Source organism: Lonchura striata, chromosome 1A (genome assembly GCF_050655825.1).
Source record: "Lonchura striata isolate lonStrDom1 chromosome 1A, ASM5065582v1, whole genome shotgun sequence".
NCBI classification, from domain to species: domain Eukaryota; kingdom Metazoa; phylum Chordata; class Aves; order Passeriformes; family Estrildidae; genus Lonchura; species Lonchura striata.
In genome coordinates this window covers 34327256-34471434 of record NC_140741.1, presented here as the reverse complement: position 1 = coordinate 34471434, position 144179 = coordinate 34327256, and positions in this window count along the sequence as shown.

The following is a 144179-nucleotide window of genomic DNA, read 5'->3' as shown; positions in this document are numbered from 1 at the left end:
TATTAAGTAGAGAATTTATGCATAGAGAGATATTAACATCCATATATATAATTCAGTGTTAATGACTCATTTAGCAAGATTTAACCCCAAGTTTAGGTACATTAAGCTGTGTTACATGCACACCTTAATTTAAAATAGATAAAATTACTCTGTCAAATGTGTGCAGGTGAAAGTGATGGGTAGTGTTTCATTATTGTCTTATAAGATTGTTATAATCTGGGGGTTTGACTGTGACTAGATAGTTTTAGTTGAAAGATCAATATATAACAATTCAAAAGTTTATCTTTACTTTCAAGTAATTTTTAAAAACCCTATTAAACAGCTTTTGAAAGCCAATTTTTTCTCCCTATCCCACTGGGTTTTATGAAGGCTGTACTATGTGAGAAACTGAAATGCTAAGGGGTTAATGACTCACACAACTGGCCATTTGCAAAAGCATCAGGTGTGTTGTGAGGCCAGGTTTGCAACCCCCAGTCAGAGGGCGGAAGGAGGAGAGATTTTTGTATGTGTGTTTGCGGAGAAGGGTTAGAATCTCTGTCCCACATAAGACAGGGGTTTAGCAACAAGCTTGGTTTTGAGCCAGATGAAGGATAAGGCCGTAAGAGATTCTGCTATGTGGATAATGCTTCTTATTTTACCAGTGTCCTCACTCATACAACTGGCTCGGGTGTAAAACTCCTGTCCAAGACATTCACACATGGGCCTGAGGGTATTCATTCCTCCTGATGTGTCATAATTTGCTCAAACACAGTGGCATGAGAAGCAGCAGTCATGTCCTAGACAGGATCTTAAACATCAAAAACTGCAAACTACCCTCAAACCCTTTCTGTGGCCTTCCACTGGAGGAATTGCATGATCCACAGTGTTGCAAAAGATCCACAGTGCTGCATAATACCTGGGCATTCCCCCCAAACCTGGGTGTACAAGAACATGTTGAACTCAGTAGTTTTTGGGCTTTCCCACCCCTGACAGATCAAGACTGCAATCATCACTTCAACCAAGCAACTACCGAGCCTCACTGCTGGATGTGCAGGTGGCAACATCTATCCTTTCTACTGTCTACTCTTATCCTTTCCCTCTCTTTTTTTCTATTCCTTTTGTATTTTAAGCAATATCTTTATACTTTTTAATTGTTTTTTTATTATAGATAATAATTAAAAAGGCTACCTCCCTCCTTTCCTTTGCAAACAATTTTTAAAAAATGAACCCTAAATACACCCACACACCCACACACATATATATGAATATGGTCATTCTGTGTCCTTTCACTCTAATCCACCCCAAGGGATCTCTTAACAAGAATCTCAGTTACCCTTGCCTTCAGGGGCAGGTTGTAACATGAGACTAGGCAACAAATTAGCCAATCATTCAGACAGCACATTTCTGTCACCAGTGAATTTATAACATCTAATATCCAACAGTCTCAGAACAGATCAACAATTTAATAACTGGATGAATATCTGAAATTGGATATTTTATGAAATAAACTAAATTTGGCTAATTATCACTGAATTTACGAATAATGTATCCTTAACACTCTTTGACTTGGATTTTTACAATTATTTGTCCTCAACATTGAAAAATACTTGCTTTTCTATCTTAATAAAGGTCTATCTTAATAAAATACAAGAGGAAAAAAACATTATTAAATTTAAACACCCTTATATACTTGAGATTCTTTAGAATGGGGATTGGTATCTGTTGTTCAAGTATCATGAGGAATTTTACATCTTTCTCATGGATCTGCTGTTTTAGAATAGTATCACTTATTACTCACTTTGCTATGGTTAAAGTCAAGTCATGGACATAATAATTTGGCTTCTTATTGGCTCACTGAAGTGTTGGTTGGTTGAAGGGTGCAATTCAAATTTTCACATCTGGAAAGCACTTATGCACAAAAAAAACCTTCTATAAACAAAGAGAAAATCTCTATGATCTGTCAGAGGAGGAGACAAAGCTTATAACATTTCCCGTGAGCCAGTCATTATTTACAGTTTACCATGGGCTACATTTGGCAAAGCTCCGTAGGTCTTCACTTTGGTGTTGTGCCTACAAACAGTCTTTAAATGGCTTCCTCTGAAGCCACTGTAACACAGGTTTAGCTGTAATGTAAAAAGAAATCATGCATGGACAACACAATGGACTAATCATTAGAATTGCTAAAGAAGTTATCTCTTTTTCATTGCTCTGCAATGTAAACATAAGCATAGCGAGATGACTGTAATGTGACACTATAATACTTAAAGATGTCTTTGGGAAATCTGTTCAATTATTTCCCTTTGGAAAATCTATTCAATTATTTCCAATGGTAAGTAGGAATTAAGTACTAGTGTTAGAACATTAAATTAATAGTTGAAAACCCAAAACATAGGTATTAAGAAGCTACGTTAACCATACATGCCTGGTTTTGAGTTTCTCCTACTAATGTGGTGTTTCACTAAAAATGTCTTAACATGGGGGGAAAAAATCCCAAAACCCTTCATGATGAATTTTCTTTCTTAGATTCTAACACACAAAGGAAGAGTTAATCCAACATAACTTTGCTGCACAACTAGTAAAATATATTATACATGCAGAAAGAGAAGCACTCTTGCAGAATCATTGACTCCTGATATTCTAGGACTTTCTTAAGATAATTGTCTAGTCACTGCCTATGGAGAGAGTGCAGAGATTCTCACTGAAATTATTGTCTCATCTAATTTTAGGTGTCTGTAGTTCTCTGTGTGACCTAGTCACATATCTGGTGATGATCCTGTGAATTCTAACACTTAGGGAGACACTTAAATCTAGGTGTCATGACCTGGAACTGAATTCTATAAAGAGATCATATTTACATTGCTAAACCACAGATGATAAGGGAGAGAGAGCATAATGAGAGATCAAAAATGAAAGAGAGAACCGAGAATCAATCTGCAGCTTCCTCATTAATTACCACATTATGTGCAGACTTGAACTCTAGTATTTCAGTTTCTCTCTTACCAAGACAATAAGTTTCTCGCAAAAAGTGAGGACTCATAAGAAAACTTCTGGTGATATTCTGCAAAGATTGGACTTGACAATATCCTGTTCAATGTCTTTATCAAATTTTTGAAAGTAAACTTAAAAATGACAACAAATATAAACATGTCTTGTGATCATGGCAGCAGAATAATTTAGAACGTTTTTGTTGAATGAATGAAGGCAACAAATAAACAAAGTGAACACTGAAATGTTGCAAGGTATATTGTATTTAGAAACCAGGAAAGAAATTAAGGATACTAGATGACAATATCTGGAAAGTGGTTACTCTAATGAAGAATGTATCTCAATTCCCAAGAGGATGCTGTGGTAGAAAAGAGAAAGCAGACTTTTAAGAAATAGAAAGAGGTTTAAAAGGGAAGATATATAAAGATGACTTTATCTGACTGCAGTATTTTTCTGCTACTGGAAGACTGAGTGAATTTCTAGTATTCTCAAATTTAATGTAAATTTAAAAACTGAAGATGAATAAAAAATAAAAGGGTTTAAAAAGCTGGACTCATGAGACCTAAATAGCTTGATTTTACAATGTATCAAAAAGAAGAATGAATTATTAATCTTTTACAATTTTTGTGTATCTTCATGGATGGAAACTGTCAGCTACTATATTTGTAAAGCCATAATAAGAATAAGTGACTGGATCATAAAAACAAACATATTTGAGTTTAAAAATTAAATTATCCTCATTAATTGAAAAGGTAATTAAGCCCTGGAATGAACTATCAACTGAATTGGTAAAGTATTCATCTCTTAGTATCTTGGGTTTGAGAATGAGTGATATGCAGAATGACATGCTTCAGTCAAGTGCAAGTTATGCAGTAATTAGGACATAAATCATCAAGTTCAATATGAAGATAACTAGACAAAATGCAGCACTAGCCAAAAATAAGAAGTCACAGTAGTTATCTAGTTGTCTCTCCTGCCCGTAATTTCTAAGAAGCTGGTAGATAATATTGTAATGGGTCAGATTCCCACCTGTCAAGAACTGGAAATAGAGCTCCTGATTTTGGCTATTTTGAGATATAAATAAAATATTTTTTTTTTCTTGTTAAATACCTTGAGTATATTACTGCAGCTACCATTAATTCTTTGGAAGTATCTTCAGGTTTTGAGTGTAATGATAAATTTGTTTTCAGATAATGCACTGAGGTACAAAGCAAAGGCTTTTGGTTTGCTTTTAGTTAGTGAAACAAGGGAATGTTACTTTTCCAACATTCTTACTCTTAAGTAGCACCAATGTGTCATGAAGGCTCTACCTTGAATCTACTAGTTTATATCTTTTTCTAAAATACCTTCTTGAATAGAACCTGACTTACTGTATTTAAGTTTAATCACTAAAATTAGAAGAAATGAAACTGAATGAGACCATGCCATTAAGTCAAATTATATCAGCTCTAATCCCTCTGAAATTTTTCACATGATGTTTTTAATATGTGCCCATATCCCTGTTTTTTAAAAATTCAAATACATATGAGACAAACTTGAAAGTCAAAGGTCTCTGTCTTATCTCAGTAACAGAGTTAAATTAATGTTACATAAGAAGGAATATTGGCTTTATAGCTAGAGCAGGAACTGAGTGAGTTTAGTGGGTTTTAATTCATGTCTCACTCATACTGTGGTCTTGGCATCTAATCATAATTGCAGAAGTAATAGTTTGGCTCCAGTGGCACAGATTGATTAAAGGAAGTTTTATACAATTTGATCTAAAAGAAGTAGCTGCGTATTCAATATACTAATAAAGGATCTGTCCCAACTCTGAGATGTAGATTGAACATTTTAAAGATTAAATTACTGTTTCATAATCTACAGAGTTGTGCACCGCTTGGCAGATTCTAACCAAAGCTCTGTTCATTGTAGGGATTCTAGAGGGTCCTACAGCAAAGAAGAATACGCAAAAACTAAAAGAGGACCAGGTCATATAAATGACTGAACTCGTTCCCTGTGAGGACAAAAATCATATTCCTGTCATCCAGTGTATTCACCTTCTATTGAGCTATATTATTGAGCTTCTATTATAGCAACCACCTGCATCCACTGCCCTTCCAAGAAGGTTGCCAGTGTTGCCTGTGGTGAGAACCATAGGGATCTGAAGGGTTCCTGAGTGGGCTGCTTCAGGCTGGGGTGCACCTGGCAGCTGAAGGTACTGGCAACCTATGGGAAGCACTTGATATATCAGACTATTAGGGAATGCAACAAATGTTGGGTCTGCTACAGGGTGAATATTACACAATTTATGTCTTTTAAAAACAGTATAAAAAGTGCTCTGATGTATTTATATGTCAGGAGAAAACTAGATGAAATAACAGACTCATTTGTCCTAAATCAAAGCAAATCAACTTTGTAACCTCTAAATCTATGTTGAAATGCAGTTTGAGAGAATCCAAAACCTCATCCACTTTCTGCTCTTCACAGATGTTTTGGGACAAAGATGTATGTAGGTGTTTCATATAGTCTTTCAGGAAGATCCAAGTTCTGTTCACCATGGCAGGCATTTCAAAAATTATGGATTTTCTTTATATTAAAGTGAAATGTGTAAGGTATAAGCAAACCAAAACAATGATGATTCTGGAGAAAATCTCACTTCAATTAAAATTACCTACTTCATCAGAATTATGACTATGACCACTGCTTTTATAAGAATAATTGATGGAGTACATTAAAAAAATTGTTGGCATTATTCCAGTTTCTATTAAACATACATACAAAACTCTGCCAAGCTGTTATCTTTGTAGGTGCTTTCAAAGATAAGGTCAGGAGCTGTGAGTGCAAAGGCATTGAATTACCCAAAGCAAATATAAATAGGCATATGCCCAGACAAGTGGCAAACAACTTTATAGAACAACTTGCTTGAAGCAAAAAAATATCCCAGGAAAACTAGTCTTCTAGATCTCAGTGAAGAGCAGTGAATAAATCTTATCTAATCTGGAATAGTGGTGCAATTGGATGCTGTTTTCTGTTGGAAAGGATGGATAAATATAATTATTAATAAATAATACAGTCAGGATGAGAACAATTCTCCCAGCTGGCTAGACAATGCCCTGCCTACAGATGGGTCCTGGGGTCAAGTGGACTGTTCCATCTCACCCCCAAAGGATGTATGGTTCACCCTGCACCTGTACCCTCCCTAAAACATCAAGTGCTGTAACCCCATTGGCCCAAACCTTGTTCCAACCCACCTTGAAGCTCCTTTAAAAGGGGTCTCCGAGGGGCCACAAGCTCTCTTGGAACTTCCCCTCCTCTTGGAACTTCCCCTTCTCTTGGATCTTCCCCATCATGGGACCTCCACCCTGTCCTAGAGCATCCTCTTGTCTCTCCCCTCCTCCATCCTCTCAAGCCTCACCACGTGCTGTGTCTGGCAGCTCAAGGCATGACCTTTCTCCATCCCTAATAAACCTTATACCCCAAGAGCAGCCTTCAGAGATCTCTCATCTCCACTCACCTGAACAGTCCTGGAGCGCAGCGTTCCCTACAGTTTTCTTAGCAAAGATTTACATTACTGTCTGCAAGATAGACATGTTGTATTTTTGTCATTTTCTTCAAAGAAAACTGGGTTTTTGAACTATTTTTGAAATATAAGTTGTGGGTTAAAAACAATAAAAATATAGGGAAGAAGCTCTTGGCCACTGTTGAGAAGGGCCCTAAGCAAATCAGCTAACTAGAAATAAGATGTGTTTCTATAGTTAATATTATTGGTGAGACAGCAATGTGCTTTTAAAGTCAGTTGAGAAGAATGCTACATGAGTATAAGCATTGCATGCTGTGTGTAGTCAGCAAAGAAATTGAATAATTAAATACTCCATAAAAGTCATTTGAATGATAGCCCTCAGATGAGCTAAGGAACCAGGTAATACAAATGCTCAGAGGCCAAGTTTTACCTTAGGAGTAATTTCTACTTTTCAGTGTTTTGTTGTTTTTATTCTGGTTTGTCTCTGAAAAACAGAACAAAATAAAACAAAAAAAGTCTCTCTGCAACTTCTCCCCCCACCAGAACATTAAAGATCACCATAGGTTTTTAAAAACAAGAGCAGCATTATTTTCAGATAAGAAACTTATTATCATATCAAATGTAACACCTATATAAATCAGAATAATTCCATTCTGCTTTAGTCTGAAATAGAAAACTACAAAAGACTCTGTTTTGACCTTATCAAGGTTTTTCCTTTCCCTCAAGTGTTTTACTGCCATAAAAGTTTATTAAAATTGACATATTCTTGCAGAATGTGTAGATATCAAAAAAACTGGCTTCTCTTCCAGACGAGAGGAAAGTTCACAGGATCATTTTGTACAGGAGTACTGTATCTTGTATACAACATGTATGCATGTATCTTCAGGTACTCAATGCCACATGATTACAAGGAATCCTGGATACAACAAAGTGCTTCTCACTGCAAGTAAAAATCAGGTTCATGACCACCTGAGGAATCTGAATGTACATTTGTCTATTGGACATCACTGGATGCATCCCAGGATTCTGAGGCAATTGACTGTATGTAGACATGAGATTAGTCTCCATATTTGAAAAGCCATGTCAGTCAGGCACAGCCTCTGCTGACAAGGGGCTGGTGGGTGTTGGTGGATAGGGATGCTGCTGGATGGGAGGCCAGACATGACCTGGTGATGTGCATCATCAGCACAGAAAACCAGCTGTGTCCTGGGCTGCATTAAAAGCAGGGCCAGGATGGGAATTCTGTCCCTCTGCTCCGGTGACACCCCACCTGCAGTGCTGCAGCCAGCTCTGGATCCCCAGAACAGGAAGGACACTGACCTGTTGGACTGCGTCCAGAACAGGCCACCAAGATATTTAGAAGAATGGAGAATTTCTGCTGTGAGAAAAGGTTGAGACAATTTGGATTGTTTGGCCTGGAGAAAGGAAGGCTTAAAGGTGAACTGTGGGAGGATGGATTGTAGGAGAATAGAGATAGTGCTGAAGGCAATCTAGCCCCTGAGGAGTTGCAGCTGTACTAATTACCAAAGAGTAGGACCAGCCCTGCATTTAATAGGCCACAGCTCTGTCCATTAGGGATGGTCCAATAAGGATGGTTGTTATAAAAGAGTGGGTTAGCTGGCCAAGAGGAGGGTTGGAATCAGTTGGTGCTGCTGCTGTGAGGAGTAAGGGTTAGGTGGTTGTACTAGGGATGGTGAGGGCTAGTATGTGCTGCTAGGGTGAGAAAGGGTCAGGTGTTCATGTTAAGGACAGTAAGGGTCAGTATGTGCTAATAGGGACAGGTGGAGTCGGGTGGTTGTGACAGGGACAGGAAGGAGTCAACCAGCCATGCAGAAGGAAGAGAAAATGAGTTAGTGTTGCAAGGAGCTGCTCATGGGAACTCACAGAGAGAAAGTATGAAAATCTTGCACTAAGATAATAAATTAATGATGACAGTCAGTTCGTCCACTGTTGATTGGTGCTAGGCACCAATGCCAACAATTGGTGGCCCGTAGGGGGATGAGTTTTGACAGTGAGCTGTTTGCAGCCTTACAGTACCTGAAGGGAGCTTATAGAAAAGATGGAGAGAAACTTTATCCAAGAGCACGTAGTGACAGGACAACAGGGAATGGCTTCAAACTGAAGAAGAGTAGGTTTAAATTATGTATAGAGATTATTTACTGTGGGGGTGGAGAGGCACTGGAACATGTTTCCTTGAAGTTGTGTGGATGTCCTATACCTGGAAGTGTTCAAGGCCAGTTTGGATAGGGCTCTGAGCAACCTGGTCTAGGGGAAGTTGTCCATGCCCACAGCACAGGGGGTTGGAACTACGTGGTTTTTGAGGTCTCTTCCAACCCAAGCCATTCTGTGATCCTATGATATAAAAGCATCCTTTGCTGCTGTGTGCCCTACCCATTTTTTCCACATTTCTTGTTACAACCGTTGATACTAATGTGACTCAGATGCTTCATTTCAATCTTTGCCTTTCTTTCAAAGGAAGGGCATTAATGTCTTGGGACTTTTATTCTATAAATCATTACAGTTGCAAAAATTTTCCTTCCTAACTTGGACCACAGAACATGTTTGCCCAACTCTATCCAGCCACATAGTCACCTAACTTTTGCATACAGCCATGCTCTTTTTTTCTCATGATAGAGGAGCATTAGCCTCATTGAAATAAATATTTATTTTTTCTTTTTCACTTATTATTAAATGAAATTTGAATGCTTCGAATCGCTTATCCACTTAGTGCTCCTCAATCCTTGCGTCAAATCAAACTTAGTTGATAATGAGTTGGTGTTTTCTTATATATTATTGCTAAAGTGTCAGAGAGCTTAGGTCTCAAAACCAATTCCTGAACAATTCATTGTGAGTACATACATCAAATATTGGTTCACAATTGTATTTTTTCATGCATTTTAATAGCTAGCACAGATGTAATATACTTAAAATCTGTACTGGCTTATATGTTGTGCAGGACTAAGTAAACTTGCAGAAATACCTAGACCTGTTAGCACAATACTATGGCATTTATGATTTATTTCAATTTTCAAAATTGGATTCCTTTAATAGATGAACAGATAGTTTCCATTTTGAGCTGTAACTCACTTATAATTTAAATATATTGTTCTATTTTCTGACCTAAATAAAAGAGTTTCCCATCAGGAAAAAACACCTCAGAAGATTTCTGAGTCTTCATTCTTGGTGCCAAAATATGTTGTGGACCTAGACTGCCTAAATTTTGGTAACAGAATCACTCCCATTTATCTCCTCCCTACTCATAGTGTGAGGACACACTGAACTAAATGGATCTAAACAAATCTAAGCAGAGTGATACAATGCAAATGAAAATTGGTGAATAGCTGCAGTGCACTTATGCTATTATCTCTTGTATGCTGGTAGCAATAGCTTTCAGTTTCACAGCATTTTTTCTGAGCAAAAGGTTTTGTGTTTTCCGGAAAGTGGTGTAGGGTTTTTTGAGATATAATTATGTCGTATCATTCACTGTTCTATAGCTGTTTTCCATAGCATCCTAAAATCTGACTAGTATCTCTGTATCCTTTGTCATATTAGCTCTGTTGAATAATTTCTCTTACATTTTACCAAGGAGATATATTATAATTTGATATCTCATGTGAGAGTAATGGAGAAGAAAGCAAGTATTTTAGTATTTTAAAAGTATTTGGGTAACCAAATAGTATTTTAAAGATTAGATAAATTTTGAGAAGTGTTGGGTAACCAAAAAGAGATGGTGACAGGGATATGATGGTCTGTAACAATACTTACAAATAATTAAAATCATACTTTTTAGTAGCACTTTTTTCCTTATGAATATATTCTCACATTCTTTTCAATATCTCACAACAAGAAATAGTTTTCATTTTTATCTGAAAATAGTTTAATGTTTGTAAAGGGTCACAAGGATACCAGATAAATCAGATAAACTAAGTGAAGGATTGGTCACCTCTTCAGCAGCCTACAGGATGCAAAGGGCTTTCAGAAAGAACAACAACACTATCAGTCATTTTTTCTTAGATCTGGATGTTTACTTAGCAGAAATCTTTGCAAATGTTGCCACAAACCTCTGAAAGTCCTTATCTGAGAAGTTTTGTTTTTTACTCTAATTTATGCAAAATTTTCATGCCTAATTAACTGACTTATTGTGTCACAGAATTGCATTTGGAAAAGTTTGTTACTTTTTCATTCTGTTCACTCATTTTCTATAACCTGTGATTTTCTTCTTGTTTTAAATGTTGAAAAAGTTATTAATAAGTAGCGTTATATTGATCATTGATGGAAATGATCCCCATCTTGGATATTTGTGTTGATGGACCCTACTTTGCAGGTTGTGTGCAGTGTGGAATTAATCAAAACATGGACATGTACAGGACAGAAGAAGCACTTCTGAAAAGTGACATCAAACCAAGTTGACAATTGCTTTTTTTATGTATTCAGTAGCTTTGCACAAATATATCAAGTACTAACCTATACAGGAACACCACCCCAGTATTTTTTCACTCATAAGCCTCTGTGATTCATGGCATCTATAAAAAGAAGCTAAGGAATCATAAATTTCTAGCTGGGATTTGAGCCAAGGCAAAAACAGAAGTGTTAGCTGATGAGAATAAGGATTTAGGATTCTTGTCCTACAATAATTAATTATGAGCTTCTTTTAGTTCAACAGGCAGTGGATCAGGACATGTCAGACAGAAGGGAATTATTTTATCTCTGCCAGTCAGTGACAGAATCTTAATAAGGAGTTTTCACAATAAAGAAAAAACTGATTATCATTCAAGAAAAAAGCATCACAGACCAAGAATTTTTTGCCTGTTATCTTCCCTGTGCCAACTTCTAACAGGAAAGCATTGTATTTTGCTATAAAGAAATCTGTGGCTTCAGTTACTTTAAATCAGTCACTTTTACTGCCTTCAGACTTATTATGAATTAAGACAAATTAAAAAACAAAGTAAGCAGAGAAAAATGACTGATGATAATAATGAAGTTTATCTTATAAATCTGTGTCCTGGAGTTAGATTTTCTGAAAATATGTGAGTTCTGGAATAAAGCTTTTACTATGTGTGGAATGTTCATAATTATGTTCTGTGGTGTGGATTCTGAGGTTTCCACTAAGAACCCTGGAAGTGCTCAAAGTCATGTTGGATGAAGCTTGAGCAGCCTGCTCTAGTGAAAATTGTTCCCTGCCCATGGCAGGGGGGTTGGAACTGGTGACCTTTAAGATCCCTTCCAAACCAAACCATTCTATGACATCAACAACCAAATTCAGATAACTGTCATATAATCTCAGTTCATAATACTCCTAGTTAACCAAAATTGCCTGTATTGCAGAATATATATCCTTGAAATATATCCAATTAGATAGTAACAGAATCTGGCTTAGATCAGTGCCATTTGTCTGATTTATGGACCAGATGCTAAGATAATAAAACAGGGAAGTAAACATATCTGTCAAAAATTGTAAAGCCTTTTCTTTGCTATTGATATTTTTTCAATATGTTTTGAAAATAAAATAGTTCATAATGGTGGTGCTAGAAAACACTCCTTTCATTCTAACAAAATGCCTGCAGAAAAGATAGGCAAAAACTTTACTAGTGTTCTTGGCAACCCATTATGCAGCATGTATTCTGAAGCAGATTTAATTTAAATTAAATAGAAATAAAAATTATTTACAATTGCACTCTAATGACTGTAATTTTCACACAAGCTGTTACTTACAGACACAGTACACTGCACTTTGTAATCATATCTTTCCTGTTTTTCTGTCTAGAGGAAAAAGGCTTGCTGCATATATTTTTAATCACTAGATAGAAAACTCTGGACTCCACTGGAAAGGTTAATACAAAAGTAAAACAGAAAAATCAGGGTTTTTTTCTGTTATTAAGGAGTTGATATATTTTCAACTGGCTCATCCTCCAATACTTACATTCAGCAAAATGTTACCACCATGCATTCTCTTATTCAAAGGTACTTAATTCCACCAGGTTATCTGTATTAACCATTTAACCCACAAAAAGGCTATTATACTGCTCATTTAGTACTGGAGCCAAAATATCTCCATTATAACTGCAAGTAGCTAAACTCTTCAGTGCCAGATGGTTTACAAATTGGTCTCATCACAGAGTAATGGATATCATCACATTCACAATTTGTTAATATTACAAATCCCTCTCCTCCTGTGAATTTAATATGACAGAGTTCTCTAATTTAATCTCCAACTTAGCAATTGATATGTATTTAAACCTATAATCAAATAAAAATGTAATAATTAGCAGAATATTAACATTTTTGCATTGTCAGCAAATAAATATCCAGCTTGAGAATCAGTGGAGAGATCAGCTAGAAACATGCTCAGTAAAAATCAGACTGGCTTTGCAAATGCAATTTTGGAGTATGTTTGATGACTACTACATAGTGGCTTTGTCTCACTTCTCACCAAATACTGTAAACTTTTGTTTGCCATGTAGGAGCATTCATGCCAGATGAACAAAAATAATTCACAGCCTACCCTATGCCATGAACATTCCTCCCTGAAAAAGATATATAACTTAGTCTTCATGTTCTTGTACATTACAATTCCAGTAAATTATTTGAGGGAATTTCAAGACTAATGCATGATAACAGCACAAGTTTTATCTTTAGGAAACAGCTAAATGCAATTTTGTGTCATCATCTATTTGACTGGGAAAACTTAACTGAGAAGACTTTAAAATCTTTTAAGAGTTTTTTGGCTTTAAAAGTTTATTCCAAAATTCTAAATGTATCTTAGGTTGCAAATGGTTTTCAAACAGATGGGTAAATGATACTACTTTCAATTCTTTTTTACATTTGAAAATGCAGGTACAACTATCATTTCAGAACATTCAACAAAGTGACCCAAATTTGTAATGATAAAAAAAACTAATTGCTTGAAATTTACCAAAGATTTTTTTATTACTTTTTAAAAATAAACCATACTTAGATAGGAATTAACGTCATCTTAACTTAAAGCGTGGCAAATAAGTGATATAAAAAATGTAGTAAAAGCCTTTACAATGAGTCATAAATTTCTGTAATTCAAGGTATTGCCTACTTGTGCCACTGCTGTCTTTACAGGAAAATAGAATACTGATATATGCACCTATTCTTGACACCATGAATAGTCTTTACTGAATGAAGGTATGTCTTCATTGTGGTTTTCAAAAATTATTGAGTAATCATGGACTACTGCTGCAACAGATACCAAATACACAGAGCTGATCTGCTAACTAGAGCTTGACTGGCAATTTGAGAGCACATTCTCTCAGTAAGACCCAAGATTTTGCATTGTTGCTGCAATCCAAACTTTGTATTACTGGGAGACATCCCAGAGCTCTAGCCAGCACAATTTTAAAGACAGCATATGTAAGGTATCTGTACCATCCTGCTTGAAGGGTGCAGTCCAGAGCTCCTTCCAACCTGTATTCTGTGATTATATGGCCTATGAAATTTAATTGCTAGAGGTTTATTTCAATATTTCTTGAGCTGGATTAGAAACATACACATATTTTCCCTATATTGATTAATATATGTCCTCAGCCTAGGTTTTCCAAAGCTGTTCAATGGTCTATACTAGTTTTACTTTATTTGTGGTTTGAACACGTAAATATATGAAAGCCAGATAGTACAAGACTTCCTGTGATATTTTGCAAAATCATTCAGATCACTTGCCTTTCTGACTTCAGATGAGTTACACTGAACACAGGTCAGTCTCTTGGTATATAATTTTCTGGCTACTGGCTTTCATCGTGTTCTCAGTCTTGTTACTTATTAATTGATTACCTCTTTCTCCAAGTGAGACTAAGGCCGCACAACTGATACTTTTTAGGAAGTGAAAGTCATTCCTTAATACTATTAAAGTCCCAAACCAAGTTGGTTTTCCATGCTTGTCCTGCTAAACTATTTTTCAACAATTTTGACAGTTTCTTTTTCCAGTGAATAGGAATTTTCGTTCTATTTTCTTCCTTCTGTATTATGCAGAATCTTTAACAAAGATGAATAAATACAGCATGCATTTTTTTTCTGTAATTCTGCAATGCCACAGTGGTGGAGTGGATTTGTAAAGATCTATGAGACCATTACACATCCATGCTATGCAAGTGAAGTTGTCTATTTTCTTTTCAGGCATTTTTCAAGAACTGATAAGTACCAAACTAAACTTCTAGTCTTTGTTCACTTGAGCTCTGACAGAAGGCCACAAGCTTCTTTATGACAGCAGATTTTGCTAGTAATGGCCAAACCCAGAAACTGAAGAAGAAGATATGAGCTGGATACCTCCAAGTCCCCAGTAAAGTTGGACAGAAAACAAATTTCTTATCCTTAAAAAATAATTTTCAGAGTTCCAAAAGAACGTGCACTGTGCTTACAGATGAAGACACATCTGTGGAATCATGCCTGAAAACATACAGGGTAATTGCTTCTCTTGTGTAGCTAATACTTACATGACAGAACTGCAGACTGTATATTATAATCAGCACCTCTAGAAATGAAGGATCATTGTCCTTGTGTTCATGTCTTTCTACACCTGATATTATCACTCAGGAAAATCTTTTGTTTAAATGTTCTGATATTTTCTAAGTTAAAAAATCAACTTATATACCACAAAGTGCAAAAAAAAAAAATATATATATATATAACTTTGATGATGATTCATAGCTTCATTCCTGTGAAATTATCTAAATGTGCATATGCACAAGGTGTATAGCTGAAGATAAGAAGATAATTTTCAATCAATGAAGGGATTTTAAATTTGCAGAAAAAGTTTCGTGCTTTCTCCTCTGGGTAAAATGGGAAAACGTCTCAAAGCAATGAAGATGCTGAATATAAATACCAGAAATGCATCAAAGGAAGAAGATTTGAGTAATGGCTTATAACAAAAACTCTAGGGACAAGAAATTATCTGTTTTCTTGTAATATTTGCCACCTAAGCAAAACAAGCACCAATTTTATCACACTGAAGGAAATATGAGCTGTTTTATGGCACTGGTAAACAATCAAAGAGTAATTTGGGCTTCTGTAAGCTCATAGTTTCTCATTAAAAATGTAAATATATGGCTTCCCTTAAAGTAAGGAAAGGAGGTCAATGCTGACACATAGTTGGAACAGAAACATTTGCGTATCTAGACTAATGAATTATTTTAAATCAAACTAAGAGAGGCTTATGTCAGTATGTAAGCATACATTGAAAACTTGCAGGGTGTGTTACCTAACTTGATCAATGCAACTCTTTTTGAAGAACCAAAATGACCACAAAAAACTCAAGTACTGAGTAAAAGTGTTTATGATACCATGCTTATATAGGCTTTGCTGAATTTCTCTTAGTTAATCAATCTCTTGTCATGTTTTAGAAATTTTTATGTAATTTATTTTATCTTTAGCTGGTGCTTGGACTCTGAATTTTCAGTGTTTATTAGCTAGGATTGTAATAATTTTGTGCTCATATCTCATCAAGTCTGAAATAACTGAAATCATTAGGTAAAGAAAAATTAGGAAATGCCCAGACTTTTTTTCTCTAGTGTGCAGTTAGAGATTATCCACCCTTCGCTGTTTCCACGGAAAAGCTTATCTATATTTCTGCTTGTCTGTTTACATTTCTTCCTTTCTATCTCCTTCTGCCTTTACCTGTGAAGAGGTAGGTCATGTTTGTGCTTTCACACTGGCATTTACCTAATTTTTGGTTTCTCTCATTTCTGCCTTTCCCAGCTAGCACGATTTTTCTTCCATTTCAGATCTTCCTCTCATGCCTCTTTTGGGAAGTTTCTTACAGGTGCCTGCACTTACTTCTTCAACACGGTCTGTGTACCCCTGTCTCAGTACCTTTCAATTATTCTTTTCAGTCTTTATTCCAGGACTCCTCACAAAAGAGACAGAAGTGAGAAAGGAAAGGAGGAAGAGTACACAGGGACAAGTATGCACAGTGAAAAAATGTTGTAATTTTTATCAAATTGTTGCCTGAATTTCTTTACCTTTTGCAATAAGATGACTAATTTTAAGCAAAGGAGGGAAATAAATATGAGATGGAGAAATAGCAGATTTCCTGTAAAAAACACTGTGGAAATAACAGAGTGGGTAGTGGAGTTCATACTGTGTTTGATTACAAGTTCAAATTCTTGCTCGTATTTCCATATAACTGCTAAAATGATAAAGTCCTGTATGTAGGTATTTCATCCTAACATCCCTGTAAAGCCTGCAAGGCTCTTAGCCCACTGTGGTGTTTGAGGCAGATTGGCATTATGCTCTGTTCATTTTCAACATGCAGCTGTGCTTAAAAGATTGTGTCTGAGCTTTGGTTTGGTTTAGGCTTTTGCTTTTTTACTGCAGAGGCACCAGCAGAATAAATATACAGGTTAGACTTGTTAGATGAGGAGGACAAAAGAGACATTGGAGGGATGCATTCTGTGAAATGGGTATTGATTTGATAATAACCTGTTTTAATTGCATGGTAGAAGGAAAATGAACACAATTATTGTTCTCTGGGTAAAGAAATGTCTTTTTTTATGTTAAGAAACAATTCCTAACACAGAAAAAAATTATAAAATTTTATGAGGATCTCTTCAAGGGATTTAAATGCAAATTAACCCTGATGTATTCTACATATGTTTCATGCCACATAATAAAATCTACCATTAGAGAAAAATAAAATACTAAATAGAGCTGTTTCAGCCTTCAAAACTAGTTAATCAGTTATCACAGCAGTGGAGATTAATCAAAGATTCCTTAATTGCTAGTTAACTGGACTTTTTTTGAAATATATTGTCTTACTCAGTTGTAGTAAGCAGATTGAAAAAAAAAGACCACTGTGGTTTAGCAGAATATAGATTTCTTAATTGAGGTTAAAGTGAGATGTTAAAAAAAAATCTGTAGGCTGTGGTTTCAGTAGAAAGCAATCTACATCACTTCTTTCTTTTCCCTTCTCTTTCCTTTATCCTGAAAGTTCACACCAGTAGGTTTGCTGTGTGGATACAGAATAAGGCAACTGGTCTAAATTAAGGTTCTTCAGTGCTTCTTAAAAGCTGCATTTCAACCAAAGACAACAATCCCAGCAAATATTAGCATGTGCTTCAGAACTAAACAGTGATTATAGCTCTGCAAATTAGAACTGACTCACACAGTTTGGGCTTAGGACTAGATAGCTAAGCAGGGCCTTTTCTGCAGCAGTTCTTTTGTATATGATGTGATATCTTTTAGATATTGCTGTTTTGGATTACAATGTTTTGAGAGAGATGATGCACTGCGTTTTTCCTTCCTCTGTTATGGGATGTTGCTCACTGTGAAATTAGAGGGACAGAAAACCAAATTCAGAGATGAAATATGGTTAAAAAATTGCACACATAAAGGCACCTTGTTGAATTTTGGCCTTTCCTCTAATCCCTGGGGGCTGTGTGCTCAGCAAAGTATCCAAGGGGGGTGTGTGGTATAATTTCTTTCCTCTTTCCTATTTAATTAGAAAAAAAGAGGCCTAATTTATAGCCAGTGTGGACTACCACTACAGCTCTATAATTCATGCAAAATGAACTTCTGCTACAATGGTTTCTCTGAAAGCTATCTTGCAATAATTGTTCAAATTGCTTTTGTGTAGGAGTAATGTGGAAATTTTACCCTTATGTTTTAATTGCTTTAATATAGGGAAGGCAGCAAACCAACAGTCAATTTCATATATCTTGTAACTCTTACTATTAATGTAATTTTTACTGTAGAACTGCAGACAAATGGGTGTAACACATAGACTGCATAGCAGTGATACATATCACTTGGGTATCACTTTGAAGAACATCTGTTTATTTCCCATCTAAGTGCCGTAGCCTGTTAAGTTTCTTTAGATATTTGTCACAATAAACCCTGTAAATTTTAGGATCTACAGTACTGGTTTTGCCTTTTAAGAAAACCCCAAAACACTTCGTACTTAAAAGCAATGTCAATTGGTTTTCTTCTAAGTTTACTAAATCCTTGAACTTTTTCAAGTTATACTTCAGGATCTCAGGCAAGTGCTGGAATGCAACCCACAGTTAAGATGCACAAAATTCATGCTTGTATTAATATTTCCTACTGGCTAACTAAGCAGCCTCACTACAGAATATCAATTTTACTGAGGAACTGGAAACTGAATCAGAGTTAATAATTTGAGAGCTTCAATTTCCTTTATGAGTGTGTGCCTGAAACTGTGAAGGGTTTATACAAATGATGAGTGTGGTAGCAAGCACATCCAGACAACATCCATTTTTTTTTTTTGAGAAATAATAATATGGGCATGGAAGAACTGGAAACAGAAACAAAAGGTTCTGGCAGGGGCTTCTGTTATGGACTGCCCCAAAGGCAAGAGTAGCTGAGGTTCTTGTTAAAGATCGCTTGGGGCAGATTAGAGTGAAACCAGTATTTACAAATATGTGTGTCTGTAGCAGGTTTATTTTTTTAAAAATTAGTTGCAACAGGAAGGAGTTATGTAGCCATTTTAGTTATTATCTGTAGAAATTCAACAGTATATTCCAAGTGATGGTCACAATCTTTATCCCTTGCTGGAAGGAGAAATCCATGAAACATAAAGTTCAATGGGTAAATTAAGTTCAGGTACCTCCCCTGGGTGGGGAAATTTTAAATTGTCTGATGTAAGGCCCCAGAAATTAGTTTGGCAGCACTTTGGGGGTTTTTCTGGTGCTTTATGAGCCTTAAGACATGCCAGTGTAGTTCAGCCAGTTATGTCCCATCAGATGGGGCATGAATTTGCCCCTTTCAGGGCAAATTTCAGGCCTATTTGTGAATATGAATATCCCAATATCTTCCCCAGGATTTCGGGATGGGTTTTTTTTTTTTTTTTCATGTGATCCAGTTGTAAAAGGGAGAGCATTGGCATGTTACAAAGAACTGTCCCACCTATCAGGATCTGCTTCTTACCCTTAAGCCTTTTCCCTTATCTGGCTCAAAACAGCAGCTTGCTGCTAAACAAATGTTGGTTTGTTGTGGCCATTCTGTGGTGATGCTCAACCCCTCTGCACCTGGGCTATTCTTCTGCAGATCAGATTTTTGACACCGTACATCCAAATGCTCTCCTCCTCCCCAACTTTTGTTGGGGATGCAAACCCAGCAAAGCACCTGCTGCTCCTGCAAGTGGAAAATTGTTTGAGTCACCGACCTTGAGCATTTCTCACAGTTTCTAATAGGGTTGTGCTGAGGAAAGAGATGGAAAAATATTTGATTTTAGAGGTTCTGCTTCTTAAAAAAAAAAAAATCAAGAATCTAGTTAGTAAATGTTCATCATTAAGTTGTTGTACAAAATTGTTAAAGCAGGCATCTAGACTGAGCAGCACTGCACATAGACAGCTGGATCCAGTGAGTAGATGTCTGCTCTCAATTTCTAAGGAGAGCAAGAGAAATTTATAGCACTTTATATTTCCCAGGGTGAATGTGGAAGTATCTTGCGAGCTTATACACAATTTCCTGGCTATACTCAACCCAAATTAAAATGCAGAAATTAAGGAAACAAAGTAGCTCTTAGAAATCTTGCCTTTATCAAAATATCGTTCATTCAAAGTTTCTTGTTTATCATAAATATCACTCCAGTTTAATGATGGTCAAAAGTAGTTTGAAAGAAAATTGCATATGTCTCAAACTCTCCTGAGACATTTTCAAAATTCTTATGAAGGCCACATTTTCTCTTGTCTCAGTTTCTTAATCTTTATTTCTAATCATACTGACTAGTCCACAAGCAATCAATTATTAATATGTGGACACATCCTAGAAAGCTAGTATATATTACCAGATTTTTGCTTATTTAAGCTTATTCACAGTGCATAACAAAGTAGAGAATTTTTGTAAATACACTGCAGTACTGCTGGAAACTTTTAATATTTTCTGTAGTAATAAAACAGAGGCCACTAGGCACTGATCTAATGCACTTTGCCTGATGCAAAAGGCATTTTCTGGTCATAAAGACAAATAAAAATGCTAAAGTTATTTCAGAATGTAAGAAGCATTCACCTTCAAATTTTTTACTTATGAGGGTTCAGAATAAATATGAAAATATTGGGAAAAAACATAAATTAAATAAATAATGAATAATAATATTTACAAATGAAATAAAATTAAATTCAGAGGAAAATGATGTTATTTTACAATGACATCCTTTAACAAGTGCCTTTAACAAGGCACAATAACAAGTGTCAATATCTTATCTAATGACAGATTATTTTTTAAACCAAGGATACGCAAATTTCCTTTGTGTTCAACTTTTAGCAAATGAGTATTTTAATGAGGAGAAGTATTCCATGGATAACTGCAAAAAACTTTTATCGTTTTTGAAGAAAATAATTTTCAATTGGGGAATATCTATATGGGGAAAATCTGTCCCTCCTTTCTGGAAGTTCCAAAAGAAGTACATGAGAGAAAAATTCTGGGTGTTGTTTTTTTTTTTTCCCTACATTTGTGTTTATTGTTGATAATTTTTTCTGCTTTTTTAAATTTTTTTTTCCTTATGACTGCTACTCTTATAAGCCTAATGTTTTCAACGCGCTGAGTCTTACGCTCACAACTTATGCTTACAGCCTAATGCTGAGGTTTTCAAGGGAGAAATTTTAGGAGAGAGATTAATATGTGAGTTGAGAAATGAAGTCAGAGCAGTAACAGATATCAGGCAAGCAGCTCAGATCTTAAGATTACTGTGCAGTTCAAAATGAAATAATAAAAATATTCTTAGAACTTCAAGGAGATACGTTTTTAGCGCTGTGATGCAATACATGAAGGCAAGACAGGTGTAACATTAAAAGGGACAGAGCATCATTTTATTTAAGTTTCAGCATAATAGTAACTATGAAAGTAAAAAGCTGAAATAAACCTACAGAATTCTCTTCACGAGCTCTGAATCAAGTTCATTCTGCATTGCAAAATTTCAGAGTATCTTTTGACTTGAAAAAGAAACTGTGATTTCATTGTACATAATGAAGAAGGGGAGACATAATGAAGAAAAAAAGATTATTTTCTTTTCACACTGTTAATTTTGGGGAATTGCACATTGAAATATGTTTCTGAAAATCCAATGGAACTGGATCATGTCCTTAATTTTCACTTCCAAATCCCTGACCCATGATTTTCAGAGCAGTAGATTTTCCCCAGCTGTCAAACATGGCTATAAGTCTAGCATTTCCAGTTATAAAATCTGTGATCAGTAGAGTCTCTCACTGAGAGCTGAGGACAGCTGCACAGCCAAGTCATTAACCAGTGACAATGGTACGACAGCAGTCTGTTGCTCCTGCTAGGCATGCACACTACACATCTTGCCTGCTGGTCTATTACTTTCCCAATGACTCCTTCTGTGCTTGCTTCACATATTTTATTGATAGGATCCTTTGAATTCTCATGTTTGTTTTCATGGTTAGAGCTTTAACCCCTCTTCCCCTCCCCTCTTTTGTAGTCTACCATGCAAGATTGCTAGCAGACATTTTTCTCAGTGTTTTCTGACTCTATTTATAATCTTCTAGAATCCTCAGTCCAACTTCCACTCAATTTCTTTTTCATCTGTTTGTTTTGAATTTGGGAATCTGGATCACTTTATTGCAAAATTTTCTAGGTCTTCCTCTCATAAGAAGTTGTGCATATTTTCCCTCTCCTTTTCCTGAGATCTCTCATTTCCTAGCCCTGGAAAAAACTCAATTCTTCTGCTTTTTTTTACCCTCTTCCCTTTCAGGACCTGTCATGGGCTTTATGAGAACTCCATTTCCCCTATTCTAGTATTTTTTAGGCACAGTGTTATTTAGGATACCAGTATCTTAAATTTCATTGAGTCAATGATGGGCCATTAGAAAAATCTATGATCTCTTACAAAATCTATGATCTATTACAAATACCCCTGCTAGGATGTAAAATCCTTAGCAGTCATCTCCATTAATTTTTCATTTCTGATTTTCTTCTAGAGTCCTTCAAAACTATCCATCACTTATTTTTCCATTGTTTTGGAATGCTGGAATTCACTGATCATTAAACACCCTGCTCTGCTAAATATTGACAATAATCTATTTTTTTTCTGTTCTTCACCCTTTATTTCACCCTGTTTTCTTTAAGCTGATGTTTTCATTGCCACAATACCGGCTCAATAATCTTGAACAATGCAGATACACTTTTCTACAATAAAATATTCATGCATTACACTGGTGTTAGTATATATACTGTGCCAACAAAGCAGCATTCCACTTCTCTTTGTTCTGTACTCGTTCTGTTGAGCAGAACTTAAACTTCATTTAAGTAAAAGAAGTAACTTTATGCTCAGTTGCAGAATATTTATTGAAAAGCTTTCATGCATTAGTGCCTTTGCTGTTTCTGGAGGTACACAACCTCCACATTTCTCAGCCATGGAAGGTCAGCAACCTCCATAACAGAGGGAATATTTTTGATGAGTAGGAATCATTGAGTGAGCTTGTTTGTGTACTGGAAGTGTAGCACAGCTAGCCTGGGGTATCACAGCTCCCTGTTAAGGATATATCTTATCATCATCTTATGTCTTTTCTCAATTTATACTACGTGAACAAAAGTTGCCTGAGTTCTCTGTACTTTGGTTACATATCTGAGGACTAATTGCAGTCATCACCTTTGCAATTCTGTGTAACAATACTCATGTCCACAGTCTTTTGCTTTTAATGCTCCAGCCTGAGACTGAAGAGATCAACCCTCACGTTACTTTCTGTGTTTTCTTTCTTGATCATTGGCATAGACACCAGCCTGGATGGGGATTTGAGCAATCTGTTCTACTGGAAGGTGTCCCTGCCCATGGCAGAGGGCTGGGACTAGATGGTGTTTAAGGTCCATTCCAGCCTACACCATTCTGAGATTCTATATTAGAGCATAATAAAAGACCCACCACATCAATGGACATATTTTGACTACGTAAGATTAAAGCCAAAACATAGTAAAATCTAATTAAGAAAAAACTTTCAAATTAATTCCTTTTCTACCACGATTCTTCTGTAATTAAAATTGCATTATACTTGATACTCTGTTTACTTTAGGGTTCTGTTTTTCTCCAAGCATTGCTGCAAACTTCTACAGGGGGTAAGATATTGAAGAACAAAAAGCACTTAAACCCAAAACAAGCCATCTTGGCTATTAAAACACCATTACCCAATGTTCTGTCATTAAGAAATAGTATAAATCCCTGTTCTTTTCATCAGAATAGGAGCTATAAGCACTGTGTCTGATGGAAAAACAAGATGTGGGTGGTTTTGTGAGCTGTGCTTGTGGGAGTTACAAACTGAGTAGTTTTCTGATTTTTAGAACATTATTTTAAGGTTGAAAAGTTCATCCAACATATGCTGAACAACTTGAAATATAGCCATCACATTTTATCAAACTTTCTTGCTTTTACTACAGAAGCTTTAAAAGTATAAAAGCTTCAAATAACTTTTTTTTCCCTTTTGCAACATGCCTCATTCCTTCAACATGGGAGATGAATTTACTTTCTGCCTCACAAGTTTTCTCACATTTAAAAGGTTTCCATCTGTCACACACACATTTTTTCTGAAGATTAACTTCTTCCTTTTCTTTCTATCTTTCATATGCCTCCTTTGTCTTAAACAGGAAAATATTGAATTGTTTTCTTTTGAAAATTCTGCTTTAGCTATTCCTGCTGTTCTATTGCTGAATTATAGATAGTTTATGGGGTTTTTTTAAGCATCACCATAGGCCATTATTTTGTTTCATCTCACATGCTAAATGGCATAGAGATTTATTGCTTTACTGACTAACACCTCAAAATATTCTCACTTGTTGATATGCAGTATTTGGATGGTAGATCTCAAGGGACAATGCATGTGCAGCATTCACTGGAAGGAGATATCACGTTCAAAAGTAATTTAGTGCTCCCAAAAATAATTAACACATTTCATTTATATAGGAAATTGAGAAATACAGTTTAGAACGAAGTAATGTTTATGTCTTTTTGTTTGCCCTTCCAGATTTTGTATTGTTGCCACTTTTAGCTAGAAAGGTAATTGAGATATTGAGTATCTTAGTAGCTACAAGTTCATCCAGAACTTTAGGGGAACAGGATTATTTACTCTACTTTAATGGACATAACAGCTTATCTGTTTGAATAAAAATTTTAGTACTGTTTATAGATCCTCCATTTTCCTCTGACAATTGAATATTGCATAGCTCTATAGAGCTATGTCTTGAATGTTCTCAACTTTGAATAACAGCTGATAATTTAAAAAATTAATAAAATAATTCTAAAGACAAGGGCTCTTTCTTTAAGCTTCATGCATTGAAAATAGTAAGGAGTTAAACTGTATATTTTTCAGTCTTAAGAATGACCTTTGTGCTATCATTTCATTTTTATGAGGTGTCATCTCATGAAATTGTCTTTTATTTGCTTAAGGCCTTACAGCAATACTCACTAAAACATTCTTATTTAAGGGAAAAATCTGTTAGTCTTCTGATAGATTATTCTCCTTTTCAAAATGCTAGTAGGCAGTATAGATAGGAAAAAACCCTTTACAGATTTAGTGTACATTCTCATGAGGAATAACCTTGGACAATATTTTTTGAAATGATGCCACAGTAAGCCATGCAATTCAATAGTTTATATAGTTAAAAAGTTATATGTTGATAACTTTTGCCTAAGGTTGTGAGATTTTGCATATGTTAACAAGACTCAATTGTGAATCCCTGTCTAATAATAATAGTCTTTGACACTTGTCAAGTCTTGTTCTACAATGCTTGCTATGTATTCCAACCTTACAGTGGAATTTGCATGATTCTTTAGTATTGTTGTGCATCCTTGTTAGGTGACTACACATACATATATCAAGTTGGCAGAAACAGTGTCTTGAAATTCTTTGCTCATTTAGAAAATGCTTATAATAATGTTTTACTGGGCAGAAAACTATTTATGCAAAGATCAAAATTCTAATTTGATCTTTGTATTAATAGTATTTGTTTCCATTTTACCTGGGAACATTTTAAATGCATTTTATTTCTAGTATCAAATTGTTTTGAATGAAATCCTGACAGTGATGCCTGGGATTTTGGCCGTCATTTGTATAAGGATGTTCAGAGACCATGCACAAGACAGATTCAGACCTAGAGCTATGGTCTCTGTCACACAAATATTATAAGTTGCCCCGTCTGACTGTTTCAGGTAACAGTAAACTCATGAATCCAGATGGAAAAAAACATGCTAATAGCTTTTGGGGCTGATCACTGTGACAGGTTTGCTACTTTTTGTATGAATGTTGTGAAACAACCCTGGGCTCTTATTATGATCCTTCTGCCTCTTTTGAAACCACTTTTAATAGGCTTTTAATGATGAGACTAGATGCAGTTGTTATGAGAGTTTTGACATAATTTTGGGCATCCTGTGACTTTTTGATTTTAAAAAGACTATAGCTGACCTGCATTTGTAAGTAATCTGAATCATATTAGAGTGTATTTTTTTGTTGTCTCTTTCACGAGATAATGACATTCCTTTTTTTTTTTTTTTTGAAATATGATGTTTAGAGATGCTATTAAATTTGTGGTCATTTATATAAATTTTTTGAGGTAGCTTGCTTAATGTAAGTTATGTAATTCTGATTCCACATGTAGTGGCCAGAAGATATTTCTAATAGCATGAAGGTGACCTTGTAACTGTGTATTGAGCATCACAAATTGAGATCATGATGGGAAGCCATGGAATATTTCTGCTTTTTTAGGTGAATGCTGCTTATTCAACCAGCATGGTCATTGAACCAAAAAGGATCTTGCTTTTAAGATCCTTTTCCTGCCTTATCTTCACAAAGTAAAATCCATTCCCACTAGATATGTTTTTTGTGGCACAGCATATTTACCTTTCCTGATCCATCAATAGAAACAGGCAGTGACTTTTACAAGTGAGTATCATTGCCTGGGGCCAAGTGGACTCACTGATGACATGGCTTCCCATTAAATTTTCAAAATAAACAGGATGCATTCCATGAGCTCAGATCCATACTTCAGAAATACCTTTGAGCTTAACAGAGGTATGATAATAATTCTACTAGCAAATTTTCTACTATAATTTGACAGAGCAACTAAAAAATAAGAGAGTGTTTTTCATTATCAACTTCTTATCACTGATGTTGTAAGGCTGAGAGAAATCTTGGAAATGTAGTGAACTTGACAGCCATGATGGACAGAATAGGGATATTTTTGCAAAGTTTTAAAAGCTTTCTGGGGATTTTTAAAATAAACATCTTCTACTATTTTTATTGCCAACTCTTGTCAAGAGCAGTCAGATAGTAAGCCAGATTAATTGAATGAAATGTCTCTCAACAATTTATCTTGTTTTGACTAAGATATTTATATTTGCTGATGAAATACATTTTATGCCATTCTACTGTAGTATCTTGAGTGTCAAGGCTCATTTTTAAATCATTTTCCAGAGAGAAAAGTGATATATATTTCTATCTTATAGCACCTCATGCCTGAAGCACTGAGAGGAACAGGGCAATGAAATAAATTAGTTTCTGAAGTTTTCTTTTCAAAGAAAACTTCCCACTTCTGAAAGGCAATTTAGGTTTTTTACTGATCATTAGCAGGCCCTCTCCTTTTTAAAAGATACACAAAAAATATATCATCTGTGCGGTTAAAATATTGGATTCTATAGAGCATGGGATAAACGGACTGACTGCTGCACAGTACTTTGTGGGAAATTGATTTTTTCATGACTACAGTTAAGTTTGAAAGAATGCAGAAAGTTGAAAAATGTCAGCATCTGGTCCTTCTGCCATTCACAGTTTCATTATCTTAAGACCAGAAAGTCAAAGGAAGAATTAGCAATTCCTGAGTAATATCACTAACCACAGAGTCCTAGAGCAATGTTCCCCTTATTCTACCTCCTAATGTTCCCCTGCTCTTTTTACCACAGCTGCAGGATTATTTTAATTTACTATTTTAATTTACTATTTAATTTACTATTTTAATTTTAATTTATTTTAATTATTTTAATTATTTTAAAAGGCAGAAAGGGGAATACACAGGATTATGAATTCTTCTTTACCTTGCATGCAAGACCATGTCATTTGTTTTGTCATCTTTATTAACAGTCAATAAATAAATGATTGTACAACAGAAAAGTAAATGTCTTACTAAATGAGGGAAATCTCATTTTTCCTTTTGAGTCATAAAAACTGTTTCTGTGTCTTGTTCCTATGACCATGCTGATGGGATCAGCAGCCTCTTTGTCTCATCAGCAATAAGAGCTGGGAGCTTAAAGGTCTTTCTGCATCCATCTGGAATTCACCACAGGCTGGTGCTTGCATGACCATGCCTTCTCTGCTCTCCATATTGTAATTCATTTTGGAAAGCCAGCTTTCAGATGTATCTGTGAGAGGACATTAACAGTAGCTTCCAGTGGCTGCTATCAGGAAGGTAAATCCCATATCAATTAATAACTTTTGTGCTTAGTTAATTATAGTGACAGTATGCTTGAAGACCGAGCATTATCTGAAGCTAAAATATTGGAAAAAGGGCTGTGATTGAGTAAATACCTTCTAGCCATTAGTATGTGGGAGTAGAATATTGATCAAATAAGTGAAGTAAATGTTCTAGCAACTTTGAAGAGCTGCATAATAAAGAAAGGAATGTAAGTGGGGGCTCAGAGGTAGCAAAAGAAATATTTATAACACAAACATAAAACATTTAAGTTTTTTTAAATTTTTTTTATCCTTTGTACTTGTTAAATTATAGCACAACCTACTTGGATTTGTGAAGCTCTCCATACTTTAATATTTAGAAGATGCACATAGTTAATGCAATGAAAGATTAATTTAAGAAGATAATTTTAATATTAAAGTTAGACATGAGATACTGCTGCTTTTATGATCCTTGTCAGTATTCACTTCTGAGATAGAATTTACAGACTCAGGTTAGTAACCAATCAAAACAAAATTGAATTAAAAATTTTAGCTATGTGTCCCAAAAATAATGTTGGATTTAACTCTTATTGTGAAGCTTCTTATGATATTTTTTAAATTTTATAGAGAAGTAAAGAAATGAGTTTCAGTTACTCTATAGAAAAATAGATTTCTACTTTCAAACACTACTTTCCATATGAGATACACAACAGTTCTGTAAAACTTTCAGAAAAGTCTACTTGTCACCTGAGAAGTGAACTGGGTTAGTTTGCGTAAGCAAGATTTAGAACTCTTCTACATATGGCTTTGACAGTGCTTTAGTAAATATAAGATCATGTCATTAAAAATATTAATGATGAATTATAAGTGATAACTAGCCTGAGATCTCCAGTTTTCAAGGAAACAGATAATGGGAAATGTCTCACGGGAGGAAAAAAACCCATCTGATTTTTTGACACATGGGAATCAAGAATATTACATTCCAGGAAAAATGTTTCTAAAGAACTGTGAGCTCTCTGGTAAATTTCAATGTTACCAGCCATTCATAACTGTTCTGAATAAGCCAAAAACAAATAAAAAACATCAACTCTCAAATATTTTTTTTTTAACTCCAGAGAATTCTGAAAATGTAACAAAAATGGTATCTCCTGTTTCAGACCAAACCCTAAGCTACCTTCAGTCATATCAAATTAAAGTTTTGTCTATATAATTTGCACATGACTTTTGGAGCTTTAATTAATTATTCACAAGGTTTCTCTCCTTAATTCTGACTGCATTGCTTAGTAACACACAGATACCCTCCATTCATGTTTGTCAATTTTGGTAGCCTCCTAGGATATGATGAGGATAACTCACTGAAAAAAATGTTAATTCTCTGGAGATTTCCAGTCAAAGATATGTGTTGGTGAGGGGATTAAATATAAATCATCTTAACTGAACTTCTCTATTAATAAAAATTTCTAGTTGTTTGTAACATTGGACTTCAAAATTATCATTAATATATACTACTGTGGCCAAAGAAATAGGAAGTGCTTTTTATCAGATATATATTGATGATAAAACTAGTAATGCAACATTTTGAAAGGCATATACTGCCTTCCAGAACACTAAATAACTGGCTTCTGGATTAGTTTAGAGATATCTCAGGGAAAAATCTGGAGTCTGTGTGAGGTCAGGGGACACAGATTCTGTAGAGATGTTTATTCTAACTGGAGAAAAAAATGTGTGGGTAAAGTTTACAGTTACAACAGCAAGCAGTCTTTTATTAAAATACTCATTAGTATTCTGCCTCCAATAGTGTTTTTAGATGTTACAGTAACATCTGTACAGACCCTAATGCTCAAAGCCCAGTCTTGCCTATCAGCCAGAGTTGCCTTCAAGGCGCAGGCAGAAAAATGGCAGCATTTTCACTGGTGCAGCATTTCCTGCGCAGCTCCCAGAATTTATATCTGCTTCCACATGTCCTAGGGCAATTGAGGACAGGGGAACTGAATGGAGTGAGCTGTTGGAATGAAAGAAGAAAGAAACCTCCATTCAGAGCCTCTGTTATCCCTGTTTCTTCCTCATGTCCTGTTATCTGCACTGACACCTCTCTGTCCTTCCCCATCCTACCCCCATTTGTTTGTCCCAAAGCCAGTGGGGCCAGAGAATAGGAAATAAACTCTCCTAAATGGATTTCAATTACGGACAGCTGCTTCTCTCTCCTGTGACGTGAAACTGCAGTGGAATAGAAATCTCAGCCTCCCTTACACTCAAACTATGAAAAAATTTTGACAAGCTTCTCATTAATTCAGTTTTAAGGAGTGAAGTCCAGTTTTTGATAGTCCATGGTCTGCATAGTTAAGATGAATGAGAATTGATCAGAAACTTACTGAAGAGAGCAATGTACAAGAAGTTCACATCCATGCTGCACACAGAAGAAACAATAATACAAAAGGCTATTTAACAATTCAGTATTATGTTATTATAAATATGGACAGTTGTAAAAGTTTATTGCCTGATGCTCACTCAATCATTGCTGAAATTTTTGAAGCAGAAAGAAAATAAAATAAATTGAAAATAATATGGAGATGATTTTGGTTTTGAGCCCAGTTTTACACAAATGAATAAAAGTATATGGAAGCAGTCTTCTGATCGATGAGATTATGTTTCCTCTTAATTTGGCTATCAGAATTCCTTTTGTACTATTGCCCTTAACCTGACCTCCAAGGTTCAATCAAGCACATACTGAAATTTATTTTAATCATTACAGCATAATAAGGTACAGAGGAGAACACTTTGATGAACTGTGGATAATCCTTCTTTGTTCCCATGAAAGTATTTTATAGTCTGCTTCATTTAATACACTCCTCTTTTCCATAACAATCTTTTTAAGGAATGTAATTAAGATTAGTGACTAGCTTTTCCTGAGGAAGAAAAAGTAAAATGCACATACATTTACAGAAAGATGCAACAAAAAGGGATTTTATTGTCTGGTCTTTTTCTAATTGCAACATTTTATGGGGTTTTATGTCTTTATACATTGTGTGCTTTCTGTTTCTTCATTAGTCATTTTAGCATCTTGCCACAGCAATAGCTGTTATGGAAAATGGCAGCATAAGTACTAAAATAAGCACCAATTTTTTTTTAATTCTTAAAAAAAGATAAAGATATAAATAAAATTTAAAAAATCCCTTCAGCCCACCCCAAAGCTTTTCTTTCTTGCATGTACCTCAGATCTAGAGATTTCACTGACTATAAACAACAACAGTCTTATGAGTAAGAATCTTTTAAAAGACTTCAGTTCCAGGTGAGTCATACTCTGAATCACACAAAAGTAGAGTATCAAATAACTTTCCTCCTACAAAATACATTGGAAATAAAAAAAAAAAAAAAAAAAGAGAACTAAAGAACAAAAATCAAACCTCTCATTTTGCTGTATTTGCATATGAGAAAAACATTATTATCCTATTATAGTCTTCCTCCCTGTGAGCCTGTAGAAAACCCATAAATTAGATTACTGCTTTTAATCTATGTTAGCAGAAGGCCTAGGGAAAAAAGATAAAGGAGGAATCCTTAGAGAAAATTTTGGTTTCTGTCCTGAGTATTTAAGGGAAATGCTCCCCAAAAAGCTGTTAGCTGAGAGGAAACCCAAAGCTCAAATAGAAACCCAAAGATAAAATTTAAGGAGCTGCTTAACTGACATGATAGTCACAGGGATGCCAAGACATCTAAATATCTCAGATGTGCTTAAAAAACCCCCACAGGCCACATGAAAAGAGCTCTCAATTCTGACAGAAAATATAGGAATTAGATACACTAAGAGTTCAGTTCTGCCTCCATTACTCAGTCCACAGTTATTAATATACTATGTTCCTACTGTTCCATGGGATATATCTGGAGCACTTGTGATCACACCTAGTACCTTTTAAAATAATTTTAAAATTACTTGGTAATATATGTATCTTTTTTTTTTTTTTTTTGTTAAATAAGGACACTGCCTCTGTCCAAAAAAAAAAAAAAAAAAGAAAGAAATAAAGAAACAATGATTCTATATAAATGGAGAGATAAAACCAAAAAAATTTAAAGCATGAATTGTCTTGTCATATCCTCTTTGAACAGATTTGTACAAAACCTACTGATATTTGCTGATATACTATTGATTTTCTAAAGACAAAATGGCATTTAGGACAAAATAAACATATTTTATTCTATGAGCGAGTATATGTAAAATGGATAAAGAAGAGATTAAGTCCTTGGGAATTGGATTAAAGGTTACCAAAATTTTTAAATTTATCTGGTTGGTATTATATACCTTCTAAAATAAAGATCAATTTTTTCTTGAATCTAAACTCTCCAATAACAGAACCATTTTTTTTTTTTAACTTTTTAAGCTAACATTCTCAATATGGAATAGTTATTCTCTTCATAGAGTAAGATTTGGAGACCAGTTTTTGATACTTGAACATATATTAATATGTATTATTCTCAATATTTTCATTAGTGTTCATCTAAATAAGGGCTAATATAACTAACACCATAGTATTAAAAGCCAAATGAGTTGTTAGAAGACAAGGTGTACTACTCCCTGTTTAATTCTGACCTGTTATGTCCTTCTCCTTGAACTGGTTGGCAGTGTGGTGAACTATCTGAAGAAATGGAGGAAAAGTTTGATTTATATTTTATTTCATTGTTCAATGAAGGAAAAGTTTGATTTATATTTTATTTCATTGTTTAAAATAGTGGCATTTTTATGCATAAAAAGTTTTCTGGGTGAGGTCCCTCGATGGTTGCCTCAGAACCCATCTAGCAGCAGCTGAACTGCATTTTTCCATAGATTTGGTTGCTGCTTAGGAGTCTGAAATTTTGGCTTGGGATGGCAATTTAACATTGCATTAACTGAGTGTAACTGGAAGCTGATGCTGAGTAGGATTTGTGTGGTCACAACTCAACACAGGATACCAACTGACATCCATTATACTCAACATATCAAATTCTGCTTTTTGCCCAGAACTATCTGTACACATCAGTGATGCTGTATGGAGTTAAAAGCTCCACTGCAGGGCTCCTTTTGAGGGTCAAATGAGTCCCTTACATCCATTTTAGCTATTGTTTACAAGAAGAGGTGATCTGTAGAAAGAATTGCTTAGAGCTTGGGTTTGAGGTGAAATTTTTTGAGAAAACAAGCAAATTTTAATGAGACGAACATATTTATCTGAACTCAATGAGAACATGTAAAAACAACTGAGGTCAGAAGTATATTTTGTTACACGGTAATCAGGAACAAACCGTGTCCAAAATTATCGGAATCCTGTTAGATCTTCAAAAACACTGATTGAAGTCCATCAGAAGATGGAGGAAAAATAATCTTCAGTGCTTAAAATGTCCTCATTTCTCCAAGCAGGGAGAAATAAATGAATGTCATGTTACTTTTGCTTGGCTACCTCACAGAAAAAGAAATGAAAGATTTTAGTGTTCAAAAATGAGGGAGGAAGCCAGACTGTTGAAATTATAGAATATTTCCTACCTCACCCAGAGTATCTGAAAGTGAGATCTCGGCTGAGACAGTCAATTGATAATGTCCATCTTCCTGAGATGTCAAAAACATTCATAGCAATCTGACAGAGGTATCTGATTAAAATGTCTGTAGAGACAGCAGAGTGGACCAAGTGTACCTGATAAATGGTTTGAAATCTGTCTCCCTTGCCATGCTTATTTGCTAGTTCTCTAAAAATATGTGATTTATAGAATTGTATATAATTTTCAAATTATCAAAACTACTAGAATAAATATTGCAACATATTAGTGTCCTAGAATCTTCTCAAAAAAGTTGCATTACTCAACCTCACTGTTTTCGTTATTGACCACTTACTTTTAGTAGACATTTTCATTGAAGTATGTTTGCTTTGTCATTTAATGATGACCAAGCATTCTTCACAGGCATGTAACAATCTTCTTTGTTAAACATTGTTCAAAATGTAGAAAGACAGCTGCCAATCTCAGGAAAGTTTTGGTTGGTTTTTTGGGTTTTTTTTTTGTTTGTTTTTTAGTTCTTTTTTGGTATAGGTGTTGTTTGGTGTTTTGTTTCCTGTTCTTTTGTTTTGTTTTGCTTTTTCAAAAATATTTATATTATTAAAAATTTATAATAATAGCATTTTCAATATTTTCAACTATCATCTCTTTTCCTTTCATGAAGTGTGTTGTTTTTGACTTCTAAAGCTTATGGACTTCTAAGTATATATGATCTACTTTTTAAGCTAAAAATATCTGATATAACATTTCCTACATTGCATTGAAAACAGGATTAAAAAAAATTATAAAAAAAAGAAAAAAATCAGTTGATGTACACATGCAAACATACATACATTCAACACTCAAGACTGTAACCTTTTAAAATTCTATTTCACAAGGAGCTGTGTTGGAAGAAGGCTTTAAAGTTGTTGAAGAGTTATTATCTCAGGCACTTTTTCTCTGAGAGGTAATAAAAAATATTTGTAGGTAGGTATGAAACCCAAGCCATCTTTTTGTAACTCTGACTGTTGTAGGTTGGACTCACCGAACCCATGACAGACTACAAGTTGCTTGAGGATGAGATTGTATATGATCATAGGGAGAAAAAAAAAGAAAAAAGTTAAAGGGCATGACTGCATTAACAAACACAATTTCAAATACATAATTATTTCAGCTGGCATTTATTAAAATATTTTAAAAAAGGGAAGATAAGATTTTTTTTTAGGCACTCTTCCTGAAGACTTAAATACTTTTTTTTAGAGATGACTTACATAATGATTTGACAACCTAAGAGCCTTCAGTTTCCATGACACTTCCCTCAAGTTCTTTAAATGTGATCTGAATGCAATTGCATTTAATAAAAGTCTCATGATAACACTGAGTTTGGGTCATTGCCAGACCTATTTGTTTTAATATAAACAGAAGCATGGGATGTCTTCATCACCATGTTAAGAACTTGATTCCATAAAGTATTGATAGACATGAGCTTGAGATCTTAAGTCATGTTAAACAAGAAAAGAGATTGGCATTATTAAAATCAATTACATGCTTAAATGCTTTTCAGGATCAGAGTCAGCATGGTCAGCACTCAGCATCATACTAGATATAACTGATTTTGTATTGCCTTTATATATCTTCTGTGTTTTCCTGCAAGACACATGTGACTGTTCTTTATTTCTCACTCTGACAAAGGTTAGCAAATAATTGAGGCCTTTTTTCAGGTCATTCAACAGTTTACATGCTGTTGCATGGTTAGTCACAAAAGCATTTTGGGGTTTTTTTCCTGGGCTAGCATTAGAAGCTACTCTGACATTGACTTCCTTGCCAGAAGCTTCCTTGCCTAGCTTCTTTTTCCTCTGCTTTCCCTCTCATCTCCCTCCTTATATCTCATTGCTGCTTAGAAAAAATAGACTTAACTGTTAGTACTGAATTTAATGCATGAAGTTATACTATATAACTTGAAAGTACCTGAATTTCTAGCAGAACAGCTGCATTTACTTTTTTTAGAAATACATATTTTCAGTGTATGGTAGGAGAACTCCTTTCATTGCACAGTTTTCTACCCCTGTTTAAAAAAAAACAATGTCTGCATTATTTTCTTTAGCTCATTGATTGCTTCTAAGGGGATTGATAGATTTTAAAATTTATATTGGAATTAAATACAAAATTACAATATTCTGGAGCAAATTCTGCTTAGTATGGGAATATTCTTAGAATATGAATAATATACATCTGACTTTTCAAAGTTTGGGTTTCTAATATAAACTAGTTTATGTAGTGATTTTATAAGTGGTGTTTCACTGCTGTGCAATTCATTTCACCTCTCTTTTTTCAGACTGTGTGATAGCTTTCAGATTCTAGGCTATATTCCCATAAACTAGTCACATCTAAGGTCATAAATATATCTAACTTATTCCCCACATCTCACTTTCTGAAGCGACAGCTATTGAATAGCAACCATTCTGATTTCTAAATATCAACACAGTCTAAAAAGAAAATAGATTTGAAGCATTTTTCTCTTTCTAGTTTTTAGATTTCTTCAGGCCACAGGCTAGGACTTCTTCCATTCAAACCACTCATATTGTAGTGAAATAAAATAATTATTTACATAGTAGTGGTCTCATTTTCCATATGGTAGTCATTCTAATTTCTCCAGGAATTATGTCTAAATGTAATCTTTATTCTGGCAAGGCTACTTTACTTCTCATTTATGGTATCTCAAATTTCTCAGTGTTTCCTTAGACATTGGTTGTTTCAATTTACAATATCATAGTACAGCCCAGTTAGGGGGAAGGGGATGCACCACCACAATATGGTACAGCAAAATTCTTGAGAACTTTGAGAAAATTCACTTGATAAACTCCTTCAGTACAACCAGTGTATTAAACAAGTGCTTTTCTAGGCTGAGAAGCTAAATCACGAGAGTTATTACATAGCATTAAAATTTAATTGTGTGTATGATTTGATGCTCCATTGTATCTAGTTTTGAGTGCACATGTAAATCTATTTCTTTATATCAAATCACATAGTTATATGTTATTACATATTTTGCAACACCTTTTGTGAAATACTTATTATAACACATTACATATTATATATGTAAGTAGCTTCCTGGCATAAATACACTAAGTATTTAACCAAGTATTTTATTTTCAGATTCTTCTCATTATGGAATAAGACAGTCATGTTCATCTGACAATGAAAAGAAATGACAGATAAACCATTCAGAAACACGTACAAGACATTTTCTGTACTTGAAAATCTAGCAAGATTGTCTTCTTTTTTTAAGTTTATTAAATTAGATGATATCTATTTTGCTGCCCACTGTTTCCTCAAAGAATATTCTGATTTATTGGTCTACAAATATGTTATTTCATTCTACTCAATACTTTTATCTGAGTGTATTTTTTCTCTGGCACATCAGTTTGCATTTACAATGATTGAATGAATTTCTGTTTCTTACCTGCAGACATTTATAATTAAAAACTCTCCTGCCACTTCGTTGTCTTTTTTCTCTTTATCCTAATATCTGTAATGCCTCTGACTTTTGCACTGTTTTAGAATTTGGCTTTTAATTCAGATAATTCATTAAAATAACAACTTATGTCAAATACACAAAAAGATGCTCAAAGATCACTGAAATCAGAGAGCATTTCTTCCCTAGTTATGACATTAGGCATTGTGCCTTTTATTTTTTCATGTCTTTGCTTTTGAATTTCCTGAGTTATTTGGGCAAAACTAAAATACAAATGGTGAAGTAACCAAAGGCATTTATCAAGGTTTGAACCACAGAACCAGGAGGGCTCTCTCAATTACAGCCATGATGAGCTTTTGGGTTACATTCTTAAAATAATTACTTAAACAGATACCCAAATAGAATAGAGAAAGACTCCTAGGGACATGTCATCGTTTTAAAGCTCCAGATAGCTGCTCCCTCATTCACCTATCAGTGGGACCAGGGATAGAAGTGGAAAGGTAAAAGCTAGAGAACTTATGGGTTGGGATAAAGACAATTTAATAGGGAAAGCAAAAACTGGGCACAAAAGCAAAACAAAACAAGGAATTCATTCACTGCTTCCTATAGGCAGGCAGGAGTTAAGCCATCCCTAAGAGAGCAGAACCCCATCATGTGTGACGGTGACTTGATTTCATGAGAAGAATTTCTGATCGCCTCATGAGATAAGGCACAGGGCTTTGCATGGAAAGAGGAATAAGTACCCCTTTAATAAGTATCCCTTGATATCGTATCTTGCTCCAAGATTTCTCTTGACTGAGAAAAGCCAGAATAAATTCATATGAGAAGAATAAGCTTACTTCTACAGCAGAAATTAATAAGCAATAATGAATAAGGAATTGTTTTAGGTGCTCATCATGCAGGTACAGAGAGGTCACTGACAAATGCTAGAACTGTCCAACAGAATTGGGAACAGAAGGAGTCTTGCTGAAGGAGTTCATTCTGTATTTGACTGCAAGTTCATATTCTTAGCACAGCTCTTCTGCCACTATGATAATGATTTATCACCTATGCACAACACTGTGTGTAATTTCAGAGCATCAAACATATTGAAAAAATTATTGGTCTGGCCCAGCTGAAAAAATCTTTCCAGAAAAATTTGCCCACTTGAGTATATTTGTGTTGCATTTCATAGCAGCCTGTGTGGAGTGCAGACCAAAAGCCTGTCAGTGCAGCCACAGGACGTTCTGTGCTCTCCAGGACTTGTAAAACCTTGACTGCCTGAACACAGTGTTTTAGCCTCTGAGGGCAGTCTGGCAACTGTCCCTGCAGTGGTGTATCACACATAGAGAGGAGGCAAGCCCTGGAAGAGGCAGCACTGACTAGTGCAGTAATCACGGATGATAATATAATGGGAAATTGCAATTAATCATGGGCACAAGTAGCCAGGCTAGTCCTGGGGGGAAGGCAGAGCACCAGGTCATCCCATGGGCATAAAACTGAGTGGTTAGTAAGTGTGTAGCAGCGGGTGGTATATACGCCATAGCAAGACAGAAACAAACAGTTTCATCAAAGTGTGCATAAAAGAGATATTTTTACAATAGTACTGCAATTGTTACAAAGAAAAAGCTGTCTGAATAGTCTTCAGAGTAACTTAGCAACACTTTCCTTCATCTTTGCTCTATTTCTTCAATATAATGTTTCCTTAAATAAATTATTTTAGTTAAACTTTCTCATATGGGCTCTGTTACCATCCCTAACTGAAGCCATTTGTCATTTAGCTCATCTGCTTTTACTGATGAAATTGACCCCAGAAATAACATCTGAAGTCTCTTAAATTTTGGGGCATTTGGCATCTAAATCCAATTTGTACAGCTCAATGCAATCACTACTGGTATCTCTTCTGAGTTATTTATTGCCCAAATACCTTGTATTTGTACATGTATACTTAAGTCCATGAAAACTTCCTTTGGAAAAAATCTTATCCGCCTTATTCCTTTAAGGCACTCTCTTTCTTATTTATCATCACTTTGCCCTTGAAGACATCTATGTCTCTAAGGACCAAGGACTCTTCAAGCTACCTTAATGTGAATGTGCAGTGTTATGAAATTCAAAACTTATTTTCAGCCTTAACTCTAAAATTAATTTGATTTTGTCAAGATCCATAGAAGAATCCAAAGACAAATTTTATGATCTAATATTATATCAGAATTCCTTGACTTTATCTTGCATGACTCTTCTTAAATTTTCCTATTTTACAATACATTTCAACCATAGATTGGTCTTAAAGGCATTTTAAAATCTTTGGGTTATCTACTTCAGGTAAAAATTTGAACATGCTATTATGTGTCTACCAAATAGAGTGCAGCGCTTCAGGCACTCCAGCTTGTTGGAAAGTGATACAAACAATATCTGTTTTGTAACTGCCTTTTTTAATGGTGTGCCAAACTGTGTGTATAAATGTTAACATAAAGGAATATAAGGCATATGGAGAATAGTAAAAAAATATACACGCGAGTTCATAATACATATTTCTGCAAAGGATTTGCTTTTAGAACTAGGAAATGGTACATAAAGCTCCATATTTTTTCTACTCTTCTGTGCTTAGTTTTGCTTCTTTTCAGAATCACTGAATTTTTCTATCTTATTTTTTAGAGATGGTTATTCTTCTCATATAATCATATTGCAATATTATCATTTTGGGGGTGTCAGTGGGTGCTTTATTTCTTTCCTTGGCTGAAAAAATTATGCTCCTGTCCCCTGCAGCCAGCAATGGTAATTTTCAGTGAATGCAGTAATGAGGGCAGAACTGATTAAATGTAGGTTTCCCTCCTGTTAAATTCAGCCAACAATCTGCCTGTCAGTACCTACAGAGTTTTTCTAGTATTTTTTTTTTTTTTTTTTTTTCCCTCCAAAGGTAAAGAAGTATGTTGTGATCAGTTATTTTTTAGTTCTTTTGGGGGGTTTTGTTGGGGGTTTTTTTTTGTTTGTTTGTTTTTTCTTTGTTTGTTTGTTTGTTTGTTTGTTTAATTCCATTTCTTCCAGGATTAGATATCTTAATAGATAAGCACAGCTTTGCTAAATTGTGTAGTTGGGTTTGGACATAGGATTGTGTCATCGGTCACAGCAGTCTACCAGCAGAGTATGCCCCCCTGGTCACCTGCTGTACCAAATTTACCCTGTTCTGGAGGCCAGCTGCTCTTTATAAAACAGTTGCTGCAATGCATAATCTCAGCTTTTACAACTGTAACACTTCAGCTCTAGAAGAATCATGTCATATTGTTATAGACATGTTAGAATTAATATAATATACTGTGCAGAAAAATTATTAAAAATAGGGAATATTAGCTTATACAAGCAGCCATTGCCTCTGTGCCATGTGATATTAATTCTTCCCTCTTCCCTATTGCTCTGAAGAGAAGTTTGGAAAAGTCTGGAACAGCTTGACCAGAAATAGTTTGACCAGCAGTGTTAAAATGCTACTCAAACAGGATAAATACTTTGTTAGAAAAATTAGAGTACCTCTAAGGTATTGTGGTGACCATGGAGCTACTGCTAATAAGCAGTTCTGCCCAGGGAATATCAGTATTGCAGCAAATAAAACCAGCCTAACTCTTCAGCAGAATTCTTGTTCCTATTAATCAAATTTAATTGAATAAAATTTGTCTCAAAAGAATGTTCCTGGATTGAAGAGTTTCTGTCACCATAATATATAGAATAATCATGGCAGAGCCCTTCTGAGAAATATTTGCATGAATAGTCCTTTGTACTTTTTCCAAGATAAAACAACCATCAAAGGATTGCTGTGAACTTGTATTTACACATAACTTTTCTAGTATTCTCCAGCCTTCTGCATGAGTCTCCAGGGACTTTATAAAGGATCAATCTTCCTGCAAAAAATACTTCCACTTTTCTTGGCAGAAGCCGTTCATGAGAAGCTGCAACATGGTATTTCACTTTGGCCCTTGTTATGAAGCTGCACATAGCACTGGCAGGGCACTGACCCTTTTGGCAAGTCCTTGCTAGTCATTCCTTGTGGATGAGAACACAAAAATTTAGATGAGTTTATATATGGGTAGGTAACTATGGATACATATGCATACATTTGTATATGTATATTTAAACATTCACATAATCTAATGTGTATCTAATTGTGCACATATAAATTCTAAATATCATAGATATAGTAATTACTATACAGGACATTTTTTTTTTTGTTAAATTTAAAGCAAATTGACATCTAGCAGCTTGAAGTAAGAAATCTTAAGATTTTGAGACAAGAGTAGATAAATCATCAATGAGTTTGTGCCCCTATGATGAGTGTTGGAGTTTCAGTTTCTTTAGAAACAAACACCTCTTGATAAGACTAACAAAAATAACAGCAATACCAGCATTGAAATATTGCTAATAGAATGACTGCTTGTTTAGCTTAACAAAATAGTGACAGCAAAAATGACTTTTCCATATAAATACTTCAGGTAGGAATACTTCATGGAAGTAAAAGAGGTATATAATCTAAAAAAGATGTACAAATATGTACCCACAATACTTATTGGCTGAAAAATATAAGAAAATGTATAAGTTTTGAAGGAATGAGATATTCCAAAAAGGTAATAAGGGGAAAGAAACCTTACCAGTCTTGAAAAGTAATCTGATATGGGTCTGTAGAAAAAGGTTTATATCCTTTGAGATAGAAGAAAATTAAGACTTTATTACACAGAATGTCCTTTCCACACCTGGTTCCAGAAGGTTTTTTTCCTATTTTCATTCTGTTTAATATTGTTAATAACTCTCACTGTAGGAACAAACCAATAAGCAAACATATCTGTGATGTCTTATAAAGATTAACATTCCCGTGGAAATGCTGAAAAGTGTCCTCTCTTTGGCTGAAATTACTTCCTGCTTCCAGCAACACCTCCCTAGATTACACACTGGAAACTGACTTGGTAAATAATACTTACCAAAAAATGTACCTACAGTATCAATTAGTTCTGCTTGTGTTCTTTGAAGCTTGTTTTGCCTTTAAGGACTGACTTTGGTAGTCTCATGCTTCAAACCCAAGGGTTTTGTGGAAAGGTTTGCTCTCTCCCATTATACAGGAATGTCGCTCTCCAGTATTGATGTATTGTTAATGTTTGCATAGTTATACTGCTAGGAATGTAGAAACATATTTTGCTTAATTTCTTTCCCACAATGGGTTTGAAAATTATACTCAAATTCTGCCATTTATGCTTCATTTTGGAATGCTATGGATAATGAAGCAGAAAGTAAAAAATTATCTGGAAAACAAACAAGTAAACAAACATGGGATGAAAAATGAAATAGCAGAATGGCAAAACAGTATTACTTAGAGATAGATGAGAGTGCAGTATGAAATGAACTAAAAGACAGCTGCTGTATTTTAGGCTTAAATTTTGCTATCTTGATTTTTCAGAAGATATGGTTAAAATCTCTCCTAGTGTTCCCTTTAGAATAAAAGTATTCTTCTTCAAGCACACCACAGGTAATTTTTTAGATTTTTAAGACTTTTAATTTTAAAATTATTAGCAAACCCTTTGTGTGTGTCTGTATGTGAATTATAAGAATTCTCATAGTTCTGAGTTCTTTCTTTCATGAGTACAATTTGTAACATCCTGAGGTTTGAAAGTGTATCCTCAAACAGCAGCAAAGTGACATACAGGCATGTAAAACCTGCCTCACCTAGGTTGTAGAAACAAAAGAAAAGGTCAGCTTTCTTGGCCTTGCTGTGTCTGGTTCACATGGCAGTTCTGATCTTTTGTGTTACATGTCAGAAGGACAGATTACTTGTTCTGGGCATAATAATGCCCAGATGTTTCTCTGAATGTCTGAGCCTCCTTTCAGAACCATCCCTTTGTTCCCTTTTCTGTCTTGTAATTCCTGAAGTGGAAAAAATTCTCTGGATGCTTGCAGCCAAGACATTTCTGCTGATGATTTAAATGCTGCAGAAGAGAAGGACTATTATAAAGCAATATGTATGCTCGTGAAGCGTGACTGGTGTAGGATCAAACCCTGAAGATTTTGTGTGGGTGTTCTTCTGGGGACGTGTATTGCTCCAGGTTATACACATACAGAAGCACATCACAGCACCTCTTATTCTGTCTGGATAAGGGTGACAGGCAGATGCAACCCTCAGACTTCATGTCTGATACTTAAATTGTATATATAATGAGGAGGTCCCTTTTCATTTGAATAACACTGGCTCACAGAGGCAAGACTTGCATTTAATGTTAGACTTCAATGGACAAGTAACAAAAGGGCAGCAAGGATCATCAGAAACTTGTACACAGGAAGACTGATGAGCTCTGTGACCCTTTTTCCAATGTAAGAGAGATGCATACAAAGGGAGACAATTTCATTATAAAGGAAACAGAATATATGCATGAAGAGCCCAAATTTTACAGTTAAATTAAGCCACACACATGCACAGACATGCCAAAATATTTGGCATGGCATTTTAAGGCAGACAGACCATATGGCCTCCTTAGCAATGCACAATGCTTTTTGCTGTGTCCCACTTAGGGCAAAAGAAACTCTTGCAGTCCTGGGTGTGCCAGATGTCTCGTCAGTCAGCCAGTATCACATTTAACAGTGTTCTCTGCCTAAACCTGACATAAACACAGTGGCACTGCTCATTGAGTAGCCAGCTCCTTACTCTGAGAGAAAATATCATTAGAACAGAATATATGAAATGACAGGCAACCATAGATCATTCTTAATGGACAAAGTTCCTTTGAAGAAAAACTACCATTTTGTAATTACAGGAGAAAAATAAAGTCTAACCCCCAAAGCATTGAAAAGGAGAGAAACAGACAGGACAAGTATATTAATATTTCTGCATATTTGCCAGTGCCTTTAATGGTGTATTCCTCAAGATTTGTGGCCGCTTCCTAGGATTTGTAGTGCTGGAATAATTTATTATACCTAAGAAAAGGCATTGCAGGTGAGCAGGATGACAGCTCTGGGTGTAAGGGCTGGCATAACACCTCTATAATGATATTCACTCCTTATGAAACTTCTCTGCAAGATGACCAGTATTGATCATTAGTTTTGGAAGGATCATTGTCTAATAGGCTGAATACGCTATATGTCTCTGTATGAGTATACATCTATCTATCTATAATATACAAATTAATTGGCATGGTACTGGAAAACATTACATTTATATCTTTATAGGTAAATAGCATTTTGATCCTTAAAATTATTTAGCTGATTCTAAAGTTTGTTAAATTGGTTTTTCCAGTCTTGGAAAACCTCACATGAAACTCTGAAATTTTCAAATTATTCTGAGAATATAAAAATGGATTCTTTGTATGATTTTTGTTTTGTTGGATACATTAAAAAAATCAGCCTAGTCAAAGCAGTGTCATGTCCATTATCTTGCATGAGTACCACCCATTGTGCTCTCCAGTTATGCTGAATGTAGTGACATAATTCAGAACGGTTGAGGTCTTTAAAATTACATGTTTTGTATGCATGCTACAAAAGCCACCTTGATTTTTTTGCACTCCTATGCAATTATACTACCAGTGAAAAATTGGAGGGGTTGTCATTTGTGCAAACTGGGAAGCACATTATGTATATATACATACATATGTATGCTTTGCTTCACTGTGCCACTGAATAATTGGATGCCATGGTATCTGATTTAAATGCAATGGTGTTTGCAAGTACAGTTTTTAGAATATAGCTTGTTTATCTTTATTAATCAACTGGATAATTCCTATTATTTGTTACTGCAAAGCTACTGTTTCAGGAGCATGTCAAAGAGAAAGATGAAATGTAGTGCTCTGGTGTAGTTAGGGAGAAATAAACCCAAGGGATGTTCATCACTATACAGATTGTGATTGAGGTCTTTTAAAAGTAATAGAGACTGATTTAATTCACATTATAGAGCTTAAAACTATATCTTGTTCTGAAAAGTTATAAGTATATTAAAATAAAATTAATAAAATATTATTTTGATAAAAATAATTTCTAGACAATAATAAAATATAGTAATCATATGGCACTATGATATAATACAAAACTATAAAATAATAATAAATAAATATAAACTTATAAATAGAATTCAACTGTTACCCTTCACAAAAGGGTCAGATCAATTTCAAGCAAGGCAATTTACTATCCCAAAAAGCAGGAGTCTTTTAGCTACCTAAAATCCACTGTGGGAAGAGGATCTTGCCACCTACGTTTTGTGCTCTCCTCAAAGAGAAGTACATCCAGTAATTGCCATTTCTTAGATAAAACAGCATATGGTGAAATACTGACATCTGAAAACAGTGATGAATTATTACACAGACTATTGGGAAGAAGTGATTTGAGCTGTTTTGAGGGAGAAATAAAAAGTGGAATGCGAGATCTGAAATAACCATATTCTTTATGTATGGGAATTTATGGTAGAATTTTCATTTCTCAGACCTTGATAATGTGCTTTCCTTTGGAGTGTGGCGTTAGGAATTCATATGCAAAATAGGTGCCTAAGAATCTCTTTCCTCAATATATTTTCATGCAGTGGGCATATCAGGAAAGCTGATGTAACAAATGATATAAGAAAGATGTCAGAAATCTGGAAACTTCAAATCATGTCCTCTTTAAGGAAAAAATTAATTATTATAATTCCTAAGTAATATTAATTAAGTAATACAAACAAAAAGTTTTGTATGATTTTTCATAGTTAGATATAAATTTAACTTTCTCTTTTTCCTTTGAAAGTGAGTTTTCTACCTCTTCTTCCTGAAATATTGCTTTGCCTATCAAGAACTGAAATCTTACTCCATTATGGGGCACTTATTTTTAGATGTTTTTGTTGCCAGTGCTTAAAGGAATTAAGAAAATAAAATAATTTCTAGTAAGAAGGAAGTTATTACACTGTATAAAATTAATGTGTTTTATCAGGTGAAAAACATGACCCAAAAGCCATTTCAGTGGAAACTCTGGTTGTGCAAATGACTTCATCCTCTCTTAGTGCTCCTTATTAAACCATGTAGATGTCCCACTGCTCATCATGTCAGCTGCTATGCCATGCTATGCTACAACTAGGCTTGTAAACAAAATGGGCTCGGGTCTACTCTTTGACCTTGAGAAAAATATACAATAATATACAATTTGCTAAGAATGGCCTCAATTATACTCCCCGTTGGAGACAGTCTCTGGATTGTGGCTGAGCAATGTCTGGGAGAGCACTAATTGGCACAGTTTGGAAACATGCCAGGCTCCAACAGCTAATGTAAATGATTACGTGCAGTGCTGGAGACCAAGAATAGTGCTGTTTACTTTATTAATGTCACTGCAACACCTGTGCCTCCTGACAGACATCTGAACTCTTCTACATACTTTGTTTGTGTATATAGATTCTGATAATGAAGCCCCTACCCATTCATTAATGATTAACAGCACAAAGACTCATGAAAGATCTGCAGACTAGTATTTGGTGTCCTATACCTGAAATGCTCCTAGGGTTATAGTGTTCTCTGGTAAGCATAAGTAACTCATTTTCATTTAATCCTCAGGCGGACTGTTTTAAATCACAATTATTTAATCCTGATGTTGCTTGAAATTATTTATCTTTTGTCTGTGGTGAAGGTGGGTAAGATCACATAGCTAAATAGCTGCATATCACTACATTAGGACTGTGCTTGGAACATCTATAAACCTAATATTATCCACCAGCAAACCATGTTCATAAGCAGCACGTTTAAGCATCTTTTAAGTACTTCCAGAGATGGTCACTCAACTACTTCCCTGAGCTGCCTCTTTCAATGCTTGACAAGCTATTCCATGAAGACAATTTTCCTAGCATCCATTCTAAACAAACCTTTGCTGATCAACTTGAGGCCATCTTCTCTCATCCTGGTAATTTTTACTTGGGAGAAGAGATAATGTCCACTTTGCTACAACCTCCCCTTAGGCAGTTGTAGACAATGATAAGGGCTCCTCCTGACTCCTCCCAATCTGAGCATCCTTTTCTCCCAGCTAAATAATCCTAGTTCCCTCAGCCACTCAAGATAAGACCTGGACTCCAAACACTTCACCAGCTCATTCACCCTTTTCTGGACTTGCTCCAACATCTCATTGTCTTTCTTGTTTCAAGGGACCCAAAACTGAACACAGCATTCAAAATGTGGCCTCACCAGTGCCAAGTGCAGAGGGACAATCACTGCCCTAGTCCTGCTGACCACAGTATTGTTGATACAAATGAGATGACATCAGCCTTCTCAGCCACCTGGGTTATGCTCAGCTGATTGTGTACTCTAAGTCCTTTTCCACCAGGCAGCTTTCCAGCCACTCTGCCCCAAGCTCATAGAGGTTGTTGTGACCTAACTTCAGAACCTAGATATGGGTAAGGGAACCCTTCTCGCAGCCTGTATGAACTTGATGTATATATCCATCAATGATATCTATATTTCACTAAGAATATGCAGAAACATCAGTGAGCTCAGTTCAGATGATGATCTCAAATTAAAACCTGGCATATATTAAACACCTATTAAGAACTGGGGTTTTTGTGATAAGCAATTACATCAACATTTGCGCTGTTCATGTGGTGAAGAGATAGAATCCAGTTTGTAGCATTCTGATAGTGTTTCCTTTTTTCAGATAGAGATATAAATACAAGTTTAATAAGCTAGCATGGCAGGCCTACATATATCTGTGTAACTACTGTCATGTATAAAGGAAAATAAATTAGAATAATAACAGGATATAAATTTAATCTGCTTTTGACCAGACCAGGTAACAGATGAAAGATGCACAATATTGAAGGGCATCTTTATAAAGATCTTTGAGGAAAGATGTAGGTCTCAACATTTTACAGCTCAACAAGAGATCAAAGGCAGTGAGTTCTTAGAGAACTCCTTGGGAAAAAAAATTACAATACCTTTAACTCATCTATAAAAAAAAAAAAAGCACACAAAAAACCCCACTTAAAGTGCAATTTTTTCACAATTCCTAAAAATAGGTGAAAAAGTAGTTGATCCATGAATTTTCTCACCTCCATAATAGTCAAGCTGCAATGGACACTGAGAAAACAACTTTGCTGTATTTAAAGACTCTGTTTATTCTTCTTCCTTTAGCAAATAAACCATGTGCAAGAGATGGCCCAAGAAGACAAAAGTTCTTCTTCGAAGATTGAATAGTATCAACTGATCAATACCATGTTATAAATTCCAAGCCTTTATGTCAGTTGCTAAAAAATTCTTCCTACAGGGTTGTTAAGCAGTCCCTGTAAAGTACAGGTATGACTTACAGAGAAGACTTAATGGTTTTATGCTTTACTGCACATCAAACCATTGCATGAGCTCCTGCCTTTTCAATCACTACTGTTATCTGAATTCTCACTATGCACAAGGTGGTAGGAAAAACAAAATGTGATCTGGTAGTAATAAGGACTCCCAAACTTTGACTTAGTTGAAAGGGATTATTTTACCCTTTAATAAAAAGCTACATTTTCAGAATGTAAATTTCATTGTTCATTCATGGAAATGTTTATTTTTGTTCCAGAAAATACCTCTGAAGAGATGAGAATAGACTGGAGATAATCTGAAATGTTGTGCAAATAATGATTTTAAACAACTCAATATTTGGGTGCTGGTCTAAGTACACATTTGAAACCACTAATGCATTGAGATTGGTTTCTTAGTACTGTAAATGCAAGGACCATAAGAATTAAGAATAATAGAAACATGGCAGATTCATTATTCGGATTCTGAAATGTGCATAAATACTGCTCCCCCCCTGCAGTTTACCTTGCAGTCTAATGACTGTCAGCTTGCAGACACTGATATCTTCTCTATGGTGCCAAATGACAGGACTCAAGTGAAGGGCATGAAGTTGTGTCAGGGAGGTTTAGGCTGGATATTAGAAAAAGGTTCTTCACCCAGAGGGTGTTTGGGAACTGGAACAGCTCCCCAGGGAAGTGGTCACAGCACCAAACCTGCCAGAGGTCAAGAAGCATTTGGACAGTGCTCTCAGGCACAGGGTGGGACTCCTGGGGATGGTGCTGTGCAGGAGCTGGACTGGATGATGCTTGTGGGTGCCTTCCAAGTGAGCAGATTCTGTGATTCTGTGATTCAGCAATGTACTTGACAGCATATTCACATCAGTGATTACGTATATATAGATTCATGTGCCATATAAAGTACAACATTTGTACACTGTATAATATTAATGTTTTTCCATATTATCAAGATTCATGTAATTTCAGCCATCAAAACTTAGATTTTTGGTGCACGCCTCCAAACGCAATGGAGGGAAGGCAATACATGTTGTAAAAATGGATTTACTCCACATTAATATAGACAGAGACATGGCATCTGTTTCTCTGGTGACTACAGCTAAAGACTACCCTAAACTGTGCATCTCTATGACTAAACACTGTATTAGGCCATGTTTTAATCACAAATCTTGATTCATTTCAAATAGACAGTGGCTAATGTTCAAGCTTGGTGAAATTAATTACCTTTAAAGTACACAAAAAATGTATTACAGGATAAATTTTGGGAATTTTTTTCTTTTCATAAAAGCTTTGAAACATATCAGGTCAGAGTCTTTGCTGATGTAAATCAGTGGAATTGAATTCACTGCTAATCTCACTATTTACACCAGCTGAATCTCTATCCTATGGACTTTACTAATGTGACATCTTTATGTATTGCAACTAAAGCACAATTCTGGAAATGCATGACATTGCCAATGAATTCAAAATCATCTCTGTATGAGTAAGGCTTCCCGTATGTGAGGCTTAATTCCTATTTTAACCAATCTATTTATTTTTAATTACTGCATAATTTTTGTAAGGACAAATAATATTGGGAATGAGCATGTTGCCATTTGTTTTCACAGCTGATTTTTCTCCAGATAGCAATCCAAATATATTTAGATGAAAATGGAAAAAAATTATGTAGCTTAATATTTTCCAGGTACAGCTGGTCATGCAGAGATATTAATATACCCTATTGAAGATGTGACACCAGGGTTAATCTGATAAAGCTCTCAAATGAACACATTGTTTATCCTGTTGACACAAAACATTAAGTCTGTCACCACATCTTGCTTTTGCCAGCCATGTGGGAGCCATTGTTGAGGCTCTGAGTACCAGTAAGGATGACATTACTGAAGGACCTAGCTGAGCAAGAGACTAACCTAAAGATAGGAAACTAAGTCATGTGCTAATCAGAACGAGGGGTTTCCATTCCCTGTAGAGCAACAACAACAAAAAAAAACCAACAACTGATTTTATCCCCTTCCTTCTTTCTTTTGTAAGGGTTGTGGCTGTAAATGTTAGCACAAAAGATAAACATAATTTGAAACTATAAGAAAAATTGACTAAATGATAAATGGTGCTAAATTATGCCTGTGATTATTCCTAGAATATCTAGTAGTCTTCAGAACACAACATTTTGGCAAGTATTTAACTGATATTTGTGACTGTATGATGCTTAAATCTCATCTTTGAGGCCCATGGAAAAATTATCTAACACTGAAAGATGACTCTTCTGGAAAAATTCAAAGAAAAGAGAGATTTATTTCTGACTCTTCATTACAATTTACCACAAATTTATATTTAATATTTTCACAGAATTAGCAAAAATTTAACTTTAGGGTTCCTATTAGTGCTTAAATTTTTGTTTTATGGATAATGATGAAGCACATCATTTGGATGGTATGACCATATTCCCATGTGAAATTGGTATGAGATTTTTTCCTATTGGTTTCAGTGCTGAAAGATCCAGTATATAGAATTCATAATAAGTTCATAACAGTAATGCTGTATCTTTAGGTCTTGAACCTGTCTTAGAGAATGACTGATTATCAGTGTTCAAAGTAAAACAAAAAAATTCTTTCTCGAATAATTCTTGTAACTTCAATAACAATTCCTAATCTTTTCCAATTAATATAAATTTATGCACATCAGCCTGAATATATATGTATTTTCACCAACATAAAGCTGATATAAGAGAAATTGAGATAGAGGTGAAATAAAAGTATTAATTGAGTGGAAAAATTACCTGTAGTGCAACTAACTTCTCTGATAGGGAAAGCCACTGAATGGCAATAACTATGTAGTGGCACAGAATTAAATAATGGCCAACTAAGGCAAATGTCATTGTAGGTATTTTTATGATTTATGCAAACATTTATATTCTTTAGGGTTTTCCTTCCTTGTCAGATTTTGGAAGAAATTTACAAAATTTAATCATATGGAGTAAAAAAATAGATCTTCCTGTAAGCAGATTTAAGAACCATGTCTGTCAGCTTCACTGGATGTAATACAATGAGAAAGGTTGATGCCAGAATATATCTTATCTACAACATGCATTGTTTTGTTTATTCTGTCAAATTCTTAGTCTAAGCTAATCATTGAAGCCTTTTCTGTCTCTTACCATGCTTCAGTCTCTTAGTACATCTTGACATTGTTTCATTACTATAGACAGTCCTCATCACTATATACATTGTTTGAATTTGTAGATTAGGTAATGGTTAAGTAGCCCTTCTGGTTACACAACATCTAAGGGCTGCTGCCACTCACCAGTGGGACTTGCCCATGGACTGAATTCTTTCTCCAACTGGTGGGGGTGTGGTGGAAGTAAATTATGGAAACCTCACATTGAGGCCAAATTTTTGTTCTAGTTTTGGGCTGAAGTGCAGAACTCTGCACCATGCAATGAGTCTCCAAAAGGAAGAGGCAGAAATCAATAAAGATTTTTTGGGTGCTTTGTGTTTGGTGGGCAGATGTTTCTTCGGAGACCTCAGAGTGACAACTGTCCATTGACTAGAAAGCAAATTAAGGTGCTAACTCAAACTTAAGTCTGCAGCAGCAATGGAGATGTAAGTCAGTGGATTTGATGAGTGAAATCCCATGTCATGCTTTATTCTCATTCTTGCTGATTACTTCCTGAAGGTTGTTTCCTCACCATCACCTACTGAAGTCTATGCAACACCACTATATTGTGCAAGAAAAGGTATTTCATAGAATAAATTAATTTTCTGTGGTGTGTAAACTCTACTGATAATCAAGATGCATCACATAAACCGCTGGGCAATTAAAATCCACAAACAAATTATATTAAAGTGACATTAAATTAAAATTAGGTAACATAGAAATACCAAGTAATTTTATTTTACTAGATAACCTGAAGTCACCAATAAATGTGAGCTATCTAATTAAACAGATATTTTATTCAGTTTTAAAAGTTAGGAAAAAAAAAGATGCTGTTGAATAAGCATTTTAATCCTGCAAATACAAGGCTGATGCCAAGGACATGCAATTTGTATTTATTTTGTTATGTAGATGCCTTTATTCCTCTCCATTGACTTTGAAGGGATCATGAGTGATCAGGTTTTAAAGACAGAAAATATGAGTATATTATTTCAGAAAAAACCCATATATTTTAATATTTTTTCAACATTTTCCTTAAAATATATTATCTAATTAAAACATAGAAATATTCAAAATAAAAACCATATTTTTTGCTAGAGAACAATCATATTGCTTCATGGATGTAGGCAGAAGATCTGGTAGCCAGAGTGATCCTCCTGACCATTTTGTTATTTTGAACTTTGTGTGTTATTTTTTTCATTACTGGCGAAATCCTTGAGTCCTTTGTTTGATTTTCATGACAGCAGTTTAGGAGCCTCAGGTTAAATCTAGGATCAATTGTGAAGGGCAGTATATAAGATAATAAAAAACAATCCTCAGGTCCTTGTATGTAAATTTAAATTGGACATTTGAAATGAATGAGGCCAAGAGAAAAAGGGAAATGAATATAGAACTATTTTAGGCACAAATTACTCGCATCTCACTTTAGGGGTTTAATTAGGATAGCACCTTTATTTACATTTATTTACCTAGGGGTACATTTGTACTCCAGACAGAGAGGGAGAAAGAGAGAGGGGTGGGAGGAATGCCACAGGAGTAAGTTATCTCATTCAAGAATGAGGGAGCAGCTCCTCCATTTGGATGCCCTTACCTGCTTTTTAGCATGCCTATTACTTTATCTTTTGGACCAGCACGTATTTATGGCATTGATAATAGTAATCCCTGCCCAACCACATACCTGAATTTCTTTTATGTGAAAGAACCAGGCAGATGATAGCAAGATTTTGTTCTGTTTTCTTCTGATCTATGGGTATCTAACCAGGCAGGGTGCACACCCAGAGGCCATGGCTATATGGTGAGGTGGAATAGAAGTAAGGTGAAGTGAATTAGGACTTAGACTCCATGTAAATAAAAACAGATTTTATGTTTTCCTCTAATTGTTTATAAACCCCTTCTTGTACTGTCTGTACCACAGTTAACACTGACTTAATGAACCTGCATTTCTTTTTCCCATTGTTGCCTTGTCATACTAAAGTTTCTTCATTTAAGGGATGAACATATAGAAAGGAAAAAAAAATGCAGGAGCATATGTAATGTATGAATGAACTCTGTATACCTTAGTGAAGATGCAAAGGCACATTATTAATGGTGGTAACCCCAAAGTAAAAGAAACACCTCCCCCTTCAGAAAATTAAGATATGTCTGTTTAAATCTTTTGAAAATTTAAACATTATAATGCTTGGTAAAGATATAAAAGTCTATGGAGCTCATCAATAGATCACAAAATTGGCAGCAAATAATACAATACAAACAGAATATTTGTAATGTAACAATTTGAAAAATAACATGGAAATTGAATTTTTTCTACAAATTATTATTTTTATTTGATGTTAAGGAACTGTGTGTTTACTCTGTAAGAAAATAAAGTTGTACCTCACTTGATTTTAGTACAGATTTTGTGAGATAAAATGAAGAAATGGAAGGGTGGAAGATTAAAGGCAAAAGAAAGTCCATTTGTCTGCAAATTATTAAACACAGATGGGAAACTCCTGCACCAAAACAGATGGCCAGCAACTCCAAAAAAGTATATAAACAGTCATAACTGAATTCAATTAAATAGGAATCTAGATATTAATTAGGATCTAAAAGCCATATCATAAGCAGAAAAAATTGCATATTTCTAGTGTATAGGGAAGTCTGATTACAGGGGAGGATCTGTTGACATTTACATTATAATTTCATAAACTAATAATTAGATGTCACTTGAAGCTCTACAGTGGAGAGTATCATATTTTGTCTATGCTTTGCATGGAGGTCAGTTCTAATCTACTATCTAAGAGTGGGAAATGGCCTTAGAGATTAAATAATAAAAATTTTTCTTTTCCCTGGATACTACTTAATTTTTAAAATGTATTTCTAAGGTTATTTTGAGTGCATTGGTAAATATTCTAAAATAGTAATGTATTTCCAAAAATAGATATATTTTTTGTCTAAAATAGGGTTTCCTCTCTGAACAGAAGGGCCATTGCTATTACACTTCAAGAGCACTTCCTTTCTGTAGAGAATGGGACAGTCTGACTGAAAAAAAAACCTCTATGAAGACTGTAGAGGCTTAGACTAGGGTCCAGAACAAGCAGTTGTGCTTCTGTATATTAAATTAGAAATGGGAAATCGTTTTTACAAGAGCAGAAATGTAAGACCAAATTCCAAAGCAGAAGTTATGTTTTGCCTTTATAAACTTCCTGTAGTTTCAGTTGAATTAAGTTCTTTATTTAACTTTTCACTCTCATTTTGTACTAGAAGTTGTAACCCCAAGACACTGTAATATATTAACATTGCTCACAGCTGTCCATAAGCTTTGTATTCAGCTTTTAACTCCTCAGTTAAAGCTTGTCAGGTCTGCTCTGCCTGAGCTTTGTTTTACTGGACGTAGCTATGAGAACACTCTAATCAAACAAGTGTCTATATCTAACATATTTTTCTTGGTTTGTTTCTGGTTTTTGTTTTTGCTTTTGTTTTTGTTTTTTAATCCTTGTGTGGTGACAAATGTAGTTTTGTGTATTAGATATTTTACATATTCTAAGCAACCAAGTGAAAAATTTTTACTGCCCTTTTATGTTAACAGACCTGAGCAGAAGAATAGTGCTGGAGCTGAACACCTGTTTCCATTTTTTAAACCTTTCACATGCCCACTCTTGATCCTGAATATAGAGACAATACAGAAGTCTTTCCCAAAGTAACTTGGTTTCCCTCCCTATTTCTTCTGAGCAAAACCAAATTTATCTGATTATTTAACTAATATTCTTAACCAAGCCATGTTTTGTGATATTCAAACAGAATATTTGTAACTGATTTTACCCATTTTATAGGCCCCAAATAAACTCACTGTAGCCATACTCTATTTTTATTTCCAATTTTTTGCATTTATTTACAAAATCTGTTGGAGGAGCAAATGCCACTGTGGAGTTTGCAGTAGGCAAAGTAGGGCAGCATGCTTTGCCCTGGATTTGTATAAAAGCTAAACTGGGAAAAAAAGTGCTGTCTTTGCTGAGTTTGAGTGGCACATGAAAGGCACTAGTGAAAAGAGGAAAAGGGGGAGAATCCTTCTTTATATACCTGCATACATGCAGTCTTTATTTTTATATATATATATATATATATATATATAAATGTGTGTGTGTGTGTGTGTGTGTGTGTGTATATGTATATATATATGCATGTATGTATATATATATATAAATTTGAATATGAAATATAAAATAAATGCCTGGAAACATGAGTTTTCCCATATCTTTACAAATATGGGACAAAAAAGGACCATATTTTTGGATTTCATATAAGCCTTTCCTCAAATTGCATTGCTTACCAAGATATGATGTTACTCTGCAGCAATCCTAGTGCAGTTATCAGAAACTGCTGCTCACATATATTTCCTTGTTTGAGCTAATGTTTCTCTGTACACTAGCCATAAAGCAGAAAAAATTGCCTTAATTTCTTCATCAGCAATTATGGAAGTCAATAGAATATCAATATATAATTTCTTTAAAACATAGTTTTATTCTTGATTTATGGATAATAAAAGTGAAAATTCAAATAGGAGGGAAATGAGAAAAATTGCATCTATGGAGAAGAGGAATGTCTTTTAAGATCATACTCAGTGTGGCATATTGTGCATACATAGAGCCCTGCTCCTAATATCTCCTAAATGCCATATAAGAAGAGTAACATTATCTCTCTCAGGTTTTTTTTTTTAATTTCTTTTTACTACTTCTCTGTAGGACATCTCTTTTAAAATACTTAGCAATGGTCTTTCTGGTTCTGTGATAATTTCTTTCAAAAAAATTAAGATGGTTGTCATCTTGGAAATTATGATTTAGATATGCTTATATATTTTTTAAATCACACATTTTTATGCTTTCATTTTTACTGTCATTTATTTTGGCCACACTCTTTTTAAAATTACCCCTAATTTACTGTGAATTGCATTCTAACCTGAACTGTCTGAACCCATTTGAATTCATTTCTATATTCATTTGAAATTGGATTTTTCTTTCACCAAATATTTGAATATATTTAAAGACCTTGTTTGAATACAGTAATTTTGATAGTCGAAATATGTAATAGGAATCAGAAAAGAAATGGACCATGAAATTCTAGAGGGGAGGGAAGGGGGAAAAATGGCATTAGGATTTTTCTTTAAAAATAAGAGAAAGTATTAGTTGTTACTATTTTTTGCCACCTCAGGAAATTATACTATTTTGATATACAAAACTCCAAACACTCAGTTTTTAATAAGTGCTTTGGCAGTCTTTTGACCCAGGCTAAAATACTAATGCATTGAAATGTTAATTTATCACAGCTGTAGAAGACAGATAGATGGTGTTTTTTTACAGCTAAACTATGCCTATTTTAAGAGGTTGACTTAGCAGTAAGGAATTATGACACTAAGAAAACTTTCAGATAAATTTGCTTGTATTCTTTGGTTTTATTTTTGTATTCATATATCTAGAAAATAAAAAAAAAAATCTATCAGTCAGCAAGTAAATAGTCAAAATTAGTCAGTGCGTTCTCCCACCTGAAGTGCAAAGGTCATAAATAAAGATAAACTTGGAATTACCCTAAGTAATTACAAGGAAGGAATGAAGACTACCAAACTACAAACAGATAAACCAAACAAAGGACTTAAGAATTTGGTCAACATTTTGTGATCTAAATTACTCGGATATAGTGCTTGCTATGTTTAATTAATTATGTATTTTGCCAGCCTGATGTTAGTGTTCTTTGAAGCTGAAAGACACAGACAGAGCAACACTATCAGTTACCTCTACCAGCACTACCTTGTTGCTACCAATCTACACTGGAAGGAGTTGTATTTTCTTACACGGTTTCCAACTTATGTCAAGACCACCAACAAACTCGTTTTTATTCATAAGTAAAAATATCATATTTCCAATGAACTCTGGTAAAAAGTTTTCAAATAAAGCCTGAAGAGCACACTATTGTATGGGCAGTATGAGAAGTACAGACAGGGATGATTGGGAGACTGTCACGAGCTGGAAGATGCACAAAGCAATGACAGTCTCCTCATGTGTTCTCTCATCAGATATTTAGACAAATTTCCTCAGAGCAGCCCTTCCTCATTTACAGGGTTGCCTCCATTCTGCTCCTGTTTCCCTCAAGCAGATGTCTCGTTTAATTTCCCTTGTGTCAATCTCCCATTCTTTATGCTCCTCCAGTGAATTGGGAGAAGAGTGGCAAGGCAGGACATGAGAGATATAGGCCAGCAGGCTCAGTCTTTTTTTTAATTCCTGTCCTAAGGAAATCTCACCCAAGAACTTGAATACAAAGGTATAGTATAAAGCCAAATGGCAAATAGAGTGAAAAGGAAGTAGAGGTGCTACATGGCTGGGAGGAGATGCGGGAGATGGGAAGCTTTGCAGGATACTCAATTCAGGAGATTCAGGAAATTCAGGAGGCCTCACAACAGAGATGAAATTTCAGGAGTTTGTTTCTTGGACCCCAGTCTCAAACTGATTGAATCCTTACTTCACATTTGGGAAATGATTTTGTGTTGGATGATTTTAAGAATGAAGAAGTTTAATTGAATGGCCTGAGGGGGTAAGCATTGGTGCTTTTTGTTTGCATAAAATTTCTCTGCCTGTTTCATGAAAACAAGATCAGTTTTAGATCAAAGAAGCTTCAGACACATCAGGCTGAAAGCAGAGGAGTAAGACTAAGCAACACAGCAGAGTTAAGTTCTCATGGTTTTGGGGTAATTAACTGATATTGTCATGTGGGAATGGAGCAGAAATAGGCAGCTTTTAGTGGTGCATTTTGATGCCTGGATATAATCCTCAGAGCAGAGTATAGCTCTGAGGCTAACTCCTGAGCTTCCAAGTGCTGGCCATTGATGCTTTAATCAGACAGTGTAGTGGATGAGGATACTGAGTGTGGGCTTTTTAGCTGTGAATAAATTACCTGTGTTTTTTTCAAAAAGTATCAGCTACAAGAAGTAAAAATACTAAATAAGATTTTATATGTATTTTAGGTTGGTTGGTTTTTTTTTCCTTTTTTATCAGAAGGATAATAACTAGTTCATTTGCCTAACCAAGCCAGAATGGATTCAATTAAAATCTCCAATTAATTTCAAAAGGAAGATTAAGACCTTTGTACTCTGTGGTTTTATAACAGAATCACAAGAACAATGAAGACAAATTGATTTGTTAAGTTGCCATAAAGTTTTCAGTGGAAGGCTTGGTAGAAATCTGAAGCTTAAAGATTCTGGAAGGATAAGAAAGAAGAAAAAATTTGTTTTATTTTGCATTTTTAGGAAGTTTATTCTTAAATTAGTATTTGTTTTATTTCTGCTCATTTCATTATACAGCAATCATTATCAGTAATGTAATATCCCATCTGTAACATATATCTGTAATTATAATGAAGTTTAAAAATAGATTTTATACAGTAAACATTTGTAAAGACAAGCTAACAAAATAGAAGTTTTTCATTGCTACTGACAAATTGCCATATTCTGGTAAAAATATATTTTCATTTTCTCAAAAAAAAAAAAGAATGGTGTATTTTTTTATCAAATTAAAAACCATGAAGTTTGGGCTTTTTTTTTTGGGGGGGGGGAGGTAATGTTGTTTTTTTCTAATTATACTGCTGCTTTTAATATCATTCTGTCTTATATTTGCATGAAGATGAATGTCATGTAAACACTGAAAGTAGTGTATTGCTCTTGCAAGTGTCAGTTGCGGGTGTACCGACAGTGTCTTGAAAACCCGTCAGTTTTCAGTGACTGCCAGAAGAGGCAAATCTTGCAGTTCTGGGCCAGGCAATATTTCAGAGGCAGAATGCAACATCTCAGGCTGTCCTGAAAGGGAGCTCATTATCAGCTACAGCTCCTGCTCCCTTCATGGGCACCAGGGGACACGCATTTCATCTGAAGGTGGGAAGTACTTGAGTACAGTTGAGATGTAGCTTTTTATCCCACAGACAGATTAAAAGATTTTTCTTCCAAGGTGAAGTGCATTATATTGGCAGAAAAGTTTTCTGTTTTACAGAAGTTGCTTTTAGGAGGTTGTTGCAGACATGGGATGTCAAAACAGCTGAATATTGATGGGTTTGCACTGTCAGAGACAAAGGTACTAGAATTTCATATGAGCTTATGATTCTTCAAAGGTAAATGATCTTACCTTCCTTATGGGTACAACATTTTACTTTGTGCCTCCATGGTGCTTCACAAGGCTGCGTGGCAGTCAGGGCAGTTCTTCATGAAAGGTTTTGACAGTTTTCTCTGTTCTGCTTTATATCTGAAATTTAAATAAATTTTCCTTCAAGTATCAGATCTATATGCTGTGCCCATTTTAAAATTTATTTTCCAAGTGAAACAGTTTTGCAAAATTTATGTGGATAGCAGTCCTATTTGTAATGTACAATCTGCTTGAATTGCCATGAAAAATATTCTTCCATACATGATGAGCTAGGCAGAGAGAAAATCATGCACCCTATTGTTTTGGAAAAATAGCTAATTTCAGCTCTTTGCTATCTAATAGTTTGAATTGCATCATTGTTTTTCTTTACAGTGCTTTGAACGATCAACCCTAGCAATGCTTCTGTGGAGAGAAGTAGAATAAAATTATATGGGCCAAAGCCTCTGAATTTTCAGTCTACTGTAGCATATTATGAAGTAATGTTTACAGGTCAATGCCAGTATGTATTTTCTTTGATGCAAATTTTGAAAGCCATCAACTGAATGTGCACATTATGCTGTCTTTTTGATTCTATCATATAGTTTAAATGTTCAATATAAATATTTGTTTGAAAAAATAAGCCTAAAATAAAGTTAAATATTCAAAAGAAATTATAAAAAAAAAGTTAATATTAGTGAAAACTACTTTCTTCACATTATGACCATACTGACCAATTTACTAAATTAATGAAGAATTCAGGACAGATCCAAGCAACAATCTGACACTAGTATTACAGGGATGAAATTTGGACACACGGTCATGTTGGTATTCCTAAAATGAGTTGTCCAAAATGCTCTCTACTAATGAACTAGTTATAGCTAGAAATAAAAGAATATGCAAGAAAACATGGAAAAACACCTGCAGAATCTTACAGGCAGAAAATTTTGAAGAATCTTTGAAGAGAAGTCACAGATTTTGTCAATTTGGTACAGCGAAGACAGGACAGGAGGAAATAACTCTCTAGGTTTTTTTTAATAGACATTTGCAGAACTTACTACCTTGACTGATCTTCTACTTCATGTGCAGAAGGACTATAGTAGTTGCTGTACAATAGTATTCATTTAAAACACACTGATCAGAGCTTGTGAGGACTTGGTATTTAGCTGATGGTAAATTGGTTTAATGGTCAATGATGGAGCTTGCAATTAATTTACAACAGGCAGTAAGTTCCTACCTGGATTGTTCTAAAGAGTCCCATATGGCTGTGGGCTGAGGGGTCAGGACTGCTCCATGTGTAGTTATTAAGCCTCCTGAGAGATTTTTGGTGACTGTTTTGTTCCTTGAGCATGTAGAAGTTTCCTTGAGCAGTTAGGAATGGACAAAATCTTTGGCATCATGTAAATGAGGAAACTGAAATTTGCTGGGAGCCTGTATCATCAGACTGAGGTTTTTATTTATTTTTTTATTTGAAACGTGATTGTATAAGAACAAGGTAAAAGAAAAATATGATATAAAACAGAGCAGTGAAGTTATCATGCACAAAATCTTATTAACTCCCCCTTACAGAGAATTTACAGAATAAGAAGCAGCTGAACAGAGCGTCCCAAGTGGGCATGGGAAAATAAAAAGGAAAAAACCCCAAAACGTTAGGTAAGTGGCAACAACAAAGCATGATATTCTGCAATATTATGAATAAATGACATGATCTGTAGATATGGGATTATGTAGTCTGTGAAACCCTGAGTGAGATAAATGGGGAACTTCATTGCTTTCAGATATATAATTTCATATATTCCTCATCTCAGGAAGACATTTGGTTACACTCTGCTACCTTCCATTGCTTACAGGCACTGGTCATGCTATGAAGGTTATAGGAAGGAAGGTTGGAAATAAATCTGTGTTTTATTTTTTGTTTTAATGAATACTAAGGTGCTAGAGTCCCTGCTGGCTGTGAGAAATACGTCCTATGCAAAAAAATGTAGCTGTAGAATAAAGTGACCCATGGATCAATTTATTGCCCCATATATTTCTTTGTCTCCATATTCTCAGTTTCTGAGCCACTATAAGCTGAAAGATGACTTCTGAGGGGATTTTCAGGAAGGTCTCATTACCATTAATAAGTATCAACATCTAAGTAAAATAATGCAAAGCACATGCAAAATTACCTGAAGTTATAAGTTTGGCTGTATGATTCTGAGTGTGCATATTTTTATTGCTTCAAATGATGCCATTCTCCTAGAGGCTATTAGGTTCACCCCTTCTACTTTCTAAGGTGATGCAAATGGAAAGAATCAGCCTACATGTCATCATCACCCAGGATGGGTTCATATGCACGGGTTAGGGAGCAGCTGGTTTCAGCTGTCATACAGGATCTCTCCTCTTCATCTTAAGTATCAGCAGACTAACATAACACTATTAATCACTAAGTTCAAAAGCAAAGATGTCTCTATTACTGGACACTTGCGAAGGACACGTAAATAAATCAAAGAACATATGAAGCATGAAGAGAAATAACAGTAATACAAATAAGATGAAACTCAAAATAATATTAAAATATCTGCAGTGAGATAACTTTTACAGGGTGTAGCTAAGCTTTTTCCCATCTTGTTGTTTAGAAATGTATGGTTTTGATCATAGAAAGGTATTCTTGAAACTGCTTCTGTGATGGCACTGATAAATAACAAAGAAACCAAACAGCTTAGAAGTTCTGGATTCTAAAATATATGTTTTCCTGTATTTTTCCTTACTCATAAAGATAGTTGAAAGTAAATGAACTAAATTCTTAAAAAAAACCCAAAAAAACCCCAAAATTCTCTTTACTTTTACACCAGTATTACAGATCTGAAGGATATGTGAAGTGCGTATATATACATTTAAATATATTCCTGATGTTGTTCAGAGAATACTTTTCCAGTTTCAAATTGCAGAAGAATGCAATGGGTTTTATTCTAAGTTATACTATTATAAATTGAGAATACCATTCTAAGGGAAAAAAAGCCCAAGACATAGAAGCTTTTCTGTAAAAATATAGAATTTCATTGCAGATCAAACAAATATATATAATTCCTAGTTAAAAGTGATGACCTTATTTCAGATTACATGAATATCAGATGCATAAGATGGACATATGTAAGATCTATAAATATTTATATCATGTAAGATTAGTACAGTGGTAATTTTATATTATGTCTGAAAGTTCCAAGCCCATATGCTTTTATAGGATTTTTCAGGGGACAAAATGGCTCCCATCAATTTAGAGTATATTATTCTTGCTTATTCTTAGGATTGTTAGGTCCACTACCATTACAAAAATCTTCTTTCTTTGTTGAAAAGAAAAAAAATTGAAAAGAGAAAAATGATTTTGAAAAAATAACTGTATATTAGCTGAGAAAAGAATGAATGTGAGATGAAATGAAGATCTCAAAAGACTTCAGTCAGAAACTTAATGTCATAAACATTTCTTTTTGCTCCTATATTAAGTCTTATTACGGTCTTTAGAATGGTTTTCAAAATCTTATGAAAGTTGGTTTTGGTTTAAAGCTGAACACAGTTGGAGTCCTTTCCAGCAATTTATTTTAAAGAAGAAAATCTGTCAAACAGTTGCAGTTCAGTTTTTGAATACAGATTCTCATTTTCTAAGTGTACTGCTGCTTTAATGTCACAATTTTTTAAGGAATGAGCTTAAATCAGAGTCATTCCGGACAAACTAATGACATTTCTAATACAAGAAGCAGGAGTAGAAGGACATTTTTGTATCTTCTCCTTAGCTAGAGCAAACAATTGGAAGAACTTCCATTTACAATAAAATATGTCTGGTTTTGTTTCAGAAATTGACAGTCTGTGTAAAATTAGGCTGTACATTGATTTTATGATGTTTTACTTAGACTGAAGTATGTTATCAAAAATGTATAGTCAGGCAGTCTCCTAAATATTCTACTAGATACATTTATTTCTATTTTTTTTTGTCAGTCAGTGACAGGTGTGTGGTACATACCAATTATATCTACTTTCCTCATACACTAAGGCATTATTATTTCGCTGCTTTTGAGCTTGTCAGTGCAAGTTGATTACTTATAATTTTCCTTTTATAGGACAGACTCTAGATAGTTTCTTTTTAAAGTATTGAAGTACTAAATTAATTCTATAGTGTTGTCAGAAACTGGAAAAGGTGATCTGTTTCGAGACATCTCGGGCTTGGAATGAGAAGTAGGGCGTGGGTCAGGACTTGCTCTGGTGAGGTTGTGTCCTGCCCCATCCATCAGTCATGGCTCACTGAAGGCAGCCCCCAGGGTCACCTCACCTGTGTAGCAGATCCTGACCCAGGGAGGCCACAATGCCAACAGGGAAAGCAGACGAGACAAGTCTCTGTTGTTTAATGGAGGAGTCCATTTTATTCCCTGCCTCTCAGAGTCCAGGACATCCCTCTGGCTGCCCTGGCTGTCTCGAGACTCTGGCAGGGCTCTCGGAGACTGTGGCATGAAGTCAAAAACATCTGTGGCTTTGATTTTAGTCTGTGGAAAACTGCCAACTCTGGATGAGGAATTAGAAGCCACAAGGGTTTTAGTAGTGTGATATTTGAACTAACACAGAGTGGAAAAGTAGAATTTTGGGTTTCTAGAATGGGGTTCAAGGGGGTACAAGATGGAGGAATTTGGGTGTGTCCTAGCCTCCTTCTCCTTTGTCTTGTCCTCCATGTCTTGGTGTGATGGTGGCACTTTTCTATTGGTTTAAGGTAGAGATTCACAGTCTAACGTAGGTGATGGGAATTGGTAGAGAAATTGTAAACATACACACGTAGTTTTGAGTGTATAAGGTGGGAGCCACTTGTGGCTTGGGGGCAGATGGCCATGGCTTCCTTTCTGGACAGAGCTTGGCAGGTCAGAGAAAGAATGTTATAGATAAGCAAAAATAAACAACCTTGAAAGCACAATCAGAAGCATTCCAGGCTCCTTCTTTGGCTGCATCAGGCTAGGGAGAAAAGACTCTTTATGATCTCGGGGTCACCCTGATACTAGGAACCCCAAGAGAAATCTACACCCTTCCATCTCCCCTCCCCCCCCTACCCCCACACTCTGCTCCATGCCAGGGGGAGCAGGGGGGCAGAGCAGAGGCCCGGGAGCCTGAGCAAAGCCCAGAGCTGAGAGTAGAGAGAGAGCGAGCAGACTCAGGGCCTTGGGGTTTTATCAGGTGTCCCATAGGAGGAGTCTTAAAATCAGATTACAGCCTCCTCAGAACGGGGAGGCTCCATATACCTGGTCCCTAAAAGGGCCCGAGAACAAAAGTCCCACCTGGGAGGGAGGCCCAGGATGGACCAAAAAGGTTTAAGAAGGCTCACCATGAACCAAGCACACAGTCCTTTAACCTTATCTTCACCGTGGAGTTTCACATCGCTGGAACCCAGGTAGCTATATCTGGTTTTCTTGGTTTTCTATATCTTTCCTGTCTTCTTCCCCTTCTTCTAACTCTCTTCTCATGGAACACAACATCAAATTGATTCTATTTTCTATGTTCAGTGGGCTATTTCTATACTGTAATAAGTGATTTTATGCTGTATTTACTCTTTTACCAATGTTCCTTAATTTTTCTACAGTTTGCCAGTAAACTTCTGTGTGGTTTCTGCCTCTTGAGAATAAGTGGTTGGGATCTTCTCCTTTCTGTCTAGAGCAAAAGAATCTTGTATAGCCCTAGGTTTTAGTGATCAGAGTGTGATAGCTGTACAACTCCATTCTTTGTGTTTCCTTTACAAGGCTACACCATTTTAGAGAGTCCTTTCTTTGAAGAGCTATAAATTGCAGCTGTCCTCACTGGATGACCACAGCATTAAGTGTCTCTGGTAACATGATTGTCACTCACCATGCCTCAAAAGATACATGCTAACACATAGTTTTGTATAAAAATATGAAGCCCTCCTAAACTGGAAGAAATACTAGCAGAGTTCTTCCAGCCAGTATGTGTATTTTAAAACTCATAATGATTTAGAGAATAAAAATTGCAAATCTGCGTATATGGAGAGCTATAAGATGTTCTACAAACAGCAGTAAACAGGGGGTTAAAGCCACAATGGACACATCATTAATTTCCTTTTTAAGAGGATCTGTCAGTTCATTACATTGAACAATTTATTGTGGTTTGTTCTGTCAAAAGTAAAAAAGATAAACACAAGAAACACATGTTGGTTCCCCTTTAAATTTAAATGATAATTCATTAAAATGTATATTCTTGAGTTGGAAGTCAATATGTGTTTCACACATTTTCTGAGAGTCATCGTGTCCAACTAAGGCTCCTTACAAATATGGGAATTGTTTAAGAGTTAATTGAAGAAGCTGGAGACTGCAACTAATGCAACAGAACTCCTATTCTTCATGGAGTCTTAGGTGAAGTTTTAGTTCTGCTTCAGAAGTAGAATTCAGAAGTCAAGGACAGAACATAGGGAATATTCCTTTAAAACTATCTTATTTAAAAATGAAATTTTCTCGAAAAGCAAAGCAATGAAAAAAGTGATTGCCTCTACTGCTAGTCAAATTATAGAGTCGAAATAGAGGTTTAATAAAAACATTTCTGTGAAAAAGCTGTTCAAAAATTTAATTTCCTTCTTAAGACAGGCAATGTTCTTCTGCTTCTGAAAAGTCTGATGATGTAGATAACAAAAATATGTCAACTATACTTTCAGAAATAAAGGAAAATACAGACTGGTCTTATACTTGGCATTACTAGAATTTCTTAACAGCTTTTTGTAGTATTTAAATTTTAATTTGCAATCTCCAATGGAAAATTTCTTTGTTTCTTCAGTTTCTGTCCAATCATCTTGACTAACGTAACGTTTTTTTTCCTCATGGTAAAGTATCTGAAAGAACATTTTAAGAAATAATTTTGTCACAGAGTTTCCAATATCAAATCTCCATGTCTGAAAGCAGAACAAAAAGAAGTGGGTATTTAGGTTTGATTTATACTGAAAACCACAAACCATGATGCTGCCTTAGAGAAAAGGTCAGTAAATTATATATTTCTATGCATCCTGTAACTGATAATACAAGAGGACAGAAGAAACGGATAGGAAGTTAAAAATCAGAAGATACTTTATTTATCAGCATGCAGTTGTGAGGGTATGAACTAAAGTCTGATACACACATAGGGAAAAAAAAGAACTAGAATTTTAGAAGGATTTAGCTCTCTATCTATTTTTAAAATTCTGGTGTGTATATAAAATGAGACAAAAACTATATTTCTTGAAAGAATTTGTAATGGCTAACTCTGTCAAACGCAAGTAAGAACAAGAGGAAAAACTTTCATTCAATTCATAATTCCTAAAATGTTTTCTTGTGTTGATAGCAGAATTTCTATCAAAAAATTTCCTGTAAGGACCTTTAAATTTTGCTATCTTGAAATTTAGTAAAGCTGTGCAAAAATAAATATTAAAATGAATAGGTAGAAAAAACAGCTTTGCAGCAAGAAAATGGTAGGGTAAAGTGGCAGAAAGGATGTCTGAAAATTAAAGGTATCTTAATATTCACCTGCACTGGGCTTCTCATCAAGGTTAGAGACTGCTTAATGAGGAAGAGAATGATTGTTTATTTTTCTTAGTTTTATGTAGTTTTCACTAAACCATTTTTTTTTCTTACATTATTTTAGAGGGTGGACGAAACTGAAAGGAGATATTTATTACTGCACTGTCACAGCCTCCTGTGAATTTTGATTCATCCTCAGTGTGTGTGCTTTGAGATCTCAAAGAGATCAGTTTTAGGGGGAGAGGGACACAAATAGTGTCTGTAGTCCTTCCTTGTATAGTAGCTTGATCAAAATTTGGATTAAAGCCAAGGGTATATAAAATGACATTTTAAGGAAGCAAATAGAAAATTCTCCAGTCATTGCTTTACTGTCTCACCCTAAGGAAGGAAAGACATTCAGTTGTTACATTGACTAGTTGCTGCATTATCTCTGCAATACTCAAGGAAGTTCAATGACAAATGACAGGAAAATCAATAGAGTGCTGTACAATTGCTTTTTTGTAGAGAGAGGAAGTCATATTTGTTTTTCTAAAACAGTCTGGGAGCTATGTTAAAAATAAATAATCTTGACATTTTAGATAATTTTTCAATTATCCTGCATGCATAGGTCCTGTTTAGCAATCTCTGATGACTTAAATTGGTTCCTTTTTATTATGGAATCCATGCCTCACTCATTACATAGGACAAAGTGAAGTCTGTGGCTGAAGCAAGGTTGTACAGGACAGGGGCATACCATCCTTCCTAACATAAGATGGCAGGAAGTAGAGTGGAAAAAAAATCTGGAAATAGAGAAAACTGCTCTGGCAGAGAAGAGTGATTTGCTGATTTAGACACTCTAATGCCCCTGGTCAAATCACTTCTGTCACTGAATGTTTTATGAAATTTCCTTGTAATCTGGGCAAGTCTAACAGGTTTTTTTTGTTGTTTTTGGTTTTTTGTTTTGTTTTGGTTTGGTTTGGTTTTTTTTGCCAGCCTGCTCAAAAGTGCATTCTTTCATCACATTGCAAAATTTGGAGTATTTTAAGAATAAATATTTTGAAGGCTGTATGTCCTCCGACCTATCAGAACATGAGCATCTTAAATTGAATAACTAATGCTAGTATCAGTAATGACTCTATGCTCCAATGATTATAAAACCACCACCTCACACCAAAGGTGACAGACAACATCAATACCAATTATTCAGAAAACATATATTAGCAAATACCAAAAGCTTACAAAAAGTTAATAATTCTGTTCTAATAGCAGGTCATAATTAGTATGGATTTAAAAAATGAAATTAAATTTTAAGCAGTTGTATAGTCTGTGCTAATTTTGTAAACATCACTCATTTGTTACTAAGGTAGTTTTCCAAGAAAAATTATATGTTATATACAGGATAATATATATAAAACTTGTATATGTTATATATATATAAATAATATATATATATAACATGTATTTCATACTTAATTAAAACTGAAACAAAAATTTCTAACACATAAGTGGAATTTATGTAGCGTAGGGAGACTTGGTTCAGGTGGTTTGACGTCAGTATAAAAATTGAAGTGTTCCTAACAGGTATACACCAAAATGTCAGTGAAGTCACTGGGAAAAAAGCAATTATATTGATCTTATACAACAACAACACTACATAATTAGGACAGCATTGTGCAATACTGTCTGTCTTTCTTTAACTACCTTGGAATCTGTAATTTGAGTCTTAGTCTTATCACAAGTGTAATTTGTGAATTAATGTGCTGAATGTTTTATTCTGATGACTTAATCCATTTTACAGATTATAGTTGTTTGAAGACAAAATAAGCAGTTTTGCTTGATTGATTCTCAGAAATTTTAAGCCAAGACTTATTCATAATGTTTCCAACTACTTGTATAGCAAAAGAAAAAAAAGTTAGTCTATTTCTGCTAAAATAAAGGAAATAGTAAATGCTGAGCCTCTGCTGTATCTCATTGCAGTACTACATTTGTGGTTGGTTTCATCCTGAAATTCAGAAAAAAGTAATTTGGTTTTGCTAATATGAAGGGGGAAAAGGAAGTAGACCAGGAGCCAGGACAGTGTAATCAGAATGAAGTTTGCCTTATTTATGGAGAAATTTTATTTTGACTTTATAGTAGTATCTTACATGAATAAGGCAAGATTGAGTTCCGAGTTTAAACAAATAAGGGTTTCCAATCAATTCATTTTGGACAGATTAATGCATTATAGGGCTAATAGAAGACTCCCAAAATGTCCTGTGATCCACAGTGTTACATCACTCGGTGTGAAACTCCTTGCCCCAGGGAAGGTACCTGGGCAAATATAAACCCAAGTGAATAAAAACCCAATAGATTTGGTGTTCCAAGGACTTCTCTCACCACTTCTTTGGAACTTCCCACACCACCCAATGGATCTGGTCTGTGACCACCGCCTCAACCAAGATTGCACAGGTCTCGTTATCAGACCAGTAGGTGGTGAGCTGATCACACTGTTTTTTCCCTTGTGCATGCCCTTGGGTTATGTTTTGCTTTCATATTGTTGTTGCTATAGACAAAAATAACCAAAATGACTACAATACCTGTTTTCCTGCAACCAAGTTGTTCTATAATAAACCCTAGTAACAAGAGCCTGTGTTACCCTCACCTTCTGTGGGGTGGTCGTTAACAACTTACCTGTTTTAATTCTGAGTTATTATTTAAAGAAGACACATTTGAAGTGATATTTTATGAAGAATTAGCAAATAAATTTGTGTGTTGTGAAAGAGGCCAAAACAATATATAAAACTTACACAAATGTCACTTCAGTCCAGAAACCCACAATTTGGAGCTTATTGAAATTCTTCACAGGTCTGTGATGTATAGAATATTGTATATAGAACACTGTATTCAGAAAGTGAGAGAGGGCTTAAGAATTACTTGAGAAGGGACAAACTAATATTGTAGCAGTGCTCAGTAGGATCACTTTCTTTCTTATCTAATTTGATTCTTTCCTGAAAAAACAAACAAGAGACCTCAAGGAAAGGGAAAAAAATGTAATTGTTTACTTGTGTTTTCATATGACACTTCCAGGGCAGTCTGGCTTTCAAAAGCCAAGTGTTTTGTTTTAAAAAAAGGCATTTTCTTATGGGCAGAAAACATATTTGGTGGTAAAAGCCAAAACTAAATGCCAAAGAAGTATGTGTCAAACACACATCCAGGGTTTTTTATTATTTTAAATATCCCAGTTCTAAGTTCAAATGTGTCTTTCATATCATAGTCCTTTGACTCTGGAGAATACCCCTGAACAGCTTTGATTACTGTTAAGACTGGTGGAATAAAAGCACAAGGCCGCTTTTAGTAAGGTCACATCCTGCATATTTTTAAAATATCAGTTTTTTCTGAATGTTTAAGACCATTTTCAGAGGAACACTCTAAAAAAGGCTGGGTTTCTACATAGAAACCTCTTTTGTGTCTTCTCTGATCCTTATCATCTTCTTCAAAGGCATTCCCAGGAGAAGGTTAAATCTTTGCAGTTATAGCACGCAATTGCTAATTCTTTAACTGTTATTAAAGAGAGAGTTTCCATATGTGCACTTTCTCCATCAATCTTTTTTTTTTTTTTGCTAAGTGAGTATGGCATTGCATACCATCCCTTTTTTAGATATACAGAAAAGGAAAAAAAAAAAAAGTTCTGTAGCACTGATGATGGTTTCTGGTCCAGGGCACTCAGCAGAAGTGCACTGGGCAGGGACTGTTGCAGCACATGCCACAGTCAAGATGGCCACAATATACAGAATATCACCATGCAACTCCAGAAGCATCCATCCAAGACTTTGCTGAACATATGATTCCCTTTGGACCATCCTGTCCTTACACAGTCCCTGGAGAGGCCTCAATACTGTGAAATTTTGTTTAAGGTTTAGCATTTCTTAATTAATTGGCTTTGCCTGTTTTAATTCAAATTTTGATTTTATCCACATTTTAATACATGTGACTGGCTATCCCAGAAAATGAAAACAGAACATTTGGATGATGCAACTATAAATACTCTTCTGGATCAGTTAAAGCTGAAGAAGGAAGGTAATTTTTCTATGCTTATATGCAGTAATTTTGCTGACACCTTTCACTCTATGGGCCATTCACAGATGATATCTTGTCAAGGATTCTGAACTGCCGCATTTCACTGACTGCAAGACTAGGCAGCTCTAGGCACAGGAAAAGAAAGTCCTTGTCTAGACTATCATATGGCTGAGAGGCAAAGGGCCACACTGCTGCAGGGCTGCCCTGCCTGTGATTGCACCCAGGAGAGGAACAGGTTGTCTTGGAAGTGATGCTGCAGCAGTGGGTACAAGAGATAGAACAAGGTGCTATCAGTTGGAATTATTTGCTTCTGCTCACTTTCTCCACTTACTTGGCTTCCCACCCCATCTTTGCCCTTCATCCTTCCCCTTGTAGTCTACTCTAGCTTCTCATTTGAGGGAAAGAAAGCGTCTATTTGTCTATGCATCTGAATATCCTTGAGCTGGTTTTGTTCATGACTGCAAGTCTCATTGATTTAATTTCTCATTATTTTTAGAGCATGCTTATTTACAGATCAAGCTTTGTTCAGGTTGAATTGCTGCAATGAAGTTACTGGTAGAATGAAAATAACTTCGAGCAACTTTCTAATTGCTTTACTAAGTAAGAAACTGCTATTGATTGCATGTAATAGCATGCAATTTCCTTTTCATGTTCTGTGCATATTTTTCCTCTGCAGCTCAAGTGGATGAACTAAATTTCATGGACAGTGAAATAATATTTTCTTCATATTTATGTATTTAAAAAAAAATATATAATATATAGTTACTTTTTATTCTGTTCAGAAAGTTCTCTGTCATCTAACCTCTCTCTGTCCGAGTGTTCTGTGCTCTGATATAATACTGGTAAAGAGGATTGAGATGTGTTTTTAAGTTGTAGTTTTAGCACTGCTGTTTCACTTATAAAGAAAACTAAAGAAATAAAAAATAATCAAAAATTTTCAATAAAGAAAAAAATGTACTCTCAAAGAAATGTATTAAAAGTACATATGTTCTGATCTTAACAGATAATTTTATAGGATTACTGCTGACAGAAAATTATTTTTATTATTTGAAAAACTGTTTTGGAACTTCCCTTTTATTACAGAATTGTTTGCTCTATCCAAGAAGAATATTCATGCATATGTAAATAGATTTTACAGTCATAACCATGAAGGGTATCTTACAGTATAATAAAAAAACCCAGTTCCTTTTTCTAGAATACATGACCAAGTTTATAATAAAAATCAAATAAAAATAAAAGGTAAAATGATTGACCAATAAGAAGAATTTTATAGAAGTAAAATAGTGCTTTATTCTGTTACATTGAATGTGTTTGTACTTAGTAAAATACAAGTTTTCCCATTTACAGGAGATTTTCAAGGCTTCAGAATGCTTTGTTCTCTGCATAAGAAATAATGACTACAATTTTGAATTTCCATAAATAAAGCTGAAATGAAAAAATGAAACTGGAATTTGTCTGGAATACTCAAAAGGCTTTTTCTTGCCTCAAAACAGAATTAAAAAATAAAACAAACAAACAAAAAAAAAACAAACCCACAGTATACATATAGATTTATGTAAAAGACATTAATAAACAATATTTTTCAATTTTTGTCTTTTAAAATTTGAGTCAAGAATTTAATGGAAATAGACTTTCTTCTAAGAAAATGTTATAAATAATAAAGCATTTCTACCATAAGGAGAAGCTGCTAACAGCAGGAACAGATACATAATGCTTGCAAGGATCTCTGTTATGATTGTGTTAATTAATCTTTTGGCAGATACACAGAAATCCTTGTACTTGTGCACCTCTTTCTTAGGATAGCCCATTTCTCTTCACTCTTTTTCTACATGGCATGTTGTGGAGGATTTATATTGCAAATCTGAAGAGCCAGAGCAAGATGGACTGGAAAAATGAGAAATACACCAAGTAATATTTGATTCTTATTATTCTGCTGGGGAAAATGAATGTTCCAGTGCCCAAATAATTTATGGTTAATTTTCTGATACTGACATTTATTTTAAGTTCAAATTAAAACCACCTATTTTTTGGTTTTGTTTTACTGTTTTATTCCTGTTAAGCACTTATGCATATAACAGTCTTGCTCACAGGGCAAACCTGAAAACAATGTTTCTGTAATCAGCACAGCTGGAGAAATATCTGTATTTTCCCAAATGCTCATACAATTATCATTATGGATTCCTAGATTTCTTTTTTCAGTGATTCAGTATTCATGTAATCTAGACTTCTTCCGCTTTTACTTTCTTTAAAAATATGAAATGCATTGAAGTCCAACAGTCAGAGTCTATGGCTTGGTATCTTAAATCTTCTGAATCAGAAGATTTTTTTTCATCTGATGGCAAATTTTCTTTCAAGGCTCAATTTAAATCCCTCCTGCATGGCATAGGCACATTGATACAGGATTGCTAGGTGGAAATTTCAGAGGAATGCCACAAGAAATCAGTGTCACATATCACAGAACTGTGGAATTGTTGAAGCTAAAAAACAGACACAGAGTCCAACAATTAACCCATCACTGACAAGTTCACCACTAAACCATGTCTACAATCATGAATTTTTGAAATACCTCCAAGGATAGTGACTGAATTACTTCCCTAGGAAGCCTGTTCTGATGCTACACAATCTTTTCCATGAAAGAATTTTTACTATTATCCATTCTTAACCTTCTTTAGCACAACTTGAGCACAACTTTTGTCATGTCATCTCTTACTTGGGAGCAGAAACAAACCCTCACTTGTCTACAGTCTTCTTTCAGGTAGTTGGGGACAGCTCCAATAAGAGCTAAACAACCCCAGCTCCCTCAGACACTTCATAGTATTGCTAAGAACATTACTTCTCATCAGCTTTGTTGCCCTTGTCTGGACTAATTTCAATACATCAATGTCTTTCTTGTTTTCACATTTGTAACTTGCCTTCAGCTGACACCTCTGCAGTTAGCCATACCTGCTGGGAAATGATGGTGACTGGCTTGGGGAGCAATTTCCCCAGATTCCTCAGTGACCCTGAGTGGATCCTGTCCTGCTGCACAGATTTGTCTGTGTGGAAGTGGTGCAGTAAGTCTCTAACCATTTCCCTTAGATAATTAGGGTTTAATTCTGCTCCTCATTCATCCTCCACCTCAAAGGGTTGGGTTCCCTGTGAAAAAACTATTGACTATTAAATACTGAGACAAAGAAGTTATGAAGTACCTCAGCCTTTTGCTTCTCAATTGTCAATTTTTTCCCCACATCCAATAAAGAATGGAGAGTCTCCTTAGCCATCTTTTTGCTATTCGTGTATTTATATAAATATTTTTATTATCTTTTATAGCAATAGCCAGATGAAGATCTTGTCTGGTTTGGCCCTTTTAAATTTCTTTGTGCACAACCTCACATTACCCTTGTAGTCCTCCTAAATCACTTATCAGCCCCTTTTTTTTTGAAAGCCCATTAACTCTCCCTGTTGTGTGAAGTTCCAGGCAAAGCTCTGTACACCCAGGCAATAGTCTTTTCCAATGGATAGTTTTTTGGCACATGGGGATGTCCTGCACCTTTAAGATCTACTTCTTTAAGCTCATCAAGCCTTCCTGAACCCACTTGCCCTTCAGGGCTCCATATATGCTATAATATGGTCTCTCTGCTCCTTTTGAAAAGAATAAAGTACACATCCGAGGTGATACTTTATTTTGTTTTATTATAATTGCTATAAATTGCTTTTGTGTGAAATTATTTTCTCTTTGATAATACTATCATAAAAGCTATCTAGACATAAACATGCAAAACCTGCTACAATTCTAAAACTAGGTTATGGGATCAAAATAAAAGTGAAATCTTATTCTTTAACATTGGCATCAGCTTCATATTCCATAAAACAAATCAGACTCTGGCAACTTGTCTAAAACAGAAAAGTACAATTGAATGCTAATGTCTTTTATTTTTCTACTGAGAATATATTTTCAGGCATTGAATATAGTTATATTTGTGTATATGCAAAGAGCCATATACACTTTTGAAGCTGGACAAGAATGTTAAAAAGTAACTTAATTTTTCATTTCTTATCTCTAACAGAAGAATAATATGGTTTTGACTTTTCTGTCTTATCATGAAAGACATGATGGAATTATTGAAATTATAAAAGCAATTTGGCAAAGAAGAACATCTAAAAAAGCAGATTAAATTCTAGGCTATGTCATTCAAGTTATTTCCAGTAGACAAATGGAGCTGTGATTAAATCATGATTGTGGCAGCTTCAGTTAGAATACATATTGTTTTGAGCAAAACAAAATCAACATCAACTGCAAGGGAAATTACTATATTAGTAGCACTGGAAAACTTATCAAATTAAAAGAAACTGAAAAAATCTTTGGCTTATCTGGCCTTCCTAAAGGAACTTTCCTTTGGAAAACAAAACAATGAAGGTAAATATCAAGACACCAGAAATTCTAAAGATGTGTATTGGTTATTATAAATACTACCCTCAACTACAAAAAAAAAAAAAAAAAAAAAAAAAGTAAATATACTAGCCTGAGAGTTAGGAAAAAAGGGTTCTAACCCCTAGAAGAGTAAAACTTTACCATATCAGTCCAACAACAGGAGGGAAAATTAGAACTCTCTGCAGTACTTAGCTTCATAAATGTACATTTATATAGCACAGTTTTCTGTCATAATAGGTACCTATGAACAGCAATACAGGAGGACAACTCAATTCTATGCCCTATGTTCCAAATCTGAAACTGCAAAAAAGTATATCTATTATTGCCTGTAACAGCCCATGAGCTGCAGGTTCATAAAAATATGTCTCTTAGAAGAGACATGCTGTAGTTTGGAATGACAAGTTTTTACTGCAGTCTTGAGCAGTGGGAGTGAATTTCACAGTACTGGAAAGAAATTAGGCATATTTGAAGAAAGGGGAAAGAAATTAATCCAGGATGAAAATCCTTTAAAATCTGTCTGTGTGGTATAAAATTAACACTGTGTAGTACAGAGATTCTCTAGCATTTTTCAAAATCAGCTATTCTGATCTGTTCTAGCTCAAGTCTTATATTAAATAATTTCAATATACTTTCTAAAACACATTAGGTAAATTGTCACACATGAATCTCTCACCCTTTTATCAAAATGAAAATATTGTTAAAGAATGTTATTTTTTTGTTGAATTTTCTTATGTATTTTTCATGTTTTTCAGGGAGGGGCTTACTTTTTAATACCTTTTGTAGTTATTTAACATACTTGTTTTAATAATTTAAAAACCACTCTAGACTTATAAAAACTTTGACTGAAATTCTGTCTTGATGGTGACTCATTAAAAAATTCCAGACAGTAATTCATTATTAGATCATTTGATACAACTCAATTATATTTTGATTAAAATAATTTGAAAAAAAAAAATCTGTTTAGCATCAGATCTGAATAAAAGTCCCTTAGCTGCACAAAACTTTAAAAGAATACAAGATAGGAAAATAAATTGTAAGGGTTTATTTGTTTAAAAATTTTCCTAGTTTTACAAATTCAAAGGAAGTATATATATTTAAATTAACAACACTAAATTAGAACCATCACTTAAAGTCAATATCTGAATAGGAAAATAATAAAAAAAAAATCCTAGGTTTGAGAAGTAGACAGAGGAATAAATGAAGGTAGAGATAGATAATGATCAATTTGAGTTGCTGAAACTCAGTCTCATTTCTCTCTGTATGTAAAAGGCTGCTGGAGGAAAGTATAAGCTTTTTCAGTGCACAGTTTGATTTTGCTTCCTTATTTTGCTTTCTATGAATACTACTTTATAGTAATATAACTACTCAATAATAACATAAAGCATGCTTTACAAGAGGTTTTCTTGCAATATAGATATTTATAAAAGAATTTCATATTTCATATTTCAAATGGGATTTCTTCTTCATTATAAAATTATCCCTATCTTAGCATTTTGCAATCACATCATTATGATTGTAGAACACATGGGAAAATCAAGTGTAGCTATTATGATAGCAATCTTTACTAACATTAGCTGTTCAAACTCAAAAATTGATGGATTGTCCCACTATGTAAGAAATGCCTTTATGGAAATATTTACTGTAGTAAATTATTAGACGTAATTTCTCCTTACTGCTGTTCAATTTGATAAAAAATATATTCAGTAGAGGCAGTTGCTAACTGAGACACATTTACGTTACAGCTGCTGTTAAATTTAACATTTCAGGTTTGCTAGTCGCAAAACCTTCTAGATGTGAATAAATCTATCATAGTACCAACTCTCCCTCTTTGTCCTGTGGATTTATATTATACCCATGTAATCTCAGGCTTCTACAGCTGCCATGATCAATCCTGTAGAAAACAGTATCGTGCACATTGGCACTCAGATACCTATACATCTAATGTCTCTTTACTGGCATATATAGTTTTCTACCTGCTTCCTTTATCCTCTCCACCTAGTAGTACTGGAATATCTAGCTTTTGATGAGCTGAGAAAAAATGAAATGCTTTCTCCGCTTTCTTTCTTTCTCTCGTCATTATCCAAACCTTTTAAATGAAAAGGAATTGGTAAAGCCTGGCTACAAGTAGTTTTTTGGAGTATGACATTACATTAACATAATGCCTGGAAAATCACAATCTTCCCTGAAAATGTGAGATGTTAATACCATTCACTGTCTGAGGGTAGCCAGAAAAAGGTATGGATTTTCTGTAAACTTAGAAACCTTTATGCTCACTTAGTCTTATCTATAAGACTTGTCTGGCTGCCATGAAGTAACTACATTATTTTGATAACAAGTTTCTGAATCCAATACATCTAATCTTCCATAGCTATAGAGGAAGAATTGAATTTCATAATTTCTTCTTGGAAAGTGTTTTTAAGTATTGGAATGGACTGCTCAGGGAGTGGTGGAGAAACAACTGGTCATGGTGCTATGGTCAAGTTGACAAAGTGGTGATTGGTCAAATTGTGAACTAGGGCACAGGAGCAGGGGAATGATGCTTCTGGGCTCCCAGATCTTCACCTGAATCCCTCTTGGAAACAATGTCATGGAGTGACAAAACAAGTGGTCATGGCCTCAAACCAAGAGAGGGGAGGTTTAGATGTTAGAATTAAATTCTTTTCTGTAAGGTTTGTGTGGAGTTGCGTTATTTGTATGTTTTCTTATCACTGTATCGTGTATTGGTTTATTCCTTTGTACCCCCATGGTCAATTTGGTTTTGTCCCCAGTTTTCCTGCCCTGCCTCATGTGTCAATCCTCCCTACTACTGCCGAGCCATTCCCTTGCCCCCTCCCAGGCATCTTGTCTGTCACCAGGCGGCCCTTCCCATCCATCTAGAAGCTTCTACTCAGGGCACCGGGCAATTGGGCGAGGGCCTGGGGCCCCTCCCGTATCCTTCTCCCATTAGTCCACATGTGTATCACCCCATCTCGGAGCCACCCCCTATCCCTATCCCCATTGGTTACCGGTCTTCCCCTCCCTTACAGTTTATAAGCCGGTGCAAGCACCTTGTGCTCGCTCCTGTTGGCTGGCACTGTTCTGGAATATTTGGCCCCGTTGGGCTGCAATAAACTCGGACTTAGCCCCCAGCAGGATCCGCTCTTCATTTACCACCGCGAGGCTTGCCAGCGCTGCCCGGAACCCACAAAGGCACTCTCCAAAGCCCAGCTGAGATCAGCGGAGGGTGCCTCAATCGCCCGCCCTCGCCCCAGGAGGAGAGCTAGCCGGGGCGGAGGAAAAGGGACCTGGGGCGGGAGCGCGGCAGGTTTGGGAGACACTGGCACAAGTGTGTCAGAGAGTGTGTGGACTCTCCATCCACGAAGGTGTCCAAGACCAGGTTGGATTGGGCTCTGAGTAGCCTAGTCTAGTGGAAGGTGCCCCTGTCTGTGGCAGGGAATTGGAACCAGATGATTGCTAAGGTCCCTTCCAACCCAAACCATTGTGTGATTCTGTGATTCTCGTTCTTGGGAGACTTTGCTAACATAAGTAACTCTGTGATTCTATGAGGAACTGTACAATGTAAATTTTCAGTCATGATTTTTATTTGGCACACTCAGATATCTTCTCATTTCCTTCCTCATGTCCAGAATGTAACTCATTAAGCAGGTAAATAAGTCATAAAGACAGTCATTGGAGAGCTGCAAGGGATCTATGATTGAAGCTATTGCTCTCTCTCCAGAGAAGCAGCTGGTCCTTCTCACCAATATACACAACAAAGGAAAAGGACAGCACAGTGATTGTGGTCTTTACTAGTGCCTTTGGAGAGCTCCAGTTTCCCTCCTCTGTCACAGATCTTTGGCAGCAGCAAGACTGCTTATGCATTTTGTCCTGAGTTTTTCTGGCTAACAGTTGTGTTTAATAAAATTTGCTGAACAATCAACCCATAGTGTTTTACTATGTCTATTAGAATGCTAAGGAACTCCAGTGTTGTGGTGATAGAAGACCATAAAATAGACAACACAGTTGCTTTGTTTTACAAGATACAGATAGTCTCCCCAATGTCAACACTTCAAATCTTGTTATCTTCATGTTGACATCTTTTTTTCTCTTGCACTAAATCTTTTATCTCAGTTTTTCTTAGCTTTGATTATTCAATAGAGCAGAAACTGAATTCCAGTAATGAAACCTGAAATCAAGAGTATGAGGCAGAAAATCAAACTTGACATCATTATATAAGGTACATAAGAAAGCAAATTTTATGCAGCCAGGCAATTCCAGATGAGCAAACTTAAACCAGCATTTTAATAACATAGACATGTGTTATTCAGTGCAATAGACTTACATAGGATTATTCTTATCCACCCAGAGGTCAGCTGGCTTGCTGTCATAATTGCTACACGAGTACATTTACCACATGGGCGATTGTGCCTTGTGGCAAGGAAAGCTTTGATCAGAATCCCTGGAACCTGTGCTCCTTTAAGTAATTTTCTCTCCTCTCCAAGAAAGTCCTAAGGAGTTTATCAAGCCATGCGCTTTAACTGGTTAATTCTATGAGTTATACAGAACTTTTTCCTTTCTAAAAGAGGCTGATGATTATTATTATTAATGATTATTATGTTATTGTGCATATCACAGTATCTTCTGCCATAAATTGTTAGATGCACTACTAAAGCATGGTATGCACAAATGTTGTAGCACTCTGAATATCAAATCCAAATAGAAAGGATGGACCTATTATTTTCATTTCTTCAGAAAAGGAAAATATGTGCCATAAGATTATATGGTTTACCAGAATCACAAAATAAGCTGAAACAAGATGGACTGTCTGTGGTTATTAGTTATTTTCCTGATATTTCAGTCTTTTGCATATACTGAAATATTGTTGTGTCTTTCTAAAAATAAGCTACATGTATTTTTTCTTTGGAAAAGCATAACTTTTTTTTTTTTTTTTACTATTTTCTTCTTCTATTTTTACTGATATGGAATACATTGCCTTTCATAATAGTTAGTTTAACAAACTTGACCAATTAATTATGCTGTGTTTGTGGAACACTGCTGCATTTTCAGTATGAAAATTCAGCCTGTGACTTGCTGTGATTATTCTACATCTAGTTCTACTAGATTATTCTACATCTAGTTCTAGCACAAATTAATTGCTGGTTTTATTCTATTTTTATCAGGATATAATTTTAAAGACTGCTTTCTACCATCCTGGTGGAAGAAACAATTCTGTCAGACTATAAAAGTTTTTAATCAAAGCCAATTCCCTCCTTTTACTTCAAATTTCAGGACCCATGGTTTGTAGATGTGGATGACCTTGTGGCTTCTGTTTTTACCTGTAGCTCTCTTTTTCACCTGTTATGATTATTGGAGTTTTTATTTGAAGTTTTAAAGGTAGTGATTGTAACTTCTCAGATGATCATTTGATGGATAATCTGCCCATTCAGTCTGAATAGAGAATATGTTTCTACATGAATTATATTAATTAGCAGTCCATAATCTTGGTTTGTGTGATTTACTGAACTGCAAACATTGTAAGACTGAGCAGCTGCATGCTATAGAGTAAAAAAAGGCAAGTTCCAAGCAAACAAGTAGGTTCCTGGACATTCTTACAGATCTCTGCATTCTGTTTGTGCATAAAGAGTTCAAAGAGAATAGTCCATCTATTATGAGGTGGTGGGGCTTAAAAAAAACAACTATGTATTCTACTTTGCTCATCCAGCTACTGGATGCTTATAGAAATCTCATACTTTCCCTTATTCATCTTTGTTACCAGATACCTTATGTCTGATTATTTTTTCAATTGTCAGAAGTCAGCTGAGCAAAAATTTCATCTCTTTTGTAACTAATTCATCTGCTATGTACTGCAATACTACCTAAATGCCTACAGAGCTCTAATCTATGACTCTGTGCAAGCCCTAGCAAAAGCATAGGCTAGGAATTAACTGGCTGGGGATCAGCTTTGATAAAAGGCCCCAGGGGTTCTGACTGACAGCAGGCTGGGAATGAGCCAGCAGGTAGCGTGTCTCATGAATCCTTCACCTGGAAGCAAGGGAGGTCAGTCCTGGGCCATATTAATAGGAGCAAAGTCAGAAGGTCAGGGAAGTGATTATCTCCTCTGATCAGCATCTGTTAGACTACATGTAGAGTTTTGCCCTCCCATCCCCACCTCAATACTAGAAAGATGTGGATAAATTGGAGCGAATTCAGTATAGGGTCACTAGGACAGGAGAGTCAGGGACCAAGGAACTTTCAGCTATGAAGAGAGATTGGAGGCACTGGGCTTCTTTGCTGAAAGAAGAGCCCAACAACTTCCTCCCCTACCTGTGGGAGAAGGTTCTCCACAGTGTATGCAGTGGGAGGGTGAAAGACAATAGACATGAAACGGTAAGTTCAGTTTGATATAAGGGGAATTATTTTCCTGTCAGGACAGACAGGTGGTGGAACAGGTCACACTGAGAATTTGTGCAGTCTTTTTCCATCCTTCAGGGTTTTAAAGGTCCAGCTACATAGCTTTGATCTGGCCTCATCCCATAACTGACTCTCCTTTGAGCCAGCAGTTATCCTAGAGACAACTTCAAGTTGCTCTTGAATTATCCAGTGATTCTAATCTGGAATAAAGACTCCATGGATTGAAAATTGAGGTAGTAAATGCACACAGAGCTATGGTAACAAGGAACTTGTGGCACATCCTGAGGGCAAAGCACTGACTGGGTGATAATAACTTTCACATTCTTCAGCTTGTTTGATGTATGCAAGGACCATATGTCTGTCTGCTATGCTTTCATTCAGGCTAAATTATTTCAGTATTGTGAACAATGGAAATTCACCTCCCTGAAGATTCTGCAATACTTTAAAAATTATTGCAGATAGACCAAGCTGTCTTTTTTTTAAAATAAATAAGGGTAGGAAAATTCAGGTAGCACTTTTAGTCTTCTTACTCATTATTTAATAATGAGAATTGATTAAAGAATTGATGGGTGCTTGTCCAGTGTTTCTGTTGTTATGCCACATCACTGACTAGGCCTTGAAGTCTAACTACTGACATCAGTGTTAGTGAAGTTCAAACTCATCTTCTAGATACATCCATAGTACTTTAGACAAACAAGTCTATATGTTTACTTAGATTAAACATGATTTGCAATAAAGAAAAAAGAAAAAAAAAAGACAAAGTCTATAATATATAGGGCTTTTCCAAGAAAATAGCCATAGAAAACACGTAATGGTCTGTCTGTTAAATATTAAAAAATATATAAATCCCATATGTTCAATTTTACAACACATTGAATATTAATTCACAGTGGAAAAATCAATTTAAAGTCTCAAGAGCAAGGATATTGCTAAGATTTTTTTAACATTACTTTTTTCATTGTCTTGGGAACAAAAGATTTACTTTTACTACACTGACAGATGTTTTCCTTCAAAAAAAATTGCACTCAGACAGAAAAAAATTACTTAAAATAACCTATATGCATTAATTCATCATGAATACCTATGTATAATGGTCTAAATAGTGCCTCAAGATACATAAAAATGTTCTTGTCAGAGGACAAACCTTTTTTCTAGTTTTAGATCAACTACATGAAGAAGTGATTGTTCAAAGTAGAATTGTAATACACCCTGCAATCCAAATCAGGAATCGTAATGTGATTTACTGTTTGACTTATTTTTTCAGATAAACTAGATGAAATAGACCAAATTATACCAAGCAGAGACTATACAGATTCAGGCTATAGATCCCCTCCAAGTGTTTACACAAATATGTACAAAGACATTTAATTAAATCAGAGGTGGAAAGTAGTGGTAGCCATGTTCTCTGATTTTATCAATAGTTAATTTTACTGGCTCCAATGTATTTGAAAAAGCCTCAACAGATATCTTCAAAAGCGGAATGGTCCAGCACACTTTCTCACCTCCCAGAAATACATCTATTGCAGTCTTGCATGCAGGTGAAGATGTTACCTTTCTTTTCATATCCTCCACCTGTGCCATGGCTGTTGAATGAACACCTAATGGCATATGGGGAATTCAGGACACTTTCTTTAGTACACGTAGCCCTCCAGATCCGGTTCTGAAATTAGCCTGATCCCAGGCTGCATGCTATTGTAACCATCTCACTTGGGATGGTGAATTTCACTATTATGATCAAGCTTAATCACCTTTCACATCTGCTTGGCCTCGATTTTAATCATATTCTGCGGCCTGTTATCTGAAAAATATCCTTACACCATGAATGCATGGATATGAAAATGCACTGTGTTGATACTCTCTACTCTAAAATAGTTTTCCACTTGTAATAGTGTAAGAAGTAAGCAATATTCCAAGAAATATTTCACAAGAAATATCTGGATCTTTAGGTTTCGCAGGTATGTACCACACATGTAGGTACACATTTATAGGCTCTTAATAAGTTCATAAACGGATCTAGTAGCTAGTAAAGAAGTCGTTTGGATTTAGTGATCAAAGTCAGATGGGGGAAAAACAATTTACTGAACTTTGTTATTGAAAAATTTGATTTGCCTCTTATTTTTTAAAAAAGAGATCAATTGCATCTAATTTTCTTCCTTTTGAAATACTTTACATATTTGATCACTTTCGTTATGGTCTTCAATTACACATATTTTGAATTTCATATGCATGTGTACTTTAGCTAAAGCAGTTGCATTTTCTTACTTTTTAATATGTTTTTTGATGACATGCATAACTAAGAAAAAGTGAAGAGATCAAAACTGAAGGCAACTGGATCTGTGTTTGGGTCTAGGATATAAATTTACTATCTATAAGACACATAAATAGATTAAAATTAGAAATATAAACAGATATATACATTCCATATACCTGTTTATGATTCAGGATGTTAGAAAATTACATACACATTTTTATGATTCAGGATGTTAGAATATTACATAAAAATGTATTAATTTTTTATAAATGCAGGACAATAAAAGATTAGTTACCTTGTAAAGAATTTAAAATACCATCTGAGGGAAAAGAATATTAAACTCACTGCTTACTATTCTTTTGAATTTCAAGTTTGCTGATTGATACAATAAGCAGAATGTTGCAATTAAGATCTGTATCTTTCATCATAAAAAAGCAACTGGATGTAAGATCTCTCAAACAGACAAATAAATTTAAGTGTCTCAGAATACGTTCTCTCCTTTTCATAAAATACTAGATAAATGTTATGGGTCTGTCCCACAGAATACCTTTTATGGATTATTACCTCCAGATCATTCAATGCTGTGCTCACTGATTATTGAATAGGATGAGTCTTTATTTCCACATGTACAATTTCATCCCTAAATAAACAGTTCTTCCATAAACTACTCCAAACTTTGTAATCATTCTCAGCACAGAAAGCACACATCTCAAGTTATCCTTCCTTCAGTAGTTAAAATAAGTTAGGACCAACTAGTTTGATATCTTTACCATTTATTATTTACTTTGTATTTATGTTCACATTGGGTAATGTCAAGCAAATGTTAGCATGGGAAAGAAATTATGTTTTGTTTTCTAACAGCTGGATATTATGCAGTGAGTGAATAAAAAATTAGATATTAGTTTTATGATTGGAGAAAATACAGAAAAAAAACTGGTGGGATTTTTTGTAAGTAGCAAAATGATAAAAATTACTTTTATTGATTTTACAGAAAGGGAAAGTGAGGATGCTTTGGTAGTAGATTCCTAGTTCTTTGCTATTAGTCCCAGCTGTAGACTTAAATCATGCTATAGATTAATTCTGAATACTTTCTGCTGAAACTTCAGGTATTTATAGATATTTGATTGTCAATGAATAGTGCCTGAAAATATTAATGACTGCATAATTCTTGATTCGCTGGAAATACTTTTTTGTTAAGCACAGTAGTTGAAAAGGTCTAACTTTCAGAACCACCAGCTTGAAGATCCTTGCAAAGGATTGAAAATCCCTTCTTTGTTAATGTTGCCTCTTCTATAAGTACCACCTTGATTCAGCAAGGTTTGGAAGTTACTGAGCTACCTAAGTGTGAATGGTATGTGTACTTAGCCAAATTTTCAGTCAATGAACTTATCTGAAAATGGAGTGTAATTAGGATGTCAGAAAAAAAACAACTACAATCTGTAATGCCTAGACACCAACCAGAGTAGTGTGTTCGTCTGTGTTATTTTGAGAAGCCAGATTTATATACTGAGATCTCCCTGTTCTCTAGAAGTTGGTGCAAGCAAAAATTTTATTTACATGCATAATTTACACTAACAGTCTAGAAAGCCCATCCTATTCTCTGATAGAAACTAAATTAATATGTGATAACTGTACCCCAACTGTTCTGGAGATGCACCATAAAAGCATGGAATTCTAACCCCTCATCAGGCTCTGACTACAATATCTTCAGGGAAGAGCTTTATGTATTTAATAAATAACAGTAGGAAATCAAAATTGCACAATAAAACTTACAATGTTCAAATAAGTCTTAGGAACATCCTGATGACACAAAAGTCTGTCTTTAGAGAGAAAAATTTCTCTTTGTATTTGATCATAAAACTCATAATTTGAACTCTTTTTGACAAAAAAACCCCAAGAACAAATCTAGCCATTATTGCTTCTTTCAATCTATCTCAGGATCAGCCAGTTCTATTAATGCATCACAGTCACACTGTGAACAATGACACTGAAGAGTGCTAGCTGCAAGAGAAAAACAAGTTAAAGCTGTGTTAAAAATGTATGTTTTACAGATTAAAGAGCATTTCAGTGCTAAAGTGGGAAAATAGGTTACTGCCTTGAATGGAATAGAGACACATTAATTTGAGAAACATCAGTGAACTCATTCCTTTCAGTTCATCCTTGAAATCAGTGGGCTTTAGTATCATAGACCAATGCAGTAGATTTGAAGCCTTCCTAGATTGGTCTCGCTTGAATCAAATTGTTAACCAATGCAATTGTATAAAACCAGGATGGAAACACAGTTTTAAGAGCTCAAGAACATAATTAGGTGCTAATAAGGCATATATTAGAATAGACTGATCATTATTCAAACATACAACTGAATCCCATTATCTGACCATGTAAAAACTTGGTAGTGTTGAGTACATTATCAAGAGACACAAGAGGTGCCAAAATGAGCAAGTAGATGAAATAGATGACATAGATGAATGTCAGAAACAAAAGCTAGCAAATGAGCTGGGGCAACAGATGGAGTGTGAATCACTGCTGTTATAAGGACTCACATTCCAGGGAAAACATGAGTAGAAATAAAAAGGATAATTTTCAAATAAAGTGTTACAGCCTGTAAAAGAAAGTACAAAAAGCAAAGGAAGATAACACAGGAAAATAAAGGAATGAGAAAATGTTGGACAAGTGTGTAATGACTAGTAGAGCACAAAACACAGCAAGGATGAAAGAAGTTTTCAGTTTCTTTTTAAAACCTGAGCAGGTCTCTGAAGTGCTTTTGACAGCTTAAACAAGGTGTAGGAATGTTTGTTTTAGATAGTTGTAACACAAGAATTTTAGTTGTGGACTAATGGTTAATTTACGGGTCTATGCCTAGGACAGATATAATCAACTTCACAGAAGGATGTTGAGAACAAATAGTGCTAATACATGTTAGGGTTTTTCATTTTGCTGATTTTAAATTTTTCAAAACTTACACTCTAGCATTTCAATCATTCAGTGTTTGAGTACCGTTAGCAAGCTGGTCTGTGTTCTACAGTTTATAATGTAAATTAATTCTGACATGATGGCACTCAATAAATTTTACTATAAATAAATAAAAATTCCATGATAAATCCCACATGCTGAAAAATAACTACCATCTGCCAGAAATTATGGGCAAAAAATTAGTCACTGAATTATTAATATAGTGCTGTAAATCCAGAAGTGCTTTGCTGATAATTTGCTTTCTAAGTGTTTCATACAGCATACTGTAAAGCATGTTGTAAATCATGGCCTGTATTAAAAACTGTTTAGGCCCTAAACCATGTTGGGTTTCTTAGAGGAAGAACTCCAAGTATATAATAAAAACAGTCAAAGTACCACAACAAATGTATGCCAAGTTTTTTTGGGGCCCTAAAGAATCTCTAACAGAGCTTGTAATGAGAGAGGCATCAGCCCTTCTGTCCTTATAGGAAACATCCTCTTTTAGATTTACACAAAATAGTGCCAGGAAAAGCCTCCTGGCATCTTTTTCTTTTGTTAAGATGTTTTTTGAAAGTACTGATAGACTATAATAGAGGCTTACATGGTCCTTAGATACAGTAATGTTTGATATCTCAGTTCTTAAGAGAGAAGGATGAGACAGATGGGTAATTAAACCTCTAGTGATTTTTTATTTCCTGGGATATAAAAAAGTCTACAGAGCTTTTAATGCTGTCTTTGTTATTCCCTTTCTTGCATAACTTTGTCTATTCTTTGATGTAGTTTTTCCTTTTGTTTGATTTGGTTTAGTTTTAGACTTTCTATTAAAATAATGGCAATTTATTTTTTCAAATAATTTTGCAGCAAGACTGTATAAAATGCAATACCTCATGGATTAATATCAAATCTGCATTCAGATTATAAATGTGTTTTCAATACCAGTCTTTAGTTTGTTATGACTGATGCATTCCTTTTTCTTTTTACTTTCCATTTTCCAAAGTTTTACTCTCCTCTTCACTCATTTTGTTGTATCTTTTATCCAATCTTCAGGATTAAGATTTATTAAAAAAAAAAAATCATTGCATTTTCTTAAATACAAGTATCTCTTTCCAGATCACTTGCCATATGTTATCTATCCAATTTTGCATTTGTGGATTTGTGTGTGTGTTTCACATGTTATGATTTAGTTGTAATTAAAAAATGTAATCAAAGTTGACTTTTTACTGCTGCCTAGATCAATAAAGAGAATATCAAATAATCTCCATTGCAATACACTAACTCCAGAGAATAATATTTCATTTCCTGTCCTAGAAATCTCACAGGAATTCTAGTATGAGGCAGGTTTGATTTCTGACTGATATTTTCCTCTGATTCATTCTAATTGACATTTAACAATGTAAGATATCTCCTTTTTTTTTTTTTTTTTTTTTTTTTTGATTATACCTACAGTAAAAAGTATGAGTTACAACTAAACAACCAAATTTACCATCCTAGCCTTTAGTCTGAAAACCAGCGGCCTAACTAATTGTAAATTACATTGAAAAGTGAAAGCAATAGATACTGACAACTGTTTTAAATAGTACAGGCCACCATACTCCATGTAAAGAGATACTAAAACATATTAAAGTGATGATTAAAATTTAATTAAAAGTTTGAGACATCAGTGTCAGAACTATTGAAACAAGTGACTTGAAACAGAATAATTTCATGGAATATGCTCATGATGTAAAAAAATTCAGAAAAGTAAAAGAGTGGATATTTGGAAATAAATATAAGTCATTGTGAGCAGCCAAGAAACAGTCAAAACCACATCATTTGAAGAGAGAGAAAGGCCACATGAATTAGACACATGAATTTGTTTATTAATCTCCATGGTTTGGTCCATACGTAATACAGATACTAAAAATCCAAGGAAATAGAATCTGATAAGCCGAAAAACAATGAAACTATTTTTTTTATGGAGAATCAAGAACTATTCACATCTAAGTAATCATCTCAAAAACAGTCACAAAGAAAGTGACAAAACAGACCATGAGAGACTATCAAAATAAAAAAAAAATAATAGTAGGAAATGAAAATAGAACAATAAAACTTATAGTGTTCAAATAAGTTCTAGGACATCCTGATGACACAAAAGGCTGTCTTTAGAGAGGAAAATTACTCTTTGGCAAAATGAGGAGAAAGGACTACGTTTTTGGTTAATATAAAAGTCTCCTTTCAGCCAGTAGTAGCTTTCACAAGGATATTTTATATCCTTTTGTGAAATATTCTGATTTGCATTATTTGAATATATGGACAGAGCAGAAAAAAATGAACTAAAAATATAGCCTTTCTGCATTTTGTTAAAAGAGAAACATTAAAATGATTTTCAGGATATTTTTCTGATAAGTAAAATTGTACATAAATGTCAAAAGTTATTCCCTCTCATTACTTTTAAGAAATATAACATTTCTTCTTAATTTTCATTGCAAATCTGAAATGGAAAGTAAGTTCTCTACTGCAGCTGGCTTAGACTTTTCGCTTATTCAACAGATGAAGATAAAAATTTCTTCTTTTCTGAATCTAAAACCTTCTCCCTTCTTTATTACCTCTATGTATAAAGACCCCCTGAGAAATTAAAAAATTACAGCAGGAGGCCAGACTTTCCTGAATATGATTCATTCTGAAGAAAGATGAACATATTTTAAACAGCACTACTTAGGAAGGAGAATCTGTTCCTCTATGATGTTCCTTGTGTTCACTTGGATTTTAGAGTTTAAGGCAAAAAAATCAGTGAGTGTGAAATATTTAAAATAAGGTAGGCAGAACTGGCGGGTTTTCACATCCAATTTATTCAAAAGTGTCTCAGGGTGCAGGAAATGGATATTTTCCTTAATTAAGGTTATTTTTTTTTTTCTTAAAAAGTAGCAAGATATTTGAATATGCTTCAGTGTTGTGGTTTCTCGGCACTGTTAGGATTTAAAATAAAAGACAAAACTTCTTCCACTATATTAAATCTTTGTCCCCAGTTTCAGTTTAGGGTAGAAATCATATTTTTCCATTTGGGAAAGACACACACACAATGAAAAATATCTGGTTTCATCTACAACAATACAAATGTTTGCTTTTTCTACTAGTTTTAGCATTGCACTTTACTTATTTTTTGCCTTAACATTAGCTTGAAGACCCATACTGTTACCACATTTTTGGATAATATATATGTATGAAAAAAAATAGGAAAAATTCCAGCATACCTTTCTTTACACTAATGATAGAGATTTTTGTCACATGCATACTGTAGGTAGGTTGCACACAGAGTAGATTCTTGGACTGAGTATGAATGAAAGAGCACAGATAAGTTTAGACTTAGTTTTTTTTATTTCTTTTTCCTTCTCCTTCTTATTAATAGGAATGTTTTCATAATTATTTAAAACTCCATAGCTGTATTTCAAAACTGCTTAAACTCCCATTTAATCACTTAAGCAAATAGCTAAGTCTTAAAAAGAATTCTGTAATAGGGACATTGGAAGGCACTATGTTAAGACCATCATGCAAAAAAGATTGGTTATCTCAGAATAGATGAGACCCTCTCTGAAATACATTTTCAGCTTTATTCTCTTTCCTTTCCTACCTCTTATTCCTTAATAAGAACAAGTTTAGTTTTAGTTTTTTTTCTCATCTCAGACCTTTTCTAGACAAAATAACTTTAAAGTTTCCAGCTTTTAAATTCCAGTAAATTTGAGTCAGTACAGAAACTGCATTGCTTCTGTGTCAGTGAGCAGAATAAATACTAAACAAAAACATTCTTCAGATTAGATGAGGATGACAACCTTTATTAAAATGGCTGTAAGTGGTACTCACAAAATTACCAAGAAAGTATGTTTTAATGGACAGATGGGAAGAGTATTTTTTTAAATATATGTGTGTGATAATAACACTAGGAATTAGTATATTAGTATTAGTTTCAGCTTTATAGAGAATCACTGGCCTATTCTAAAAAAGTTCCATTTCCAAGTCTAGATTTTTCTTTTTAAATTAATTGTAAAGCAAGCACAATGGATCAAATTATTTTCCAGGATATAGACAAGACACAGTGATTAATTTCACCTTACCTCACATTGTTAGAAACTGAGCATCAGAATCTCTTCAAATACCCTACATCCCTCTGGAAGACCATAGAGAGAAATATATTCCTCAAGAGTGGTTTAACTCATCTACCTGAAGAGTGAGAGAGTGTCCATCTCTCTCTGAGGGCTATAAAAGGAGTTTTGTAGTTATCCTTCAGTTAGCCATTCTGTACGCTGCAGAATTCTGAAGTAAAAATAAATAATCTTCTCTCATTTTGTTTCCTCAGGATTTTCTTGCAGATGAAATTCAGCCCATAATATTTTCTATTGTAGTGTAAGATCTCCCATAACCTAAGAATTTAATATATAATTAATATTTATATTTATTGCAATATAATAATAATACTTATACAATGTTATATATGTGGCATCTATTAGATGATTAACTGAAAATAGCAGCTTACTGGTTAATAACAACCTTTTCTCACATGTGAATTCCTCCCTGGAATTGAGAGCATGTATTTCATTGATGATCATCTGAATTTGTTGATTCCTAAATTCAAAATTTTTGGATAGTGATTAAATCTTAAACTTAAAATAATATGCAAACATGGGCAGAAGAGAAAGTAGTAAATATGTATTACATTTCCTTAATTTTGCTGGAAAGGGTGGAATAAATGAAGGATTTTCTCTTTAGGCAGTGTACTCATCTACAGATATTTCAAATGTAATAATATTAAAAATATTATTGTTAAGAATAAAAATTTCTTTCCCTTCAGACAGGAAATGGAAAAATTTAACAGTGGAATGGGACTTAACCAGATTTTCATTAGATCACAATTGCTAAAATACTCTACACATCCACCTTTACGTCAGTCCTGTTTGTGTGAGATACGATTTCATCAGAGAGTTTTGGTTGCTTCTGGGAAAGTGTGAAAGTGTTTTAATTTATTCCAGCTATAATTTTTTTTTTTTTTTAACCAGAGCTTGGTGTGATGTAGTCACAGGAGAATAAATTTCCTTTCAGAGACATCTACAAAACATGGAGAAGCAGTCAAAGTGTGCAGACCTGGAAGAGGCACCAGAAGGCTCAGTGTTCCATTCACAATTATAAACCCAAGAACAATAGAATAAATCTCATTTGCCCAATCTGTTCCAGAAAATTTACTATGAAGGAAATTTCCCCTTTTTTTCCCAAAGCAGTGTGTCCCAGAGCTACTTACCTTTTGTTTTCAGTTTAGTGTAGATCTCTATTGCTTTAATTGCCTTCCTTGACTGTTGCTCTTTTTTATTTTCCTTCTGCTTATACTATAAAATTGCATTTTTCAAATTTGTAGTTAATTTTAAGATCATCCCTGAGATTTTGCTTCTCAAGTATAAGCAAACTGAATTATCTCAACATTTCCTTACTAATGCCAGTATTATTTCTACTTTCTGTGACTTTCTTCAGTTGCACAAAATGCTGGGAGCTACAAAAGCTTGACACTGGATGCCTTTTCTGCCCAAGCAGCAAAGGATGATTGCAGGTCTCTTACAGACAGAACTGTTTCTATGTATTGGGATGGTGTCTGCCTTTCTCAAGGTTGTGTGGTGCTATTGACTCCTGTGCAGTTCACAGTCTAACCCTTATAGGTGTTTTTGCACAAAACAATAGACTTGCTTGTCTTTCTATATCTTCTATCTGTAGATTATTCCTACAACATTAGGAGAAAATTTTATTTGCTCTTACCAAACAGAAGGCCCTTTATCCAAACATTTATTTTGTTTATAATTTAAATTTAATTATAACCCTGTTCCCTGTTATACTCTCAGCTTTATACAGTTTGTATAAATAGAAAATAGAAAATATTTGCAAATAGAAAAGCAATCTCTATTTTTAGGCATTAATAACATTAATGTAATTTTTAATAACACTAGAATAGTGTTATTAGAAAACTAGAAAAGATTCTTCGGCGCCTTCTCATTGCTTTGTGCCTTTGCTATGTATCACCTCAAGTAGCTCATTTAGTGTGGGCCAAGTGATTTAATGCACAAAGAGTTAAAAATTAGACTTAGCCTCCCAAGCAGTTTAGGATCCATTCTAAGTATTGTAGGGAAATCAATGTGCTCAGATACTTAAGACTCATCCTCTTAGGAGCTATCTTTCATCTCTGGGAAGATTCACCCATACACAGGGCCCACTTTTTTCTTTGACCTTTGCTCAGTAGACAGATATTCTCTGTTTATGACCAGTCTTTATTGATTTTATAGTTTCCTTCAGAACTCTCTTTCAGAAGGAGGCAAATCCCCCTAAAATAAAGAAATTTTATATTAAGGAGAGGAAAAAAAAATCTCTGTTTTTTTACATCTTTTCAGCAAAGCAGCAGAATTACAGAGGAAACAAAAATTCAGATATCAAATTATTGAGAAAGTGTATTCCAGAAAAATTATTTCAGCAAATGTTTCATTATTTCTCTACTCACACAAAAATACTTTATTTTAAAAATTAGAAAATGCAATAAAATTTCAGTAAGTTAAAAATTTGTAGATGTTACCCTAGCAAATATATAAATTCTTTTTTAAAGCTATTTTTTTTTTCTATGGACAGCATGGAGAACTTTACTGAAGACATCATCAAAAACTCAATTCCATATACTCATTAAAAACATAAAACAAAATAGTATAATTCTCTATGAATTAGTATAGACTATTTCAGAAATTTTTGCCTTTGCAATTTTGAAGAGCCTGCTACTATTCAATACCTGTCATTAACTGTGTGAATTTTCAGAACAAATAATCAAATATTTCCTGTCATCATTTTTTTGAATTACAATAGTATTTTTCTTTCCAATGGATTTATATTAAAATATCCAAGGTTTAATTTTAAATTATCACTTTTTATTCAAGCTTAAGATAACTTTTTAAAATAACTTCACTCACCAGACACCAGCGAAAAAGAGTAATTATTTTAGGTTTGTAGGTGCTTTCCTTAAGAAGAATGCATAAAACTAATTTTACTCACATTTATTTCCTCAGTTCTCTAATTTAGGTTTCGACTAAGGATTTGGAGCTGTTATATAATGATATGCTAGTATAGGTGCAGCTTCTCAGATTCATTAAATTATCTTTAAAGAAATTTATATTATGTATTGATTTTCTAATCTGCTTAAATTTATTGGGGAGCTGAAGACAAATGAAAAATTGTGTAATGAAAAACATTATAATTTAATCAACACAAACTGTAATTTTTTTAATATTAAATGAATTATTGCCTTGAATTCTCTAATCAAATTTATGTCAAAGACTAATATTCCACAAATTTGAAGACTTTCCATTTATTCAATGATACTTTTGAAAAACCTTTTCTACTTTATTTGCTACTTTGCAAATTAATGTTCTTGATGAGTGATTTCAAGAAACCTTGTCCTAATATAGCCTGAATTATCACAATTTATTAATCACAGCCTGCTGTCCAAGATTATCCCATACATTTCTTAAAGCAAGTTAGGAGCGACAGACATGTGAATATATTAATATATAGAAAGCATTAGCAGTATACATGATGGCACTATTTAATTTATTTATGTATTCCAAATTCTGTTATTTTCTGGTATTTGCAGTGACTTAAATTTATCTTATTTTATATGCTACTGTAGATTGCTTGCTTATGGGCTCTTTTGTCTCGGTATAAAATAATTGATGTATTCACATGATAAGACTTCTACATGTAGTCATGAGGGTACTTGAATGATATACTAAAAACCAGACAAGTACTCTGTAAAAAAAAAAAAATCTTTTCATGCTTTAAATACATGGAAATTTCCAAATACAGACTTACGAGACTTTCTGCATTTCAACCAAATACTATGATGAAATGTTAAAATCTTTTTTTTTCTTTTCAGACTGGATTATGAAATGTTAAATCTCAAAGCTATTGTGCTTAAAATCCTGATAAGAAGATATTAATGTTCTCATTCAAAATTCAGAGAAAGAATACCAACTTCTTGGAAGAGAAAACACTTTATCCACACAAAATAAATAAAATACTATTTCAAAGAAGAAAGTAGAAACACATGCAGAGAAAATAAAATTTTTTTTCTCCAGAATAGCTTTTGGGAAAAAGAAGAAAGATTGTTGTGTGGAGATGAACACTATGAAGAGAAGCAAGGAAGGAATGGTCTTGGTCAGTAAAACTCAGTGAGGACCTTCAGGAGAACCTTTCACTAGTGGGGCAGCAGCCATCACGTAGCACACACAGATGTATAAACTATAGCCTGGATTGTGTGGGTGCTTGCTAATAATCAGCTCACAAAACAAACACAGCAGTAAATCAAATCAACTTAAGATTTCAGATGTATGAATTCTAAAGCAAAAAGTGATGGAAAAACAGGAATAAATTTTACACAAATTACAAATATTTGGTATATTTCAAATATTGAAAAATATTTGATTACAAATAATTAATATATGATTACAAATATTTAATCTATATCTTAACTTAGTTTCACATGGTTCATTCATGTGACCCATTGATATGGAAGGCAACAGTTTTTTCAAGGAGACTGACACCAGAATAAAACCGAAACAGGACTATTTTTTTAAATGGTAAGGAAGGGGGAATGTGTTCTGATCTACTGAGTGTCTGAGGGTTGCAACAAAAAAGAAGTGAAATCATGTGCCATGTCTTTTTGCACATCACAAAATTTAAATTCAGGATCAATTATTTTCTGAAAGGTTAGTAGGATCTTAAGCATGCGACTTTTGACAGAAAGAGTATGACTACATGGGTATCCATGAAAAAAGAAATAGAGGAATAAATATACCCCCTAAAATATTTTAGAAAATTTGGGTAGAGACTTTTGATGGAGGAGATGGAAAAGCATTCATCCCTTTTGTCTGTGACTCCAGCAGTTATTAGTTGAAAACTATTAATTGAATTAATTAAAGTTCCCTGAATCAAGTCTGGTTTTTCCATTGCAGTACTTGGTAAATGTTCTCCCTTTTCTCATCTCAGCCTATGAGGTTTTTCATCTTAATTTCTCCTCCTGTCCTGGTGAGGAGGGCAGTGACAGAAAGGCTCAGTGGGCATCTGGCAACCAGCCAAGGTCATCCCACCACTCTTCTATTGAACATTGCTCCAAACACACAACTGCTTTATTTTTACACTAAGGTCAGAAGCCAAATAAAGTTGGAAATTGTTTTTCTTGGTGATCACTGCTATATCACCAAGACCATGAAGTATGTTTGAAATTAAAACAGCAAAATAGGTAACTCAATTTCAATTGTATCAAAGTGTAGAAGGGAAAAAAGATTGTATTGTCTGTCAACCATGAGGTATCATATTTCCATGCCATTTCCTGCTGCTTGAACAGGCTTTTCTCCCCCATTTGCACTTCTGAAGAAATGCGTGAATTGTAAAGTAGAAGTTCTTTTTGAAATTTTCCACTAAAAAGAACTTAAGAGGAAATTTTACACTTATAAGGCATATTTAGCCAATCAGTTAAAAGATATAAATAACATTTAACACGGATATATTGTGTGTGTTTGTTTCAATGGCTTAGCATATATAAAAGCATAACTGAGCAGCAAAACTAGATGAGATTTTAATAATATTAATCTTAATCTTAAACTGCAGGTGAATGACTACTTCTTTTAAAGTTACCTTGTGGCCATTCTACTAAAACAAACAAACAAAAATATTTGAAGTGATTGAAGAACTGAATCTTCTCCTAACTATTAATATTGGCAGAGCTAGGTGTAACTTTTGGGCTGAGAATAAATGTCAAGATATCCTGGTTAACTTATACCTTTTGTATTACTAAATCACAGATAATATCAGATATACTCAAGTATATTTGAAAGAGAGGTCATGAATGGAAAGCACTGAGGACAACCAGTAATCAACACATATTTTCACTGATCTAGATCCTCAATTGGTAAAAATCAATATAATTCCTGTGAAAAAAATGGCCTCTGTATTGATTTACCTCTTTTGTGAAAATAAGCATAGCACTTGGCTGAGCTTTCTGTGTGAAAGAGAATTTTGCTTGGCACAATGAGAAGAAAATAAGAATTGAAATTGTCCAAGAACTAAAAAGAAGAATGGAAACTGTCCAAGAACAGATGTTTCATTAATGTTGTCTTTTCTATAATTTTTTTTTTTTTTTGAAGTTGGAAAGATTAAAGTCTACTTATTAAGGAAACAGTGCTATTTTAAGTTTTCATGGTGTAATTCCACTCATCAATAATTTTATTTGGAACTGATATTAAGGTTTTTCAAGGATTCTTTAAAATTATACATATTAGTTAAATAAAGTTAGGAAAACTTTATTAATATAATTTCAAAAGGAAATTAGAATTTTCTGATGTTTTCCACTTAAAATCAATGCTTCTGTACAGAACAGTCAATCTTAATAAGGCAAGTGAGAGAAGCATATGCAGAATCAGTGCATAGATTGCTTACTGATAAGGAGAATGTAGGAACTAGTGTTCAGATCTGAAAACAACCTCTCCTTCAGAGCTTTTCTACCCATATGCAACAGATAAGCAGAAGACATATGCTGATAGGGTGAGCATCTCAGAAAATTCTGGTCTGATACCATCTAAAAGAAAAATGGCAGAGCTTCACATTGGCTGCAGCACATACATGGTAAACTCCAAAGACATAAAGGCAACAAAAAAATCCTTTCAACAATCAGGAAAGACTAAAGATTTTTTCCACAATTTTTCAACAATGTTCTAAGTTTATTCTACATATAAATGTTGACAATGAGGAAGATACCATGAGTAATCAGCAGTAGGGTAATTAGTGCTTCAGATAAGAGAGAAAAGTCAACAATTATTTGAAATTAAAGAAAAACAAGGTTTTAGACACAAAGATTTTAATATGGTCTCCATCTTTCATTTTGGCTAAATCAAAATATTTGACCAATAAATATTTCAGTGTTTTACTGAAATCCTATAATTATATTGCAAAAAACCCTAATTGCAGTGTGAACATATTGTCATTGTTTCTTCATTGTGTGTGGTGCTTACAAGCAAAGCCAAGTCTAATATATTTCAGGATTAGAGGCAGCTGGGTTTAGGGAGATGAAATTTAGGAGATCAAATTTCGGTTTTCTTCCTATCTAGGGAAAAAAGGAATTAACTTTTGAAGCTAATGTTTTTACATGAATGGGCAAATTGATTGTGTGACAGTCACATCTTATGGTTTTATATGTAGTCTTTATGAGAGGGGATTATTTAAAATGAATTACTGCATTCAATTTGCTTTCCTTGGTTGATGAAAGAGGTTTTCATTTTAATTCATCCTACAGTCATAATTGAAGGCATGTTCAAACTAGTATGTAGTGCTTATTGGATTTTAAGAACATTTTAAACTTATATAGGAAAGAGAATATGAGAAAAAGACATATATATATATATATATCTTTATTTTATGTTAGTTTTGGGGTTTCTGCAAAAGGGACTTTCCAAAATAAGTTTCCTTCAGAAAGTTAGAAGTTTCTAAAAGTACTTGGTACTTGATGAATTGACATTTTCAGACAAAAGCCATTTTGTCCAGTTCTACTTAGTGTGCTGCTTCATTAAACAGATTTCCTGGTTTCAGTTGCAGCACACTCTGTGAAATTCCTTATGTTCCACTTTTTTTAGTCAGTGGAGAGTGGAATATCAATTATGATTATAATTTATTGTTATATCATCTTCAAAGACTTTCTGTCCTTTCTTGAGAGCTGTTACAATTTGGTTCCTCCAAGGCACAAAATACCAAACTAGACTTTTTTGTCAGATGTTAGAAAATGGTTTAACATGAAGAATCAAGTGAGTAAGCCTATTCACAAGACCACTTAGTCAGAACCACTTCACATCTGATAAGAAAGTTTTCCAAAGGAAAAAAATGAGCCTGTGTAAAGCCTTGAACAAATTACAAATTGAGGTTGTCTACAGTGTTTACACTTATTGTTATCAATAGTTCTTTTGCTGTAGATATTTTCACTCTCACCAGTCTGCCATGAATAGTGGAAGACAGTTTATGTCTTCTCTGATGCTTTATTTACAGTGGTGATTCATGACACTCTTGCCCAGAAGCTCTAAAAGGAGAACACTGAATTTTTTTAACCTGAAAAAGGGCTCTGAAGGCCATCTGACCCAAAACATGGCTACAATCAGGGCTAAATTCAAAGTAGATTCAACAGAAGAATATAAAAGTCAATACCAGGAGTTATTGGTTCAAAGATCCCTATCTGAAACTGTCTTGGTATACAACTTTATTTTTATCAGTACACATATTTGAAGTTCAAGTGTAACCTGAAGACAAAAACATATAATACGTATAATCAGAACATTCCTCATTGCTCTCAGAGTTTAATTACCAGTGATAAGTTGATTGCCTTTTATGAAATTGTTGCTAGTGGACAGTTAATTGGTAATGGATTTCAGAGCAATTGGGAGACACAGCAGTTTGCTTTATCAATATAAGTGTATTTTGTTACAAGACATGATACAATTACTTGAGGAACAATCAGGGGAAGACCTGCAGAGACACAGTGATGATTCAGCAAATCCAACCTCCAGGGCAAACCACAAGCCAGACTGAGAGAGCAAAAGCAGGGTCATCTGTTGCTTTAATCATTTCATAAAGACATTTGTGTCAGCATGGTAGAAGGATCACAAGCTAGAAAGAGTCAGTTTCACAAAAAACCCTGTATGGACAGATAAAACACTGTTGGTCAACCACAACCTGGAGATTGGTAAACTGAAGAGCAGTGCGTGGCCTATTCCCCTCTGTATCCCCCAGCAGACAGCAGTAAAGCTGAGCAGTAAAGCTGTGATAACTGTAAGCTTTATGTCACAAATCAACAGCAAACAATTATAGTGGCAGTCTTAAAACAATAGTGCCTATAATAAACAGAATATGAAGTTCTTATTCTTAGAATCCCACAAAATAAGATATATACTCTAGAAAAAACCTGAGGTGATATGATGAAGCAGGTCATATGAAGCTGAATTCTCCCTTACATAATAATATAATATAGAATTACAGAGAAACTCAGAATTGTTTCTGTGATTTTCAGACCCTGAGGCAAAGGAATGAAAAAACACCAGCCTACATAATTCAGATCATGTTTTAGGAGTAGTGCTTCTACAATCATTTCTGAAAGGTAAATTTTGGCATATGTTCATAAATATGACTAACCTATATTTTTTTTTTCTCAGTGTTTGGAAATATTTGGAAAATTCTGAAGCCAGAATAGAACCAGTCCATGAAAACTTTGCTAGAGGATCCACTTCCTTTTGGTATTCAGAATCTGTTGATTTAAATTGATAACTTCTTCTTATTTTGGAAAATATGGCAACTTGATAATTCCTACATGCTCTCTTTATTTCTTTTACAACCTACTGTAATGGATTTGAAGTCCAGAACTTTTCATCTACTATTGTATCATATACTATAAAAATATTGAGCAAAAATAACTGACTCTATCCTTACTGCAGAGAAAAAAAAAAAATGCTATGATCAAAACAATGACTATCTTTAGACTCAGGTGCATGGATTAATTTTAAAATGAAAATATTTTGTATCTCAGAAAACAGGGTGGGGAAGACACAGGAGGGAGGCAGTGCTCTAAAAAATCACTAAACAATTTTTTAAAGAATTCATGCAGCAGTTCCAAAATGCATATGCTTTTTAGCCTAATTAAGCATATGCTTTAGCAATTATTGATTTGATGTGCTCACTCGAGGGCTCAGAATGCAGAAAGAATTTTGTGACACTGGGAAATAATTTGCTATGCAATTCTGAGAAAACTCTGGAGGCAGCAGAGTAGAGTTTATCTTACTAATGTTGTTTATAAAAGCAGATTCTTTTCTGTCAGACCTACCAAGGGAGTCAGATCTAGACACGTGTGGCTATCTGGAAAGACAGGGAAAGAATAATATATAACACCTAACCCATTCCCTAACCTCTCCATAAATTATCATATACTCAGTTGTACTCAGTGAGAATTGAATAAAATGACCTAAAATCAAATAAATTTAATCAAGTACCAGCTATTTTTGAATTTAGTTTAAGATTCTGTTCCCTTTTGAATTCTCCTTTAGGTATGTAAAAAAGATAGTTTTGGCTTTCCTAGGATCCTTTGGTTTTTGATATTTCTGGCTTGATGAAATATCTTCTTTATCTTCTTTAAAGAAAACCTGCAGAGGAACAGATGTTTCAGCCATCATTCTGTGAAGGGTGTATTGAAGAGGTGTAACTTTCTTCATGGACTTCTGAACTGAACCCATTTTTAACTGTCTCATCCACCCTTTGAAATGAAGGGCTTTTTTTTTCTAAATAAATAGATTATTGCTACAGTTTGACATACACAAATAATTTAAGACTGCATATTGTATATACCCAGAAAGCCCAGTTGATTACTATAAGAAGGCACTTGAAAATATTTAATTTTTCACTGGTTAAGTTTCCTTTGTTTTTTATTACATAAGGTACCAAAAAGAGTATTGATCTTGAAGAAGATCTTTTTGTTCTATTTAATTTTAAATGTGACAGTACTCAGAACAGAAGGTTTTCTTAGACCCAAAAATAGCATGTTTACTTCATTTGTGTAATTTATATGCTAATAACGTGCAGTCTTGGATTCCTTGGGATATTGCTTTACTGATTATAAATTTTTTCCTGTGATACCGTCTGGCACAGCAATTTCATGTCAGCCATTATCTGTGGAAACAGATTAAAGCATCCCTGAAGCTTTTTTTCTTTATTTGAAGAGAATTTTCAATCCTCTAAAAGCATTCAGAGAAGGGAGGGGAAAGAAAGCAATATATTTTCCAGTTCAGGCATACTACTCTGGCTCTTGATTATGGACACAATATAAAAAATAGTACAGCATTCATCAGTATTGTTTGACAAAAATTTATTGATCTCAATGAACATGGATTTTGGAGGCAATGAACAGGCAGTAACCTCACTATCTACTGCCATCAGTGTGTCAGAAAGTGTTTTTGACAGAAAGGTAATAGAGAAGATTAAAATTAACAGCCAGAAGGGATAGGCATTTTTTAGGTAATACCTTAAAAGTACTGTATTCTAATAAGCAGTGGCTTAAATAGTGTAAATGGTATTTGTGTTTGTAATACGAATACTGAGAAACAAACTTTATTTTAGTGAATAACAACATTTTTCATATTTCTTCTCTAGTTTCAGAATATCTGAATGCAGAGGCCCAGAAGTAAATTGCTTCATGAAAAAGTAGGTCATTAAATTGGCATTTTGAATTATGGGCTGTCTACTTCAGGATTCTTTAAGGGCATAGACCTCCCAGACAACATGCAGACTCTGGAGTCAAGACATCAGATCTCAAAAGGCAATTAAAAAATATTAGAGTCACCGAAATATCTTTAAAAGAAGCAGCTGAAGAAAGTGGGAAAGGTGGGAAGGAAAATGAAAGAAAGGATGAGAAGCTTAGGGAGGGAGAGGTCTGATCCTAGTAGGTGAAAGATAGTTTGGAAGCAGTTCAAGGGAAGATTAGCTTTTCTGGTTGAATGTGAGAACAACCCATGAGTCCAAATCTTACATCAAGACAGTTTCAAGACAATAGGAAGGACAAGTGTATCATTAAACTCCAGCAATGAAATGGTTTCTTGTATTTTTCTTTTTTGGATAAAGGGACTGAGCAGACATTGACTCATGCATTAGATGAAATAGAAGTCGATTTATTAGAAAATATGTGTTTTTTCTAGAAAAGGGAATAATATTTAGGATTTCACAAACCAACCTCAGAAAAAAGGAATATGCTTTGTATCTCAGGCTGACCAAAAGAACATGCCATAATATTCTGAGATGATCAGCCTTAAGAAGTGTCTGTCTCTGAATGGTTTAAAATGGTTATTTTGGCCAGAAAGGGGATAAGTAGAAGTGGCTTTTTAAATTAAATGTATCTCAATTTGTAAAAGATACAACAACCCAGCTTTTAAAATATGTGTTTTGCTGAACTTAGGTGCAAGTTCTTTGCACTTGATGATTTTAAAATACTTTTTCTTAATAAATACCATCCAGTTTCCTACTTAGGATATGTATTTCATGATTTCCATATGGTGGGAGTACATTCAAATACAGATGGTACATTTTTTAAAAAATATTTTTTCCCTCCTATGTGTCTCATTATCCTGCGTGTCAGCTGATGATCACCATGAATTAAAGCAAGCATGAAGAGCCATGATGATTCATAAAATCACTTAATTTAGATTTCAAAGGCATTTTAGGATCTCCTAAATCTCTGAAAGAAAAGAATCTAAAATATTTGATCCTTTGGGAAGCTAAAGATATCTGACAATGAAAAAGCTACCTTTCTTAGCAGGATTCAGTAGCAAACAAAAAACATCATACTACATAACTGTTTACAGAGGACAATTTTGCTATTGGATATTCACCAAAGCTGTGAACAAAGGATCTTTCAATTTACTCTCTTGATTTCTCAAACTGTACCTCTGACAACAAAGAATATGGTTGGCTTTTTCTTAAGATAATTCTCTGAGAACACAAAAATTTTTATAGCTGAGTTTAAGTAGAAGCAGTATTTATCCCAAGGTTGATTTAATTCATTTTAATTTTGCAGACTCTGTATCCAATCTCAGGGGCCACAAATTTATCTTATAAAATTACTTCTTTTTTCTGCTTTCTTTTAAACTTGTATGTATACTGAGTGCCTATGTGATTCAATTTTTCTAATATTAACTGCAAATGTTACTTTACAGCATGTATTACTTCAGGCACAGAATACAGAGCTTTTTTTATGTGTTCTCTTACTTTTCGGGAAAAAAACATGTGCTTCATTTTGGATTAAGCCACCTCATTAATACCAACAGGAACAAGTGTATGTTGATAGTCATGAAGTTGTCACTATCCATAAATATTAATGTTATAATTTATAAATAAAAATAGAAGGCATCTACTATGCTCTTTAAAGTTGCTTGTGCTTATCTTCTCCAACTCATGGAAAAACAAGTGAAATAAATACTAAAGCAACATTGATTTGGAAATCCTTTGGAAATCTTAGAATATATTTGATGGAATTGTGCATGTTAAGAAATAAAAGCAGAGTGTACACAGAGTGAGGTTATATTGCCTCACTGGGCCCTAAATAACTCCTTACAAGAGTCAGAGTACAGCTAAATTCCTGTAAGAATCCTAGAGACATGAAAATGAGACCTTTAAGTAAGGCCACATCTGTGTTACATGGTGAGTTGGTTCTTGTGTGGACATTTTGACCTACAAAAAGATTACCTCCTCTTATAAAGAGAAGGAAAACCAACAACCATAAAAAGCATCTGTGTTGGCAAGGCTTGCAGAAACTTCATAAAACATCAATGACTGGGTATAATGATTGTTTTTTTTCAAACTAATTATTGCCAAAGAACCAGTTGTTATTCAACAGCTGTAGGAAAAGTCTGGTTTTATTAATTTTCTTCCTATTCCCTTTAATTAGTTTGAAAATTGCTGTGAAGTGTAGAGTCTATAGATGACACAAAATGTTGAGGACTGACAGATCTAAAAATTGCAATAAAGAACGACTAGCAATAAAATTATGGATGTAATGCTGTCAGCAATGCAAAGTAACAGGCTGGGGGAAAACCCAAACTTAGCAACCTAAACTATGTTTATACACCAGCAGTCTCAAAATTTACTATTATCTTCTGGAATAAGGTCTCTCAGCCACTGTGAACACTTCCCTGAAAGCATCTCTGAGCACTTGAAAATGGCAGAGATATTCCAAATTGCTAGAAAATAAATGGACCCAAAACAGGTTGTTTTATTTTACTGCATAAATTACTGAAGTGCCTACAGTTAACATAATTTTGTTCATTTCTGCTCACTCTACTGAAAACCACTTAGAACATATATATGTTCTAAATCTATATGTAGTAGTCAGGCTTTCAAGTGAAATAATTATGGAAGAAACTCTCAAAGAAGGGGAAGAAATTTTAATTGAGAGACTTTTGATTTTGTTTGGTTTATTGTCTGGATTTTTGCCCCTATTTAACATGTGGGATTCTGAAGATTTGCAGGCTGCTGTGGAAACCAAAACCAGAAAGGGGTGACACAATTGTGCAGGAAGGGATTGTTTATGCCCACCTTGAAGATTAACCTCTTGGCATTGCTGTTCTCCTGGATCATATGGTCACAAGGGCCTCAAAAGTGCTTTGTGTCAGCTGAGATGCCTCAGGATCTCACAAAAATAAACCTGGATTTACAGGTATCTCCTAAGCTACCTTTACCATCCTCCATAACCAGTGGACTGAAACAGGAGTTTGTTTTAGAAATCTGATTCAGACTGAAGTCAATTGTATCTTAAATTTTGTGGCTTTGGCAAGAGTCATATGCACTGTATATTTATTATCTCAGAATGTTTAGAAGGCCCAAAACTCACAAAAAGAATTGAACATATTCATAGCAAGTGGTTTCTGAGTGGCCCTCTCAGGTCTGCATATTTGTATATCTGACACTTACTTTTGGTATTACATGTCCTACTACTGGCACCTGGAAAAATTGAGTAAATAATATGAACATACATGGCTGTCATATTTCTAGGTCCAAGGGCTGAAGACAGAATTGATTTGAAAATAATTTATAATTACTGCTTTGTTACTTTCTAGAATGAAGATTGCTGGCCTATAGATGAAACAGTTTTATGCTGGACTGATGTAGAATTACAACTACTTCAGAAGATAAGATTGATGATCTTCTGGAAGGGGGTTCTTTTAATTTTGGCCTCAAGATAAGAAACAGAACTGAAAGGTTTCCTCTTTTAAAAAATCCACAAAGAACAGGAGCAAACCTGTGTTTAGCAATATTTGTCCAAGCTCTGCTCTCCTCCTCATTGTGCAAGCAGCCTCCTTATCTGTGTAACCCAGAGTCATATCTATGAGTTGGCTGCTTTGGGGTTGTTAAATCAGAGGCTCTGTGTTCATCTCCAGGCAGATGTGTGCCTCTGACTTAAAATAAAATTACTTAGTGATAGATAGAACAATAGGTTTTATACACAGATGAATGATTCTAATTCATTTAATAGGACTTCATGCTTAAAAATTGCTTCAGGGGTTTTATGTTCTATTTGGCTTTACATCTGAGGTGTTACCTTCACATAACCATTGAGGTGTATTGAGAGCTTCTGCTAACAAAACACTGTTTGTAACATTTTAGTAGTAGAAACTTTAAACACATATGGAATACTTGCCTCCACAATCTGTCTTAGCTGTTTCCTCCAGTTCTAACAGAAACTTTCACAAGCAGGAGATTTCTTTCATTATTGCAGAGTTGTCACACTGAACTTCAGTGCATTCAATATTAGATCAGATTAGCATGTTAAATATAAATCTTAGCAAGCAAAATTACCAGGGGTTGTCTTCTTTTTAGAACCAACTACTGAGAAATTAAAATTAAATTTATATAAACATGTTGCTTATACTTTTCCCAACCATCTGAACTACTTTGCTCCTTGTCTTTTTAAAGATAATTTGTCCTATTACATTTTCAAGATTGACATACAGAACAAAGTATTGTTCATTCCTATCAGTCCTACTCCTACATCCTGGGGTTTGGGGCTTTTTTGCTTCTATTAGGATTTTGGGTTGATTGGTTGGGGTTTTTTAATAAAAAACAGATGGAACCATAATAATCAAAGTTTGTTCATCCAAACATTCATCCTAAAACTAGTTGAATTCTAAAAGGACAGGCAGAAAAAAAATCCAATTTTCTCATATTATGAACAGTAGCAAAAACCAAAAAAACATGTTCTTAACAATTGGGTGAACTATAATAAACATTACAAGTAGCAAACAACATGCAAGATCCTGTCAAACACACAGAATGCAAAATGGAGAATAGTGAGAACTTTAAAACACATATTCTGAAACCTTCCCTCTTTACACCTTGATTAAATGTTTAAATTGGCTTCATTGTACAATATAGTTTTGATTCCCTCCTACTGGCATTTGACTTGGAAGATGATGGTAAAACCAGATTATGCTGCAATTAAGAAAAAAGCTTAGCAAGTATTTACATAAGCTAATAAAATATTTATGTAAATCATATATATATTCACTTGCCATTTTTTTTCCTCAGGCAACAACCAAGTAAAGCAAGTATAATAGCAATATTATATTCAAAATATGATTACATCATATTATATATGCAAGGCTTCCTAAGTATATTTTTAATATTTAAATTTCAAACAATAAGTTTGTTTTGGATGCCAGTATGATTACATTATAATTTTTTTTTGCTTTTCTCTATGATCTCAGTGATAGGACTGTTTTCTGAAAGATGAATTTAATTTGTTTATGTTAATAAGGAAGAGCAGCAGAATGCTATTACTACTTATACAACTAGAAGCTATCAGTGAAATCAGATGAAGCCCTATACTGATTAAATTTGAAGTTATATTGACATTTAATTTAGATTTAGATTTAATATATTAATGTTACACTGTAATGTGGAAAGATCAAAGTGTTGATGCTAATTACTTTTAAAGTTTCAGTATTATATTGCATTCACTACTTCCTATGACTTGTAGATGACAGTGGGAGATTTCTTCTGTGACAATTTAAAAATAAAATAAGCAAGGTTGTTTTACTTGTTAAATGAGACTAGACATGGAAAAATTGTGTATAGACTAACAACCATATTTCAGTGTGATTACCAGCAAGAAAAAGGGTTTCAAAACAACAAAATCCTTATTCAGACAATTTTTATTTGTACCATATATTCTTGTTCTTGCAGTACCAAACAGAAAAAAAATCACTTTTTTTTTCAATGCCATTATTATGCATTCACAATGGAGGTATCACCTATATGTAGAAAATTCTCCTTAAGTGGTTCCCACTCTAAAGAGACATCACTAGTGATTCACAGGAAGTGACAATTTGGCAGGTCGACCATCTGCTTCCTGAAATGCAAAATGGCATAAAGTGACAAAGTTTCTATCCCAGGGAGCCTATTATCACAATTTGATAATGCAATAAATAATGTAAAACTTAATAGAGACATTTGCTGCATGCAGTGAGTCAATGAATATGGAAAAAAAACTGTGAACAAGGTAAGTTTGAGGAAATTTTGTTATTGCTTACTAGTTAGCAAGGGAGAATCTTTGTTTTTTCCTCATACAACAAAAATCTATTTTAAGAGACTAGATTTCTTCTTGCAGTGTAAATTCCAAGTTTCAGATCACTTTAGCTTTCACTCCATTGCATTTCTATGTGCTCTCAAATGGCACAGCACACCTCTGAAGCTTCAGTAAACCTGAAGAACTAAACCAAGTTAAACCTGAAAACTGCCACCCTTCAATTTCCAAACAACTTCTGTCACTAAAAATGTAAGAAAGATTTTTTTTTTAGTTTTATTAAACAGATGTTGTAGAAGCTTCACTGAACCCTGAGTCTCTCTTCTGTGTGGAAATGTGTAGGACATGACACTGAATGCTAAGCTAGGAGAGGCTGGTGGTTCCATTTCCAACCCTGAGCCCTCTGTCAGCATGGAAATATTTAAAACTACATCTGTATTCTCTTTTCTTAATCCTCCTTACTCTCCAGGTAAAAGGTATGGGGAGGTAAAAAAATAAACTAGTAGAGTTATTATTTAGGCTTGTCCTTACAGTGTGGGAGTGGTGTGGGAGCAACTGCAAGAGCAGAACCAGTCAACAAAGTGACATGAAGCTTACAGTTCACTTCCTGAGGGGAATGTGTGCAGCAGCCTAGAGATCTGTCCTGCCACACAAGGACACACACCAGGCAACGCCCCTGTGTGCCTCACCCTCGAGCCCAGGAATGGGGCAGTGTCCTCGGGTGCCTGAGCTGGGGCAGTGCCTCACTCTGTGTGTGACTGTCCCACCGCAGGATTACGGTCCTCAGCCTGTTGCAGCATGGATGTGTCTGAGGAAGTGAGGAGATACTGCTGCTTGTATTCTTGTTTTTTGAGTTAAATGGTCAACAGCACTCACCTATAATCCTGCTGATCACCTATTCCCAGTCTGGTTTACTCACACACCTTTTAAAATCCATTAGCAGTGGCTTTCTGAGGTAATGTTGTCTTCTGATCTTCAGCCCAAAATATGTTACCAGGACCCAGCCATTTGGGTTAACAGCTTATATCCAATTCTTTCCAGTGCATGTCTAAACCATTACAGAAGGGTAGATGTGGTTCATATCTCATCTAGCAGGACTTTTGGGTAAGACTCCCTCATGATAATTATCTAGGCTACCTTGAAAGCCAAATTTCCAGTGCATGCCAGAATCACCAATTCAGTTGGAGGGGACAGAAAAAGACCTCATTTTATCTGAGCTGTGCTTTTGGGTAAGTTTTATCCTGTCACAAGGCTATTGATTTTTCAATGTATAAAACATTTAAGATTGAAAACTTTAGGTATAGCAGACTATAGATAACAAATTTAGTGTGTGGTGCATTCTTGCTGTATCCCAGAAGAACTTTTTTCCTTTCCTCTGTTTTACTTTAGCAGGAAGCATGACAACTTACAAATCCTTACCCCAGATCCCAGTTCAGTTCAGTTTGTCAGTTTGCTGGTTTTTGACTTCCTACTTCTGCTTTCCACTCCTGGGTAAGCAGCACCTATTTATTCTGTAATATCTGGACCTATTTTGATACATTTAGAGTTTAGAGAAAAAAAAAAAAGGAATATATTTAATATAACTAAGACAGTTTATTCAGTTATTCAAAGAAGAAAATAGTACTGGGAAGATGTATAGAACTAGTTGCTCTTCATTTTTTCTCCAAGATTTGAAGCCACAGTTGTGATAGAAGATATCCATGAGTACCTGAAAAGATCAGTTTATTCCTCATAGTCAATACTTTTGTTTTCATGTCTTGTGACATATTCCAAATATTATTAATGTGTCATATGTGCTGTTGACAAAACAAATGCTGGTAGAAAGTGTGTTGCAATGAACAATGTAAAATATACCACATGGCTGTCCATCTGCTTCCAGTCTTACAAATACAAATCATAACCACTCCTTTTCATTTATCATTTGACACTGAGATTTGAAGTTTCATCTTCATTAATGCTTGCTAAAACACATATTTATATACATAATAAAATGTACCTTCATATGGAAATATCCTTAAGATTTCAGACTGCAAGAAAAGTCAAGGAAATATTTCTGTTGAATTTTTCTCAGTTTCATATGGAAGTAATTTTTTTTTTCAGTGTTTCAGCACTGCTTTGTTTCTGAAATATCTCAGGACCATATAACAATTTAGATAACAGCACATTTTTCTGTACAGTCCTTAAATGGTATTTTACCTACTTTGGTACTGCAAACTTCTAAGTCAGGTACTAAACAACTGTTCATGGGAGGAGAGGAGTAACAAAGGAAAATTGCAATAGAAAACTGGAGCACTGCTTTCATTTGAAAAGGAAAGTGAGGGTTTGTAAATAAAGAGATAGAAAAATGGTGAAGTGCAAAGCTGAACACCAGACACCAAAGAAAAAGGAAGAAAAAAAACCTGTAGAAAAATATAAGAGAAAACATGTACAAGATAGCTGTTTAAATTTGAGTTTGTGTCATGGAAACACATGGTACTGAAACTGTTTAACACTATTATAGGATTAGAATGCTGACAAGATTAGAAATAAAAAAGATCAGCTAATGTCAAACCTAGATACTACACAACATCAAGTAATATATTCTCAGTTTTCTAGGTGAAAATTCCATAACTGTGTCACTAAATATTTATTATTCCTGTTCACTGCACATATCTTTATTTTTAAATGCTTCTTCTGACTGCAAATTTCTTCTTTCCTTGAAAACTTGTTCCTTATTATCTCTCACTATCCCAGCCACAGTAGCACCTACAAAGACTGAAGTACAAATACTTGCAGGGCTTGAATGTACAATACATTTGTCTCAGGCACCTGCTTGGTGATGAAACAGAACTGTGCCACCAGCATCAATACTTCAGAAGATGTTTATCCATGGTCGTGAGTCCCTCAGCACCAGCCTAAACAGAAACAGCAACCCCCAGGCAGGCCTAATTGCCATCAGTCAGTGTTTTATCATGAACTGTGGAACAGGTAGCTCATCATATCTTTTTAGCAGCTACAAGGTGTCATGCATCATGTCAGTCTACAATGAGGGGAAGTTGATTAGGGGCTCTTTGACAGGACACAGAAAGCTAGCTTGTGCTGCCAAGAGGCTGGCAAGCAGACACGTGAGATTGTGGTAAAAGCTAACTTCACAGCAAAAACGCTGAACTCTGGGCAGCTTAAACAAATTTTAACAACACAGTGGAAGTACTAGATTATTGGTATTCTCCTGGGAGTAAATTTCTGCTAATGCTTAAAATGCTGACTAAAGGATACACTTTGTATCAGGATGGACCTGATCAATTTGTTTGACTATTGAGGTCTCTTACATCTATTCATCCTGATCCTTTCTTGCACAAAAACTTACCCAATAAAATTATTCTTAGCATATACACCAAGTTATACTGACCAATGCCAGATTTATATTGCAAGTTGCATGTATCTTCAGGCAGAACTCACAACATCGGGAAAGAATGGGAACATTCAAGACGTTTTCTTCAGGATGGGAACATAGCTTTGGGGTTGAGATGTTGGACTGATGCTCTGGAATAGCTACTGAACTCTCAGATTTTCCCCTTAATTCAACAAGTCAGCACACAGCCAGCCTCTCCCATAAATATACTTACCACCAGAGAAGTTGTAGAGAACATGTTCTAAAAATATTTTGGTGCTTTAGGGAGTTAAGTTTGCAAATCCTAGCTATAGGTATATGTCCTTTTTCAGCTTAAACCACAAATTCAGGCATTAATCCCAGATACAAGGCTGTGGGGACAGCCACATATCACTTCTCTTGTGTGTGGCCTTCCCCATCAAGATTATTTACATACATAAGGAAGTTCTTGTCACCACTCTGATAGAAAAAGTCTAGCAAAGTAAAATTTCTTCTTTAGGCAGAAGTCTCAAATACTAAAAAGTGAACTAACAACAATAAATAGTAGTTCAGGCTGTGCCCTCTACCTCAGCTGAAACAGGGGATTTGGCTGGAGAAGACATTTTTACTGGAGGATACTGGATCTTAGCTGTCATTTGGCAGGTAGCAGCTGTTAGGGTAGGAAAAAAGGATTTGCTAAACAGGCAACAGTGTAAGAGATTAATTTTACAACTGAGCTAAGCACATGAATTCAGACTTCAAATACATAAATTTGATTCCAACTCACCCACTTCATTTGCTCAGGAAGGCTCACCTTATCAGTTACCATTGGGGTTTTGTGTTAGAAAGCTGTGCCTTCCTTCCTGTCAGCTCTAACTTAGCTGGCCGTGTGAAAGCTCAGTTTTCCCATCCTAGATGTAAACTTGTTCAGTCTTCTTTACGCAGCAAATACACAGCAAACAACATGGCCTTATTCTTGAAATCAGAGCTCACAGCCACTCTCTATAATTGTACTGTTAAGTTTTACTTCACCAAAACATGCAGCAAAATGATTTACAAGTCTCTCTGAAGGCCTGCTAATGTCTTAGCTTGGAAGGACTTGGTTGCAGCAATGGCATGAATGTTTTATAAAGCAGGCCATTCACACCTGGTGGCCCTACAGCTCACTACACCTGCTGTCATATGCAGATGGTTGAGCTATACTTGGTGTATTGAGTGTGGGAAGGTGAGATACAGAGTTCTGCCAAAAAAAAAAGGAAAGTAAAATAGGAAATTTTGACTAAGGTTAAGTCTGATTTATTTAGGAAAGGTGTGCATTTGGAGTTTTTTGTGATTTGTTTTTTCCTTTTTTTTTTTTAGGAAGCAGTGCCAAATAGTAAAGCAATAATTAACCAAGAGTTAAAATTTGATTAAGCGGAACAGGATGAGGGGAAGAGGGAAATGAGGATAGCAGACAATATTCCTAATTAACATTTATCCCTCTAACAACCATACAATTAATATCTGACAGAAAGGGTCAGGAAAATAGAATCATTTCCAAAAATTCCAAATCAGATGAAGCAGCAAATTGCAAGTTCTTATGTGGGATCTGGATGAATATATGGGTTGCATAAGCCAAATCCTGAAATGAGTTTTCCTGTCTGTGTGAAGATCAGTTGGCTGCAAAGAGGATTGATGAAGTGACTTCCTCATTCATCCTGTTTTTTGCCCAACTTCTTCATTTATTTGCTGCCTTTGATGTTGAGCAACAGGATTATGTCAAGGAAAATTAGCAACTTATGCCCAGCAATAACTACACTACATTTCTTGCAAGCTGTATATTATAATCTCTCCTAGGGCTAGGTTAAAAAAAAAAAATAAATAAAAAATCAGACTGGTAAACTGGGTTTTAGATAGATATGAAATGTTTAAATCAGAAGCTGTAACCCTGAAAATCTCAGTTTAGCTGCTATGTCATACCAACACACACATCTTATTTTTACATTAGCCCATAAAACTGCTTTGTATTTTCAGTAGGTAGAAAAATAAGGGACAAAACCACCTCCCAAGTAATTATTGTGACCGTAGTGTGCAAACACTCAACTAGCTTTGTAGACTAAACTTATCAATGCTTTACTCCATCCAGTATAGTAAAGCTGAAATACAAGGCTTTTAAACTGAAATGCAATAGCACACTAATTCAGTGTAAGAAACAGAGGGGAAATGAAGCTAAGTTTGTGAAGAAAGATTCTATGGTAAAGTAACAGGAAGGGGAGATCCATGTCCGTATAAGCAGGTGAAGGGAGAAGTTAACCTGAAATTACTTTTTCAGCTTTAGGTGGGTTTGATTAACTATGTATGTTCTAGTTTTATACCTACAGTTCTATCCAACTGTCTCCCTTACATTAGATTTTTACACACATCTGCAGTGGTGGGTGCAGAGGTGACGCCACAGGTTCTGTTCATTGCCACCCCTGAACTAGAGGCTGGTGGAGTGCAGTGCTAGGACTAATTGAATCATACAGGTGACCTTGGCATGGCAAAGCTATGCTAAAAGTTCTTCTTTAGCCTTTCCTTCTCTCTCTGATTAATATCTTTGGGTTTTAAATGGCTATCATGGCATGTCCGTACTTTGTGCAGGAGAATAGGCTTAGTATATTCAACTGCAAACATGTTCATATTCAGCAGTCATTATTACCACACCATTCTATGAAAGGAATCATAGTGCATAAAAACAACAAGTGTGTTAGGTTAAAGAGGTTCTTTGATGTGAAAGGGCACATATAAATTTTGATCACTTGAGAAAAGAACAAGTTGTTGCAGAACCAGGGAGCCTTCATTTCCCAGTGCTCTCACTCTTTTCAATCCTGAATAAAGGGAAAGCATGAGATCACAGACTCTATTTTACAAATATTGCCTTGCAAGATCTGCAAGTTTGGTTTATGTAGCTATAATGGCATCTGCAGTTTGAGTTTCATAATCTTTATTACATTTTTCTAAATATGCATTTATTTACTTGGTTATAAAAACTTAAATGTGAAAGATAAGTTGATATTTCAGAGGGGGTTAATTCGTTAATTCAAGTCAATCAATCATTTTACTAGACTTTAGTCTGTTTCAAGAGACTTGCTGCCATAAACCTCAATTTAAAAAGGTTTTGTCCCTATGTTATACCAGTCTGCCTTACTGCAAAGTCCTCCTTTTGAAAACATGGTCTTGTTAACTGTTTAAAACTCATAGTTTAAACAGTTTAAAACTGTTCCTACTTTAAAACTGAGAGAATGCTTATTTATGATAAAGGAAAGTATTCAAAGAACGTCAGTATTAACAGTATTTCTTCCTTAAATATGACAAAAGCAATAACCTTTTCACAACCTTTGCAGAAGCCATATTGATGCTTTTACTGTAGTTGAAAGCCTTTTTTTATAGACTTGCCTATCATGTCCTTAGCAGAAGTTACCGTACAGCAGAATAGCATACACTTGATTTGTTCTCATCACATCCATTTCCTATAAAAACTAATGTACTATGAATTAACAGTGTATTATGTTTCATTATTAAAATGACTAATGTTATTGCTTTAACATAAAATTAGTGTATTATATAACATGTTTCTTATATCATCATAGTCTGTTAACAGTCCTGGCACTTATTGTCAAAGGCTCATAAAAAACTACTGGACAACAGGGAGCAGTTTTTGTGGCTTCAGAAAAACAATTTTCATTTAAACTCTTTCACATTGCCTTTAGCGCTCCTACAGCAATATCAGTTCTCTGTATATGGATCAAAATAAGGCTTTTTGATGGGTAAATGTTCCACAGAATTGCATATGCCTAAACACTTGCTGTCATGCAAACCAAGAAAAAAATGAAGTTTCAAAGATGGCAGTGTGTAAAAGGCAGAATAAGTATTAGATGTCAACAGTAAACAGTGGAAGTAATCCCTTTTCTTCTCTCTCCTACGTGAGAATATATTTATCTAGGTGCTTTTAAAGACTAGCAATTCCTAGAGGAAAACTGAAGATTTTGCTTTATGGTTTCTATGTTCCATAGACATTATTGTTTCACAGTAACTTTGTTGGATTGTAACCTTACTTGATTTCCTTTCCCAGCTATGATACTTTTCAACAATGTATATTCAACACTTAAAATCTACATATGCTAACTATCTATAAATCATAACACACAAAGCAAACAACATTAACCAACTCCATGTAGCAATGAAACTCTTTTGTTTGAATTATCTCCAAGTCTGTGAAGTTTGGTGTTGACTTACTGGCATAGAATAAATCAAAACAATTCCATAAAATTTACTTTCTGTCTCCTGACATTCTAGTTTTTGGACGAGTGTCCTCAGTCTCCATGCAGATGTACCAATACATTTCTGTGGGCTGTAGAAATATATGGGATAATTTTGAAATATATAACTAAATAAGTTTGGAACATTTTCTACAACAACTTGATGCACTGCTCTGGGAGCAATGATCTGAATATCACTAGTTAAAGGAGAGGCAGGTTGGAAAAAACAGAAAAAACTTTATATATTAAAGGGGTTTTCTTCTCCATTGTTTGGCAGTTCTTCAAGCCATCAACCCTCCTGTAGTGTAAATCAAGCAGGAACAAACTACTATTGCAAATTGCAATCTAAATAGTTAACTCAAACAAAAAGGTGACGAGGGAAATTTTTAGTTTGACATCTTCTCCTTATTTGTCATTAACCCAAAACAATCAAGTATTTAAGCCTGAATCAGTACTTAAATTCACTATTCATTCACATATTACCCCAGTTTTCATTTGGGTCCTCAAGCTGTGCAACTACCAAGTATCTGGAAAAACTCAGAGGAAGACAAGAAGACAATGCTCCTGGTCCTGTCATGATTCCCAAGAGTGGTGGTAAAGAACCCTTCTTCTCTCCATGCCAAAAATCCCACCAATGAGCTAAAACCAACAGCTGACCTATTTAACTTTGGTTTTTAACAAAAGATGGCAAAATATTTCCACATATGGCTGGGACACACTGTCTTAATTAGCATGTCAAGTGTAGTATTGTTTGTGAATTTTTTCCTATTCCTGTCCAAAATTTAATTTTTCAGCTTAACACCTTTTATTAGTTAAACTATCAGTTGAGTAAAATAATACCTTTGACTTCACATTGGGAAAGAAGGAGGAGAAGCAATGGTGTGGCCATGGAAGCACAAACAGATAAATGGTAAATCCCTTCCTGTCTGATCACACTCTTGTATTTATGTGCCCCAATTTTGTTAGGATGTTATGCAGGTCAAAGTCCTACATTATGGCCTAAGTGACACATGATGTATGTTAGGATCAGATCCAATCTACCCATTGTGTATGCCAAACTAAGCACAACACTTTGTGAGAATGTTACAGAAATTATTAATATGTATAATTATTTTATGTTTTTTATTGGAAGTAAACATGGATTTTGTGATATTGTACTTACAAAGGTTGAAAAACCAACAAAAAAAAGCAAACAAGTAAAAGGAATAATTTTTTAAATGGCAAAAACTTTAAAATGTATGACCTTATTTCTGGAAAAGACAAATAGATTTATTTTCAAGTAAAACATCTTAAGTCGAGTCATATCCTTAGTAAAAAAGCAGTGGTTCATACATAATTTGATGAGCTGAACTGGCCTAGTTCTGTTGAATTAAAAGAAACCATGATATATCTTAGTTGAAGATTAGAACCTTAACCCACACATGTAACTCAGTACTTGAAAAAGGACTCTCAACTTTATTGAGACTGCTTGGATCGTTCTTTCATTTCATATGTGATTAAGTGTTTTCCTGCATTAAAATTAAAAAGAAAAGGAGTCAAATGTGGAAAGCTCAATATTGCATGTTACTTAGCACTTTCAATTTTATAGAAGTCAATTCAGGCTGAAGAATTTCAGTATATGCAGGACCAATGTCTGGAGAGCAATCAATTCACAAGAATTAGACAAGTATTTTGTCAAATTTTAAAAATGTGTTATAAGTTTTGAAATCTTGAGCATATATTATTTTCTTTAACATCCCGATGAACCATTTGACATGGTGAATTAAATTTCATTTCCCAATATCTCTTCATCTTAGAAGAGCTTTCAGAGATATAAACACATGCGATTAAAGAGACATTGACTCCATCACATTTCACTTGAAAAATTCTTATAAATTATTCTGTAGAGAACATGTTCAGTGGACTGAAACATGTAAAAAAAGTCTATAACAAAGAGTAATGAAAATTAACAATTACATAAGTAGATGGAAGGTATCTTGTGCTGACTCTAGGGGCCAGAGTTCTGACCTCCATTTAATATGCTCATTGATAAACTGGAAAAGATTTGAGAAACTGAATAAAGCACACAGATGATATTAAATGAAAGGATCTGAGGCAACTTTTCAAGATCAAGATGTACATCAAAAGTTCCTGGATAAGTGTGAGTAAAGAGAATAAATTAAGTTGATATACAGCATAAATTTTGCAAATTGCTTGTTTGAATATATTTCTGTTCTGGATTACTGCTGCAATCACTTTCTCTCTTAACAACTCACTGTATTTTGTATTTTCCTTTTCCAATTTTTCTTTCTCTAGATGCTTTTATGAATCTTCATTGACTCTAGAGGTACTTTTCAAAATATTCAGTTTACTTTTTCTAAAACTGGGCATTATTTTACAGCATAATAATCTCAAGAACTCTTAATACACATGCAGATAATATCAAATTTATTCCCTGTTTTCAGTGAGCAATGGGCATACATTAGAATAAATACATGGATCATCTAGAGAAAATTCCAGACACAACTGTGAATATGAGTTTATTTTTCAAAAGTACACAGAAGGACAAATTAGTTGGAGGTTTGACAAGGTACCAAAAATATCTCCCTAATATATTCATGTTCTTTTTTGCACAAGCAGAAATTAGGAATTAGACCAGTGTGAAAATTATCAGTTCCATATTTGTCAACTTCTTAATTTGATCTCTACAAAGTTATGATTCTTTGAAGGCAAATTTTTCTTTGGATGCTTCTCTAAGTAACATAAAAAACCCCAAACCAATCGGTATTGGGTAGAATACCCAAAATGAGATAGTCACCTGGCCAACCATAAGTACATACACCTGACTGTTTCATCTATTGTGTTTCTGTAATTCATGGTAAAAAGCAGATCTCTCTGAGGCTTTTTTTCATTTTGTTCTAATGTAGGTGTTTAATATAGGAAAGAAAAAATATGAATTCCTAAAGTTCTCAGTTTTCTAGTTTTTAGACAGAAACATTTTATTCTATAAATATGAATGGATATTATTTTGATATTTTTACAGTATTTAATTCACATTATTTTAGTCAAGTAAATTTTTTTTAGCATAAATGAACTTGTCTAAGTATTTGGCACATGTTTGGAAAAAATTATTTTGATGCAAACTTGTTAAATCCTCTCTGGTTATTTCTCATAAGTGTGCTTTAAAGCATTTCTTTGTAATGAAATATTCTTTGTAATTGCCCACTGCTAAACAATGTTCTTATAGTTTAAATTAATGTAAAGAAAAAACAGTGTAAAGAAAAAACAGATGAATAGCATGAATAGCACTTTGTAAAGTCCTTTTATAGTGCCAGAAATAGTTTGCTTTTGCTGTTTTAGCCATTAGGCTTGCTGCTGCTGGGCTCTTATTAACCAATAATCTTATCAGGATGTTTGAAATGTTAACTTCAATACAGCTGGTTGTTTTCCCATTTAATGTCCCTTGCGTTTCACAGTCACTGAAGCTTAAGCATTTATATGCTTGTTGAATCTCTTGATGTTGAGCCATTATTGGCTTTTTGGGTAGGAAACTCATGTGGTACAAATAAGCAGAGCAATAAATCATTTCATCACCTTTGTTTAATGCCTTGAAGCCCTTTCACTCGTTTTTTTTTTTTTCCCCTCCAACCAGAGACAGTGATCAGCTTCAAGAAAAATGAGAAAAGCACAATCAGAGCTCTCTGCAGGCTTCCTAGGTCCTTGAACACTGGAATGTTAATGATCAGATCTTTTTATTTTCAGTGTTCAAGTGCTCATATATGGTTCTAAAGGATAGAGAATGTTCAAATTTGCTATTGTATTACTGACAACAGGAGCAAAAGGCTTACAGATACAACATATAGTCCACATATTTAAATGAGGAAGGCTGATAAATTCATAAAACTCTTGAAGGAATGCTGCTAGCAAACAAATTATTTCTTTATCACTCTGCATGCCTAAGAAATCTGTATGCACCAAACCCCAAACCTAGAGACTTTGTTGCTCTCTAAAATGCTCTGAAATGAGGTTTTAGTAGGGTGGATGTCAGCCTCTTCTTCCTTCCAGACCACAAGTTACAGGAAAAAAGGTAAAGGTCTCAGCCTGCACCAGGAGAGCTTCAGGTTGGACATTGGCAGGAATTTCTTCATGAAAAGGCACGTTAAACATTGGAATGGACTGCTCAAGCAGGTGGTGGAGTCACTGCTCCTGAAAGTGTTTAAGAGACAGCTGAGTGTGGTGCTTAGTGCTATGGTCTAGTTGACAAGGTGGGTCTCAGTCAAAGGCTGGATTGGAGGATCTTAGAGGTCCAACCCAAATAATTCTGTGATTTTGTGATTCTGAGAAGACAAAAATAGAAACAATAAGAAAACCTAACACACCAAAAAAACCCTGACCATACAAACAAACAGAAATATCCCAGAACAAATGAAAAAAACCAATCCAAAAAATAGCATAAATTACTCTTCCCCAAATATAGTTATCTAAAATGTGATATTCTGATATGGGATATTTGACTAGGCTCTCTACAGAGAGCAGAGACTTTTGGAAGCATTTCTAACATCTTGGTAACTTCCTATCACACTTATTTCTTACTTATGGTTAGGTCAGGTTAGACAATGAATTTGAAAATCAATATACAAATACCATTCAAAACATATAAGATTATGTAAGATTGCACCATAAATAAATCTAGCTGTGGATTCTCTGTGTACTTCTTTAGGAGACAGAGCAAAATATATCTGTCAAAAGGTATTAGGTGAAAAATGCGTCCAAATCTGTATTTTATTAGTTCTGTGTATTATCTCTCATGGTCTGGCTGTTTGCAGCTCCTGGATAATGTAGATGGGAGTAATTCTACCACATGCAGACACAGTTGATGAGGACGTGCTTCCTGGCAAATAGAAAGGAAAAGGCACTTTCAGGGTTGTGATTCATTTTATTCTAAAGCAGACTTCTAAAATAATCTGGATTAATTATCCCTATTTGTCTAGACTTGACTACAAATTCAACTTCAGATAGCTAGTAAAAGCAGAGAGATTTACTGTAGAAACATTTTAAGTTAGCTGATGTTATTCCTCTCTAGTGATATGTTATTTCAGATAAATGGTTTATTTATGATCTTTTAAAGATTTGATTATGTCTTTTCTAGGTGTATCTAAAACAGGTTTAACCTGGTTGTGAGACATACTAATAGTGTATTTCCTAGTGTGTTTCCATGGCAGAGCAGACCTCAGCAGAGAGCTATTTTCACAGCTTCAAAAGCTGGCTTTGAATCTGAGGTCTGCTGTGCTTGGCTGTCAATGCTGGTTACCTAAAAGTTAGTTTCAGAAGTTCTGATCTTGTCTTAGGCTGCATGCACATATAAAGCATCACAGTTTAACAGTGCTTTGGGCAACATTCATTTCAGCAATTCTTGTTTCCTGTGAACTTTTTAATAACCAACCACTTTTAATCTCCTCCATCCAGGTTATTTGGCTTGAGGAGTGCCTAAGGCCTAGCAGGATTAGCTTTTTTTTTTCTTTTTCTTTTTTTTTGCTTTTTAGTTTTCCTGGTACATTCTTTAAGAACTGAGGTAAAAAATACTTTTTGAATTTGAGACTTTGTGTAGCAAGTATTTTTCTGAGCTTCAAGGCTGAACAAAATTCTGTTTCCTTGGACTTTGAACAATTATAACAAACCATTTTGCCTGATTTTCTTCTGTACACCAAAGAAGGTATTTTAGAAAGAAGTTGAATTAAGAAAGAAGTTTTCTGTATTTGAATAAATAGTCTGAAATGGAATCTTAAATTCAATTTTATGTATAGTGATGCTATTTGTTTTTTGCCTTTTTTTTTCTTTTATATGTTCTCTGTATTCTCCACACATATATTTGTAGCTCTGTAGACTATTGTATTAGTAGCTAGTTTTCCCAGTACTTTCCCATGGCCTTTCCCTAAGCAGAAAGACAAAAGAAATTCCAGAGCCCTAAGCACTGTGAGGTACAAGGCCCCAGTGCTATTTTGGGTTTTCCTGGGAACCAAGGCTAAGAACTCATTGAAATACATTTCATAAGCAAAATACAGCTAGTGCTAAAGGGGGGCTCCAGAGAAGGGACTTGATTCGGAGGGGAATTGCATCACCATTGGTGCTTTTTGTATATTATGCTAATTTTGTAAAACTTATAAATGTGTACTCATTCCTCTATGAGTGGGCTTTTGGGGACATCTTTCCATAACTTCCCCTGAAGGCCTTCATTAAAGGTACTCTTATGTATTACCTCCTTACTAAATTTATCTTGAGTTTCATTTCCAGGTTGGGCTAAAGGTGACAATAGTATATTAAAAATCCTTACCCATTTACAGTATTGTAATACATTTATAATGCTCAAAATATTCATTTATTAAAGAAATAAAACCTACCACATTGCCTAAAACATCACTGTACCCAGCTTAAAGTCAAAAAATCTCAAGAAAGATCAGAAAAAAATCAAAATAAATGATTTTCCCTTATACTGTAGTAGGGTTTCCATGGGTACAGTCTTCAGGTGTTCCTGTATCTATTCCGAGATAGAGAGTGGAGAGTGGCACAGGAATGTGGCTATAATCCTATGTAGTGCAAGGAACACGACTTGCTCTGTTTACTAATGGAGGAAAAGCTTCAGTGAACCTTTTCAGTTACATCACTTAAGGCTTAAATGGGTATTGTTCATGTCCAGATCTTGTAGTGTAACACTGCTTGAAGCCAAGGGCAGACTGTCCAGTGAAATGGTGCTAACGGTGTAAGTTTGTATTTTGGCTAGAAACATAAAACCCCTAAAATTAATTTACCTTTTCAGAGACAAATTCTGCTCAGATGTGTTAAGTTTCCAAATGCAAACAGAAGTCACATCTCTGTTCATCTGGGAACACAAAGTCATGCCTGATAATTTTCATCTCTTCCCTTGCACCAAATCTCAGCAATGAAATACAGAGCTAATGAGGGAGCATTTGTGTTACAGTAAATATGTTGGCAGTAGTGTGAGTATGAGTATGCAAGTATACATACCTGACAGACAGAGAAGCAGCAGCACTGCTGCTGATTATTGCTCACTTTCCTCATGTCCCCAGTCCTCCATTCACACATCTACCTCCATGAAGACAGGAAGGAGGGTTCTGCCACTCTGAGTGAGTGCAGTTTTTATCAGCAAATGAGAGTAGTCTGATATATATTATTACACCTATTCTGTTCATAGAGCCCCGAACCTCTCTTTGTACATTTAAATGACTGTTTTGAACTATCTAATTTAATGTCTGGCTATCTATATTTAAGGTCTTGGCTGCATAGTGAAAAAAAATGCATGGAAATGGAAACTTAAAAACCAAACCCCAGGACTCAGCATAAAGATCAAATCCCAAACCCATATAGTTCAGAATATTTTTTTTGCCAGTGACAATAGCCATTATTGGATCACACAGAAAGGCATAAGCTTCTGGTTCTAGAAACTAGGGATTTGTTTGAACCATAGAGCATAAGATTTATTATTAATTTTTTTAACATAAGTTCTTCATGTCTGCTGTGACTCATTTTTTTCACAAATGCTGCACTTTAATTGAATGAGGTCTGTATGAAAATCTTTTCTTTTAGTAATGAATTTAATACAGTCACAATTTAAAGGAAGTTGGTTTAGAAACTGAATTTATAAATCACCTCATCAAGCCATCTAAAATTAGGCTTGCTCAAAAGTGGAAATTATCATTCCTACAGGAATCTACCTTATTTTCATTCTTCAATGCACTAACATTTCAAATGCATGAAGTTGAAGTCCACTGTTGTGGGTTTTTTTCCCTAGTTAACTATTACTGTTGTATCACATATATTTCAACACTAAAAAAGCTTTATTGCTTTACATCTAGAATATGATGAATTTTGGCTTAGGATTTTGGCTGGAAGCCAAAGAAAATTATCTTACTTTTCCCAGGGAGATGAGGATGTGGGAGGGCATAGTTACATTTGTATGTTTCATTTGTTCTAGGGCACTTAAGTCTTGTAATTTTTTTGTAAAGTTACAGCTTGACATTTTGCTGATATAATTAGTTCAAATATGTTTATAAAATTAAACAGACCAGTACATACATTTGTGGTGTAAACCTCTCAGCTGAGAATGTTTAGGTATGATGTGTTAGCACTTTGAAATACAGACAGCTGGCATATGATTGCATTGTGTGTTGGGTTTTTAATAAAGGTAATAATTTCATAATACTAATGCACCTTTTTTCTACATTCACTCACTACAGTCTAAGAGAAGAAGGATATTTATAGTTATATGGATAAACTTAACTTCAGCAATGATAAATTTTTAGTTAACTGTTTAATCAAATTAAGTTTGCTCTAGTTAAATTTGATTTAGTTCCTGTAGTCTGAGACATTGCTGCTACACTAAACAATATCTTTTATCTGAAACAAATTTTCTATTAAATAAAATACTAAAAAATGTTCTGCAAAATCTAGCTAAAAATTCGTCAGATTATGGAAGCTCAGTTGAAAAACTTTGTGCCAAGTTAAAATAAAAGAAACATGGAGTATTAATTTTGTTCTGTGCTCTTTCTTTGAATTTTTTATTTCTTCTTTGAACTGAAAATAAAAACCAACTCAGATTAAAATTTATTTTTATCATTAATCCAAAAAAATTAAATAGCCAATGAGATATTTTTCCTTGGAAGTGTTTTTATTTAGAAAATTATAATACACCTCTCTTTAAGAATGATTTCTTTGGTGATTATAGTCTAGTTTGGTATAGATCCTACAGATCTGAGCTCCATTTGCTGGAGTGCAAACAGTGGCAGAATTATTCCTCAATTGCTAGATTTGCAGAACAATTGCTAGGAATGTAGGGTTTTCTTAGCCAACAGCCTTAGAGGAATGTAGTTTTGGGGTACTCACATGGATTTTCCCCTGCACAAAATCAATTTTTGTACTTTCTTTCCTGTCCTGAAAAGTTAATATCTTTTCCCATCCCACAAAACAGGCATTTTGAAAAAGGATCTTTTTTGGTAGGATAAGCATGCCCAGTGAAAAATCTGAGTCATTCTATTTCAGCTCTTCACTGCATCATTTATAATTCCTCTAGTCTTTTTAGTTTGTCTTCTGGGTGTTACAGTAATTCCTTAATGTAAAACCATACTAGGTGATGAATCCCATGAAAATTATTTTCCAGTTATTTCCTGACAAACTATCAAACCATGAATTAGCCACTTATGTGTTAAACCACAAACCATGAAACCACATATTGGTGTCCTGAATTCTCTGTTCCATTCAGCCAGGTGATTGATTGGAGGCAAAAAGTCTAGCACTAAGGGAGGTAGTGAAAAGCTCAGATTCAAGAGTGGGTCAGTTGGCCATGAGGCTGTTTTGAGGCTGTTCAGGAGAAAGCTGTTCCTACTGCTTTGGAAGATGAAACATGACTCCCTTTTATAAGCATCAGACCAGTTATCTCTGTAAAGGCTACTTTTCACACTTATCCTACTCTGCACAGAGAGGATCCCTTGAGATCCTCAGAGAATGTGCTATTGTTTTAGTGTCCAAGTATTTTTATTCAGAAAAAGTCTTAAACTTGGAAGCATCAAATGATCTATATAGCTTCAATTTTACTTATAAATGGTATTCTGTTTGCAGGAGTTACATTTATCTTTAACAAAACAGTTTTGAAAAGCTAAACTAGGAATGAGAAATAGAAATAATTGCATTGGGAATTGTGAAATTAATATAATTCTAGGATTTTTTTTATATAGAAGTATTGTATTTAGTTATAGAATCACTACAATGAATACAAAAATGTAGTGTATGAAAAGAATGAGAAGTGATTCATATGACTATGACCACAATTACCAGATAGGAAATTATACAAGCATGAAAACAGATACTTTTCTTAGGTGTAGTAATTTTGGAAGTAGATAGCTTCATAATCTAACAGGCTGATAAAGGAGCTGACATTATGATATTGCCATGGAAAGGCACAGTGTGCTGGCTGACAGATGTGAAAACTGCCAAGTTCGCAGCAGAAACCTGAGGGAAATTAGCTGAGTTCAAGAGGAGGTTGCATAGCATTCAATGGATAATGAATTTTTGTCTGGAGCCTTGGTTTTGTCTGCTTGTGACTTCATTAAATGACTTCTTCCAAAGCTGCTGAAAGTTGCTGACTCCATTTTGCTTCACAGGTATTAATTAAGCCCTAACAAATCAGATGGCAGTTTGCCCTGTTGCTTTCGGCTACAATAAGGAGAAAAGAAGTCGATGCACTCCTAAATTGCAGTGAACACATTGCTGATTCATAGTCAATATGCCTTTGCTTTTTTCAATATATTTATATTCCTGCTAGTTCAGCTCCCACTCCTACATGACGTAGCCATATAAAATCTCTTATACAACCATTGTGTGCCCATCACTTTTTCACTCACTGTTCTATCCATAATCAACAATCTAGAAAAACTAGTTTTTATCTATTTGTGTTTCTTTGCAGAGTCTTTAATGATAACTGCCCTCTGTTAAACCTGCTGGATAATAGAGTGGAGAGAGAAAGGGCACAAATGTATTAATACAGAGTTTATTTCTACTGTCACCTTTCTGCTGCATCCAATCCAGGCACCTTGCACATGAGTTGTTCAGAATGTTTCTTACCTAAAGTTACTGTGTCCAAAAATCATTTTACTCTCATCAATATCACCCTTTCTCTATGTATATATCCCTTTCTGTAGTTCTTATAGATTTTTGTCCTCTCTTATCCATTCTCTCAGCAGCATTTTGCAGCAAATATCAAGACTTAGTGAGACACATTTTGCCTCAGAGCCAGCAGAAACCAGAGCACAGTACCAGAAGCCCTATATTTTTTGTGCACCTTTTTCCCTTTCTTGGCATTCAAAACTCCTCTTTATTCAATGTTGTCTGTTAATTCATTAATATTACATTTTTCCCTCTCATCAGTCACTTTTGGAGCTGTCAAACAAGGCTTGGGACGGATCCCCAGAGATTCTCCAATAGATACTAGCCTCCCAACACATGGACTACAGTTGACTACTTTCCTACAGCCTTTCTAAGATTTAAAGACTAGACTGCAGCCTTCCTGGAAAAAAAAAAGACTTTACAACTTTGTGTCATAATGAGTCATGTTTTAGCTCATGCACAATTTAGAATTTGTTAAAAAAAAAAATTATTGAGTGCTAAAATATTGCAAGATATACTTCTGTTTTCAGAGAAATCTATCTAATGTGCTGTAGTAGAACACTTACTTGTTTATAATTTTTATCTCTATTTTTGATATTATATTTTATTCTCATAATCAGCCAGATTTCCATAAATATGTTTATTATTTTTATTTTGCCTTTCCTCCAGTTCCTGATAGCACAGACAGACAATGCACCATGAAGGCAATACTTATTCAAAGTAATTCTTAGATTTTAAGTGAAGCAGGAATAATTATGACCAATGTTTATCACTTGCGGAAACTCAAGAAATTCCCAGTTTATGTCTGGAGACATTCACATCTTTTTGATGCTTAGCCCTAAGACATGAGATTAAACTTCAGATAAAGAAGTGTAGGAGACTAAATTGAATTTTTACAGATTTCAGTATTTTGTATTTGTTCCCATTACTATTCTCCTTCAGACTCATAAATCAAAGAACATCCTTTTGGTATAGGATCTGTACCTTTGTTCCATTACAAGCATTCAATAGCATAAATGAATTTAACAAATATATTTTAAATTTATGCTTTATATATTAATTCCTACCTTTTTATTATTCCTATTTATTATATTAAAAACAGTGTTGTAAATAATTCTTCATTTGATCCAAAACGTATGTTTGTTATTGCACTGGTTGTGGCTGTGATAAAGTTAATTTATCAAGTTATTTTTAAATTATCATTGAAACAAAATGAATTGTTAAAACAAACTTTAAAAAATTAATTTTTAAAGTTAATTTTTTATCAGCTAGGAGATGGGGTCTGGTTTGGATCTGTGACCAAAACAGTATTGGTAACACAGAGATATTTTCATGGTATCTGAGTTGTGCTTACACAGACCTTTTCTGCTGCTCACCCAACTCCACCAGCAGGGAGGCTGGGGGTGCACAAGAAGTTGTGTGGGGACACACTCTGACCCAAACTGACCCAAGGGATATTTCAGACCATATGGCACATAGAGGTAGGGGAAGGAGAAAGATGGATGTTCAGAGTGATGGGGTTTGTCTTCCCAAGTAACCATTGCACATGATGGGGCCCTGCTTTCCTGGAGACAGCTGAACAGATGTCTGCCTGTGGGGTGGGGTGAATTGTTCCTTCTTTTGTGTGTGTGTCTTTTGCTTTACCTATTAAACTCTCTTTATCTCAACCCATGATTTTTCACACTTTCCCCTCATATTGTCTCCCCAGCTCGACTGGAGGAGAGTGGATGAGTAGTTTTAATTTTTGGCTGGGGTTAAACCCTGCCAGTTATTTTTTCTGTTCTTATGCATTCATGAAGTTTATGTATTATGACGTATAGAGAATGTGGAAAAGAGGACAAGCCACTTGGGAGGATTACAAAATGTTGTCAGGGATGTAATGTGGAAGGCTATTTGGAATTAATTTTTTCAAGCAATGTCAAGGACAACAGAAAGGTCTTCTTCAAGTACAACATTAGCAAAAGGAAGATGGCAAAATAATGTCCTGCTGATGAATGAGGTGGGTGCCCTGATGATGGAGGATACACAGAAGGTGCGGTTACTGAATGTCTTCTTTTCTTCACTCTTTTCTGCAAGGCCAACTGTCAAGAATCCAAGACCTTGGAGACAGGAAAATCTGGAGAAAAGAAGACTTCCCCCTGGTCAAGGAAGATAGGTTTGTGATCATTTGTGCAAATTGACACCAAGAAATCCATGGGTGCTGATGGGATACACCCACAAGTGCTGAGGAAGATGGCAAATGTTATTGCTAAATCACATTCCATCATCTTTGAAAAGTCATGGAATGCAGGGGACTTACCTGAGGACTGGAGGAAAGATAATGTCACCTCAATCTTCAAAAAGGGAGAGAAGAAGGACCCAGGAAAATATAGAGCAGTCAGTCTCACCACAACCCCTGGAAAGGTGATAGAACTCATTGTGGATATAATCTTTAAGCATGTGAAGAAAAAGAAGGTTGTTGGGAGTATTCAACATGGATCCACCAAGGGGAAATCACGTTTGATGAATCTGACAGCCTTCTATGAGGGCGTGACAGTCTGGGTAGAAGAAGGGAGACCAGTGGACATTGTCTACCTGGACTTCTGCAAGGTTCCTGAAAGTCTCCCATAACATTCTTCATAGGCAAGTTCAGGGAGTGAGGATTGGATGAATGGACAGTAATGTGGATTGATAACTGGCTGAATGGCACAGCTCAGAGGGCTGTGACCAGTTGTGCAGAGTCCAGCTGGAATCCAGTAACCAGCGGTGTTCCCCAGGGCCAGTTCTGGATCCAGTTTTATGCAACAGATTCATCAATGACCTGGATGAAATGGACCTCCACAAAATTTTCTGATGATGCAAAACTGGGAGGAGTGGCTGGTAGACCATAAGGCTTCCATTCAGACAGACATGACAGGCTGGAGACTTGGGTGGAGAGGTACACAGCGAAGTTCAAAGAGCACAAATTCAAATCTTTTATCTGGGAAAAAAAATACATCCTCATGCACCAGTACAGGTTGACCTTCAGGAAAGCAGTTCTGTAGAACAGGGAGTCCTAGCTGAAAAGAAGTTAACTATCATTCAACAGCATACCCTGGTGTCCAAGAAAGCCAGTGATACCCTGGGGTTCATTAGGAACACTGTGGCCAACAGGTTGAGGGAGGAGATCTTGCCACTCTACTCTGCCTGAATAAGGCCATCTGGAATACTGTACCCAGTTCTGGGCTCCTCAGTCCAAAAAAGACAAGAGAAAGAGAGGCTCCAGTGAAGGGCTGTAAAGATGGGCAGGGCACTGGAGAACATCTTTTATGAAGATGTTTTTTTTATGAAAAAGGGCTGAGACCTGGGATTGCTCAGTCTGGAGAAGAGAAAACTAAGTGGGGACCTCAACAATGCATACAAATATCTTCAGGATAGGTGTCAAGATGATGGAGACAGGCTCTTTTCAGTGGTGACCACTGACAGAACAAGGCACAGTGGGAACAAACTGAAACACAGGAGGGTCCATCCAATCAGCTGTCTGAGCCCAGGAAATTCAAAGCCCTTATGTAAAGGGCAACCATAGTAAGCTCAGAGCTGTTTGCTGAGGACTCTTGGTATTGTTTCATGTATCTGTCTCGTCTCCAGATCACAACTCCACAAAACAAGAGTGCTGGAACAGGCTGCCCAGAGAGGTTCCAGAGTCTACTTCTCTGGAAATACTCAGAACCTGCCTGGACATGATCCCATTCAAACTACTCTATGTGAATCTGTTTTGGAGGATGTTGGAGATGATGATCTCCAAAGGCTCCTTACAGCCCCAACCATTCTCTGATTCTGTGATTCTCTGTATTTCTTTTACCTTGTTTTACATTGCTGCATGGATATTGAATAACTACATATATGTATATATATATATATATATATATATATATATATATATATATATATAATTTTGCTTTCCTTTTCAAGTTGTTTTTCATTTTGACCAAGTGGTTATATTGAAACGCTTTTATCCCCACAGACATGTAAAGAAGTGTATGTAAATAAAATAAGAAATTACTCATAAATTTCCTGAGTCTAATAACCTTCACAGAAGAATTTTGGATTATAACATCCAGCCCTAATATAAAAATGGAGAGCTATGCAGGCCAACCCTGCTTGAGGTGGAGGTTTTAAGATGGCTAGCAAAATACTTGGAATACTTGCAACAAAGAAGTTAAAATATGGGGATGGGGAGTTATAGGTTTTGGAGTTAATTGGAAAATTAGTTTTTCATTGTTAAAAGTTAGGAGGTGTCCTTCTAGATGACAGTGAAATGCAGTCTTGGATGGTGGAATAAAGTCAACATCCTTTAACTTTTTCACAGGCCGAAAAAAACTAAACCATTTCAACAGTGCTAACAGCTATAAAAGGACTGGTCTGGCTGGGATAGACTGAGTTTCCCATAGTCATTACAACATGGTCTGGTCCTACACTGCATGCCAACAAGGAGCAGCTGCCTTAAACATAAGACAGAATTTTCCATCTTTCTCCATGTCCCATTGCCTGGATGGCCTTGATGCCAGCAGCAGCTGGCACAGCCCTGCTGTGATTTTCACTCAGCAGTTCAGGGATAAGGTTGGAATTGGCTGCTGTAGAAACTGAGAAAGATGTTCATTAGGGAGCAGGGGAAGCAGCAGCTGAGTGGCTGCTGGAAAGGAGCCTGCATGAAGCTGACATGTCATTCCCTGGAGGACAGAAGCAGCTGTGGAGAGGAAGAAAGGGGAAGACATTCCTCAGATTTCATATTACTCAGAGGAGTATGTGCATTTCTGAATATTGGTGACTATGTGAAAATGTAGGGTGTATCTAAATTATGGTCAGTTCCTACCATTACTTTATGTCATAATGTCCATATTGAACTTTGTTCCAAGAGACAGGAAAGTAAATAGGGATTTTGTACAGCATAAACACTGCAGCATCCAAAAATGGCAGTGCAGGAAGATAAAGCCTTGGCAACAACTTCTGACACTGTGTCCAATATGAAATAAAGTCTCCCAGGGAGATCTCAATTTCCCAAGAGAACCCAGCTGCAGAACAGGAAATGTTCCTGGGACCTGCTGCTCAGACATCTGGAGCTTTCCTGACCAAAAGCTTAGTTTTGCAACAATTGTAGATATGATCCTCCCTCTTGATATTGTGTAAATAACTTTTATCATTAATACCTCTTCTTCTGGAGAAGGAAATACAAATGGTGATCAACAGAAACAAACAAGCATGTGAAGGGAAGGAGGGAAGGAAATCAAATAGAATATGTATGTACCTAGGCAGCATTTAGTCTTACCACTTTTAATGATACAAGGTCACGTATCTCATACATGCTGATGAGTTCTAACACAATTGAGGGAGTAGGTAGAGGCTGCATTTCTTGGGCAAAACTGTGAATAAATAAAAGAAAAGTGGGAAATTTGTGAATGGGAAGAGGTGAGATAGAAGATGAAAGATAATGAAAAACAGCTGCACTTTGAAACTGCCCTTTTGTACTGAATATTTCCAATTTTCTTAATGGCACAAACATGCTATTCTGACTTACATTGATCAAGTTTTAAATGAGAGGGGTGGAAATAAATGTTTGGTTTTCCCTCATTTTGCATTACACAGACAAGCAGTTCATTTAAATAACAGAATATCCCCAGTAAGTCTTAACTTGTTTCAGAAGGGAGAAGAAAACATGGGCCAAATAGAAGCCTAGGCTCCTATGTACATGCTTTGTTGTCATAGGTGTTTTATCTTTCATCAGCTACTTGTCTAGTAATCCTACTGAATCTGAATTCTGTGATGTGCTTGGAATAGCATCAGCAAATTAACCTTTCCTTTCTCTTTCATTCCCTCAAAGAGGTAGCCTGAGACCATTCATTTGTATTATTAACATAATTTATAACCTAATGGCCATCCCAATTTTTCATAAAATTCCTGAAGTAGACACTGAGTTTATACATGTTGCTGACTAAAGTTTTATTTCAATTTATTCTGGATAAAATTCTAAATTCTTATATATTCTGACTTTATGTAAAATAAGGTCCCAGATTTAACAATGGAGTATGATGAAATCCATTTTTTTAAAGTTGCATGTAATAATTAAATACTTTCTAGTATGAAGAGAAACTTTTCTTGTTTTCTGCTATTGCAATGATTAGTTTAAACATTCAAAAATTAATTTTTACCGTACTCTTAATATACCATGATAATAATTTATCTTGTGTTAAAATATGGAACTTTTAAAAAAGAACTTTAAAAAGAGTGGAATATGGGAAAAGGGCAAAAGTGGAATGAATATAAATTCAGTTAGGGGTAACCAAAAGTTAGTAAGGTGCTGTAGTTTCTTGTGTGGAATTCCACCTCACTGGAGGCTGATCTTTATTCTGCATGACTTTTATGTGATATCCTTGTTTTTATAATGACAAAAAAGAAGAAATATTTTGAAAGTAAATTACTGTGGTGTTCTAGTGGATTTTATTGATCTCTGAGTGCAAAAACAATTAAATCAAGATGTCTTGTCTTATTAACAGACATTTATCTTTCTATCAGTTTGACATAGAAAATCTGAAATAATGCATATGTTACTAAGATGCACTGAATTTATCCACTGACACATACAAAAATATCCATATTATAATATTATAAAATATTTTATACTTTTGTTTCCTTTGTGACTGGCTTTATTGTAGGAATATACTCATATATTCAACTTCTGTCCATGTGTAGAGAAACAAATATATTTAAACAGTAAAAGAATTAATTTTTTTTTAAAGTATTAACATTTATGAGGGAATTTATTTTGCTTTCCAAAGCACAGGAATCAAAGATAATACAAATTCTTCAGATTTGATTTCATTTAGTGATTGTAGGAATAGAAAAATTCACATCTTCTCAAGTAAGTCCCTTTGCCTTTACAGCATACTTATGAAGTACTTCTCAGAACCTCTTCATCCTCTTACTGGTTCTTCACTTATCAGTGTTCACTAATTTTTGCCTAGAATTTGTCCTCAGCAAACCTTATTTGAATTAATAGCTTAGAGGATACTGCAGACAGAACCTACTCTTTCTGAAATGTGACAGTAATAGTGAGGAATCTTACATCTTTATCATCCTATTCAGTGTGATTCTGCCCAGTGACAGGGGAAAGAAAGCTCCTGGACTTCCAGGGCTGGAGTGACATCCATTAACCCCCACTGTACCACTCAGAAGAGTGATGTTTACAACTAATATAAAACATTTATCATTAATACAAGAAGGAAATACTTATCCATAAAAGACTGATTTTATGGTATTTATTATTATTTGAAAGTCTTGGTAAAGACTGAGCCATTGTGATTGAAAAAAACCCTATGCAAAAAAAAACCCCCAGTCTTAAACTCCTGTGGCCTTAACACATTGTAAGCATATTAAAGGCATTCTGGTCACAGGGAAGAATGTGCTAGAAAGAAGAGTTTGTCTGTCAATGGACATAGAATCACAGAAATGTTAAGATCAGCAAGGACCTCTGGTGATTCTCTTTCAATCCTCTGTTAAAAGCCAGGCCAGGTAGATCAGGTTGCTCAAGACCATTCCCAGATGTGTTTTGAATAGTTCCAAAGATTCAGACCCCCAAACTCTCTGAGCAAACGCTGAGATAGAATGGAAGGATTACCTCCTTTGACCTGCTGGCAGCAGTGTTTCCAGGGCACCTGCGAAAATTTCTGGCCCTCTTTACCTAAACAACACAATTTATAGCATCATAGAAGCAATCAAGGAGTCATTAGATTACAGAATCATAAAATCATAGGATAATATAACAGTTTGGGTTGAATGTGACCTTTAGGATCATCTAGGTCCAACATCCCTCTACCATTATCCAAGTAATGAAGCTGCTGTTCAACAATGGTCCCAATATGGATCCCTGGTTATGCAAGTAGCCACTGGCCTCTGACTGGACTTTGTGACACAAATCACAGCTCTCTTAGCCTGGCTGTTCAACCAGTTTTCAGCCAATTGACTGCACTTTTCACTTAACTAATCTTTACACCAGTTTGTTCATGAGGATGTCATGAAAGACAGTGTTGAAAGACTTAGTAAAAGCAAATTAAAAAACATACACTATGCATTCGGTGAGCTGCTCATCTGTTTAAACTACTTTGGGGGTTTTATTTGGACATCAGTTCTGAGGTTTTTTTTAGGCATGGCCAAGCATCATGGTTCACTGCTAAATTTTCAGAAGTATCCCTCTAGATATCTATTTTACTATATGTCTCCTTTGTGTTTACTGCAAGTAAAATAAAACCTTTTTTTTTCCTAGATGGCAACTGGGAGAATATAATCCTGGTTCAACTGTCAAAATGCTGTACAGCTGAACAAGGAATTTCTATGGCTAACTAGCCTATTTTATTTCTCTATGACATTTTGCAATGCTGTCTTGAACACTAAACAATAACTTTTGTTAACTGCTTTTCATACTATCATTCTCTAATGCCTTTAGTCAGTTGTGACATTTACACTTTCAAAGCTTGGCAAGACATTCACCCCTTCAATTCTCTGCAGGCTACTCAGATTCCTCACTTTGGGCTGGTCACAGTTCCCAACCAGATGAAGTTTACTGTGGAAAATAAAGTTCCCCTCATCTTCGAGATTTATATTTCCTTTCTAGTTAAAATGTAAGAACATGCTGGGAATACAGGAGCAATAATTCCTTTGATTATCTCCTTTTTTACCTAAATAAACAAGAAATTATGATATTAAATACACTAAGCTGCACATGAAAAACTAATGCAGGTTTAGTACTCGTGTGATACATTATAATTAAATATATTTTAAAATATTCTCACTGGGATATAAAGCAAGCACTGGTTTTATTTTGTGTTTTATTTCTTAGTGTTTATACCTGTAACAAAATCACTGTTCTTATTCACTTCCAACAGTGACACTGCTGTCAAAATCCAACTCCGTTTCAAAAGGACAAGGCTTGTTTTTATTTTTAATAGCTCTCTGTGCTTTACCTGCCATCTCATAAATGACAAGAGCAGACTCTAAACCAAATAAAAAAATCTAACGCTTTTCATTTCAACACTATTTTTTAAATCTCCCTGTCCATCTCACTGAGGTGATGGTATAAGAGGGAAGCTTGCAGCCTTCATTATATTAAAACCACATCAGCTTCAAGCTCTGTTCTTTTATAAGCTAGCAAAATATATTCTAAACTGCTTGTATCTTTCTGCCATCCTTGCACATTTTTAATGCCTCTTTAGCTGCTTGATTTATCTCCAAACCTGCAGATTGCTTTTATAAGAATTCCCATTGACTGAAGTGATACTTATTCATGTGAGCAGAGCTGATAAACTGCAGGTCTCACCACCACACAGAGCTCTGCTGATTACGATGCTACAGATTTTGTTTTCTTTCAGTAGGCAATATAGGTTTATAAACACATTTTTTTCTTCATCCCTCAAAGGATCACATGGCTGAGATTCAAAAACTGGCTTTTCAGATGACAGTAAATAATTTTGAATGGTTCCTACTTCACCTGACATATCTAGAAAGCCTTTGCCACATTAAGAGATGTTTTCAGCCCAGAGAGACTCAGGCATCAAGGTCTTTTCTTTTTTGTGTAACACGTAATGCAACATTCCCCACCTATCTGAATGAGTTCCTGAACCGCCCTGTAGAGCATTTATGAGAAAGTAAATTTCTGTTGTACAACGTACACGAGCTTTTTAGTAATAAAACCAGGCCATTTCACTGAAGATTAAAATATATGCAAACAACCAAAAATCCTGATTCAAATCTGAATCTATTCCTTCATAGACATCATTCATTCATTCTCAACAGGATTAAGGGGCAGGGGACAGTGGAGAAAACAGGTTTAGGTGATCTGCTACAATATCAGTGTCATGATTATGTGTTTTCCAAGTGAATGGAGCTCAAGAAAGAAACTATGGTCCCCACCCTGAACAAATGTATGTCTGCCTCCTGCTTTTGCTTCCTCTTCTATGCAAAAACATGCAAGATTTCTGACTTAGATAGCTAAACCTGCATGAGATGTCTGAGATAATTAGCAGAGTAAATGGAAAAGAAGCTAAGTTCTTGAACAGCAAGTCACAGTACCTCTCCTCTATCTGAAATAAATCTAAATGCTGATTTTCATCGAGTTGTTTTACTATACCTAGGAAATGCAGAATGAGAACAAATGAGGTTGTATTTCCACAGAGAATTTTGAACTAAGAATGTGTTTAAAATTTATATGTACCTCAAATACAAAAATATATGAAAATATATTTATAAACTCTAATTTTCACCAATAGGATTTTTAAAGTTTCATATAAATCTTTTATAACAATGAACATCCTGGCTGTTCTTAAAAGAAAGAAGAAAAATGGAAAAAAAAACCCAAACAAATCAACCACCATTCATTCATCTGCCCGTTTTGTCTAGGAAGAAGCAGTAATATCTGCAATCTGAGCTCATGCCTGAAATGAGGATTTGATGAACTGCAAGAGAGCTGAGCTGAGAATCAGAGCCAGCTGCTCAGTTTTGAGCCTGATCACCAATCTCATGGCTCAAACATGAAACCAGCAATGTCACCAAGTAGCTCCACCTTTTAGGGGTAACTCCTCAGTGACAAATACAGATAATTTGCACAGAAGTAAAAGAAAGCACCTGAAGGATAAGTCCATGGGAGGCCAACTAACCCTTTTGAAAATCACAGTACTGCCTGTTCTTTTCTTTTTGACTAGTTGTCTTTACCTCCATTCTTCTCATTGATGCTTTTGACCAGTGTTTTCACTGCAGGGCTGTAGGGAATGACAATACTGCTTGCTTCAAAACTATGCCCCAGTGCACATGATGTTACAGAGTTACTGTAAAACAAAGTTACTGATTCTTCCTCTACTTTAGAAATGCTGTCAGAATATTTTGTCGAAAATACACCCATGCTGCAACTGAGGAGTACTCTGATATACACAGAGTTTTAAAAAAGTTTCATTTATTTCAATCTTTAAAATAAGACATTTTATATTATAAAGTGAAAGTCTTCTCCTCCCTGTCATGGATAAATTCATGTTCCTTTATATCTTATATGAAGAGCAGCATTCTTAGTACGTAGTTTTCAGGCACTACAAACTTATTTTAATGAATGATCCTCTAAATATTCTGTTTGAATCACTCAGAGTATTTTGAAGTTTACAAACTGTATTTTGATGATATCATTGAACAAATGATAAAGCAATACACTGGCAAAGCAGCCTATAAAATGGATTTCATTGTCATGTCTTCAATGTGTAACTGGGCTGATACAAATGTAAAGGACAAATGCCCTTTTTTAAAAAAAGTAGCTTCAATCTTTTGAGATTTTTATTTCTAATTGTATTGTCAACTCATAATTTTTTTTTCTTCTCAAATCTCCTTATAAAATTTCAGGAATGAAGGAAGTGGTAGACATGAATATTTGCAAAGTCTTTTTCTGGGATAGATGTGTGTATAAATTTGCAGGTGTATAAACTTTTCATAATTATGTTATATATATGTTATGATTAGGCATGAAACTTCCTTTATGTAGGTTTTCTTTCCTTTGGAAAATATCTCTGTTGGTATTTGAACACTAACTTTAATGCTAATAATATTATCATCAGGGAAGTATACAATATAATAGGAAGACAACAGATTTTTTACCAAATTTCTAAGTAGACTGTCAGTCTTGGCATAATGTTGAACTAGCCCCTTGCATAAAATTAAGAAGTCTCAACTTACAAGTTCAGATGAGTAATAAAATTCATGAGTCTTAAGAAATTATGCACCAAACACGACTGTTCCTTCATGGTAACTGTAAATTAAGCTGCCACCTTGATCCTAACTAGTGCAATAAGATGCATCAAATTAGAGATTCTAAATACAGGCAACTGTAATTTGTGATATCATTTACATGCATAGCTGCTATTGCAGTTAAATTAATGTTTTACTTTGCATGGCCATTAGGACATGTAAAGACAGCATGATGACCACAGTAATTTCTTTCATGTTAAGTGATTGGATCCAGGGATAATTAATTTCCAGATTCAAATTTTCCATCACCCTTGTTTCTGTTTTTTTTTCTAAGCTAATTGGATACTAATGTAAAACCAGTTTTATTTATGAGTATTTGAAAAATCCAGAAGTGCCTGGCTTATGCTTTGTGCAGTATATCTGAGTGTTTCATTTTATTCCTATTGCTAATGCATTTGGTGCAGACCCTGGTTGTAAAGTCCTTGAAATACATTGCTTGCCATATTTCATAAAGGTTGTCAAAGCAGAAAGCTGCTGGTTAGTTTGGTAAGCATTCAAATGTTCTCCTGCTAAAATATCTTCCTTTTGCAAGTCATTGGGGAATGTGTGTAGATTTCTTAATTTTATTTGCTTGGTAATTTGATTGGGAAAAATAAAAAAAATGGAGAAATTTATCTGTGAGTTTATAAATAAATGTGTTTCTTTCCACTTAAAGAAAAAATAGTCCTCTTTGGCCTTTTTAGGGATAAAACCAGTACATCCTAGTTAATTGATAATTCCTTAGTCATGGAATATAGACCTGATCCTTTTAAAATAATTTAAGAACAACCATTTTTTAATAGAAATTAAATTATTTTTCTTGTCTCAAATAATTTTCATTGTGTTCTATGAAAAATATTATAATTAGAAAAACAAGAAAAAATATTTCTTGTTTTTTAAATAGTGAAACTGTTTCACTATATCAGGCAGTAAAAGTTGTCTGATGTAGGGTACCAGTCATTACCCCACAGGAGTATTCATTTATTATTTATTTTGTTTATTTAAAAAAAGATACAATGCAGTTGTCAACATATTGAGAGATACATGAAGCAGCATTGGAATACTATATAAAAAATACATAAGTAAATACATGTTCAAAGAGAAAAAGCCATGATCCTCTTCGAAATTTTAAGTTAAAATTTACTAAAACTTTTTTTAATTCTGAAAGATATTTTACCATAAAATTCTCTGTGATCAAAAGCATTGTTTCCCCTTCAACACTCCTCCCACAAAGAGTTGTGTATGCCCACAAATGTCTCTGATTAATCTATGAAAGTGCTATAACTAATTTTCCATTTCATGAACACTTCTGAGGAAAATTTTTACATGGGTCAAAGTATTATACATTTGAAATAGATAAATGTGATATCAACGATTTTCCTTCAATAGAAAACTAAAATATGAGATGTAGTCAAAGGGAACACTTTTTTGTCAGTATCATTTTCATTAGCACACTGGAATTGAGTTCAGGCAGGTCAGCCTGAATATATTCAGAAATTATTGAGGAGGTAATTATAACTATATGAATAGCAAGGTATCATGAACAGATACAAAAGAGGTAGCCACGTAAAACTTTTAAATATAGTTAACAAGTTTATAATCTACAGTGAGGAATAAATTTTCATAAATAAATTTAACTTCAGGTATTTTAGATTAATATTAGAAATGTAAGACATTTAAAATTAATTAGCTGTTTGGTTTCCTTCAAAAGTTATACTTTCCCTGTCTGCTTTTTCTTTTCTTTTCTTTTTATTTTATGTAACTTTTCAAATGGCTCTTCCATGTCTGCTTTCAAAACAGAAGTGTCACTGCTGAAACTCAAGCATATTCTCCCTGGCCATGACAATGAACAGCTCAGATGCATATAACCAGTTGTTAAACCTCTAAATCAGGAAGTGAACTGTGCTTTTTCTCCTACTCTTGTAGGTGCTAGTGTGTCCTGGAAACTTGTATATGTCCTGTACAGATATGTGCTGAAAAGGTGTTTGAAAGTAATAATTAGAGCATGGTGAACAGCTGCACAAAGAAAAAATGCATGGTTAGATCTCATTCATTATTTACAAGGCTCATAGATTTCTTGCATTTAGTGAACTGACCCCTGACCTTCATTCATTTATGCCTTTTAAAAAACATCAGTATATCAATAATAAATAAGCCAATTAATTGAATTTGTGTTAGTTCTCCACTCTCTAGGTCTAATCCAAACCTCAGGCAGCAATCACATCAAGTGGTGATTTTTTTTTGTTTGTTTATGATAGACTAAACAAAAAGTTGTTCCCATTACATCAAATTTTGTCCATTATGATTCAAGTCATTATTTAGTTCCACATTTTTATGGAACAGCTTCCCTCATCCTTTCAGATAGGTGAAAACATTTACTTTATTAATTTCAAAGCAAATTAATTGGTTTTCATTTTATTTATCTTCACTAAAAATAAGATATCATTTTCAACATTCATATGATCTAAACCCAAAACACTTTCTATATCAAACAGAGAAGATGTGATGCTTCAGCCTTTCAAAACTAATTTAGGAACAAAACTGAAATATAAAATTCACAAAAATAAATATTTCCTTACAAATTATTTGGGGTTTGAAAATTTGACACAGAGAAAAAAAGATCTACTGAAAACCTTCTGACCTTTTTAAGTCCCTTCTGCTGCATTTACTGATGTATGTAATGAATCTATATGTCTAAGAAGAGGAAGATTATTTTCTAGCTCATGTTAGCATATTGACACTAAATTAGTGGGCAGCAAATTCTTTGCTTTGTTTATTTTCCTCCAGTGTAGAAAACCATGATACTCAGAATACTTTTATTTGTGAGTTCTCAGATTATCATTTTCATGCCATAGAAGTTTAGTGATTCTTACATATCCTAAGAGTATTTTAATTTTCTTCTCCTTCTTCTTCTTTATTCTTTTAAAACCACAATATTAGTTTATCTCTTCTGGTATTCCAAAGTAAATATTCATCATTTCACATCAAGATGTCAGTCAAATACACAAAGGTCTTGAAGCTATGTTGGCCCCTTCAACCTTTCAACATTGACTCTGATTTACTTAAAAATTTAATCCTAAGTAATCGATATATTCACCAAAGCAGATAGATTCTTACAGGGGGAAAAAAAAGAGTTTTTTTCTCATGAATAAGCATTTTCTCTACAAAGATGTGCTGGTAAAATATTTCTTATGTTATACAGACACTAGGGCATAAATATCTCTTCTTTTGAAAGAGATAAAAGATGAATAGTCTTCATCTGTATAACATTTCAAAAAGATACATGTGAAAGTAAACATAAAGTGATAAAACTGTGTGCAAAAACATAAGGTAAAGCATAAAAGCATAATAATATAAAGCTTAATGTAGAGTAGGAAAAGTAATAGCAATGTAATTTGTAACTAAAAATGAAATGAATAGTAAAATAAATCTCTTTAAGAAAATATTATGAATAAAAGCACCCAAGCGAGCAATGTAATTCATATTTTGTACAAGCATTTGCACAATAAGAAAGAAACACGTGTTTTCATTTGTTTACTATTTTGTTGTTATTCTCAAATAAGACATAGATATAAAGAAGACATTTTTTTCTATGAGGGTGGTGAGGCACTGTAACAGGTTGCCCAGAGAGCTCTGGATTCTCTGGAAGTGTTCAAGGCCAGGCTGTATCAGGCTTTAAGCAACTTGGTCTAGAGAAAGATCTCCCTGCCTATGGCAGAATGGCTGGAACTGGATCACACTGAAGGTCCCTTTCAGTCCAAACCATCCCATGATTCTGTGATACATGCAGTGACTTTGAAGACATGGTTGTATGCCTTTACATCAAAATCTTCAGTCATTGTTTTTTGCTGCCATTCAAAGCAGGTTAACTCCCTCTGACATTATCCTACTGCATTATCTACCTTGTGAGCATTAGCTGTTGACAAGGAGTGCAGTTGTAGCACACAATGTCTGTGTTACCTCAAGTTAACAGGAGCTTACTTTTACTCAAATTATAAAGAAAATAAAGCACACGTTATCATAGATAGAATAAGGAAACTGTATTTTTCATCTAAGGTATATGGAAGTTGTCAAATGTTGAATATTGTGTCTTGCCACTGACTACCTAGCTCCTGAAAAATGCAGACCACATGGACTGAAATGCTTTTTGTATTTTTTATATTTACAGTGCATGGTCCCAGTCTTGTAGATGTAAAGTTAAGTGATGCCAATAACATTGTGATAAAGCATAATGGTACCATAAGCACTGCTTATTATGTTACTACATTGGAAAGAAATTAAGTTAAAGAAAAATATCATATTCAAACATTATCTGCACTCAGCAGAAAAGGGATAGAGCTGAGTGTTCAAGTGTGAACAGAAGACAGCAACATCATCCAATTTTTAAAACTAACCAAAGTCCTCAGAGCCTATGCTGAATGTCTGTGTTACTTTTCTTTGTGCTTTAAATAGTTTTCTACATATTGCAAGCTTAAAATCCGTCAACTTTGTATTTCAGTATAGATGTCAAAATCTATACACTTAAATATGCTAATGAGTACTTATGGAAAAATTAAGAGGGTCAACATATATCATCTTTAACTTAATTTCTTACAGCAGAAATTAAATTAAGCTCTCTAAAAACATCTCTGTGATTGAGAACATGAACCTTCATTTCTACATAAAGAGAAGCAATGAAGTTGTCATGGTTATTATAGTCCAATTTAAAGAGCACTACCCTTGAAATATTTTGACTTACTGAAGCTTTAATGAGATCAAATCTGTATCTAGGTCTTGATTATACTCAGAGCATTTTTCTTGGATATGCAGACATGAAAAAGAATCACACCAATTTTACTGTACTATGCTTAGAATGAAATCACACTGACTTCTGTGTGAGGCATTTTCAACACATTCATCAGTTCAGTAATTTAGAATCTGTCTAACAGTTATCTTCCAAGATGTAGTTGAGAGCAATCTATGACAATGATTGTTCTAAGAAGAATGATTTTCATTTCCTTTAGACAGATGGATGATTTTTTTTTTTTTTTTGCAGATGCTGAACATTTCTAGATGTCAGAAGCAGGCTTGTCAAAGCATTGTTTCAGAAAACCTTTTGGATTTTTTCCCTCTTCACAGAAACAAGAACTGCTGCATGTGTCTTCAAAGTCTCTGTAAAGCTGTGAGGTGACTCAATATCCCCCACCTCCCCATAATTAGGATAAATTAGGACATTTGTGAGATTAGATAGCAAATTCTAAATACAAAGTCAGATACAAATACATAGCCATATTTATACTAAAGTTGATAATATAGACACTGTTGTAGTCAAGAAGGTAGTCTCATGGGAGGGCAGATAAACCCTGCATATTCTGATATACAAAGAACATATTCATTACTTGACCATTGTTTTCTCTGTGCAGTTTCTTGTTTTGTTGCTAGCTCATAATAAGGATTAATAATCAGGTGATTCACAAAAAATGTAAAAGTTTCTATTTACATTCCTCTTTCCTATAGCATATTAATGCTGAGAAATTTTCAGCTACCTTTTCCAAAGAGAACATCTGCTTGTATTATAATCCACAATTTAACAAGCTTGTTTGAATGACCCATCTTTGATTTTTATCTAGGATTTCCTATTTTTAAGCTTGCTGTATATAACTCTATGGACAACTATGTAATATGGGGACAATGGTTTTATAACAAGCTAATGCTAAACTTGAGCAAAGGTTATGACATATTTGTTGATTTCTCCCAGCAAGCATTGACATTTGAACTGCAAAACCCAAGCCATACAGATGCTTATATGTCAATTCAATGAAAAGTGTATCTAGCACCAGCTTTCTTCATGCTGAATATTCTTGGAAGAAATGTTCCACATAATATAGTCATGTAGAAACAAATTTTTTGCAATTTTTTTCACTAAGTATCTTGTTCACGTACTTACAGTCATAAGGTACTGTTGTTACACAAAACTGTGTCTGATGAAGTATTTAACATTTGATTTTCATTCAACTTTCTCTATTAACACATCATGTATCATCTAGCAAATCAATTATGTAGTGAGTTACGTTTAATGCTGTTATACCCCCTTCCTCACATCAGATGAGCAATGCTGTCCCTTAAACTACCTGCTCTGGTATAAATGGAGATTACGTGCTGAG